This window comes from Myotis myotis, unplaced genomic scaffold (genome assembly GCF_014108235.1).
Source record: "Myotis myotis isolate mMyoMyo1 unplaced genomic scaffold, mMyoMyo1.p scaffold_m19_p_3, whole genome shotgun sequence".
Lineage (NCBI taxonomy): Eukaryota > Metazoa > Chordata > Mammalia > Chiroptera > Vespertilionidae > Myotis > Myotis myotis.
In genome coordinates, this window is record NW_023416335.1 from 94,631,628 (window position 1) to 94,775,806 (window position 144,179).

Sequence of the window (144,179 nt, forward strand, 5' to 3'; positions counted from 1 at the left end):
ACAGAAACACATCAGGCCAGAAAAGAATGGATGGAAATTTACAAAGTGATGGAAAGCAAAGGACTGAATCCAAGAATACTCTATCCAGCAAGGCTATCATTCAAAATTGAAGGGGAAATAAGAATCCTCACAGACAAAAAAAGGCAAAGGGAGTTTATCACCACCAAGCCAGCAATGCAAGAAATGCTAAAGGGAATGGTGTAAAAAGAAGAAATAAAAACCTCAGAAAGAAAACAGCCACACAAAAAAAGAAAAGGCGACAAACAAGTACCTTTCAATAATATATTTTTTTTTTACTTTCTATTGAATTATTTATTTATTTATTTATTTTTATTGTTTAAAGTATTACATATGTCTCCTTTTCCCCCCATTGCCTTTCACAGTTCTTTTTTTTTTTTTAAAATTATTGCTTAAAACCTAAACGGACTAAATGCTCCAACAAAAAGAAATCGAATGGCTGAATGGATAAAAAAACATGACCCATCCATTTGCTGTCTACAAGAGACCCACCTCAGAAGAAGGGACTCACACAGACTGAAAGTGAAGGGATGGAAAAATATCTTTCAGGCAAATGGAAATGAAAAGAAAGCTGGGGTAGCAATACTTATATTGGACAAAGTAGACCTCAAAGTGAAGGCCATAATAAGAGATAAGGAAGGCCACTTCATAATACTAAAGGGATTAATACAACAAGAAGATATAACCCTGATAAACATATATGCACCCAATGCAGGAGCACCCAAATACATAAAAAAAAAACTCCTGGAAGATATCAAAGGAGAGATTGACAACAATACAATCATAGTAGGGGACTTTAATACACCACTGACATCACTGGATAAATCCTCTAGACAAACAATCAGCAAAGAAACAGCAATCCTAAATGACTCACTAGATCAGATGGACTTAATTGACATCTTCAGAACACTTCACCCCAAAGCCACGGAATATACATTCTTCTCAAGTGCTCATGGGACAGATTCAAAAATAGACCACATATTGGGTCACAAACAAAGTCTCCCCAAATTCAAGAAGATTGAAATCATACCAAGCATCTTCTCAGGCCACGAAGGCATAATATTAGAAATAAACTACAATAAAAACAACCCAAAATACTCAAACACTTGGAGCTGAATAGCACGTTATTAAATATTGATTGGGTTACCAATGAGATCAAAGAAGACATTAAACACATCCTGGAAACTAATGACAATGAAAACACAACAATCCAAAACATATGGGATGCAATGAAAGCACTCCTGAGCGGGAACTTTATAGCTCTAAAAGCCTATCTCAAAAAACAAGAAAAAATGGTAGTAAATCATCTAACTTTACATCTCAAAGAATTAGAAAGAGAGGAACAAGAAAAGCCCAGAGTGAGCAGAATGAAGGAGATAATAAAGATCAGAGCAGAAATAAATGACATAGAGACCGAAAAAACAATACAGAAAATCAATGAAATCAAGAGCTGGTTCTTTGAAAGGATAAACAAGATTGATGTACCTCTAGCCAGGCTCACCAAGAAGCAAAGAGAGAGGCCGCAAATAAACAAAATCAGAAATGAAAGAGGTGAAATAACAACAGACCCCTCAGAAATTCAAAGAATTGTTAAAAAATACTATGAACAACTCTATTCTAAAAAACTAGACAACCTGGAGGAAATGGACATATTCCTAGAAAAATACAACATTCCAAAACTCAATCCAGAGGATTCTAAAAATCTCAACAGGCCAATAAAGATGGAAGAAATTGAAACGGTCATCAAAAAGCTCCCAGCAAACAAAAGCCCGGGGCCAGACGGCTTCACAGGGGAGTTTTACCAAACATTCAATGAAAAACTAAAACCTATCCTCCTCAGACTACTACAAAAAATCTAAGAGGAAGGAACACTTCCAAGCTTATTCTATGAAGCCAGCATCACCCTAATACCAAAACCAGATAAAGACAACACAATGAAAGAGAATTACAAGCCATATCCCTCATGAACACAGATACCAAAATCCTCAACAAAATCTTAGCAAATCGGATCCAGCAGTACCTCAGAAAGATCATACACCACGACCAGGTAGGATTTATCCCAGGGATGCAAGGCTGGTACAATATCCGAAAATCAATAAATGTGATACATCACATAAACAAATTGAAAGGAAAAAACCACAAAGTCATATCAATTGATGCAGAAAAAGCATTTGACAAAATCCAACACCCACTTTTGATAAAAACTCTCAGCAAGGTGGGAATAGAAGAATCATACCTCAACATAATAAAAGCCATATATGACAAGCCCACAAACAAGATCATACTCAATGGACAAAAACTAACACCATTTCCCCTAAGAACAGGAACAAGACAGGGATGCCCACTCTCATCACTTCTGTTCAACATAGTACTGGAAGTATTAGCCATTGCAATTAGACAAGAAGAAGAAATAAAAGGCATCCAAATTGGAAAAGAAGAAGTAAAATTGTCCTTATTTGCAGATGACATGATATTATACATAAAAAACCCTAAAGACTCCATAAAAAACTATTAGACTTAATAAATGAATTTGCCAACGTAGCAGAATACAAAATTAAGGCCAAGAAATCTATGGCATTTCTATACACCAATAGTGAACTTATAGAAAGAGAGACTAAAAAAACAATCCCATTTACTATTGCACCAAAAAAATTAAGCTACCTAGGAATAAACTTAACTAAAGAGGCAAAATACCTCTACTCAGAAAACTATAGGACGGTGAAAAAAAGAGATAGAGGAAGACATAAAGAGATGGAAGAATATACCGTGTTCATGGATTGGTAGAATCAACATCATCAAAATATCCATACTACCCAAAGCAATCTATAGATTCAATGCAATCCCCATTAAATTACCAATGCCATATTTCATAGATCTAGAACGAACGTTCCAAAAATTCATCTGGAATAAAAAAAGACCTCGAATAGCTGCAGCAATCCTGAGAAAGAAGAACAAAGTAGGTGGGATCTCAATACCTGGTATCAAACTGTGTTACAATGCCACTGTTCTTAAAACAGCTTGGTACTGACACAAGAACAGACATATATCAATGGAATAGAATAGAGAACCCAGAAATTGACCCAAAGCACTATGCCCAATTAATATTCGACAAAGGAGGCAAGAACATACAATGGAGTCAAGACAGTATCTTCAATAAATGGTGTTGGAAAAATTGGACAGATACATGCAAAAAGATGAAACTAGACCACCAACTCACACCATACACAAACATAAACTCAAAATGGATAAAAGACTTAAACGTAAGACGGGAAACCATAAAAATACTAGAGGAATCCATAGGCAGTGAAATCGCAAACATATGTCAAAGGAATTTCTTCTCTGATGATGCTCCTAGGGCAATGGAAACTAAAGATAAAATAAACAAATGGAACTACATTAAAATAAAAAGCTTTTGCACAGCAAAGGAAACCATCAACAAAACAACAAGAAGACCCACTGCATGCGAGAACATATTTGCCAATGATATCACCGATAAGGGTTTAATCTCCAACATTTACAAAGAACTCATGAAACTTAAAAATAGGAAGATAAACAATCCAATCAAAAAATAGGCAATGGACCTAGATAGACACTTTTTGAAGGAGGACATACAGAGGGCCGAAAGATATATGAAAACATGCTCAAAGTCACTAATTATACGAGAGATGCAAATCAAAACAACAATGCGGTATCACCTCACACCTGTCAGAATGGCTATAATCAACAAATCCACAAACAACAAGTGTTCGAGAGGATGTGGAGAAAAAGGAACACTTCTGCACTGCTGGTGGGAATGCAGACTGGTGCAGCCACTGTGGAGAACAGTATGGAGCTTTCTCAAAAAACTAAAAATGGAACTCCCATTTGACCCAGTGATCCCACTTCTGGGAATATATCTCAAGAAGCCAGAAACACCAATCAGAAAGAATATAGGCACCCCTATGTTCATAGCAGCACAATTCACCATAGCTAAGATTTGGAAACAGCCTAAGTGCCCATCAGCAGATGAATGGATTAGAAAACTGTGGTACATATACACAAAGGAATACTACACTGAGGTAAAAAAGAAGGAACTCTTGCCTTTTGCAACAGCTTGGATGGAACTGGAGAGCATTATGCTAAGTGAAATTAGCCAGTCAGAGAAAGATAAATACCACATGATCTCACTCATTTGTGGAATATAGAGAACAACATAGACTGATGAACAGGGACAGATCCAAAGACAGAGAACCAGAAATCAGACCATTAATCCCCAGAGGGAAAGTAGGGGAGGGTGGGGGTAAGGGGAAGAGATCAACCAAAGGACTTGTATGCATGCATATAAACCAAACCAATGGACATGGACAACAGGGGGATGAGAGCATGAGTTGGGAGTGGGGGGGAAGAGGATGGGGGTTAATGGGGGGAATTAGGAGACATTTGTAATTCCTTAACTAATAAAGAATTTAAAGATAAAAAAAAAAGAAAAGAAATCATCACACACAAAAAAAGTCCCTATTTAGGTCCTTTCCCCATTTTTTTATTGGATTGTTTATTTTCCTTTTGTTAAGGTGTATGAGTTTCCTATAAGTTTTGGAGATTAGACCCTTATCAGATATAACATTGGCAAATATGTTCTCCTATGCAGTGGGCTTTCTTGTTGTTTTGTTGATGGGTTCTTTTGCTGTGCAGAAGCTTTGTATTCTGATGTAGTCCCATTTGTTTATTTTTTTCTTAGTTTCCATTGCCCGAGGAGCTATATCAGTAAAGATATTGTATGACATATGCCTGATATTTTGCTGCCTATAGATTCTTCTATGGACTTTTATGGTTTCCCTTCTTACGTTTAAGTCCTTTATCCATTTTGAGTTTATTTTTGTGTATGGTGTAAGTTGGTGGTCTAGTTTCATTTTTTTGCATGTATCTGTCCAATTTTCCCAAACCCATTTATTAAAGAGGCTGTCTTGACTCCAGTGTATGGGAGCATATATATTTTAAATAAGGGTGGTCAGGGAAAGGTTCTTGGAGGGATGGTCCTGAGCTGAAGTCTGCAGATGAGACTGAATCTGCCATTATAGTCCAAGGGACGGACAAGTGCAAATGCCCAGGCATCAAAAAGAAGAGGGCCAGCAGGAGAGCAGTATGAAATGACTGAGAAGTGGGCAGGGATGGAGTCAGGAGGGGCCTTGGAGGCCAAAAAAGGTTTATTTTTTATTCTAGGAATCATGGGCTCCAAGGCAATTGAGATTCTCTCATTCATTTAGTAAATGGTAACAGAGACATTTACTTACATTATATACAATAAATGCGTATTTATATGAATAAATATTTTATTCATTTATTTAATATTTGTAATTAATAAATACAATTAAACATAAATATTTACATACTATAATGAATGCTGGGTAAAAAATATACCCATTATCTATCAAGCACTGTTCTAGACTAAAAATATAAAAATGGAGAGATAAAATTTCACTTCCTTTCTTTTTTATTTTATTTTTATTGCTGACACTATTACAGATGTCCCCATTTCTCCCCACCCCCTGCTCTTTGCCCACCAGCCCCCACCTTTGCCTCCCCTCCCCTCTGGCCATCACCCCACTGTTCTCTGTGTCTATGGGTTATGCATATATGTTCTTTGGTTAATCCCTTCACCTTCTTTCATCTAGTCCTTTTACCCCACTCCCCTCTGACAGCTATCAGTCTTCCCCATGTATCTATGCCCCTGTTTCTATTTTGTTCATTAGATTACACATACAAATGAGAACACATGGTATTTCTCTTTCTCTGACTAGTTTATTTAATTTAGCATAATAGTCTCCAGGTCCATCCAGGCTGTTGCAAAAGGTAAGAGTTCCTTCTTTTCTATGGCTGCATAGTATTCCACATATGAGTGAAATCATATGGTACTTGTCTTTCTCTGACTGGATTATTTTATTTAGCATAATGCTATCCTGGTCCATCCATGCTGTTGCAAAGGGTGAGATTTCCTTTCTTTTTACAGCGGTGTAGTATTCCATTGTGCAAATGTGTCATAGCTGTTTTATCCACTCATCTACTGATGAACACTTGGGCTGCTTCCAGGTTTTGGCTATCTACACTAATAAAAGAGAAACATGGTAACTGGCGTACGACTGCTACCCTTTTCATTGGCTAATCAGCGAGATATGCAAATTAACTGTCAGACAAGATGGCGGCTGGCAGCCAGGCAGCTTGAAACTAACATGAGGCTTGCTTGCCTCAGTGATGGAGGAAACCAACGTTCCCCGCCTGCGGCTGCAGGCCTCTGAGTGGGCAGTTTAAGAAACATTGAAACAAATACCGCCAGACTTCAGCCAGCAGATTCACAACATTGTAAGCAAAGGCCAGAAACCTACTTTCAGCCGCGGAGGCCTAAGAGCTGGAGCCAAGCCTCAAGGTAAAGCTGGCCCAGAATATAAAAAAAAAATAAAGAAAAAAAGGAGCAGTTGGGAACTTCAGTCACTCCCAGCCTGAAAACAGCCCTCAGCCCCTCACCCAGACTGGCCAGGCACCCCAGTGGGGACCCCCACCCTGATCCAGGACACCCTTCAGGGCAAACCAGATGGCCCCACCCATGCACCAGGCCTCTACCCTATACAGTAAAAGGGCAATATGCCTCCCAGCACCGGGATCAGCATGACAGGGGGCAGCGCCCAAACCCCCTGATCGCCCTGTGACTCTGTGTGTGACAGGGGGCGGGGCCCCAACCCCCTGAGCAGCCCTGCCCTGTGCCTGATAGGGGGGAGCTCCCCAACTCCCCCCGCCCCCCACAGGCCCTGCTCTGTGTGTGATGGGGTAGAGCCATAACCTCCCCATCGGCCCTGCCCTGAGTGTGAGAGTGGTGGCGCCCCAACCCCCTGATCGACCCTGCTCTGTGGGTGATAGAGGGCGGTGCCCCAACCCCCTGATTGGCCCTGCTCTGTGTGTGACCGGGGGCAGCGCCCCAAACCCCTGATTGGCCCTGCTCTGTGCGTGACAGGGGGTGGCGCCGCAACCTCCCCATCGACCCTGCCTTGAGTGTGACAGGGGATGGTGCCCCAACCCCCCAATCGGCCCTACCCTGAGCGTGACTGAGGGTGGCATCACAATCTCCCAATCTGCCCTGCTCTGTGCATGACGGGGCGGTGCCCCAACTCCCCAATCAGCCCTGCTCTGAGCCCAACCAAGGGCTGCACTTAGGGATTGGGCCTGCCCTCTGCCACCCGGGAGCAGGCCTAAGCCAGCAGGGCGTTATCTCCCAAGGGGTCCCAGACTGCGAGAGGGCACAGGCCGGGCTGAGCCCCCCCCCCCCCCTGAGTGCACAAATTTTTGTGCACCGGGCCTCTAGTCCTATATAATAAAAGGGTAATATGCAAATTGACTGAATGGTGGAACGACTGGTTGCTATGACGCTCAATGACCACTAGGGGGCAGATGTTCAATGCAGGTCCTGCCCCCTTGTGGTCAGTGAGCTCCCACAGGGGGAGTGCAACTCAGCCAGAAGCCCTGAGCAGCAGCGCTAACTATGTCTGACTGACGGCTTAGGCCCGCTCCCCCCAAGTCATCAGTCGGACATCTCCTGAGGCTCCTGGGTTGCGAGAGGGCGCAGGCCAGGCTGAGGGACCCTCCCCCCCTGAGTGCATGAATTTTGTGCACCCAACCTCTAGTTGTAAATAATGCTGCAATGAACATAAGGACATATATTCTTTTAAATTAGTGTTTTGGTTTCTTTGGATAAATTATCAGAAGTAGAATCACTGGGTTATATGGCAGTTCCATTTTTAATGTTCTCATGTAATTCTATACTGCTTCCACAGTGACTGCATAAATCTGAATTTCCACCAACAGTGTACAGGGTTCCCCTCTCCACATCCTCATCAGTACTTCTTGTTTGTTGATTTATTGATGATAGCCATTCTGATAGGTGTGAGGTGAAATCTCATTGTGTTTTAATTTGCATTTCTCTGATGATTAGTTATATTGAGTATCTTTTCATATGTCTATTGGCCATCTGTATATTCTCTTTGGAGAAATGTCTATTCATATCCTTTGCCCACTTTAAAAAATGGATTGTTTTTTCTTTCCTTGATATTGAGTTTTACAAGTTCTTTATAAATTTTAGATATTAAGCCCTTATCAGATATATCAACAAATACGTTCTCCCATTCTGTGGGCTGTTTCTTCATTTTGTTGATGGTTTCCTTTGCTGGGAAAAACCTTTTAGTTTGATATAGTCCCATTTGTTCATTTTCCTTTTGTTTCCCTTGTCCAAGGAGGCATATTAAAAAAGATTGCTACAAGAAATGTTCAAGATTTTACTGCCTATATTTTCTTCTAGGATTTTTATGGTTTCAAGTCTAACATTTAAATCATTAACCCATTTTGAATTTATTCTTGTGTGTGGTGTGAGGAGGTGGTTAGATTCATTTTGCACGTATCTGTCAAATTTTCCCAACACCATTTATTGAATATACTATCTTTATCCCACTATAATGTTTTTGACTCCTTTGTCAAATATCACTTGATTATAAAGGCATAGATTTATTTCTGGGCTCTCTATTTGGTTCCATTGATCTATATGTCTGTTTGTATGCCAGTACTGTGTTGTTTTGATAACTATGGATTTGTAGTAGAGTGTGATATTGGGTAGGGTGATTCCTCTAACTTTGTTTTTCTTTCTCAAGATTGCGGTTGCTATTCGGGGTCTTTTGTGGTTCCATATAAATTTTTGGTTTATTTGTTCTAGTTCTGTGAAGTATGCCATTGGTATCTTGCTAGGAGTTGAATTTATAGATTGCTTTGGGTAGTATGGACATTTTAATGACGAAAATTCTTCCTACCTGTGAGCATTGTATATGCTTCCACTTATTTGTATCTTCTTCTTTTTTCAGTGTCTTATAAGTACAGCTCTTTTACATCCTTGGTTAAACTTATTTCTAAGTATTTTATTATTTTTGAAGCAATTGTGAATGGGATAGTTTTCCTTTCTGATGGTTCATTATTGATGTATAAAATGCAACTGAGTTCTGGATACTTATTTTGTATCTTGCTATTTTACTAAATTCATTGACCAATTCTAGCATTTTTTTTTTTGGTGGAATATTTATGGTGCTTTATATATAGCATCATGTCATCTGAAAATAATGACAGTTTTATTTCTTCATTTCCAATTTAGATACTTTTATTCCTTTTTCTTTTTTGATTGCTGTGTCTAGGACTTCCAGTACTATGTTGAATAAGAGTGATTGAAAGCAGACATCCCTGTCTTGTTCCTGATTGTAAGTGGGACACTTGTATTTTTTACCCATTGAGTATGATGTTGACTGTGGGTTTGTCATATATGGCCTTTATTATGTTGAGGTAAGTTCCTTTTATTCTCACTTTGCTGAGAATTTTTATCATAAATAGGTGCTGGATTTTATCAAATGCTTTTTCTGCATCTTATTATATGATCACGTGGTTCATATCCTTCATTGTGTATGTGGTGTATCACGTTTATTGATTTGTGGATATTGTACCAACCTTAGATCCTGGAATAAATCCCAGTTAACCATGGTGTATGATTTTTTAAAATGTATTGCTGGATTCAGTCTACTAATATTTTGTTAAGGATTTTAGCATTTGTATTCATCAGGGATATTGGCTTATAATTTTTTTCTTTGTAGTGTCTTTATCTGATTTTGGAATGAACATAATGTAAAATGAGACTGGGAGTATTGTCTTCTCTTGAATTTTTTGGGATAGTCGCCAAAGGATAAGTGTTAGTTCTTCTATGAATGTGTGGTAAAATTCACCTGTGAAGCCATCCAGTCCAGGGATTCTGTATGTTTAGAGTTTTTTTTCATTACTGCTTCAATTTCACTAGTTGTAATCTGTCTATTCAGATTCTCTGATTCTTCCTGATTTTGATTTGGGAGATTGTATATTTCTAGGAATTTATCTACTTGATCCAAATTGTCCAAATTGTTGGAATATAGTTCTTCTTTTTCAAGTTCTTTTAAGTGTAAGGTTAGATTGTTTACTTGAGCTTTTTCTTGTTTCTTGGGGTAGGCCTGGATGCTATGAATTTCCCTCTTAGGATTGCTTTGCCTGTGTCACAAAGATTTTTGGGTTGTTGTGTTCTCATTAGAATTTGTTTCAAGTTATCTTTTGATTTCTTCCTTGATCTCATTGTTAAGATATTATTTAGTAACATGTTTTTAGTCTGTGTTTTTCAGTTTTCTTCTTGTGATTGATTTCTAGTTTTATAGCATTATGGTCAGAGAATATGCTTGATATAGTTTCAATCTTCTTGAATTTATTGAGACTTATTTTGTGTTTTAACATATGGTCTATCCTAGGAAATGTTCCATATGAACTTGAATAGAATGTATATTCTGCTACTTTGGGGTAAACAGCTCTGTCAATTAAATCCACCCAGATGTCAATTAAATCCACCCAGTCTAGTGTGTCATTTAAGGCTGCCATCTCCTTGTTGATTTTTCTGTCTGGAAGATCTATCCATTGATGTCAATGGAGTGTTAAAATCCCCTACTGTATTACTGTCCATCTCTCCCTTTATGTCCATCAAGATTTATTTTATATATTTAGGTGCTCCTATGTTGGGTGCATAATGTTTACAAGTGTTATATCCTCTTATTCCCTTTATCATTATGTAGTGTCCTTCTTTCTCTCTTACTACAGACTTGGTTTTAAAGTCTATTTTGTCAGATATAAATATTGCTACCCCAGCTTTTTTTCCTTTCCATTTGTGTGAAATATCTTTTCCAACCCTTTACTTTTAGTCTGCATGTATCTTTCATTCTTGAAGACAGCATATATATTGGCCTTGTTTTCTTTTTTTTAAAATCCTCACCAGAGGGTATTTTTTTCCCATTGATTTATTTAGAGAGAGTAGAGGGGATAGAGGAGTGGGGGAAGAGAGAAACATTGAAGTGAGACATATCAACTGGTTGCCTCTTGTTCGCACCCTAACCGGGGCTGGGGATTGAGCCTGAAACTGAGGTATGTGCCCTTGACTGAGAATTGAACCTGCAACCCTTCAGTCTATAGGCTGATACTCTAACCACTCAGCAAAACCACCAGGGCTAGGTCTTACTTTCTTATCCATTCAGTTACTCTATGTCTTTTGATTGGAGCATTTAATCCATTTACATTTAAAGCAATTATTGATATGTACATATTTATTGCTATTTTATTTTTAAAACCATATCCCTGTTTTTTCTTCTTCTTCCTTCTCTTATTCCTCTCCTCTTCCTCCTTCTGTTTTTTTTCTCCTCCTCCTCCTCCTCCTTCTACTTCTTCCTCTTCAAGGAAGCCCTTTATCATTTCTTATAATACTGGTTTGGTGGAAACAACCCCTTTAGGCTTTTCTTGTCTGGGAAGCTCTTTATTTCTCCTTCAATTTTAAATAATAGACTTACTGAGTAATTCAGCCTTGGATGTAGGTCCTTGCTTTTCAGCACTTTGAATATTTCATGCCAATCCCTTCTGACCTGAAATGTTTCTGTTGAGAAATCAGCTGACAGTCTATGGGAGCTCTCTTGTAGGTAACTAACTGCCTTTCTCTTAATACTTTTAAGATTCTCTCTTTGTCTAACCATTGGCATTTTAATTATGATGTGTCTTGGTGTGAACCTCTTTGCATCTATATTGTTTGGACTCTCTGTGCTGTCTGGACTTGTGTGTCTTTTTCATTCACCAGGTTATGGAAGTTTTCTGTCATTATTTCTCAAATAGGTTCTTGATTACTCACTCTCTCTCCTCTCCTTCTGTCATCCCTATGACGTGGATGTAGTTATGCTTCATGTTGTCCAAAGGTCCCTTAAACTATTCTCACTTTTTAAAAATTCTGTTTCTTTTTGATGCTCCGATTGGGTGTGTTTTTTCTACTTGGTCTTCCAAATTGCATATTCAATCCTCCATTTCATCCAACCTACTGTTTATTCCTTCTAGTGTATTCTTTATTCCAGATATCGTATTCTTCATTTATGACTCACCCTTTGTTATGGTTTCTATGTATTTTTTTTATGCTTTTGGGCATCCTCATAATCATTACTTTGAACTCTGTATCTGACACATTGCTTGCCTCCATCACAGTTAGCTCTTATTTTGGAGAATTCTCTTGTTCTTTCAGTTGGGATCTATTTTTTTAATTTCCCCATTTTGGCTGCCTCTTTGTGTTTGTTTCTGTGTATTAGGTAGATTTTCTATGCCTCCCAGTGTTAGTAGGTGGCCTTTGGTAGTAGGGGTCCCATGGACCCAGTGACACAGTCTCTCTGATCACCTAAGTTGGGTGCTCTAGGAATGTCCTTTGTGCACATTATGTGTGCCCTCCTGTTGTAAATGAATACTGATTGCTGTTAGCCTATTTGTGTGTGAGATCAACCCTAAGACTGGCTGAATGTGAAGCTCAACCACCAACAGAGCGTGCAAGCTGCTGTGCAGGCACTGATGGCATGAAGCAGAATTCACCTCTGCAGGGATTGGTGCCTGCCAATATCTCCCTGTGGATATGCTGTTTGTAAAGCTTATTGGATCCTTCTCTGTTGTTGTCTGAAGCTGGTCAATGGGTATTATGATTATGGGCCTCTTCAGAGGGACTCTGGTGTAGGCCTATGTCAGAAGCTGCCTGTGACTGATCCTGGGCAACTTGTTTGGAACTACTGGTGATCTACAGCCTGTGGCTCCCTCTTCTAGGCTTGGGTGCATACAGAAAGCAAAAAGCTGCACACCAAGGCCAGATTTTACCAGTACCGGGGCCAGGGGTAGGTAAGCAAAAGTCTCAAAGCACAGAGAGATTCGCCTCTACCTGCAGATTTTCTGTTAGACTTAGTCATTGAAAGAGTCTCTGGCTGTGGCCCTCAACAGGGCATAAGCTCCATAAGGTAGGCAGGAGGCATTTCAGTGGGCCTATTGCTTCCCCTCAAGCTAATACAGCATGGAGAGAAGTGCTCTGCCAGAGAAAGACGGCTTCTAAAGTATGGGGGAATGACTCAGCACAGAGATTCTGGCAGTTGATCCTTCAGCTCTCTCCTCAGAACCACCCACCCCAGACTCTTCATTTGGCTCGTCCTTGCTCTGCTGGAGCCCAGGATGAATGGCTGTGAACAAAATTTTGGGTTTGCCTTTTAAGGAGTTGCCTGCATCTCTAGCCATCTCTTCCTGATGCACAGAAACCCCACTGCTTTTCAAAGCTGGATGTCATGTGGGTGCCTTTCTAGGTTCTGATGCTCTAGGCTTGGGAGCCCAGCTTGAGGTTTAGACCCCACACTTCTCAGGGGTAACCCCACTCCCAAAGCTGAGATATCTCTCCAGAACTTCAGCTGCTGGAGAGCCCAGTCATCCCTCTCACACCTCCACACTTACTACCAGTCTCTATGTGGCTTCTTCTGTAAGTCCTTGGTTATAAGGCTTCTCTCTAGCTAGTTTTCAGTTGGTTATTCAGAATGATTTTTTTATAATTTAGTTGTAATTCCAGTTTGGTCCTGGGAAGAAGCTAGTGTAGCTTCCACTTAATACATTGCCATCTTGATTTTACCACAGCTTTTTTATCCATTCCTCTACTGATGGGCACTTGGGCTGTTTCTAGGGCTTAGCTATTATAAATAATGCTGCTATGAACACAGGGGTGCATATATTCTCTTGATTTGGTGTTTCTGGATTCTTAGGATATATTCCCAGAAGTGGGATCACTGGGTCAAAAGGAACTTCCATTTTTAATTTTTTGAGGAAACTCCATGATGTTTTCCACAGTGGCTGTACCAGTCTGCATTCCCAACAACAGTGTACCAGGGTTCCCTTTTGTCCACATCCTCACCAGCACTTGTTTGTTGATTTATTTATAGAAAACTTCACTTTCTATGCATTTTCTGTTGTTTGTAGCCTAGTGATAAGAAAAACGTTCTCATAATCAAGAACTAATATGATTATTGCTAAAAAAAAAAAAAAAGTATAGCAGTGGAAACCTTAGAAGAAAGAACATTTTAAACTGTGCAATGAGTTTAGGGAAGACTTCATCTAGGGATTACATATATGCAATGATTTATTATGAATATTAATGATTTGAAGTTTGAATTCCCTACGGAGACCAGAAGGTAAGACCAGGAAGTGGGCAGAGCAACCATTGTGTAGGAAGATGTGAGAGAGTAGAGTATGTTGGGAAGCTCAGCCATTTCAATAAGCCTAGAGCAGTGGTCGGCAAACTCATTAGTCAACAGAGCCAAATATCAACAGTACAATGATTGAAATTTCTTTTGAGAGCCAAATTTTTTAAACTTAAACTATATAGGTAGGTACATTGTTATTAACTTAATTAGGATACTCCTAAGGCTTAGGAAGAGCCACACTCAAGGGGCCAAAGAGCCGCATGTGGCTCGCGAGCCGCAGTTTGCCGACCATGGGCCTAGAGCAGGGGTGGGCAAACTTTTTGACTCGAGGGCCACAATGGGTTCTTAAACTGGACTGGAGGGCCGGAACAAAAGCATGGATGGAGTGTTTGTGTGAACTAATATAAATTCAAAGTAAACATGATTACATAAAAGGCTATGGTCTTTTTTTTTCAATAGTTTTATTCATTTCAAAATTTGCACCTGTGTTACAATCAAGATGTATTTTATAAATACTTCAAAGTTTGTTTCTCTCTTACTTCTTAGTGTCTGCTTCACACTGGTATTGCATTCATAAATAACCAAGTACATATCCTGTATAAATGTATAGTAGTATATGGATGAATGAAGGAATGGCCTCTACTTAGAGGCCTCTGAAGGGAATTAGACTTGTATTGATAACATCAAAGGAAACAATTAAAATCTGATACATCGAGGTGTGTGATGTGTGTCTCTCTGTGGGGCAGCCTGCCTCCCTAATCAGCTATTAAAGGATTGCCAACAGTGTTCTGTAAATCTTCTATTTACTGTAAATAGTCAGACAAGTTAAGGAAAATCCCTCTTCAGTGTTCTGCTTGGTAAATTCAACCCCACAACAAAATTGATAGAGCAGAGCTATTTCTGTCTTAAATACAAATCCTTAATTCCATTAGAAATTAAGATAAAAAGAAAGAATCCTCTGTTGTTATACACTAATTGAAACCTGCTTCAGAAGACCACCCATGGTTCCAGAAAAGGTGGTTTGCTGGTTAAGTTTTTAAAATTCAAGTCTTTTGGAGAGGCTGATTTGAAAGCAACCATAAATCACACTAATTCAAATGCCATTGGTGGTTCATGAAAGGACCTGACCCTGGCCTGCTTAATCTCCATAGCAGATACCGTGTGATCTTCCTCTGGCTGAGATGTGACATAAGCAATGTTACTGTGAACTGCTGACTTGATTCAGTGTAATTATTTCTCTAGAATCACATACCAGGTCCTATTGAAAATTCTTAGATATTAAAGATGAGCAAATGATAAATTTAAGCTGTATGTATATACCTTATTGGATGCCAAATAGGTTTTTAAAAATCAGAAAATACCTTATTGAGTTAAAATGGGACAAACAGACAAATTCAGGATGACAAGTAGCTAATAGCAAAGAGATCTTAATAATAGTGGTAATAATGAAAACCTCATTTATGTGACTACAGAATACTTCAGACCTGCTGTTAGAATCTCATAAGCTTGAGTTACTTTTCCCAGCCAGTCTACATGGACACCAGTCTACATAAGCCAAGGGGCTCATGGGTCATTGTGTGGAAAAGGGAAAGAAGCTAAAGAAGCTCATGAAAGCCATGGTGTCTTTAACACCACAGACTAACCAGCTGAGAGAATATGATGTTGCTTTAAAATAACCCATTTTTTTCAGGAAGTTTAAAGCCCCCTCTTAAAATCTAATAATACTAGAGGCCCAGTGCACAAATTTGTGCATGGGTGGGTTCCTCTGGGTGACCTGCGGGAATTGGGTGGAAACCCGTAGTCCAACGCTGCCTGCAGCTCCTACCTGCCACTCATCCAGGCCCCACTGCGCCTACCACAGGCTTGCACCCAATCAGTCCCAATTGGGAGAAGTTCACACCACCATAGCAGCAGTTCTCGCCAGCTGTGAGCCCTGCATCTGGTACCCTCAAGAGTGGAGTGGCCTGCAGGATTGGGCCGAAACTGGCTCTCCGACATCCCCTGAGGGGTCCCAGATTGAAAGAGGGTGCAGGCCAGGCCAAACGAAGTACCCCACTAGTGCACGATTGGGGCCGGGGAGAGACTGTGGGAGGGCTCTAGGGCGTGTCAGGCCCATCTTGTTCAGTCCTGATTAGCCAGACCCCAGAAGCAAGCTAACCTACTGGTCGGAGCGTCTGCCTTCTGGTGGTCAGTTTATGTCATAGCGACTGGCTGACAGGTTGACTGTCTGGCCCCTGGTGGTCAGTGCACGTCATAGCAAGTGGTTGAGTGGCCTTAGCATACCATTAGCAAATTACACTTTGATTGGTTGAACAGTCTACTGGTCACTGGACAACCAGACACTTAGCATATTAGGCTTTTATTATATAGGACTAGAGGCCCAGTGCACAAAAATTTGTGCACTCGAGGGACAGGGGGGGTCCCTCAGCCCGGCCTGTGCCCTCTTGCAGTCTGGGACCCCTCAGGGGATGACCACCTGCTGGCTTAGGCCCGCTCCCCCGGGGATTGGGCCTAAGATGGCAATCAGACATCCCTCTGGCAGCCCGGCAGCCCTCGGGGGATGTCCACTTGCCAGCAGGGAGCAGGCCTAAACTGCAGTCGGACATCCTTAGCGCTGCTGAGGAGGAAGGAGAGGCTCCCACCACCACCGCTGTACTGGCAGCCATCAGCCTGGCTTGTGGCTAAACAGAGCTCCGCCCATGTGAGAGCGCCCTGACCACCAGAGGGCAGCACCTGCATTGAGCGTCTGCCCACTGGTGGTCAGTGTGTGTCATAGTGACCAGTCATTCCCAGTCCTTCTGCTGTTAGGGTTAGTTTGCATATTACCCTTTTACTATATAGGATAGAGGCCTGGTGCACTGGTGGGGGCTGGCTGGTTTGACCTGAAGGGTGTCCCAGATCAGGGTGGGGGTCCCACTTGGGTGCCTGGCCAGCCTGGATGAGGGGATGATGGCTGTTTGCAGCTGGTCACACCCCCTTCAGGGTGGGGGTCCCCACTGGGGTGCCTGGCCAGTCTGGGTGAGGGGCTGAGGGCTGTTTTCAGGCTGGTGGGTGACTGAAGCTCCCAACCTCTTCTTTTTTTCTTTTTTCTTTTTATTCTGGGATTTATTTACCTTCTATGGCTGTCACTGGAGCTGAGAGCCGGCTTTAGCTCTGAGGCTCGGCTCCAGCTCTGAGACCTCGGCTGCTGAAAGCAGGTACCTGAGTTTGTTTGGGTTCTATAATTGAAACTCTGTTGCAACTCCAGCTCTGACAGCTGAAAGCAGGCTTCTTGGGTTTGTTTAGCTTCTATAATTGCAACATTGTTTCTTAGACTGCAGCTCAGAGGCCGGCAGCAGCAGGCAGGGAACCTTGGCTTCCTCCTCACTGGAGCAAGCAAGCCTCCTGTTCGCTTCAGCTGCCTGGCTGCCGGCCGCCATCTTGGTTGGTAGTTAATTTGCATATCTCGCTTATTAGCCAATGGGAAGGGTAGCGAAGTTATGGTTAATTACCATGTTTCTCTATTATTAGATAGGATAGGTTACTGAGGGGAAGGAAGGGAAGAATGAATAAAGGGATTGAGGAAGGAAGGTAAGAAGCTAGGAAGAAAAAGGAAACTCTTACAGTGACCAGTGTTCTTATCTTTTGTTAGTCCACACCTCTGCAGGAGAACAGCCTATTGACCTCCATAAAAAATTAATACATAAAACTTCTTCCATAAGTCCTTCCTTCTTTGTGTCATAAAATGAAGGGAAAGAAAGAGATCATAATAAAACTTTGATAACAAAGATTCTCGAATAACCTAAAGCATTTTCAGTAGCTTGAGATGCCTGAGAAATATAGGCAGTCACTAGTAAGGATTTCAAATATCCCTCATAAAGTTTGAGAGGCCGAAAGGGTTATATTGGAATGATCAGAACTTAATGAGACTCTCACATGGGACAGCAAGATGGCGTGCATTCACACCATCAATCACTTTCTTCTAAACATGCAAATAAGAATACCAGATAACAATTTTATTCACAAATAAAAAAGGTATTACAAAACTATTCATATAAGAAAATTCCAGTACGCAAAACAATAATAATGAAATCTAAATTGAGTCAAGCTGACTACCTTAAGGCAATGATATATTTTTTCCTTTTTATGGTTTATATTTTTACTAGCATAGACAGTAAGTACTGCTTAACCTAGGTAACAGCAACATTAACTTTATTTAAAGTAGAAATTTTATATTTGAAATATATATTCCATATACATAAAATTAGAAAACCCATGCCTTTATATGGTTGTCTTTCAAATCCTTGTCTCATTCTTGTCAATGACTACTTGCAGCATTAAAAGTCACAATTATGCACTCCCAGCCATGTTATTACTTAATGAGTTTCCAGCTTCAGCACTCTAGCAGCTGAGTTTATTTGAGTGCTATAGGGTATTCCAACAATGTGAAATGCAAAATGGATTTTCCTCAAATGTATACAAAGAATGTAGAATATAACACTGTATGTGTCTATAGTAGTGGGGTAAAATGTCTTCATCTTAATAAAAATAATCCAGGATTTTTCAAATGCAGTATCAAGTCAAATTGACTTTCAACTCTAAGTATTTATCTACTGATCAAAAGTGATGTTTCAGGATTTTTGGCCAATCTCATTCTCATCAATCTAGCTCTCATTCTCCAGCAAGTGTTTGTCTTTAAAGTTAATGAGGGCTCATATGAAAAATATATTCAGGTTACAAAAATGAGTACAACCTTGGCTTACTTTGATCATCCCTCTTTCATAACAAAAATGATCAGATTGCAAACAATGGAACACATATATGAATTTAAAAAGCATTTTCATAGACATCTTGTGGTCAAGTCCTAAATATTTCACCTGAGTTTCCTAAAGACAATTCTCATAAGAGTTGGTGAGTACCAAAGTTTAAGAACTATTGGTTTATGGTTAAAAAAAAAACACAAAAAACACAACGCACAAACAAGAAGAAAGTAGAAATCAATCGATTATGACTGGGTGCTCACACAAAATTGTGAGTTGCCATGAGACACTCTAATTTCGTATTTCAGTTAAATGAACTGAGGTCATGAGAAGGACAAACCCAGGCAAGTTAACATGCACATATCAGAGCCTGAAACTATGGATAGAGAAACTGTTCCAGCCACAGAAAAGGGATCATTAGGTTTTACTAATGCCTTACAAAGAGAGAAACGTATGGGGTGATGTGAGAAGATAATAATGTCCAGATTTTTAATGTTCAGTTTAAATGTTCAGTTTAAGTAAAAGACACTGATTTGGATGGGGTAATTCTGAAACAAAATATTTTAGTACATTCTAACACACTGATGTTGAAAGGTCTTTCTTTTTTAAAAAGTGCAAATGGGACAAAGCTAATGGAATCAGTTAAAAGGCCAGATCTGATCATATAGGTTTAAGAAAGAAACAATAAATCCTGTTCAATTAACTCCTTTCTGGGCCATAAAAGATGAAGAGAAATGAGCCATCCCCAGTTCATGCCTGATCTGCATTTATTTCTGTCTTGGCTATAGAGATACTTCTAGTGTGTAAATACCAATGTGAGACGGGATGGGGTAAGCATCTGAAGAGAAGCTCCACACTTAAATCAGCATCATCTGGCTAAGATGGGACATTATTGTCCTAACTAAGCTGATGAGATCAGAGGGAACACTCTAATGTCTTGGTCAAACTACATTGCAGCAGTGGCAGGCTGTTCACTCAAAGGCTACTGACAAACTGCTTTTTCTCCTGGTTATAATATGTAGTGTATCTCATAAGATTGTTCACTTGGTGACATGTTTCAGTAGTAAAGGGACCAGATATATTGTCATTTCTAAATTCCTTAGTATGATAGGCAAAACAAAACAAAAAAAACCAAACAAACCAAGTTCATGGATACAGAGAACAGGTTGGTGGGTGAGGGGTGAGAGAAAGAAAAAAAAAGATTATCTTAATAAATACTTTTCAATAAAAGAGAAATTCTGCATCTTCTGTCACAGGGACAGAGTAACAGATGCTGCCATACCAACTGATTTCCACAGAAATATGCAAGTCTCTAGAATGTGTGTGTTCAGTGGTTTTGGACTCAGGGTGATGGCGGCCTTTCCCCACCTTGTTCCCTGACGCAGTCCTCTCATGAGTAGCTCCAGCAGGTAGGTGTTTGTGAGCTGCTGGCTGAGGTTAGAAGTGTTGATTCTTAAAAAGACTTGTTTTCCTCTAATTTCTAGTTAGGTCAATTGACTTCAACTAATAAACCCAAGATTTAGGCAGGCAGAATGAAGTCAATTCTAGTCTTCCCAGGTCAATTAGTTTAGATGGCAAAAAAGTGACCTTCCTCAAATAGAAACACTCATTTTTGAACCCATTCTACATAAAAACTAAGGTAACTAATATAACATTGACTTTTAGTAGGATAATTGACTATGTGAAATTATTTTAAAAGAAAATATAGATGAAAACTTATACTTTGGGTCTTTAGTCTTGTGAAACCACATTCACCTTGAAAATACACACGACTGCATTTCTGGTTCTTGTTATTGGTCTGTAACCTCCCTGGCTGCCAACTCAGTGCATCAGTCTTTGAAGTCACACTTGTAGCACAGAAACTTCTTATTTAGGAAAGATGCAAAGCATCATGAATGCCTGCAGTCTTGTCCTGTTCTTCCTTGAGGTTTCAGCTTACAGCTGGTCTGGCTCAGAAGCAACTGGTTGAAAGGCTTAAAAAGCCATCAGTTTGATTCAGATTTATATTTCCCCCCAGAAGCCATGCAAGGTCCAGACTGCTCAGTTCATAAGTGTAAGTGGAGGAGTGCGTGCCCCTTGGGCTCCATACGTGCACTTCTAATCCAGAAAGAATGGAGTCCTAAAAAGCTTCCTAAAACAGCAACAGAAGGAGAGTTTTAAAAACCATACCTTACAAATTAAAGCTGGGAAACTGTAATTGTAAAAAAATCTATATATAAAACTTTTACTAGTAATACACATGAATTTAATCACATACAGACAAGAAGCTCATGTAATGGTGTTCATATATCCAAGTACCCATTACTTTGAGAATAAAATAAAGATTCTATAACAACTCACAGTCACTCAATATTTGCAAACAGTACTTAAAAAAATGATAATGTAACCCAAGCATGTCAAACTCGCTGCCCACGAGCTGCATGCAGCCCACAACGAATATTTTTGCAGCCCAGTCAATATAACGGTATGTAAGAAACGTTTTAATAAAAAAATTTTGTAACTTAATTTTTATAATATCCTGTTACACATAACTATTAATAACAAACTACAATGTTCACTAATGACTGATTACTATAATCATGTTGCATTCATTTTCCTTATGCACCTTATGTGCAGGCACACCATCTCTCTCCACTAATACTAGCAGCAAATATTTTAGCAGCTGGTTGCCATGTCATTAGTCTTATACTAACTTGTTTGGTGTGCACAATAAGAAATATTTCGCTTTCAGAGAACAAGAAAAATAGGTTTATTTGCATTATGCTTATTAATTTGTACAGTTATTCAGTGTCTGGTAAGTTAATGTTCAAGAAAAAATACTAATTTTTATTAAAATGTTTTATTATTTTATGTTAACGATTACTCATTTATTTTAGTCCTTTGTATTCAGCATGTCTCTATCGAAATAAACCTACGTTTCTATGAAAATTGAAACTTGTTTTTTTGCGGCCCACATAAACATAAACCTTGTTTATTTGGCCCATGTTAGTTTTTGAGTTTGACATGCTTGATGTAACCCATAGCAAACAAAGTGTATTAAATAATTTTCAACCCCATTTAAACATAGAAAACCCGTTTCTGTGTTGTACTCCTTTAAAGCAGGTAAAGATCTTAGGAGCCTTTTGACCCTTATTTAAAAGAACAAAGATGATTAATGAACAGTGCCATTCTTCATCTTTGAATTTAAAACTTACACTAAACTAATGGAGAAAATTTAGAAATAGTTTGGGAATGAGATTCCTCTTATAATGCTCTCCTTGGAATATTCACACTCTTCGTAGGGCTGATGTCCTCTGGAAAGTGGAGCCCTTAGATTTGTCCTTATCACAAGAGGGCAGTGACCTCATCTCATGAGGGGACTAGGCACTGGCCACCTGTAAGTATTGTAAGTATATAAAATCTTCATTTTATGCACTGACTCTTCATTAACTTGTATACCACTAATTTGGCATTAGTGACATATTGGATACATTTTTGAAAAAAAATCCCCCCCTAGGCCTAAGGAGATTATCTGAAAATAGGAACTTCTTAAATACTCTCGATCATCAGAGATAGTTTAGTTAAATATGTCAATCAATAGACATAATAATAAGCACATTAACATTATTGTGGGAGGCACATTATACTCATTTCGTCAATAAGGATATAGAGATTTTAAAAAACTAGAATCCAAGTCATTTCATATCTTTCTTACCATTCCTCCCATTGTTTTATGCTGACACTTAAAATGTTGGTTAAAAAAACATCACCATAAAAAGCTTTTCCTGTAAGTAAAGAGGCTGGCCTCCTTCTCCCAAACATCATAGCAAATGATGTCCCAAATATCTTAGGTCTGTTCCCTTCTGGGGAGGGAGAAAAATTATTAAATCATACAGACCTAAGAAGGCTCAAACACCTATTGGCTTTATTCTGAACCATAACTCTCATCATCAGATTCTGGGTGGTCTTAAACCACCCACAAGAAAGCATTTGTGTTTGGAAACAAATGCTGCATGCATTAGAAATTTGAACTTAACACCACAGAAAGACAAACATGCTGTTATGCATTTCACAATATACATGTGTAGCAAATCATATTGTACATCTTTAACTTATACAATGTTATATGTCAACTGTATTTCAATAAATCTTGGAAAAAGAGTGAATAGATGTTAACAAACTGAAAATAAAGTGAATGCCTAGGGAGGAATTTAAAGTTTTATTTAAAATAAAATAAATTAATCCCTTTTAAAAAAAAGGTCTGTTATGGCTAACACTGTTCTTACACATCACCTAAATGGAAATCCAGTGCTTTCCTGAATTATGAATGAGCCCATGCCAAGGAGCCAAGCTGACTAAACATGACCTTGAGGAACTAGAAGTCCTATACTTGCTGCACAATAGTAAGCTGCTGAAATCAAATTTTTAAATAAGTATATTCTCTACCTTGGAGAATTAACCTATTGAGGGAAGTCTGAATTGCTTTTTGGAATCTAATGGATTGGATTCCAGTTAAATATGTGGCTGACCCTTGAAATAAAGGGGATCAATTTCCCAAAGAGATACAGTTACCCCTATCTCCTATTTTCTTTTGAAGATTAAGCTTCATTCACCAAGTTTCCCACATTAAGTTAATGCATCCCATGAAGAAGTACTTTTCAGAATCTGGAAAATGTTATCTTTTAGAATGGGCTCAAAAGATTTTTTGCTGTTCTTTGCCCTAGCTGGTTTGACTCAGTGGATAGAGCACTGGCCTGCAGACTGAAGAGTCCCAGGTTTGATTCTGGTCAAGGGCACAGGCCCTGGTTGTGAACTCGATCCCCAGTAAGGGGGGTGCAAGAGGCAGCCAATCAATGATTCCCATCAGTGATGTTTCTATCTCTCTCTCCCTTTCTCTCTAAAATCAATAAAAATATATTTTAAAAAAGACATTATTTGCTGTTTTTAATTTTAGGGTAAAAATGGAAATGATTCATTTTTTGAATTCAGAATGTCTTATTTAGATTTACCAAAATTATGTAATAATTATAACACATCTTATAAAGCTAATAAGAACCTTTAATTAATAAATTACATTGTGTAACTTGAATGTAATGCTTCCTCATTATTTCATGTATAATTATAACTTTCCATAATAATTTGTGTTGAAAATAACTTTATGCAGATCATAATCACCTTGAGAACACTCTTTGAAAAGGAATTAATGTCATTTTATACCCACTTATATACTAAACTACATTTCTAAAATTTTACATTAATGTAACTGATAATAGTGCCTATCAACCCTATGTCCACCTCACCAACAACATAAACAGAAAAAGGTAGAGAATGAGTTGGTTTTTATATAACTTGGTATAAAAATCTTTCATTCCTTAGTATTTACATCACAAAATTGGGGACAAGCTACAAAATTAAGATGAGTGGTAATTCTATTTACTGACAATACTCTGAAATACCAGTAGTGAGCTGGTAGCACAGTCATTTTAGTTACTCAGACTTTTCCCTAATGGTGTATGGGAAGATGTAATAGATATTTGTGATGGTAACACAAACAAGTTTGATATCAATGCCAACTGAATTGATATAAAAGAAACTTCAACATCTTGTACTGAAAATGGAATGCATTAAACTCTAAGAGTTCTATGACTTTTATTTTGGAGTACCTGGCAAGGCATCCATTGGGATACTGAGATTAGTTATGAAGGGGGTGGAGGCCTCTCCATGCATCTCTAACCTATTGGAAGGCCAGTTACCTGCTCTGGACTGCTGGGAGTCCTCAACCCCAAAGGTTTGTGGGCCACAGCCACATCCTTGAGACCTACCCTCAGCTAAGCGAACTCTTTTTTCGTTGTTGTTATTGTTAATCCTCACCCAAGGATATTTTTCCATTGATTTTTAGGGAGAGAAGAAAAGAGAGGAAAAGACAGAGAGAAACATCAATGTGAGAGAAACACATTGATTGGTTGCTCCTGCATGAGCCCGGAACAGGGCCCAGGCCGGGGAGGAGCCTGTAACCGAGGTACATGCTTTTGACCAGAATCAAACCTAGGACCCTTTCGTCCACAGGCCAATGCTCTATCCACTGAGCCAAATTGGCTAGGGCTAAGCTAACTCTTAAGTCTTTTCTTATTATCATGAAAGTTATAAAAATTAGGGATAGCTCAAGAGAACAAGGTCAGTAAGAGTCTTTCCCAACTACAGAGGTATGCATTTTTTAAAAATTTATTTTATTCCATCATCATTTTTAAACTGTCTAATTTGTTTGTTTTTTTCTTTCTCTTACTTATCTTTTCTTCATTTTCTTTTTTTGAGGAACAATTTATTTTTGCTCCAGAGCCAACAAATGTTTTTGTATAAAATTCCCTATAAATGCCTATAGAATGTGCTTGAAGTTAAAAAAAAAAAATAGTACTGCAGATTTAGATTAATATACAACCTAAAAGGAATACATCTCCATCTACACTTTGACATTAGCATGTTCCTGATCTGCGTAGACAAGGGTTCACTCAGGAGCACATGCAGCATGTCCCAGAGTGCTGCCTCAGTACCCAGGCCCCTCACTGGGCCAGGAGTGAGAGCAACGCTGGTCTTGTGGGGCCTGGGAGCCTCACTGTTCTGCGACTCTGCCCTTTCATACTCAAGGCTGGCATCATTCTTCCGGAAGAATGTATACCAACAATATATGTGCTTACATTAAGGAAATATTAAACATTAAGTCAAACTCAGTAATGGCCACATCCTTGCCTGGAGGAAAAAGCAGGGTCAGTGCCCAGGTGTCCCTGAGTGCTTCTCTGCCTCTGGTCTTGCAGCATGCCAGAGAGACCCGTATGCCCGCAGTCGCCACCTTCCCAAACCTTACTTTAAACCCTTTTACCTAGGGTTTATGCAGCATTTAGTCTCAGATCACAACCAACAATTTCCAACCAAACTGGTCAGGCAGTCAGAGCAGAGAGGAAGGAAAAGCATAGCTTTAGGAGACCTAAATTCTCATGGACTTCACATTGAATGAAGTGCCTTTAAGTATTGGGCATAAGAATATTACAGGGAAGAACAAAGGTGAGAAACTGTTTGCAAGATTCTCCTATAACTAACTCTTCTCTCTCAAGCAGGAATGGAGCCAGGAGGCACTGTGCTAAGTAGCATTGACTCTTAAACAACACGGGTTTGAATTGTGCAGGCTCACGTATATGTAAATTTTTTTCAATACGTATGTATAGTACTGTAAGTATATTTTCTCTTCCTTGGGATTTTCTTAATAACATTTTATTTTCTCTCACCTTGTTGTACATAATCCCTATTATACAAAATATATATTAACCTATTTTTTATATTATCGATAAGACTTCCAGTCAATACAGGGGTAGGCAAAAGTAGGTTTACAGTTGTTAGTATGGGAAACAGGTTATTCTTGTATTATTATTTATTAATTATTGTGTTATTTTCTATGCAAACAACTGTAAACCTATTGTTACCCATCCCTGTGATAAGCTATAGTAGTAGTTAATATTTTGGAGAGTATGAGGTTACACTTGGATTTTCTACTGTGCAGGGGGGAGTTGTAGCCCTAACTTCCACATTGTTCAAGAGTCAACTGTAGCCCTAACTGGTTTGGCTCAGTGGATAGAGCATTGGTCTGCAGACTGAGGGGCCCGGGGTTTGATTCCGGTCAAGGGCATGTACCTTGGTTGCGGGCACATCCCCAGTGGGGGGTGTGCAGGAGGCACCTGACCGATGTTTTTCTCTCACCGATGTTTCTGACACTCTATCCCTCTCCCTTCCTCTCTGTGAAAAATCAATAATATATATATATATTTTTAAAAAGAGTCAACTGTAGTTGGATTTAAAAAGAAGAATAAAAAAATGTAGCTGCCCTTTATGGCCTTAACATTAGCTGTGAGTTTAAAAGAAAACTCTTAGAATTTAATTTCAAATACAGTATATTCTTCTATACACCAATAATGATCTATCCAAAAGAGAAACTAAAAAAAACCCACAATCTCATTTACCATTGCAACAAAAAATTAAGATACTTAGGAATAAATTTAACCAAGGAGGTAAAAGACCTGTACTTAGAAAACTATAGGATGTTGAAAAAAGAGATAGTAGAAGACATAAACAAGTGGAAGAATATACTGTGTTCATGGATTGGTAGAATTAAAATCATTAAAATGGCCATACTAACCAAAGCAATCTACAGATTCAATGAAATCCTTATTAAAATACCAATGGCATATTTCACAGATCTAGAACAAATATTCCAAAATTCATATGAAACCAAAAAAGACCCCAAATAGCTTCAGCAATCTTAAAAAAAAGAACAAAGTTGGAGGGATCACAATACCAGTTATCAAGCTATACTACAAAGCCACTATAATCAAAACAGCGTGGTACCGCACAAGAACAGACATATAGATCAATGAAACAGAATAGAGAACCTGGAAACCAACCCAAGCCATTATACTCAATAACATTTGGCAGTGAAGGCAAGAGCATACAATGGAGTAAAGACAGTCTCTTCAATAAATGGTGTTGGGAAAATTGGACAGATACTTGCAAAAAAATGAAATTAGACCACCAACTTACACCAAACACAAAAATAAACTCAAAATGGATAAAAGACTTAAATGTAAGTCTTGAAACCATAAAAATCCTACAAGAAAATAGAGGCAGCAAAATATCAGACATCTTATGTAGCAGAATTTTCACAGATACAATGCCTAGGGCAAGAGAAACAAACAAACAAAATAAACAAATGGGACTACATCAAACTAAAGAGCTTCTGCACAGCAAAAGAAATCAGTATCAAAATGAAAAGGAAACCCACTGTACGGGAGAACATATTTGCTAATGATACATCTGATAAAGGGTTAATTTCCAAAATATATAAAGTACTCATACAACTCACCAAAAGGAAGACAAACCAATTAAAAAATGGGAAGAGGACCTAAACAGACACTTCTCCAAAGTGAACATACAGATGGCCAAGAGACATATGAAAAAATGCTCAACATCACTAATTATTAGAGAGATGCAAATTAAAACCACAGTGAGGTACCACCTCACAGCTGCCAGAATGGCTACAATCAATAAATTAACAAACAAGAAGTGTTGGCAATGATGTAGAAAAAAAGGAACCTTAGTACACCACTGGTGGGAATGCAGACTGGTACAGCCACTATGGAAAACAGTGTGGAGTTTCCTTAAAAAATTAAAAGAATGGAACTGCCATTTGACCCAGTGGTCCCACTTCTAGGAATATATCCTAAGAAGCCAGAAGCACCAATCAGAAAGAATATATGCACCCCTATGTTCATAGCAGTGCTAAAAAACTGTCATACATTTACACAAATGGAATACTATACAGCTGTAAAAAAGGAGGATCTCTTACCATTTGAGATAGCATGGAGGGACCTGAAGAGTATTATGCTAAATGAAATAAGCCAGTCAGAAAAAGACAAGTATCACATGATCTCACTCATATGTGGAATCGAATGAACACAATAAACTGATTAATGAAAAACATCCAGAGACATTAAAGCATGCCACAGAATGAAGTATTTGAGAGGGAAGGGGGAAGGGCTGGAAGAGATTAACCAAAGAATTGTTATGCATATATGCATAGCCCATGGACAAACAATAGTGTGGGGAAGATCTGGGGAGAGGCTGGAACAAGGTAAAGGGGGTCAATGGGGGGTGGAGAAAGGGAACATCTGTAATACTTTCAACAATAAAGATATATTTGAAAAAAAATTAAAAAGTATATATTCTTCTTTAACACACAAGAAGTTATGAAAGATGGCAAATCTTCTCATCAGGTTCCCCCACATACTGTGGTAGGAACAGAATTCATTCCCTATGGTCTTCCAAAAGTCAATGCTTTGTCCACAGTAAAATCAGTCATTGCCTTACCTGGAGGGACGTCTGAGTTTGAGTGGTTCGGTTACTGATATCCCCACTCGTTTGACCTAGCTGGCTTCTAGTAATTAGTGCATCCTGAGTTCGCACTGGTTCTATCAGTGAATTGTATCTAAACAAATCAGTAGTTTCTGTAACGTTTTCAGAAGGAGCTTGAATTGGAACAGTGCCACCAACCAAATCCTGACTACTGTTTGAATCCAAGGATTCATTTTCTGGATTGAGAGAATAAATATCTTCTCCAGTGAGTTCAGGATAAGAGTCACAAAAGGAGATATCACCATAAATGGGATTTTTCACCAGAGGCCAGGCATCCGAAAACTCGCCACAGATGAACTGAGAAAGGGACCCGAAGAAAGACGGCATGGTCTCTCCCACCGGACCTGCATTTCTGAACACATGTTCAAAAGACTTTTAAGTGTTCTATAGGGAGAAAAACCACGACTACAAAGCAACATTCCAACAATACTTTCAAGCTTTCTAGATGAAATAGCAACTTATTGTCAGAATTCCAGTTGTTATAAACTTGCTTTAATACAATAAGCTTAATTCCTCCAATTACTTTAAAATTGAATATACTTCGTTTTAATCAATGTAGTTATACTTAATACAATGTCTAAAACATGCAGTTTCCTGGGTCTTAACTGAGTTTGAAGGCTGTTCTAAAATTGTATGAGTACATGACATGTTAAAAATTACTTGCAGATGGCAGAAGTGTCACAAATAATGAGTAAAAGACAAAAATAAAATTGAGGGGCCCTAGCTGGTTTGGCTCAGTGGATAGAGCGTCAGCCTGTGGACTGAACGGTCCCAGGTTCGATTGCAGTCAAAAGCACATGCCAGGAGTTGCGGGCTCAATCCCCAGTAGGGGGCGTGCAGGAGGCAGCTGATCAATGATTCTCTCTTATCATTGATGTTTCTATCTCTCCCTCTCCCCTCCTCTCTGAAATCAATAAAAATATATTTAAAAAAATAAAATAAAATTGAGGGTAAAGTATAAAAAATGTTGTATTGGATATTAGTAACCCTGAGAGACTTACCTAATTCGTGCCAAACACATGCCCCCTCCAATGACCAGAATGGCATTAATGATATTAAAAAGTGATGCCCTCATGAAACATTTTTAAATGTTTCACATGAAAATTGGTAAATGAATGTAATGCATATTTTCACAAGGATTATGAAATTATATTGCTTAAAAAATACCCAGTTACCTCTCCTGAATTGTGGCCTGGGAATGCACCCTGCAACCAAGAGTCACCTGGTCGATGCTGCAGGAGTCATCACAGCACAAGGATGGGATCAAGTGAACAGGCCCTAGGAAAGACAGCAGAGGTATGAAGCATAATGCTTTTCCTGGGAATGTTCTCTTTAATACTAGTACAACATCGTTCTTGAAACTTGAACTATTCCCCTTTGGGTAACTTTTTGGGGAACGGGAATATGAGTCTTAATTTTTTTCTCTGTTTTTATCTTTTTAAAAAAATGATGAACCATTTATATTATATACCTAGAGTAGTCAAATTCATAGAGACAAAGTAGAATGGTGGTTGCTAGGGGCTGGGGGAGGGGGAATGGGAAGTTAGTGTATGATGGATACAGTTTCAGTTTGGAAAAATGGGAAAGTTCTGGAAATGGATAGGTGGTGATGGTTGCACAATAATGTGAATGTACTTAATCCACTGAACTGTACACTTAAATTTATTGAAGAAAAGGCAGAGGCACCAAGTACAGAGCTCAACCCAGCAGGCTGCAGATTTCGGCTCCTCGCATCCGGGAGGGACGCACTGGGGGGGGGGGGGGGGCGCGGAGTCGGGTTCGGGGCAGGCCAGGCCGGCCGGTTGGGCTGGCAATGTGAAACCACTGTACCAGCAGGCGCACAAGCACGCCCACCGGTTCCAGTCTCGCGTGGGACGCTGGGGGACAGCAGACGGGCAGTCTGTGCACTTGGTGGAGGGCGAAGTCCGAGCAGGCGTACTGGATGTTCAGCCACCAGGAAAGCCTGGAGATTTTGTCTGGTGGGGAGCCGCCCTGCTGTGGACAGAGTGCCAAACTTCGTGTTTCCCCGGTGAGGCTGGGACGGCCCCAATAAGGTCGGGGTGGCCCCGGTGAGGCCGATACAGCCCTGGTGAGGTCAGGACGGCCATAGTGAGGTCGGGACGGCCCCGGTGAGGCCGAAATGGCCCTGGTGAGGTAGGGATAGCCCCGGTGATGTCGGGACAGTCCCAGTGAGGTGGAAGCGGCCCTGGTGAGGTAGGGATAGCCCCGGTGAGGTAGGGACGGCCCTGGTGAGGTCAAGACGGCCCTGGTGAGGACGAAACGGCCCCGTGAGGTTGGGAGGGCTCCAGTGAGGTTAGGACAGATAATGGGGACCAGTATAGACTGATGAACAGGGGTAGATGCAGAGGCAGAGCAGCATTGAACAGACTGTCAAACTACAGTGGGAAGCCTGGGGAGGGTTTGGGGGGGGTGGTTAAGAGATCAACTGAAGGACTTATATGCATGCATATAAGAATAACCAATGGACACAAGACACTAGAGGGTAGGGACCGGGGGAATGTCAAGGGGGGGGGGGGGGGCGGGGGTGGAAAGGAGACATATGTAATACTCTTTGTAATACTTCAAGAAATGAAAATTATTAAAAAAAAAAAGAGAGATTAGTTAAATTTTAAAAAAATCTTCCTTAGCCCTATAAACTAGAAATAAACACTGTCAATATCTGGTGAACAGCTAGACTTTTCTCTCTATATATACACATATAATTCTAATTTTATAAAACCATAAACATACTAAAGCATGCAGGCAAATACAAAGACACACATATATATAGAGAAAAAGACTTGAAGTAATTATATATTTACATGTACATATATGTTTATGTATATTCAAACTTAACATGAGGATTATCTCTTTACTTTTATAAACAGGAGAATAATATGAAACTAATATTTCCCTTTTGAAAATATATTGAGATACAATTGCAAACCAGTGTTAAGCAGGACAGACACCCAACATACTTTCACCTGAATCTCTCTCAAACAGGCCACACCTTGTGCTGTCTGAATACGTGTTATTATGACCATGAAGAACTCACTTGGATTCACTACCAATTAACTCAACAAACATGTGTCATGCTCACTGTGGAATTTCTCAAAATTATTTAAAAGCAAAAGGCACTCCCATTCCTTATAGAAATGGCTGGTTCTAGGACGCAATCAGGGAAAGTATAAGATGAGCATGAAACAGCCTGAAGGGATTTCCACTTGTCAAATCTAGGAAAATTTGAGCATCAAAATAAATGATTACAAAGGACTGTAACCCACTGAATGGGGTCCATTAGTCCACACTAATTAAAGTAAATAAATGGGAAGAAGGGAAGTTCTTTCTGACCATAGGATGCCAACTAATAAATGTAGAAAGAATGATGCAATTAGAAAACCAGCAATTGTTAACCATTATACTAATGACTGACTCAGGTAAGAATCATCAGAGAATGCTAAACTACTGGGCCAAAGTTTGAAATCAATAGGATATTTGCATAATCTCAAATAATCTCCTACGAAGTTTCATTAATTACCAAAAACAATGATCATTTTGTAGCAGAGAAAGCTTGCAGACACCACCTTAACAAAGTGACCCTAGTTAATCTGACTGAAATGAGACAGATGTACCTCCTGATATGGGGCACTGAGAAATACACAACATCACCTCTGTGGTATTTCTGAATCTGATCATAAAAAAAAAAAAAAATGAGAAAACCCAAACTGAGGGTCATTCTACAAAATTATTGGCCTGCTTTTGTCAAAAATATTGTCATAAAATGCAAAGGAAGATTAAAGAAATATTCCAGATTAAATGAGAGTAAAGAGACAGGACAAGTAAATAAGTGTTATCTGGGATTTTCTTTTGCTACATAGGACATTATTGGGACAATTAGAAAAATCTGAATATATTCTGTAGATTATTTAATAGCAATAGATTTAATGTTACTTTCCTGATTTAATAAGCATGCTTTATGTAAGAGAATGTTCTTGTTCTTAGAAAACAATCACCAAAGTAATAAAGGGTAAAGGGACATTATATCTGCAAATGATTTTTAAATGGCAAGTGAAAAAAAATGTGTATATATATGTGTATATATACATATGCAAAAATGTGTGTGTATATGCAAAATATACAAAACAGCCCTGACCGGTTTGGCTCAGTGGATAGAGCATCGGCCTTCGGACTGGAAGGTCCCAGGTTCGATTCCGGTCAAGGGCATGTACCTTGGTTGTGGGCACATCCCCAGTAGGGGGTGTGCAGGAGGCAGCTGATTGATGTTTCTGACTCTCTATCCCTCTCCCTTCCTCTCTGTTAAAAAAAAAAATCAATAAAATATATTTTTAAAAAATATACAAAACATGTATGAATATATATATATATATATATATATATATATATATATACACACACACACACACATACACACACCACTTAAGAGAGAGAGAGAGAGAGATAAAAATCATAAAGTAAATGTCAGATGAGATAAATGTTAATATTTAGGGAATCTGAGTGAAAGGTATGGGGGAGTTTTTTGTCCTAGCCTTTCAACATTTTTGTAAGTCTAAAAACATGTTAAAATAAAAAGTTAAAAGAAAAAAGGCACATTATTAAGGAGGAAGTGATTTAAATGGAAAACTGTACTGAACCTAGGCATTAGCATGGGGGGATTAAGCTCAGCATTCTAAGAGGACATGAAACAAGGCTATCTATATATTTAATCTTTCTTTTCAGACAGAAGTTCAGGTGAGGCAGAGTTTGTACAATGCTGTATTTTATTATATTTAAAATTTGAATTTCTATCTTAAGAAATTATCCCTCACTCTGATTCTGTGTCAATGTCATGGTACAATATCTAGGAAACAATGCTTGGGGCATTTTGAGGATCCAGTAGCTATTGGTAGCTAAGAGTCTATTATCAGTGTAGGCAGAGGCAAAAATAGATTCCCACACACCACAAAGTCTTACATTTCATTCTTAAATATATTCCTAAAATAGAATATAGTTATGATCAGTAGAAAAATAATTATGTTGAAAACTCCTTATGCCACATATGAGATATTAGATCGAAAAGCTCAATCCTGCAATTTCTTGAAAAGAAAAATTAAACAGTGCCAAGAGAATAAGTCAATCTCATCAGGATACATTTCACTTAAAGAATGTGACAAAAGTTGATGTTAGTATTGCTTCAAAGGTGCTAAGAGAATTGGGAAGTGAGGAGAGAGGAAGGAGGCCAGGGCAGGTTTCTAGAAAGGGTTGCTGGCCACATCAAATTTTACTTTGCAGAGGAGATAAGGTCATTATAGTGGGGATAGGAGTGGGGAGTGTAAGTGTAGAAACCTTGTGTTAATGAATATAAATAAGTGGCAAAGAAAGTTGGTACTACCTTTGCCCATTTTGCCCACATCAGAAACCAATTCCCATTTGAATTATTTCCCTGAACTTTCATTTCTGTCAATAAACTAACAGGCAATTATGGTTTGTGGAAAACCCTGTCATAGAGCTTTCTCCTCCTTCTTCCTTAAGAAATCCAAGGCATTAAGGTGGATACATGAACTTTAGGTGTGAACCCACTAGAAAGGAAGGGATACAAAGTCCTCCTCTACAAAAAGTTGATAGTGTTTTAGATTAACTGACTCAAAACAACAAAGACAAATTTGCTGAAAACTTTTAGGATTTTGATCATTATTTTCTTCTTAATATTTAAGTGGCACAACACACACCAAACATTTGAGTACGGTGGAGAATAACTATTTTTTTAAAAATATATTTTATTGATTTTTTACAGAGAGGAAAGGAGAAGGATCGAGAGTTAGAAACATCAATGAGAGAGAAACATCGATCAGCTGCCTCCTGCACACCCCCCACTGGGGATATGCCCTCAACCAAGGTACATGCCCTTGACCGAAATCGAACCTGGAACCCTTGAGTCCGCAGGGTGACGCTCTATCCACTGAGCCAAACAGGTCAGGGTGAGAATAACTATTTAACAAGATTAGCTTTAAGTAGAAACCAAGCGGAGCAACCCAGCTGTGGGACAAACAGGAACAGAACAGTCCTTTGCAGCTTCAATGCCATTCCTCTGGTTTCCCTAATGGATTCATAGCTGTCTGAACTTACCGCAGGTCTGGGCTAAGTCCCGGTGGCACTGACAGCAGGCTCTGGGAGCAGAGTTATTGAGCTGAGGTCTGTCAAAACAGGCCAGTTCAGAACCATTGTACTGAATATCCTGTGCTCTCAGAGACCCTAAAGGAGGGGGTGAGAATTCTGTCAGTAAAGACAATTTCCTCTTTAAAGGACGTCCTTCACATCATAATACAGACAAGTACCATCCTAGCATTTGTATTTTTTTTAAAGAAGGCTATCATTCACATTTTAAAATATTTCTTCTTACACGAAGGCACAAATCCTATATAATAAAAGTGTAGTATGCAAATTGTCCCCTCGACCGGGAGGTCATCTGGGAGTTTGACCAGGGGGGTGGGGCCAGCCAGGGGAAGGGAAGGAGGCCCCAGCCAGCAGTGGCAGTGACAGGAAGCCCTGGCCGGCAGCGGCGGTGGCAGTGGCAGGCGACCAGGGGAAGGGAGGGAGTACCTGGCCAGCAGCTGGCAGCTAGTAGGGACCCTACCAGTGCACAAACTTTGTGCACTGGGCATCTAGTATGAAATAATTTGTTAAGAAAGCTTGAAATGGAAAGTACTTATGTTGCCAGCACTTAGAGTAATTTTTATTTTTGCCTAGTGGCACAGGGACATCTCTGCTACCCATCAGTCTGCTCCCTCAGGGCTAAAAAGACTGTGACAAAAGACTGTGAGATCTCTTTTCATGTGCTCTCTGTGCCTTAAACAGCTCCTTGATTCTCGTCTTATTCAAGTCTCTTGTGGAACACGAAAACGACAATGATGATAATTGCACTTCACCAATGCTGAGAAATAGAAAGAGCTCAAAACTTACAGTTGGGTTTCTTCTCCATAAATTGTCTCTTACAATAGATGATACAGAGAATGAGCAGAGCAAGCAGGACAGTAGCCAAGGCACTGCAGATAACAGCAGCCAGGGCTGTGTCTCTCGGGCTGGAGGCTGTGGATGGGATCTTCACGAGGTTGACCTTACTGGTACCTGAAAACCAAACAAATGGAATCAGTGCTCTCAACCACCCAAGAGACTCAGACACTTACTAGTACACTGACCTCAGCTGTCATTATTAACAATGGTCTTCATGCAATATAAATCAAACCCCAGGAACTAGTGGGAGGTATGTTAAGATGGCTTAAGCACTCCCTCCTCCTAGAAGATTTCTTGACTACCACAGCTCTACCCTGAACCCCAAATTGTGTAATGTGCTGCTCCTTCATTCCCACAACACACAAGCCTCAACACTGTATTGCAGGAAGGTGCTTTTAGGTTCCCTAGACCAGAACCATTTGTGAATTTATCATCTTTATCTCTGTGTCCCCAGTACTTGGCAATGTGTTTGGCACATAGTAGGTACTTCATATTTATTTCATTTGAATCAAGCTACCTACATTTTAAAATAGACTGAACTATGGTATGCTTTTGGGGGCAACTTTAGGGAAAAACAAGAAGTTGGACCATTCATGACCTTACACTAGGTCCCCAATTTCTGACACAGTAAATATTTTTAAATCTTAGCTGTTACATTACTGAACAACATCTAAGTTGTGGAGAAAACACTGACAGCATTGTTATATGATGGAGAGGCATGCATACTAATGTGTTAAAGCATCAAGAAGAGATTTTGTCTTCGAGGATAGTACTGCATCATGGCTAAGGGCCGAAATCCGGGGAATCCTACTGTACAGGTCAACTTCTAGATGTGTGACCTTGAGCAAATTACTTAATGTCTCAGAGTCTCAAGTCCACATCTGTTCAAACAGAGGTAGAAATAGTACCTGCCTCACCTTGCTGGTGAGAGGATGAAATGGGTGATCATAAAAGCATTTAGAACAAGCACTGTACCCAGTGCTATATAGAACATTAGCCATTGTATCAATGAAGATCGCAGTTGACACTTTATCTTTGGGTACTGGGATGGACAAACTCAGTTTAGAAATCTGTATTCAGTGAGGTCCCATTTAACTAGCCTCAAAAGAATTTGAGAGATGGAAACCTAAACAGAGGTGCCGGAAGCCGGTCCATCCTTGCTGCTTGACACAGTCGCTGCAGGAAAGAAACATCTGCACAGCATATGTTTCAAGGAACCTGGCATATATAGCATACTGTTCTTAATATGTTTGCTCCCCTTAGCGCTGTGTGTTTTAACCAAGGTCACCTCTCCAAGAAAGGTTGTTTCCCCAGGTAGGAATTTTTCCCTGAAGTCAGGGAGGGGATGCCTCTCCTAGAAAGGTTGTTTCCCCAGGTAGGAATTTTTCCCTGAAGTCAGGGAGGGGATGAAACTCCTTAACTAAGTGCCAGGCGGGTAGTTAATCACTATAAACAATCATGCTTAAGCTACATAATCTTTACTCCCTGGAATGGAGATAAGAAACGCCCTAACCTTTGTAATAGAAATTGACAGGATTAAAATCAACTGGTATAAATACGGATGTAACAAGACAATAAACAGCAGAACTTCGCTGGAGATTCAGACCAGAACTTGGCTGGAGATCCTGGCTAGAGATCCTGGCTAGGCTGCTGATCAACTGAACGCTGTCTCTGTGTCTTTCCTTCTTCGCCGACTCCATCCACACCTTTGGGGACCCCTGGACCTGCTGGGGTTGGACCCCGGCACAGAGGAACAGCTATGCTTTCTTTGTCTCCAAGTAACTGCCCTTAAGCTGAGGTAGGACTCCATTTTGCTCCCTTCAGTTGCTCCCAGCTCCTTAGCAACAACCGGCAGAAGCTCCCTGCTGCCTCACAGAAGCATGCGCCACTCATGTAATTTTAAGTTGTCTAGAATCCACATTAAAAAGGGAAAAATAAACAGGTGAAATTAACCTTTTTCTTAAGCCAATTATCTTCAAATATTATCATTTCAATGTGCACTCAATGTAAAACTTACTGACATCTTTTGCATTCTCTATTTTTATATAAAAATGTCAAAGCTGGGTGTGATTTCACATTGACAGCACATCTCCATTTGACCAACCATATTTCAAGTGCTCACATGTCACATATGCCTAAGGCAATCATAATGGACATTGAAACTCTAAAGATTCAAGGCTGGCATGCGTATTTATGCAACATGGCACCTACAGGCAAGCCAACTCAGTAGCTGATACCTTTCTCCCCATTCCTTGCTGCAGACTAGAATCAGAGAAAATGTCTTGGGTTAATATTATTGAATCATAAATATAACAGGAATGACTATCTTGTAACATTGAATCTTGGTATTTCTAGGCTCAATAAATCTGAATCACACTAATAAAAGTTTCTTATTGCCACCTGGAAAGGCAATTATTTGTTCAGGATTTATATATAAGCTATATTCCTTGGATAAACAGGAATCATAAACTAATCACACATTTTGAAGAATGTTTGTGAACATGGTTAATATCTTTAATCTCAAACACTAACAAATAGATAACTGACAAAGAATTTATATCCTATGCAAGTAAAGTAGTAGGCTTCATTGAAGGGGAAGTTATTTGGGAAATAGAAGAATTATGTGGGCCAAATGGGAAAGTTGTGGCAAACTGCCATCTCATTTATGTTTGTGAGCAAGGCAGTTTATAGGAATGAGATCAGGTCCCTTAGCTTATACTTTCCTTTAAACAACCTGGCTCTAGTTGTCATAAAAATGAAGTATAATACATGATGTGAGTTGAAGATATCAAAGCTTCTAACCAATGTTGTAACTATTAAGGTCATCAATTAACATAGTATTGGATATTCAAAAAACCTTACCGAAATAGGGATTTTAATTTAATGATTAGAGTTCTGTAAGTTCTTCTTGTTTAAAATCTTTCTAAAATGTATTAGTCAACTTATTTACCTTCAGATAAAAGGAACTCTTTCTGACTTATAAACAAACTAAAATGCCCCCAAATGGAAAACAAATTATTTTTATTTTTTTAATATGTTTCTATTGATTTCTTAGAAAGAGAGGAAGGGGAAGTGATAGAAAGATAGAAACATCAATGAGAGCGAGACATTGATCAACTGCCTCCTGCATGCCCCTTACTGGGGATTGAGCCCACAACCCTGGCACATGCCTCAACCAGGAATCGCAACATAACCTCCTGGTCCATAGTTCAACGCTCAACCATTGATCCACACCTGGGCAAGAAGTTTTATTTTTAACTTGATGGTTGTGATTCAGGATTTATTTCCCCATGCCAATCATGAAAGTCTTGCTAATATATATTTTCCCATGATTGAAAACTACAACTGTAATTGCAATATTATAGAGTTTCCATAATAACATCAATTTTAAAGGAAATAAGTCCCTTTTCTCTATGCCTTTCCAGGGCAGTACATCTGAAAATGAAAAGAAAAATGCAGCTAGAGGAGAACCAAGATGGCGGCATAGGTTAACGCTGGAGTTTGCTGCTTTGAACAACTACTTCAAAAGTGAAACCAAAAAACGGAACGGACATCACCCCAAACCACAGGAACGCTGGCTGAGTGGAAGTCCTACAACTAGGAGGAAAGAGAAACGCATACGGACACTCAGAGGAGGCGCAGTGCTGAAGTCAAATTCTGAGGTGCGGAGTGCGAGGAGCGGGCTGGCGGCGGAGGCCGCGGTTGGCGTTTTCAATCGGGAGGGAGTTGCAGAATCTGAGCTCCAGATCCGGGCGAGTCTTTAGGGACCCAGGCTCAAACGGGAGAAGCGGGACTGTCTGGCTTCGGTCAGAGCGAGTGCAGCTTTCTCTCTGAGCTTTGCAGCGGGTGCTGGGACTCAGAGAGGCAGAGCCCCTGGGGACAGGACTGAGAGCCGCCATAACTGCTCTCTCCGGCCCACCCTGTTGATCCTGTGCGACCCGCCCCGCCCAAGCCCTGCACACAGGCATTTGCCGGATAGCCTCAGGCAAAGGCTAGATTAGCACCTCCCTAGAGGACAGAAGTTCTCTCACTGCTGACACAGCTGATTCTCATAGCCACTTGGCCTGGAGGTCAAACCCTCCCTGGTATTAGCTCCAACAATCAAGATTTAACTATAAGACTTCGAACAAAGACCACTAGGGGGTGCACCAAGGAAGCATAACAAAATGCGGAGACAAAGAAACAGGACAAAATTGTCAATGGAAGATATAGAGTTCAGAACCACACTTTTAAGGTCTCTCAAGAACTGTTTAGAAGCCGCCGATAAACTTAATGAGATCTACAAGAAAACTAATGAGACCCTCAATCTTATATTGGGGAACCAACTAGAAATTAAGCATACACGGACTGAAATAACGAATATTATACAGACTCCCGACAGCAGACCAGAGGAGCGCAAGAATCAAGTCAATGATTTGAAATGCGAGGAAGCAAAAAACACCCAACCGGAAAAGCAAAATGAAAAAAGAATCCAAAAATGCGAGGATAGTGTAAGGAGCCTCTGGGACAGCTTCAAGCGTACCAACATCAGAATTATAGGGGTGCCAGAAGATGAGAGAGAGCAAGATATTGAAAACCTATTTGAAGAAATAATGACAGAAAACTTCCCCCACCTGGTGCAAGAAATGGACTTACGGGTCCAAGAAGCGCGGAGAACCCCAAACAAAAGGAATCCAAAGAGGACCACACCAAGACACATCATAATTAAAATGCCAAGAGCAAAAGATAAAGAGAGAATCTTAAAAACAGCAAGAGAAAGAAACTCAGTTACCTACAAGGGAATACCCATACGACTGTCAGCTGATTTCTCAACAGAAACTTTGCAGGCCAGAAGGGAGTGGCAAGAAATATTCAGTGATGAATACCAAGAACCTACAACCAAGATTACTTTATCCAGCAAAGCTATCATTCAGAATTGAAGGTCAGATAAAGAGCTTCACAGATATGAAAAAGCTAAAGGAGTTCATCACCACCAAACCAGGATTATATGAAATGCTGAAAGGTATCCTTTAAGAAGAGGAAGAGGAAGAGGAAGAAAAAGGTAAAGATACAAATTATGAACAACAAATATGCATCTATCAACAAGTGAATCTAAGAATCAAGTGAATAAATAATCTGATGAGCAGAATGAACTGTTGATTATAATAGAATCAGGGACATAGAAATGGAATGGACTTACTATTCCTGGGGGGGAAAGGGGTGTGGGAGATGCGGGAAGAGAATGGACAAAAATCGTTCACCTATGGATGTGGACTGTGGGTGGGGAGTGAGGGCGGAGAGTGGGGCGGGAACTGGGATGAGGGGAGTTATGGGGGGAAAAAAAAGAGGAACAAATGTAATAATCTGAACAATAAAGATTTAATTAAAAAAAAAAAGAAAAAAAAAGAAAAATGCAGTCGTTTTACCACTCAATTTTTGACACCTATATAAGAAAAGGCACTTTGTTAACTCAGACACACCCTCAGAAAGTCCCCATGGGAAGTCAAGTTCTGGAATGTATGCTCTTGTTTATATGTATACGTTTATGACACTTATAGCAAACATAATCTTTTTATTGGAAATGGGTTCATTATTCTTAGGTTCAATTGTCACACAGCAATAGATACATAAAATTGAAGCTATAGCAAAACAACCTATCATTTGATTTTGGAACAACCCCAGAAATTCATTCACATAAATTCCTGTTAAAAGCCTATTTTCTCTTTGACTTAAGCAGAGAGAAAAAGGCGGGGAGGAGGTTGGTACTAATTACATGAAGTGGTGTCTACACTCTATTAAGTTCTGGTTAATTTAGATGTTGCTGAGAATTCCTCAGAAAAAGGTTTATCTGCTACAAACTAAGAAATATTGCTTTGCTGACTTGTGGCTGTTGTAATTATATTGAGATTAAATATTCTTCCCACCCACATGCTTTGACTAAATTCTATGCCCATAGTTCACCAAGCATACTGAATGTTAGTGAGGAATTTTCCCCAAACCTTATTAGGATGTGGACCGTACTTCTGAAGAACTGGGAATAGGAATACTCATATTCTTGGAAAGTTTTAACTTTTCTGGAATACAAAGGCATCTCTTACCCTAACCAATTAAGTTTTTAAATTCCACTGTAATCTTAGCATTACCTTTTGGCAATTTATTTCAGTAAGAACTGTTTTCTTAGCTTACATTTTACATCACATTACATACATGACATAGGTTCATTTTTATATTATACATTTCCTTAGCTCAACTGAGGTACTGAGTATCTATTATACATAAGACATCCTACAAGTCATTCAGTACGTTGAATGAGAATCTGAATAGAAGAAAACAGAGGTCACCAGAAAAGTTTAGCAAATGTTGTTATAAAGTCCACTGTTACCCTTTGAAGTAACGAGGTACACAAATCCAAATAGCAGAGATGCTCTCCTCACATTTCACCTTCTGAAAGGTAGCTGGAGAGATTCATATGTTGAAGAGATCTGTGTTATTGGACTCTGACTAGTCATGGAAAAGTCTTGGAAGAGGAACTTGTTTTCAGACCACATGGTTGACTGGACATCTGTGTGCTTTCATACATCTGTACATTGCTCACACACTTTCAGTGATTTAACCTTCCTACCAGTGAGGCAAAGTGCTGACAGTTATTGCTGATTCTCATTTTGTAGATGAGAAAACCAAGACTTTTAGTGCTTGCTCAAGGTTTCACAGCAAAGTGGAGACTGCTTGAGAACTGGAATAAGGCCTTTTGATCTTTTCCAGTGGATCAGTGTTCCATGGATGCATGTAGCTTCCAACAGAGTAAAACATTCTGGGAGATAACAATAAGCAAAATGTGGCTCAAGTCTGTTTCTGTGAAGAACATGCTCAAATCTGTGGCTCTGTGGGGAGAAACCAGCCAGGCCACAGGAAGATCATGGGACAGAAGACCTGTTCACTTGTGCATGACAGCTGGTTTCCCCAGTGCTTCTGCCCTGAAAGTTTCAGCAACCCTCTGCCTCCGTGTGGGTCTCAGTGTCACATAATGAGCTGCCATGAGGAGGTGTGCCAGGAATGGGCACACTGAGCAATGTTGGAGTAATACTGAAGTGGGAGGAGAGAAAATTTTATGGAGGTAACTGAATCTGGAAAGGGCTGGTTAGAGAGAAAGAGATGGGAAAGGCTTGCAAAGATGGCTGCTGAAGTGTCAGGCTGGGCAGTGCACTCTGCCTGGGTTTTCAGGGCCATCCCCTTTGTGTAACCATAGCTCTGCTTTCTATGAATCTCCCTACATGTTTAACCATTCCAACTTCCTAACAGACTATGTTTAAGAGTCTCCTGCTCTACCGATTGAGCTGTCTGGGCAACCTAGCAGACTATGTTTAAAAACCTGCTAAACAAAAGGTCCTTCTTCCCAGACTATACTTCTAACAAAGGTAGGTCTCTGTTCAGGTTTGGAAGGAAGGAAATGGGTCTCCAAAATGAGGCTCTCACCCCTTTCTACGCTGGCCATGAACAAGACTTTGTACCTCTGAACCTCAATTTCCTCACGGGGACGATTAAACAGTGGCTCATTATGCAGACACCAAGATCCACCATGGGAATCACTGAAAATTTATCTTAGGGCTGATGAACTCAGTGTGAAACTAGTTTCCATATACACTTGGACAGGACAGCTACTGAGAAGTCCCATGATCTCTCTCATGGTCTGGCTGATTTCTTCCCACAGAAATAATCATGACCTTTATATTAAAGAATAAGATGAAGTAGGATGTGTGTTTCACTACTTAGCAATTTATATTTCCAGTTTGAGCTGCTTTCCTGAACAGTAGATCCTTATATCCAACAGTCTATTGAACATTTCACTTGGACGGAGATGTGTCTTAAACACAACATATCCAAAAATGAGCTCTCCATTACAATCATGACCCACTCTCTTCCTATCCCTCCAATACCCCGTGGCTCTCCCACAAATTTTTGCCACCTGTCATTACCTCTTTGTGCAATTTGCTGCTGCTGCTTCAACTGTTGTAGGTCCTGCTTCAAATGTCACCTATTTAGTGAGGCTTCCCCACCAAACTCTAAAATCACCATCTCTCTCCAGTGCTTTCTATTCACTTCCCTGCACTTATCCCCATATGAGACTTACATATTTAACTTGTTTGCTTCTTGTCATTCTCCCATATGGTGGGAATAATAGAATTCATCTTGCTTCCCCAACACATCCACCTGGTTTGTGTTTAAGCTGGGTCCAGCAAGAGCTCTCATTTTCCAGCCCCCTTTGCAGCTAGGTGTGGTCATATGTCTAAATTAGAGTCAATAGAGAATGATGGGGGAGGGATGGTAAGCAGAAGTGATGAGTATAGCATCTGTGTCATCTCCAATTTAGGTACAAATTTCTTGCCCAAGAATTCCCCTTCACTGTGGGATGGAAGCTGGAAGCTGCAGCAGCCTAATCTTGATTCTACAGATGAGAAAGATATCAAAAGGCTGGCAAAGCAATAGGGAGCAAGAAACTTGGCCTCTCAATGATGTGCTGCAGCAGAGCTGCACCACCAGGCTGATGGGCTGGACTGTCTGAATGGAAAGAGGAACTTCTATATTACTGAGGCTATAATATTTTGGGGTTTCCTTATTACAACAGCCCAGTCTTTGCCCTAACCAATTGAATCCCTCCCTAAAATATAAGTTCCACAAGGGCAAGGATTTGGGCCAGTTCACCACTGTACTTCTAATAAGTACAAGATTTCCTGGCACACCGTTTGTGCCTGATAAATATTTGATAAATGATTAAATAAATTAATGTTTTTGAAAGCAACTGAAAAACCCCAAATATTCCAACAAATTTATTAAATGGGGAATTGTTCAAACAATCATATGCAATTATGTAATTTGACTTTGGGTCGTAAACACACAATGCAATATACAGATGGTGTATTATCTCCAATAAATTTAATTTAAAATATTTAAAAGATAAAATTATGCTCAAAGCATGCTTGTCTTCTATTCTTCCATCTTTGGCTTTGTAGGACAGTACAGATGGAAATAACATGAGGCAAATAACAGGTTCATTTGCATGCACTTATTTTATACAGTGTTAATTTGACTATGGATGAAAAAGCAGTGTTTGCTCAGATCTAGCAATACATAGACTTTGCCTGGAATGAATACTAAAAAAAATTTAGCCTTCTCCAATCAATTCTAATTAGCATTTTATGGATTCATCACAAAGGGATCTTATTTTAGTTATTATATACCAAATGTAATCTTATTTAACAATGCATACATAGTGATGGCAGATTTATAATGAATTACCAAAGAACCTAGAAAAGGGGAGGACCTTCTGGAGATCAATCTCATCTTCCACAGAATGCTGCTTTGCTATAAATTTCAAAAATGGATTATTAGGCAAGTTGGATAAGGGAACAACTAAGCATTCCTATCATTTTATCAAATTAGGCATATTAACTCTACCTTTAAACATACCCTCTTCCCCTATTCAGAAGTATGAATAAAATACCATGAGCCTCTAGGAACTGTTAGTACAGTAGCCTATAATTATGTTTTGTGGAAAGTTATACAAATGATCATCAATACCATAACAACTACCATATACCAAACACCTACAGGGGATAGCCTTTCCATACTGACTTTGAAAATGTCACAATAATCCCATGGCAAAGGTTCCATAGATGAAGAAGTCTGTACATATCTATAAATACTTTTTTCATTTCAAAATGACATCAGGTGGTTGGGTCTAGATTCGATCTTGGGTTGTTTGACTCTAAAACTTATGCTCTCCCCCCCCGCCCCCATAAATTATGCCATACTCTTTCCAACCATTTAGAGCAAAAATTATACTAAAATGTGAATGATTAGTGGTTCTTATTTTGTACAGGCCAATAAACTCTAGTTAATTAGTTAACATATACAATATAACGACCTAATTTAAAACACAAATAGAGCTTTACAAATTCAGTCTGTCTTACCCCCACGATTAAAGAGGCTGTTGCAAAGAAAAATAACATATGATTTTTAAAATTTCTTTTTTAAATGTTATTTTTATGGTCAATGTAGTATAATTAGATTAGTATCAAAACATAGTAGAGAAGCACAAGTTGTAAATGAACTAATTATGCTTTCTGTCTGAACTTCCATTTTTGAGCTTTCACCAATGCCTTGTGTTTTCATCAGTGTTTAACACATGAAGACATCACATCAGGTTTCTTGCTGTATCACATATCCCTCTGGAAACACCAACAAAATTGGAAATATGAGCATTTTGACTCATTGATGAGTTAAAATTCCATATTTTGGCACATGGAATTCCATTAACAATTAGTTCTGGACTAAAAGCATATGATTGAGACATTTTCTAATAATTTTCAGTAAAATATTTTATCTTGGACTTTTATATTTGTTTCAAGAAAACTACAATTCAACCCATTGCTTTTTGTGCTTTTCCATCACCATCATCACCAACAAAAAAGGCCATGTCGAATAAAGGTTTAACAAAATTAAAACCTGAAAATCTACCTCTAGCCATGTTCTTTAATTAAAGACAATTATTAACAAAGAACTCCTTGCAGTCTTACTGAGGAAAGCATATAGTTCTATCGTGCAAGCTTTATCTTGTTAATCTAAACTGGTTAAATAAAAATACCTATGGTAACACTCAACATATGAATTCCAGATGTATCACAAAAGAGTCTGCCAATAAACAAAATAGTTTAATTTTTTTAATCCACTTTATACCAAGCACTGGATGAGCATACAAAATTAAGTGTGTATCATTTAATTCTTTTCATTCTAAACACTTTGGTCTTAAAACTATGTGGTCTGTTTTTCAATAACGGATAGAAATATTATTCCTAAATGAGCCTTTTTTTTGTTTACACAACTAATAAGTAAATAAATAATAATAATAAATTGGACAGATTTGCCAAATTGCAGTTAAAATATGTAACATAAAATTTACCATTAGTGACATTGAGTACAGTCACAATATTGTGAACCATCACCACTAAATTCCAGAACAGTTTCATCACCCCCCAAAGAAACCCCATATCCATTAAGCAGTCACTACCCATCCCTCCTTCTCCCACTTTTGGCAACCACTAATCTGCTTTCTGTCTCTATGGATTTTGCTTATTCTGGATATCTCATATAAATAAAATCATGCAATATTATGTGGCCTCTTGTGTCCATCTTTTTTCATTTAGCATCATGTTTTCAAGGTTCATCCATGCTGTAGCACATATCAGAACTTCTTTCCTTTTTATGGCTGATATACATGTATCCCTTACTTTTGGAAAATTTTTCTTATGCTATATTGATTTTACTAAAGTCCTGCATTAGTATCTGTTTTTGGAAACCAAAAGAAATCCAAAGAGCATTTTTGCTTTTATGAAAAAAGGTGAAAGGGGAAAATAGCATTCAGCATTTGTTATGCAGTGCCTCATAGATGCAGCAGCACCCAGATCATTAAGAGTGGCACCTGCCCTGGCCAGTATGGCTCAGTTGGTTGAGCATCGCCCCATGTACCAAGAGGTCACAGGTTCAATTCCCAGTCAGGGCACATGCCCGGGTTATGGGTTTGATTCCCACTACGGGGCATGTAGAAGGGAGCCAATTGATGGTTCTCTCTCATCGATATTTTTTTCTCTTCCTCTCTCTCTAAAATCAATAAAAACATATTTTAAAAAATAAAAATCTTTTTAAAAAGAGTGGTGCTTCTAAGCTCTTTCCTGGGAATCACACTTAACATCTCAGCATTGAGCCGTCAGGACTTTGAACTGTGTGAGCATCTGTGCTTTATCTCAGTTTATTTTGTGCATCTGTTAGCAAGATGTGTCCCTAAAGTAATTGCTTCTTAGTTTTATGCCATTTTGGCTTACAAAGGGTTTCATAGGAAAGCTCTCCTTTTGGGTATTGGGGGAAACCTGTACCTCATTTTGTTTATCCATTCATCAGATGATGGATATTTGGGTTGTCTCCAACTTTTGGATATTGTGAGTAGTGCTTCTATGAACATTCATGTACAAGCTGTTTCCATATATTTTTAAACTTTTCACAGAGATACATAGGAATTGTTCCACATGCTATCAAAAGATACATTACTGTTATTACACTACAGCCATGGTCGGCAAACTGCAGCTCACGAGCCACATGTGGCTCTTTGGCCCCTTGAGTGTGGCTCTTCCTAAGCCTTAGGAGTATCTTAATTAAGTTAATAACAATGTACCTACCTATATAGTTTAAGTTTAAAAAATTTGGCTCTCAAAAGAAATTTCAATCATTGTACTGTTGATATTTGGCTCTGTTGACTAATGAGTTTGCTGACCACTGCCTACAGCATTAAGTTCATTAATAAGTCAGTCATATATTCAGTGTTATTACACTAAAACATTAATTAATGTCAGGAAATATACTTATGATGGTTCAAAGAACTAAGAGAAGAGTGAAGGGGGATGATGCCAGAGAAGCTGGTCAGGGTAAGTTCACGTAGGGATTTATAAATGGTAGTGAGGAGTTTGGTTTCTATTCAGTGAATAATAAATGATAACACAGTACACATTCTTCTCAAGTGCATGGGGAATATTCTCCAGGAGAAACCATATTTTAGGTCACAAAATAAGTTTCAATAAATTTAAGAAGACTGAAATCAGACAGATTATCTTTTCTAATCACAATAGAATTAAGCCAGAAATCATTAACAGAAAGAAAACTGGAAAATTCACAAATATGCAGATATTAGATAATACACTTTTAAATAACCAAATGGGTCTAAGAAGAAATCACAAAAAAAATCATAAAGTACTTTGAGATGAATGAAAACAAAAATATAAACCAAAACTCATGGGAAACAGAAAAAGTAGTGTTTAGAAGGAAATTTATAGCAGTAGATGTCTACATTAAAAAAGATCTAAAATCAATAACCTAACCCTTCAACTTCAAGACATTAGAAAAAGAGCAAACTAAACCCAAAGCTAACAGATGAAAAGAAATAATAAGGATTGAAGCAAAAATAAATAAAACAGAGAATAGAAACACTATAGAACTAATAAAGCCAAAAGTTGGTTTTTTGAAAAAATAAAAATGGACACAACTTCAGATTGACTAAGAAAAAAAAAAGATTCCAATTTCTAAAAATCAGAAATAAAAGAGAGGACACTGCTACTGACTGTAAAGAAATAAAAAGGATATAAAAATATTATTCAAACTGTGCACCAACAAATTGGGTAAACTACAAGAGATGGACAAATTCTTAGAAATACATGAACCAACAAAACTGACACAAGAAGAAAATAAAATAAAAATAGACATAACAAAGAGATAGAATCAGTAAGTAAAAAACTCCTGACAAAGAAAAGCCCAGGATTAGACGGCTTCACAGTGAAATCCACCAAATATATTTTTTAAAATTAACACCAATCCTTTTCAAACTCTTCCAAAAATGAAGAAACAACACTTTTTAACTCATTGTATGAGGCCAACATTATTCTGACACCAAAGTCAGATAAAGGCATGACATGAGAAGAAAACTACAAATCAAGATTCCTTATAAGTATAGATGCAAAAATTATCCTCAACAAAGTAGTACTAAATTCAATTCATAGCATATTATATGATTACTAGAGGCCCAGTGCATGAAATTCGTGCACAGCGGGGGGGGGGGGGTGGGGGGATGTCCCTCAGTCCAGCCTGCTGCACTCTCTCCAATCTGGGACCCCTCAGGTGATGTCTGACTGCTGGTTTAGGCCCGATCCCAGCAGTCGGACATCCCTCTCACAATCCGGGACTGCTGGCTCCCAACTGCTCTCCTGCCTGCATCATTGCCCCTAACTGCTTCTGCCTGCCAGCCTGATCACCCCCTAACTACTCTCCTGCCAGCCTAATCGATGCCTAACTGCTCCCCTGCTGGCCCGATCACCCACAACTGCCCTTCCCTGCTGGCCTGGTCACCCCTAATTGCCCTCCCTTGTGGCCTATCACCCCCAACTGCCCTCTCCTGGTCACCCCTAACTCCCCTCCACTGCCGGCCATCTTGTGGCGGCCATCTTTTGACCACATAGGGGTGGCCATCTTGTGCAAGGGCATGACAGTCAATTTGCATATTACCTCTTTATTATATAGGATACCCCACGATCAAGTGGGATCTATCCTAGGAAGGCAATGATACTTGATCATACAAAAATCAATCACTATAGTATCTATAATAGTATAAGCATAATATACTAATTAGACCGGATGTCCTTCCGGACAACCTTCCAGATGAATCCGGGTTGTGAGGGAAGTTGGCAGCCAGAGGGTAGCCCAGGTCCCGGGTGCCAGAGGGAAGCCAGTGCCAGCAGCCGGGGGAAGGAAGACTTACTCTTGCATGAATTTCGTGCATTGGCCCTCTAGTACAATAAAATGAGAGGGGGGAAAAAACACATGATCATCTCAACTATGCTGAAAAGCACTTGACAAAATTCAATATCTTTTCATGATAAAAACACTCAATAAATTTAAGACAGTCCCTGCCTGCACCCACCCTGAGCCAGTGGTTCTCCACATACCTAACACCCAGGGAGGCTTGCTGGGCACTAACAAAGAAGACAATGGCACAGCAATGGTGGCCAGGTTTGTACTGGGCTGCTGCTTCTGGCAGTGCTCTTACCCATATAGATTTATTCAAACTAAACAACTGTGCAACACTTTAAGTAATTCCACATAGAATACCTCAGCTGTCCCAAATTCATGAAATACCACCATCATGGAAAGTGGCAGTGCTCTGCGGTCAATGCCAGTCTCTTCATGATCCTGCTCTCCCCTCTACATCTCTACTGTTAAGAGACTCAGGCCAAGAAACATCTATACCTCTCCATCTTCTAAACCCAATCCAAATGGAATCTAGATTCCAGTGTGGCAAGGATAGAACAGGTTTTAATCAAATTACACCTTATTTGATTGACTGAGAAAAATTTGAGGGTCCTAAATTTGATTGCTTTGAAGATCATGTGAAGGGGTTGACTAGATAATAAGTGCCATCTAAATTTGCTGGAGTTTCAGGTACAAGATGAAGAGAGACAATATCCAAAATTAGTTAAAATATAATTTTCTTAAATGTGAAGGTTTGAGAAGGATGGACACAAACTCTACCTTGAAAATAAGAAAAGATACTATCATATCTAAAGATAAAGGTTGGAAAGTGGAAAAGAGACTCTTCATTTGGTTAATTAAATCCATAAGGCCATAAAACAAGTAATATAATAAGCTTACATAACTTTATTTACATGTATATTAGAAGGAACTTTCAGGTGTTACTGTAAATCCTCAATGTACTGAATCACAGTACTAATTTAATGCTGATAGTTTTAAAGTTAAGCTATCACTGTTCTCATGTGAACCAAACTCTTTCCCTGAGACTTTGGATTTGACATTGCATTTGATATCTTCTGTGTTAATTGACATGTGCCAGGGCAAAGATGGATTGGAATCTGTCCTAAATCCAATGAGTAAATTTTGCTTACATACTTATCACCTATTCCTATTCAACAAGGACACCAAATTCATGTAAACTGATTCCATTGGGTAGAAGTGCATGACCTCAACAGATTTAAAACACTTTTTTATTTCTGCATATGTTGATTAATTTTTTAAATTCCAAACAATGATCAGTTTTGAAGGTAAAATGAACAAATCTTGAAATTAAAATGGTAAATATGTGAAGGAGCCAAAACTGTAAATCAAGTATTTGGGAAGTGAAGACTGGACACTAGTGGGCATTAAATTCAGGAAAACTTTTACTGTCTTTCTGTAAATATTTAAAAAAAAAAAAACCTCTATGAATCAGAATAGCTGCACTTGAAACACTTTCTATTATCAGTTAATATTTTTGGTTATTTAGAATCTGGTCCTAAGCCTAAAATGGGCTTGATTCTAGAAAGTAAAGCTTTTCACAAACATCTCAATGCACAGAAAACTTTTAAAAAACAAACACTGACTAAAGTCTTATTTGCATGATCAAACACTGATACTTAGATGTTCCAGTGTCTAATATGGCCATAGTAATCTTGAAAACCAAAGACTTTTTTAAATCTTTAGATACCTACATGGGAACAACCATAATCCAATGAACCCAAGCTACAGTGTGTGTGAATAAACATTTATTTTTTCATACCTGCTTGCTATATATATATTTTAGATTATATACTGTGTTCGTATATCTATATTTTGATTCATAGTACCTTCTCATATTATAAAACTGATTGGCATTGAACACAAATTATACATAAAAAGAAGTGGTATAAGAGAAAAAAGATTAAGGATAAAAGAGAATTTCATCATGATAAAGGCCATATATTAAAAACTCACAGCTAAAATCATATTCAATGGTAAAAGACTCAACATTCTCCCCCTGAGATCAAGAAGATGACAAGGATACTCACTTCACCACTTCTATTCAACATAGTACTACAAGTCCTTGCCAGAGCAGTTAGGCAAGAAAAGGCATCCAAATTGGAAAGGAAGAAGCAAACTTATCTCTGTTGGCAAAGATAGCACATGATATTATGTGTAGAAAACCATACAGATTCCACAAAAAAACCTGTTAGAACTAATAAACAAATTCAGTAAAATTTTAGAATACAAAATCAACATACCTACAAAAATCAGTTGTGTTCTATACATGAGCAATGAACAACCCAAAAAGGAAATTAAGAAAACAATTCCATTAGCAATAACATCAAAAAGACTGTAATAATTAGGAATAAATTTAATTAAGGAGGTGCTAAACTTATACACTGAAAACCACAAACATTGTCGAAAGAAATTAAAGAACAACAAAATAAATGGAAACATATCCCATGTTAATAGACTGGAAGACTTAATATTGTTAAGATAACAACACTGCCCAAAAAGGTTTGATGTCCTCTCTATTAAGATCATAATGACTTTTTTCTTTCTTTGCAGAAATTTAAAAAATACCATCCTAAAATTTATATAGAATTTTAAGAATCCCTAATAGCCAAAACACTCTTGAAAAAGAATGAAGTTGGAGGATTAACACATCCTGATATCAAAACTTGCTATAGTAATCAGAAAGGTGTGGTACTAGAATAAAGACAGACACATATAACAATGGAACAGAATTGAAAGTCCAGAAATAAAACCATACATCTATGGTCAGCTGATTTTTGACAAGGGTTCCAAGACCATTCAGTGGGGAAAAACAGGTTTTTCAACAAATGATGCTGGGAAAATTGGATATCCACCTGTAAAAGAGAATGAAGTTGGATACTATCTCATTCCATATTTTAAAAATTAATTTAAAAATGGATTGAAGACTTAAATTTAAAAGCTAAAGCTACAAAATTCTTAGGAGACATATGGGAAAATGTTCATGACCTTGGACTTGGCAATGGTTCCTTAAACATATAGCAAAAGCACAGACAACACAAGAAAAAATAGATAAATTGGGTTTTACCAAATTAAACTTTTATGCTTCAAAGAATACCATCAAGTACATGAAATAACAACCCACAGAATGGGAGAAAATATTTGCAAATCATATATCTAGTAAGTGTTTAATCTAGAACATATAAAAAACCCTAACTTAACAACAAAAAGACAAATAATCCAATTAAAAAATAGATATAGCACTTAAATAGACATTTCTCCAAAGAAGGTATACAGTGCCAACAAACACAAGAAAAGATACTCAACATCATTAGTCATTAGGGTAATTCAAATCAATAGTACAATTATATACCACTTCATACCTATTAGGGTGGCAATAATAATAATAATAATAAACCAGAAAATAATAAGTGTTGGTAAAGATGTGGGGAAGTTGTAACTTATACTAGCAGATTGCTGGAGGGTTAGAGTTTGGCAGTTCCTCCAAAATTTAAACATAGAATTATTGTATAATTCAGCAATTTCACTCTTGGTATATACCCCAAAGCGTAGGAAACAGAAACTCAAATAGATACTTGTACACCAATCTTCATAGCAACATTATTTGCAATAGCCATAAGGTGGAAATGACCTAATCATCTATAAAGATGACTGGATTAAAATGGTATATGCAGGGTGTGGCAAAAGTAGAATTACAGTTGTTCATATGGAAAATACAATAAATAATAATACAAGAATAAACTGTTTCACATACTCACAACTATAAACCTACCTTTGTCCTACCCTGTATACACAATAGAATATTATTTAGCCTTAAAGAGGAATAAAAATTTAATACAAGCCACAACATGGATGAATGTTGAAAACATTATGCTAAGTAAAATAAGCCAAATACAAAAGAACAAATATTTATATAATTCCAAATATTTTAAAAATCTAGAATAGGCAAGTTCGTAGAGACATAAAGTAGATTAGAATTTACTAAGGGTGGGTGTGGGAGGGGAACAGGGAGTGATGAAAGGGTAATGGAAGTACATAGTGATGTTGCACAACATTGTGTGTGTATTTATATACCAGTGAACTGCACAGTTAAAAATGGCAAATTTTACCAATAAAAAAAGAATACTAGGAAGTGATTGGAAGGGTTCATGTGTGGAGGGTAACACTTTAGAAAGATCACCATCTGCAAGGTACTGAAGGACAGGTATGAGGTGGAAGGGTGTTGTAGTGATCTAGATGACAATGACGATGGCTTGGGTAAAGATTGGAGATGTTGCCATGGTTATATTTGAGAAACATTTGTTGTCAGAGCAATTGTATATACTGATTATGAGTCAGGTGAAAGTAAACATGGAATCAATGCTGGTGCCTAGTTTTTGGGGTAAACCACCAAGTAAATTACGGTTCCATTTACTGATTGGGATGGCCAAAACTTGAGGGACAGTGAATTTAACAATGGGCGGGGCGGGGGATAAAAATTTCTGGTTTGAAATCCTATTATCTATGCATGAGGAGCTATTGAGCTGGCATTTGGATATCCAAATGAGGCAAAAGAGAGATTGAAATTAGAGGTAAAAATTTTAAAAGCATGCGTGCATAATCTCCAAAGCTCGTGGACTGTTAAAATCACCTACAGGTACAGTGTAGATAAAGAAGCGGACCTGGCACAGAACACAGGAACACTCTGAAATTAGGAAATCAGAAGAGAGGAGCAAGCCTCTGAGATAAGAAGAAAGCAAGTACACATTTCAAGAAGCTTAAGGGGATGAGTTCTTCTGTTGCTTAAATAACTAGGCTACCTCAGAATATCTTATTTTGGGGATTATTTACAGAAAGCAAATGTTAACATTCTGGAGGAAAGTTAAACATATATGTGTTTTTTAAAAATGAGTGACCTTGTCCCTTGTAGCTGCCTGAAAATTTATTATTGAATGAATCTTTGAAAATTACACCAAGATGTAATTTTGAAATGTGATATCACACAAATAGGAGGAGCAAAGCTCAGTAGGAATTTATAACAAATAGTAAACATGAGTTAATCAAGGTCCCATTACTTAATAAGCAAGATTATATAAATTAAGAAAGTATCATTTTTCAAATGAATGATAGAAGGATTATACTAGGACTTGCATCTTTTTCTTAAGGAATCATTCTGAGCTTACTTTTGAAGTTTCAACCAAACAAGTATATATTTCTTTGGCTTGGCATCTCTGTTTACCAGCATCTAAGATTAATAAACATTGACCAATCTCTTCTAACATCTATGTCTAGAAACAAAAGTTCATCTTGCCAGACAGTTTTCAAACATTGAGGGTTGGGTTTCCAAGTTAGTGCTCTAAACTATTTTCACTGACTTTCCTTTTTGAACACATCAGAAAACAGTTCAGCTATGCAAGCATTTTTTCCTTTGTTGAGCAATAATGTAACATTTGTTTATAAATACAGAATTTCTAGCTTGATTTCCTCTTTTAAGTTCCCTCTGGCACTGCCGTAATTACCAGTTCTTTCATGATTTAATGCCAGTGAACCAAAGCAGAACTCCAAGGTAGCCCCAAGCTGCTTTCTTTTAATACTAATACAGATGAGTCACAAAGATGACTTATTATAAACAGAGCCCACCCTTAAGAAGTAAACTTTTATATCTTTATTTACCACTTGGTCAAGTTGTATCTAAGGGCAAGGCAGTGAGTTGTACATACAGTGAAATATAAAAGGTAAAAGGATACCCCCGGAACCAAAGAAACCCATGGTGTTCTACAATGGCACTGACAGCCTCTTCCACTGTGCAATTATGCAATGATTACTACTCAGGTTATTTAGAGCAATACAGATCAGGAGATCCTCAGATTTCCTCAGAGAGGACCTTTGAGCCCTATCTCCATACAGCAATTCTGATTTGATCAATTTGTTTTCCTCTGGGCTGCCTGCCCATTCCTGTTTTATTGCCATTCTCAGCCTGTTACCATGTTTGTTGAGAGCATATCATGAAGAATTGCTAATAGAGTCTATTTATATTCCTATTTTTCTCAATACCTATACTATACTATGTTCGATCCATGATTGGGAGTCTACAGATGTGGAGGGCTATCTGTATGTATTGATCTATGGCTATTTTATAGATAGGGGATCTGAGCATCTGCAGATTTTGGTATCCTCAGGGGGGATCCTAGAACCAAAAACTAAGTTTTGGGGGAGTCAAAAGTTACATGTGCCTTCCTTGGAAAAGTGTCTATTCAGGTTCTCTGCCCATTTATTTATTTTTTTATTAGATTGCTTGTTGGACTTATTAACTACATAGCAACAGATAAACAGAAATATAAACAAACACTAAGCAAATATAATTATTTTGCATTAAATGAATGCAAAAAAAGGGGCATTGAAGGAAAAAAATAGGAATGATATTCTGAAAGGAAGACAGAGAAGAATCCTATATCTTCTAAAAAATATATAAACATATAGATATATTTGTATATATAAATATGTAAATACTAGAGGCCTGGTGCACAAAAATTTGTGCACTCGGGGGGGAGGGAGGGGTCCCTCAGCCCGGCCTGTGCCTTCTCGCAGTCTGGGACCCCTTGGGAGATAACGACCTGCTGGCTTAGGCCTGCTCCCGGGTGGCAGAGGGCAGGCCCAATCCCTAGGTGCAGCCCCTGGTTGGGCTCAGAGCAGGGCCAATTGGGGAGTTGGGGCACCGCCCCCTGTCATGCACAGAGCAGGGCGGATTGGGAGGTTGCGATGCCACCCTCAGTCATGCTCAGGGTAGGGCCGATTGGGGGGTTGGGGCACCGCCCCCTGTCACACTAAAGGCAGAGTCGATGGGGAGGTTGTGGCGCCACCCCCTGTCACGCACAGAGCAGGGCCCATCAGGGGGTTGAGGAGCTCCCCCCATCACTCACAGAGTAGGGCCAATAGGGGAGTTGGCACACCGCCCCCTGTCACACACAGAGCAGGGCGGATCAGGGGATTGGGGCGCTGCCCTCTATCACCCACAGAGCAGGGCCGATCAGGGGGTTGGGGCGCCGCCACTGTCACACTCAGGGCAGGGCCGATGGGGAGGTTATGGATCTACCCCATCACACACAGAGCAGGGCCCGTGGGGGGGGGGGGGGTTGGGGCGCTGCCCTCTATCACCCACAGAGCAGGGCCGATCAGGGGGTTGGGGCTCCTTCCCCTGTCACGAACAGAGCAGGGCGGATAGGGAGGTTGTGGCCCCACCCCCTGTCACACACAGAGCCGCAGGGCAATCAGGGGGTTTGGGCGCTGCCCCCTGTCACGCTGATCCTGGTGCCAGGAGGCCTCGTGGCTCCACTGATCCCAGTGCTGGGAGGCATATTACCCTTTTACTATATAGAATAGAGGTCTGGTGCATGGGTGGGGGCCGGCTGGTTTGCCCTGAAGGGTGTCCTGGATCAGGGTGGGGGTCCCCACTGGGGTGCCTGGCCAGTCTGGGTGAGGGGCTGAGGGCTGTTTTCAGGCTGGTACTGAAGCTCCCAACTGCTCCTTTCTTTCTTTCTTTTTTTTTTTTTATTCTGGGCCAGCTTTAGCTCTAAGGCTCCAGCTCTTAGGCCTCCGCTCCTGAAAGCAGGTATCTGGTTTGTTTCGGTTCTCGAAACTCTGTATCAACTCCAGCTCTGAGATCCCAGCCGGCTGAAAGCTGGTTTCTGGAGTTTTGTTTAGCATCTGTATTTGTTACAATGTTTGAAATTGCAGGCTCAGAGGCCTGCAGCGGCAGGCGGGGGACGTTGGAGTCCTCCGTCACTGAAGCAAGCAAGCCTCATGTTAGTTTCAAGCTGCCTGGCTGCCGGCTGCCATCTTGGCTGACAGTTAATTTGCATATCGCCCTGATTAGCCAATGGGAAGGGTAGCGGTCGTACGCCAATTACCATGTTTCTCTTTTATTAGTGTAGATATACACTAGAGGCCCGGTGCATGAAATTAGTGTGTGTGTGTGGGGGTGTCCCTCAGCCTGGCCTGCACCCTCTCCAATCTGGGACCCCTTGGGGGATGTTCAACTGCCGATTTAGGCTTGATCTCACAGGATCGGGCCTAAACTGGCAGTCGGACGTCCCTCTCACAATCCGGGACTGCTGGCTCCTAACCGCTTGCCTGCCTGCCTGCCTGATCCCTCACTAACCCCCCTGCAAGCCTGGTTGCCCCATGCAGCCTGCTGTTCAGTTGTTTGGTCTTCCCTCACTAACCCCCCTGCTGGTTTTGTCACCCCAAGCAATCTGCTGTTTGTTCGTTACTGTTACTGTGATGGCGTCCCAGACAATTTTCATATTCCTCTATTATTAGATAGATTTATCAGGTTCTACTGCCAATATTTAAATGGTCTTGCCTTATTGTAAATTATGGCACACACACAAAAAGATCAATTACATGGACATTGACAACTGCCTTCATGAACAAGTTAATTTGACTTAATTCATTCATGAAGGTGGATCAGTGACACTCAAATGAAATCTTCAACATTCTGGATTGCCAACATGGGAAGAGAAATATTCCTATTTGAAGAGAGTATAGAAGACTATCTGACCCAGCATAGCATTTATAACCAAAAAGATATACTGACCAATGGGAAATTAGATTTACTGTTGGTAATATTTATCCCATGTCTATTTTCTTTCCTTGACTTTCCCTTTTTGTTTTTACTTAGAGAATCAAACTCTCACTCAAAGTTAGGTACATTTTAGCAGTCAAATAATTCTGTAATAGTCTTTATTTGTCAATAAGCTGACAGTGTGAAGTTAAGGAGAAATTTGGCAGTTTCTAATTCTCATCAACACAGGTAGCAAAATTTCCTGACTTAAATTACTAACCTGTGTGATTACAAAAACTGATTTTTAAAAAATAAGGCAGAAGTCACCATGTCTCTATTGGTGTGTATAGACATGGGCTTGGTTCCCTGTACAACTGAGACCATTATCTTCCATTGAAAGCCTCCTCCTAAACATCCTCCCATGGCATGATTTAAAAGTCCTTGGGCAGCCAAGCTCCCTTCTCCTTGGAGAGAGTACTCTCTCTGCTTCCCCATTCCTCGATGGACTGGTGTATTAGACTACTGTAAACATTGACTATAAAGTACATTGATGGTACATAACAACTTAAGTACAAAGCATTGTTTTCCTGCCAATAAAGTTTTGTTGGGGGAAAAAACCACAGGATCATTATTCATTCTGCCTGCAATAGTATTTTGTATTTCAATTGCCAGAACCATGCTGTTTTTAGAATATCCTTTCATATCCAGCAGTGTATACTGCTTTGAAAACCATCTTCCCTAATACTTGCGTCTCTCTCTTTTCCTTCCCTTCAGCAATGACCTTGGTTCTGGCTCATCACCTCCTCCTCAACTGCAAGGCCTCCTAACAGGCCTGGGTCCTGCCAGGTCAGGCCATGCCGACTGCTACTCTGCTGCCCAAATTGGCCACAGGAGCGAGTTTTGTATTTGTTTAGGAGCTACCTATGAAATAAAGATGAAGTGTGGACTCTGAGCGCCTCATTCTTTCATGGTTTGCTCCCCAAAACTGAAAAAGAGACACCAGGGACAAGGGAAGGACAAATGTACCCAGGGTGTGTATATGGTTGAGCATAGCATGGCTCCAGTACTATGTTGAATAAGAGTGGTGAAAGCAGACAACTTTGTTTTGTTCCTGTTCTTAATGGAATGGTTTGAGTTTTTGCCCATTGAGTATGATTTTGGCTGTAGGTTTGTCATAGATGGCCTTTATTATGTTGAGGTATGAGTCCTCTATTTCTGCTTTGCTGAGAGTTTTTATCAAAAATGGGTGCTGGATTTTGTTGAATGCTTTTTCTGCATCTATTAATATGATCATGTGATTTTTTTGTCTTTCATTTTTGTTTATGTGATGTATCACATTTATTAATTTGTAAATATTGTACCAGCCTTGCATCCCCAGAATAAATCCCACTTGGTTATGGTGTATGATCTTTTTAATATATTGCTGGATCCAATTTGCTAATATTTTGTTGAGGATTTTAGCATCTATGTTCATCAGGGATATTGTAAAAAGGTATTAGAAGTGTTTCTCTTGAAATTTTTGGAATAGTTTGCAGAAGATAGGTGTTAGTTTTTCTTTGAATGTTTGGTAAAACTCCCATGTGAAGCTGAGTAGGCCAACCCTTTTGTTTGCTGCGAGTTTTTTTTTATTCCTGCTTCAATTTCATCAGTTGTACTTTTTGTATTAACTTTTTAGTCTCTATCATTTATTTCCACTCTGATCTCTATTATTTCCTTCCTTCTACTTACTCTGGGCTTTTCTTGTTATTCTCTTTCTAATTCTCTAAAATGTAGGATTTAATAGTTTATTAGAAATTTTTCTTGTTGCTTGATGTAGGCCTGTAGTGCTATGAACTTCTTTCTCAGGACTGCTTTCACTGTGTCCCATGATTTTGGGTTGTGGTGTTCATATTCATTTGTTTCCAGGAAGTTTTAGATTTCTTCCTTGACCTCATTGGTAATCCATTCATTGTTTCATATCATGCTATTTAGCCTCCATGTATTTGAATGTTTTTATTGTAGTTGATTTGTAGTTTCATGCCATTGAGATCTGATAAGATGCTTGATATGGTTTCAATCTTCTTGAATTTGTAGAGGCTTAGTTTGTGTCCTAACATGTGGTCTGTCTTTGAGAGTGTACCATGTACACATAAGAAGAATGTATATTCTGCAACTTTGGAGTAAAATGTTCTGTAAATGTCTATTAAATTCATTTGATCTAGTGTGTTATTGAGGGTTGCTGTTTCCTTGTTCATTTTTTGTCTAAAAGATCAATTCAGTGATGTCAGTTGGGTGTTAAAGTCCTCTACTATGATTGTATTGCTGTCAATCTCTCCCTAAAAAATCCTCCAGGAGTTTTTTTATATATTTGGTTCCTCCTGTATTGGATGCATATATGTTTACCAAGGTTATATCCTCTTGTTGTATCGATTCCTTTAGTATTATGACATGACCTTCATGGTCTCTTTTTATGGCCTTCATTTCTTGAAGTATATTTTTCAGATATTAGTATTGAAAGGAGTTCAAGAAGAATTAGGTAGACAGGGAAAGAGGTGGAAGAAGGAGGAATCAGAAAGGGGAGGATTTGAAGGTGAAGAGGGCTGGGGACGGACTCGAGATCTATTTTCAGTTGGTAGACACTTACGGGAAAGGTCCCCGGGTAGGGTCTCCACGTAGAGGACTGTAGGAACCAGGTGATGGGGTCCAGCCCTGTTGGGGAGGCGCCAGTTACCATACAGGTGGCAGAAAAGGAGATGGCCTTTCAAACCCTGATTTAATCCATCAATCAGGGGTACACTGCTGCCCAGTGTTCTGGGCCAGAGATCTAATGTGTTCTCTCCTCTTCATCACTTTCCCAAAGAGAACGGTTTATTCCCAAAAATCACACTGATTGCAAGTTGTTTACTTTTTCTCTGAATTTTACATTTTTTTGACAATGAGCATATATTATTTTGAGAATCATAAAACAAAAATCACAGCAGTGGAAGACGTTGTAGGACCAGACCTAAATTTGTTTCTTGCCGACCACGTGCCCACATGCCCTTATCCGATATCCCTGCCACCAAAGGGGCCTTGAATTATTTTTCTGAACTCATCTGGGACCTGAGAACATTTGAAGACATTTCTTTTCTCCCACCCATCAATAGACCAGCTTAATAAAATACCACATTTATGCAGTGCCTTCAAGATAATGTAATTACGGAAAAAAGCAATGATGTAATGTGCTAAAGGTAATGTAAGGATGGAGGAAATGCTTAAATAAAGTGTGCTGTGCAAGACAAGAAAAAAAAGAAGAAGGAATCATGGAGCTAGCTGAAACCACAAAATGTTTTGCAGAAAAACAGGATGGAGAGCAGAAAAGTAAGGTGTTTTAAAGCAAGGATTTTTTATTGCAAGTGCAAGATAAAATGTTGCAAAAAGGCCAGGAACCAATCAGAGAGTGGCACAGATAGACAAAGAGTGGGCCTTTAGTAGATAGAAGGGGAAGAGCAGAATGCTTCGAGGACAACCCATTTGGGTCCCATCCCGAGTGGGGAGCCCGTGTTTGCTTGCAATAAACTCCTGCTTTATTTGAACTCCTCTGGTCCACGGCTTCATTCTTCTATTCTGTGAGACATGTTCCTGTGAAGAATTCCTGCTCACTGGTTCAAGTATCAATATTACTACCCCAGGGTTGTTGTTTTTTTAACTTTTCATTTGCATGGAAAATTTTTTCCATTCTTTCACCTTTATCCTGTGTGAGTCTTTTGTTCTGAAGTGCATCTCTTATAGACAGCATATATATAGGTCATGTTTTCTTATCCATTCAGCTAACCTATGTCTTTTGGTTGGAGCATTTAAGCCCTTTACATTTAAGGGTATCATTGGTAGGTACTTATTTCTTGCCATTTTAAACCTTTATGCCTGTGTCCTCCCCCCCCCCCCCTTTCTTCTTCTTAAAATAGTCCCTTTGTAATTTCTTGCATTGCTGGTTTGGTGGTAATAAACACTTTTAGTATTTTTTTTTTTTTGTCTGCAAAGCTCTTTATTTCACCTTCAATTCTGAATGACAGCCTTGCTGCATAGTCTTGGATTCAGTCCCTTGGTTTTCATTATTTTGTATACTTCATGTCTCTCCCTTCTGACCTGAAGTGTTTCTACTAAGAACTCAGCTCAGAGTCTAATGGCAGCTCCCTTGTAGGTAACTTTGTCTCTCTCTTGTAGTTTTAAGATTCTTTCTTTGTCTTTAATGTTTGCCATTTTAAGTATAATGTGTGTTGGTGTGTGCCTTTTGGGGTTCAGCTTGATTGGTACTCCTGAACTTGAGTGACTTTTTCCTTAACCAGGTTAGGGAAATTTTGTGTCATTATTTCTTCAAATAGGTTCTCTATTGCTTTCTCAGATTCTTCTCCTTCTGGGATCCCTACAATGTGGATGTTGTTATGTTCCATGTTGTCCCAAAGCTCCCTTAAACTCTCCTCCTGCTTTTTAATTTTTTTCCCAATAGCTGCCCTGATTGGGTATTTTCTTCTACCTTGTCTTCTAACTCACTGATTGGGTCCTTTGCTTCTTCTAATGTACTGTTGATTCCTTCCATGGTATTTTTATTTCAGCTATGTCATTCTTCATTTCCTCCTGATTCTTATTCATGGTTTCCACTTTTTTTTTTTTTTTTTTTTTTTTTTTTTTTTAATGCTGGTGTAGTTCTTATTAAGTTCCATAAAGTTCTCATTAAGTTATTTGCAGTTCTCACTGTTGTTTGAGCACCCTTATAACCATTACTTTGAATTCTTTATCTGGCAAATTGCTTGCCTCCATTTCATTTAGTTCCTTTTCTGGTGATTCCTCCTTTTCTTTCATTTTGGTATTGTTTCTTTGTCTTCCCATTTTTGCTTTCCCTTTGTATTGTTTCTATGTCTTAGATCAAACTGCTATGCCTCCTAGTCTTTATGGTGTGGTCTTATGTAGTAGGTGTTTTGTGGCGTGGTCTTATGTAGTACGTGCTGTCTCTTAGATCTCCTGAACTGGGTGCTCTAGGAATGCCCCTTGTTTGGGTTATTTTGGTTCTCTTGTTTTATTTGGGTCTTGAATGTTGTCCCATTTGTGGATGGAATATCCTCTCATGAGGCTCACCCATGATCACATCAGAACAGAAGAAGATAAAACAAAACAAGAAAGAAAAGAAACATACACAAGACCCCCTACAACAACAACAAAAGCAACCTCAAAAGAAGATAGAATTAGGAAAGAGAAAAGAGAGCAAGAAAGAGAAGAAAGAAAAAAAGTATGAGGAGGAAAAAGGGAGAGAAGAAAAAGGAATATGAAATGGAAGAGAATGAATAAAGAAAATAAAAATAAAGAATAAGGGGAGGAAAATGGTATAATAGAAAAGAGGAAAAATTGAAAAGGAAAATAGAGGAGAAAGAAGGAGAAAAGGGAAAAATAGAGTAGGAAAAGAGAAGAGAAAAATTAGATATATAAAAGAAACAATAGATACTAAAATAATAGCAAATCAATAAAACAGATAAAGAAGATATATTTATAAAAAGAATAAAAAAGGGAAGAAAAAAGGAAAAAAAAAAGTGAAGTGGCGTTTGTCTCAGCAGTTTAGTGCCTCCTGGGAACTCCCTTTGGATCCTGCTCTGCTGATGATTATGGCTAACAGTTCTGTCTGCTAATTCTGGGTCCTTGGGGGTGTACTTATTGTCAGAAACTGTCCTCCTTTGGCTTTCAACAAACTGTTTGAAGCTCCAAGCAATCTACAGTTTCTGAGTGTCTCCACAGGATTTGGCTGCTGAGTGGGACGGGCCAAGGTGCACTCCAAGGCCAGTTTGTGAGAAACACAAGGCCCAGGGCTGGGTCACCAAACTTCCTCAGGTTCCCGGGCTCTGCCTCTGTCTACCTTCACCTGCCAGCCAACTATCAATCTTAATTACTCAAAAGTCTGTTTTGAAAGGGCTTCAGGTAGAATTGGGAGTATAGACCTCTGGGTCTCCTGTAAGGGGGAGGTGCTGTTCAGATTTCAGGGAAAGTGGTGTATGTGTTTCCCTGTCCCAGAGCTACTCCTCTGTGAGTGGCCCAGAATATTATTCTGCCCTCAGCTGGGTGGAGATCCTTGTATGCAGTTCAGTGAGATCAGCTGGGTACTGGGAGTTTCTATTAGCTCTCCTGTGTGAGGAAGCACCAGTGAGGTTCCCGGGACAGCCACACCCCTAAGTCAGTCACTCAGACTGCTTGGCCTCTGTTGCTGTCTCCTCTGCAAAGGTCAAGATGCAGAGTGTGGCAGGCAGGGCTCCTGAGGGTGTGGCGGGCTGTATCACTTAGGGCAAGTTTTTTTCCTTTTCCTGAGCTGTGGCTTCTGAGAGGGGCTGGTGCCTCTAAGGAAAATGGCCATTTTAGTTAGGGGAGGGTATAATGACCAAATGCAGGATTCTCGGCTGTTGCTTTTGCACAGCTCTCCCCAATGCTTCCCATCCCAGCTTCTCCTTAGGTACCTAGAGTCCACACCACCCTCCTTCCACTAAAGCCTTGGGTGAGTAGCTGCAAACAAACATCTGTGCTCTGGGTTTAAAAAATAAACAATAAAAAACAAAACTGAGGTTTTCTCTGCAACCAGCTCTGGTCTACCAGCTCTGGTCTCCTGGGCAGCCAGCAGCCCTGCAGCCTTTCACAGTTGGATATTACGTGAGCCACACTGGTTTCAGCTCTGGTGCTCTGGACTGTGGAGCCCAGCTTGGGTTCTGGGCCTTGATCCTCTTAGGGAAATAACCCTCCCATAGCTGAGAGATTCCTTTTCACTCTCAGTCTGCCACCCGTGGAAGCTGGGTCAGCCCCTCCAACAACTTCACTCTTCCTACCAGTTTCCACGTGCCTCCTGTCTTTCCTTTACATAAGTCCCCTCCTCAGCTGGACCTCACTTGGTATTTCCGGGTGAATGTTCCCCAATTTAGTTTTATTTCCAGTCTGGCACTGGGAGAAGGTTCAAGAAATGTCTGCCTATTTGGCCACTATTTTTTCCCCTCCAGTTTCTGCTGTTCTTAATATTGCTTCCAGGTCACTTGGCCTACTGATTTGTTTGCCACCAGAACCGTGTAGTTCAAATATTATTTATCATGCATGTTGTTAAGGGGGAAAGAAAGAAAGCAAGAAAGAGAAAGAAGAGAAAGCTGCTATCACAGACAGTGGCTAGTAAAGCAGGAGGTGAACAACAGGCCACCACTGCCCACAGTTGGGACCATGGGATTGACTAAAGACTTTTATTGCCATGTGCTTTTCAGAGAAAGTCTGGTATGCCAGAGCAAGCGCATTACTTTAAGATTTCTCTTTGGCACTTGGTGGATCCTAAGTATAACTGTTTGGTTTGTTAATCAAGATAAACACCGTAATTAACACTAAAATAAGCCACAAAATGGTAGCAGATTGTCCACAGAATTTCTCTGCAAACATGAGCAAGTGAAATACTGTATTCCTGCTTTCAAGGGTGTTTTTCTTCTTTTTATTATCCCACATTCCTATAAGGTTTCGCTGTGTTTATTTGACTGATGAAACAATGAAGCTTTTAAACTTCTACACCAAGAAATAGAAAAGATACCATAAAAGAAACACATTATTATGGCCTTGAACATCTGTGCTGAAGGATACACAAGCTCAAAAATAGTTTTGCTTCAGTTGGGACTAACAGACAAGGCTGCCATCTGGGAATTGAAACAAAGATATGAAACTTGGGCTACTGCCCTCCCTGTTTCTGCACAGACTTTGCTTAACCCTTTGTGTGCCAGGCTCTATTTAAAGCCCTGAACTCTGCCCCCATGAAAGCATGGCTTTGTTCACTTTATCTCATCTTTGGAGAAGGCACAGTCAAGACAGGCACACTTTCACCTAAGGACTCTACATCCTGTAATTCTCAAGTTTCCTGTTATTAGTAAAGTGGGTAACTCTTATTTATCTCATTTCAGTATTAAAAGAAGTAATCTTCTGTGAAATTATTCTAAGATGATGAAACTCAAATGATTTCTACTTGTTAGCTTCCTCCTAAGCAGGGGGGGAGAGGGGGGGGGAGGGGGCGGGGGGGGGGAGCGTGTGTGTGTATTCATGATTTAATATGACTGAGTCTAAATTGAAAAGAAAGTCTTTATTTAGACTGTGGTTCTTGCTATTTCCTATTCCAGAAGAAGTTTAATACTGCTTAATTTACTTATAATTTTACAGTTGGCAGAACTTACGATAAAAAACAAAACTCTGGGTTAGGTTGGAAAGAACACACTTTTCTGGAGTTTGGAACATGAAGAAGATTCAGGAATTCAACCAAAGCTTCATTCCTCTTTTAATATTATTAGAATTCTTATTTGTACATGAAAAAACTAGGGCACAGGAAAGTTAAGTAACTTGTCTGAAAGTTAGGTGTTAGGACCAGGGCTCAAAATCAAGCCCTCTTTACAGTGAAAATTAAGTTAGCTAATCCCAGAAAAAACATCAAGTTGATATTGGTTTGCATTAGTCTTGGGAAGATAAAATGAGGTAGTTATGAGAAAGTGTCCATCAGTGATAATTTGTATTAGAAGTTAGAAGCTCCCCCATCTTATTTTTCATATCTTTATCTGTGTCTCCATGGACTAAAAAGAATAGAAATCATTTATGATGAAGTAGAATTTATGGTACAATGTAAAATCTTAAGTTAACTTCTTCCAAATTTGTGTTTTGCCTGAGTTTAGCAAAAAAAAAAAATCAACCAGATGCTATTCTTCTGCAGTCTTCTTTGACATCACACAGAGCAAGCAAACGTAAAGATTATACTATTAATATAACAAATAATTAAATGTATTTCAATTAAATTAAATTAAACTAATAATTAATTCTTGAGAAAAGGGTGGAAAGCCTGTTCTTTAAAGTGTGTACATTTATTGTATCAGCAAAACATAACTGTGTTTAAGTAATCACTTTGCTTCGTCCCTTGCTTCCCTGAAATTTATGCTCAACAGTAGCCAGAAGATTTTTTAAAACTTCAGTCAGATCATGTCATTCCTGTAGTTTACATTTTCCATCTCCCTAAGAGTAAAGATCAGGTCTTTACAGTGGCCTACAAACCCTACTCAGTCTACACCCTCCCCACAAGTTCATCTTCTGCATTCACTGGGCTCCAGGCTCTGCTATGTGTGTTGCTCCCTATAGCCACAGCTTTCTCCCTCCTCCCTTCCTTTAGGATCCTGTCTTAGGCTCATCTTATTTAGGCCTTCTCTAACCACCTTATCCTATATAATAAAGAGCTAATATGCAAATTGACCCTCATACCCTCAAAAGATGGCTGCTGCGACCAGGTCGGCAGGAGGGTTAGTGAGGGACGACCAAATGACTGAATAAGCAGGCTGCGTGGGGTGACTAGGCTGGTAGGAGGGGGCAGTTAGGGGCGACCAGGTTGGCAGGGTGGGGGGGGCAGTAAGAGGCGACCAGGCTTGTGGGGGGGGCAGTTAGGAGTGACTAGGCTAGCAGGGGGTGCAGTTAGGGGTGATTAGGCTGTCGGGGGGGGCAGTGAGGGGCGACTAGGCTAGTGGGGGAGGGGCAGTTGGGAGTGACCAAGCCAGTGGGGGTGGGGGGGCAGTTAGAGGCGACCAGGCTGGTAGAGGGGGGCAGTGGGGGTGACCAGGCTGGCACGGGGGGCAGTAAGGGGTGACCAGGCTGGTGGGGGGGGGGCAGTTAGGAGCGACCAGGCTGGCAGAGAGGGGGCAGTTGGGGGCGACCAGGTTGGCAGGGGGGGCAGTTAGGGTCGATCAGGCAGGCAGGCAGGTGAGCGATTAGGAGCCAGCAGTCCAGAATTGTGAGAGGGATGTCAACTGCAGGATTAGGCCCAATCCCTGGCAGTCGGACATACCCCAAGGAGTCCCAGACTGGAGAGGGTACAAGCTGGGCTAAGGGGACACCCCATGCACAAATTTTGTGCACCAGGCCTCTAGTTTTAAATAAACCCCTACTCTGGAGCATTAGAATGTGAGCTCATTGAGGACTGAGAATTTAGTCTGTGTTTGTCACTTGTGGGTTCCTCAGTGCTCACATCAGTGCTCACAGTAGGCATCTATATATATAAAAGCCTAAGCAACCATTCAACCATTCAACTGGTAGCTATGATGCGCACTGATCACCAGGGGGCAGACGCTCAATGCACAGACATGGAAACCTGGAACAGACTGATGAATCTCAGAAGGAAGGGGGGAGAAGGGAGAGCAGGAAGAGATTAACCAAAGATCTTATATGCATACTAGAGGCCTGATGCATGAATTTATGCACTAGTGGGGTCCCTCGGCCTGGCCTGCGGGGATTGGGCTGAAACTGGCAGTCCAACACCCCCTAAGGGGTCCTGGATTGCAAGAGGGCACAGGCCAGGCCAAGGGACCCCACTGGTGCCTGGCCTCTAGTTCAATATATTGGTCAATGAGTGAGAGGACAAACTCATCTGCAGGTAATTTACAACATGGGAGAAGTATCATAGAGACATAACATTAGACACTCAGAATATATTTCTTGACATGTCTCCTGAGTTAAACAGTCCAATAAAAACTTTTAAAAAGTAATTTTCCTCATTTTGAAGAAAAGCATGCTTCTTATGAACACTAAAAACCTTCCCAGAAATGACTGCTTTTCAATTACATTTTCTTAAGTTTGACACTGAAGATCTTGCAGAAAATAATTTAAAGACAAAATTCACCTGCCATCCTTCTCTCCGATCTGCACTAATTTTGTTTCTTGTAATTTCTGCCTTCTCTATGCATAGCTTCACCCATGTATAAAATACATCTACTTCAGTCTTCAAACACTATTGATGAGGTTTTGGGGAATAAAAGAATTTTTTCTGAGGGCCTGAAAGTTAGCTGAAAGATTGTGGCATCTCACAATGTAGAAAACATTACTTAAAAATTAGGCATGGCCAGTAAAGCATAGGAAAAATAGTCAATAATAATTGTGGTAACTATGTATGGTGCCAGTTGGGGTGCTGGAAATATCGAGGGGAACACTACGTAAAGTATATGATTGTCTAACCACTAAGCTGTACACCTGAAACCAATACATAATAATAAAATTTTAAGTTAAAAAAAGACAAAATTCAGCATTTAATGGGTACACACACAAATCACTGTTCATTTGTAAAAGTCCACAACTTAATGATACATTAAGTTGCTGGATTACATATTTTTAAATAAACTGTATTTTTAAATAAACTGTATTTAATCTAACATTCATTTAATTTAGTGATGGCCTGTAACAAACCACAACCTGTTTCTTCATGAGTAAATATTTAAACCAGCTCATTGACTTTAAATGTCTAAAAGAGACTGAAGATAAAGGCAGAGAAGTTAGATTTATAGCTGACTAGGTAATAATCAACTGCTGCTATTCTCAAAGCCTCTGGCCTGCTCATTAGCAACTCAGGAGCGTCACAGACCATCACAGACCAACAAGAACTCTCCAAAGCATCCCAGATTCAAGGCACAGGGCCACCTGATTGAGTCAGGTACTTACACTTTTCTTCGCTTAGAAGAAAGTTAATGGCTTACCAATATTTAACAGTTTTATATTGGGCCAAAAGGATGAATGTAGAGAACAAGAGTTTAAGAAACTTCTAAGAATTTTTTATTTCTATAACTTTAATGAAACTAGTGCTAAGTAAAGATAAATATATGAAATCAGTAATCATCCAAAGCACTTGCATTTATAGCACTTTTTTTTTTTTCTAAAGGGGCTATGGTATTTAAACTGCACAGCTATTTTTTTCAACATCCTTGGAAAATGAGGACCTTACTATAATAAATTTTCAATATATTTTCAGAACAGTTATTTACCTTAATAAGCAAATACACTTTTAAAAGGATTATGCTTGATGGAAATCATTCTAAAATAAATAGTTTTCTTAACAAATTTGTATTCTGATTATCCCCCAACCCTTTTTCATGTCCAGAATAATAATGAGAACTATAATTATTCTACTGAGTGGTATTAGAGAGAAAACTTTAAGGGTCAGTCATTAATTAGGCTGTATGGGACTGTTTGCTATACAGTCAATGGCACAAAATTATAGTGTACATAAAGTATTTGAAGTTCTTATGGCTTGATTTTTGTTGTGTTCTGACTCCTCCCTGCTGTACTGCAGTCTGGCTTTTCATTTCTTGCTGCATCCTTTTCTCTGCTTTTATTAGCTTCTTACCACTCTTCTCCTTTCCTTCACCAGGGTTGTTTGGTTTGGCAGAACAAGGCTTACAATAAAAGTAAAAGGATTCCATGGGAGGGCTCAATGGCATTCCTCTCAGTGAAGTGCTCCAATGCCTGGATTCTGCAAGAAGATCTGTTCCTTTGGTTTCCCCAGAAGTTGCCTCTGACTACCATTACTTTAAATTTGTTTTTCAATAAAATAATGAAATTACATATTATTGACAAAAAGAAAGGATGATATAAAAGACATGCAGGGAGCAATAGGCAGTGGAAAAAGAGAAGAGCAATAGTACCCTAAACCAACAAATAAATCATTGAAAACAACGGCATCTTTGCTTCAAATGTTCGCTGGGAGGGCTGGCTTTTAAATTTGTCTGCCATAAGCCTTGGGCTGTTTTAGTTGTTTTACCAAGTTCTCTTTGATCTCATTGTCCTTCTGTTCCCCACCCTGAAAGTCTAACAGGAAAGAACTCCATTGTTAAGACTTCTCTTTAGTAAGCTCCCTATCTCTACTGCCTTAACCATTTGCTCAGGACACACAGCAGCACTCATCTTTTCCCCCAAACCATCCCCAAAGCAGGCTCTATCAGCACAAGACATGGCAGCAATGCCCTAGCTGGACACTGAGGAGTCTTGGCCTGAGGACCACAGACTACTGAAAATCTTCAGTAAACTAAACCCTCAATTAGTACATACTGGCTTTGTGGCCCTATCTTTATCCTGTAGAGGATCTAGTAAGTCCTCTGGAAAGCCAGGCCACTAAATATCAGCAAACTCATCAGAAGAACTATGCTGCAGAAGCAAAAGAACATACACAGATACAATAAAAATCACACAATTTTTCCAAAACAAATGTAAAATACTTTTGAATTTCCTGCATCTCTTCTGCATGCCATTATATAGGCATTCACTGTGGTTAGATTCATTAAGTGTTTAAGTACCCCAGGATGCAGAGTACTACCTGCTGGGAGAATACTAGGAACTGGTTTCTGCACTTCAGGAGTCTAGTTGGTTAAATCATTCAGGTAAAGCTTAAGTCAACTTGTAATTCACCTCCCTCTTCTCTTCCTCCTTCTGCTCATCTCCCCTTCCCTTCCTTTAAAACTGGAAAACTCATCAAACACTCCCAATTTATTTCCTTTTAGATTTGTTTTTTTATTTATTTTATTTTATTTTATTTTTTTAAAATATATTTTTATTGATTAAGATATTACATATGTGGAGAGAACCAAGATGGCGGCATAGGTTAACACCGGAGTTTGCTGGTTTGAACAACTACTTCAAAAGTGAAACTAAAAGACGGAAGGGACATCACCCAGAACCACAGGAACGCTGGCTGAGTGGAAGTCCTACAACTAGGAGGAAAGAGAAACGCATACGGACACTCAGAGGAGGCGCAGTGCTGAAGTCAAATTCTGAGGTGCGGAGTGCATGGAGCAGGCTGGCGGCGGAGGCCGCGGTTGGTGTTTTCAATCGGGAAGGAGTCGCAGACTCTGAGCTCCAGATCCGGGCAAGTCTTTAGCAACCCAGACTCAAACGGGAGAAGCGGGACTGTCTGGCTTCGGTCAGAGCGAGTGCAGCTTTCTCTCTGAGCTTTGCAGCGGGTGCTGGGACTCAGAGAGGCAGAGCCCCTGGGGACAGGACTGAGAGCTGCCATAACTGCTCTCTCCAGCCCACCTTGTTGATCCTGTGCAACCAGCCCCGCCCAAGCCCTGCACAGAGGCATTTGCCGGAGAGCCTCAGGCAAAGGCTAGATTAGCACCTCCCTAGAGGACAGAGTTCTCTCACTGCTGACACAGCTGATTCTCATAGCCACTTGGCCTGGAGGTCAAACCCTCCCTGGTATTAGCTCCAACAATCAAGGTTTAACTATAAGACTGCGAACAAAGACCACTAGGGGGTGCACCAAGGAAGCATAACAAAATGCGGAGACAAAGAAACAGGACAAAATTGTCAATGGAAGATATAGAGTTCAGAACCACACTTTTAAGGTCTCTCAAGAACTGTTTAGAAGCCGCCGATAAACTTAATGAGATCTACAAGAAAACTAATGAGACCCTCGATGTTATATTGGGGAACCAACTAGAAATTAAGCATACACGGACCGAAATAACGAATATTATACAGACTCCCGACAGCAGACCAGAGGAGCGCAAGAATCAAGTCAATGATTTGAAATGCGAGGAAGCAAAAAACACCCAACCGGAAAAGCAAAATGAAAAAAGAATCCAAAAATGCGAGGATAGTGTAAGGAGCCTCTGGGACAGCTTCAAGCGTACCAACATCAGAATTATAGGGGTGCCAGAAGATGAGAGAGAGCAAGATATTGAAAACCTATTTGAAGAAATAATGACAGAAAACTTCCCCCACCTGGTGAAAGAAATGGACTTACAGGTCCAAGAAGCACGGAGAACCCCAAACAAAAGGAATCCAAAGAGGACCACACCAAGACACATCATAATTAAAATGCCAAGAGCAAAAGACAAAGAGAGACTCTTAAAAGCAGCAAGAGAAAGAAACTCAGTTACCTACAAGGGAATACCCATACGACTGTCAGCTGATTTCTCAACAGAAACTTTGCAGGCCAGAAGGAAGTGGCAAGAAATATTCAAAGTGATGAATACCAAGAACCTACAACCAAGATTACTTTATCCAGCAAAGCTATCATTCAGAATTGAAGGTCAGATAAAGAGCTTCACAGATAAGGAAAAGCTAAAGGAGTTCATCACCACCAAACCAGGATTATATGAAATGCTGAAAGGTATCCTTTAAGAAGAGGAAGAGGAAGAGGAAGAAAAAGGTAAAGATACAAATTATGAACAACAAATATGCATCTATCAACAAGTGAATATAAGAATCAAGTGAATAAATAATCTGATGAACAGAATGAACTGGTGATTATAATAGAATCAGGGACATAGAAAGGGAATGGACTGACCATTCTTGGGAGGGAAAGGGGTGTGGGAGATGCAGGAAGAGACTGGACAAAAATCGTGCACCTATGGATGAGGACAGTGGGTGGGGAGTGAGTGCGGAGGGTGGGGCGGGAACTGGGAGGAGGGGAGTTATGGGGGGGAAAAAGAGGAACAAATGTAATAATCTGAACAATAAAGATTTAATTAAAAAAAAAAGATATTACATATGTGTCCTTGTCCCCACGTTACCCTCTCCCCCCACCCCCGCTCATGCCCTCCCCCTCCCCCCCCCCCGTTGTCCGTGTCCATTGGTTAGGCCTATATGCCTGCATGTAAGTCCTTTGGTTGATCTTTCCCCCTTACCCCCACCCTCCCCTACCCTCCCTCCAAAACCCGACAGCCCAATCAATGCCTCTCCGTCTCTGGATCAGTCCTTGTTCATCAGTTTATGTTGTTCATTATATTCCACAAATGAGTGAGATCATGTGGTATTTATCCGCTCTCCAGTTCCATCCATGCTGTGGCAAATGGTAAGAGTTCCTTTTTCTTCTTCCTCTTCTTAAAGAATACCTTTCAGCATTTCATATAATGCTGGTTTGGTGGTGATGAACTCCTTTAGCTTTTTCTTATCCATGAAGCTCTTTATCTGACCTTCTATTCTGAATGATAGCTTTGCTGGATAAAGTAATCTTGGTTGCAGGTTCTTGCTATTCATCACTTTGAATATTTCTTGCCACTCCCTTCTGGCCTGCATGGTTTCTGTTGAGAAATCAGCTGACAGTCGTATGGGTACTCCCTTGTAGGTAACAAACTTTCTTTCTCTTGCTGCTTTTAAGATTCTCTCTTTGTCTTTTGCTCTTGGCATTTTAATTATGATGTGTCTTGGTGTGGTCCTCTTTGGATTCCTTTTGTTTGGGGTTCTCTGCGCTTCCTGGACTTGGAAGTCTATTTCTTTCACCAGGTGGGGGAAGTTTTCTGTCATTATTTCTTCAAATAGGTTTTCAATATCTTGCCCTCTCTCTTCTTCTGGTACCCCTATAATTCTGATGTTGGTACGCTTGAAGTTGTCCCAGAGGCTCCTTACACTATCTTCATATTTTTGGAATCTCTTTTCTTTTTTATTTTTCAGTTGGGTATTTTTTGTTTCTTTGTATTTCAAATCTTTGACTTGATTTTTGGGATCCTCTTGTCTGCTGTTGGATCTCCGTAGATTATTCTTTATTTCAGTCAGTGTATGCTTAATTTCTAGTTGGTCCTTTTTCATGTCCTCCATGGTCTCACTATACTTATTGAGGGACTCATTAAATTTATCGGCGGTTTCCATAAAATTCTTGAAAAACCTTATAAACGTGGCCTTGAACTCTATATCCAGTCATTTGCTTTCCTCCATTTCTGCCATTTGTGACCTGTTTCTTTGTCTCCGCATTTTGGCTGCTTCCCTGTGTTGATAGAGTGGCTTTGTGTGCTAGGTGTCCTGTAGGGCCCAGTGGCTCAGCCTCCCCAGTTACCTGAGGTGGACACTCTTGGTGCACCCCCTCGTGGGCTTTGTGCACAGTCTTGTTGTAGCTATGCCTTGGTTGTTGTAGGATCACTGGGAGGAATTGACCTCCAGGCAATTGGCAGCGAGAATCAGCTGTGTCTGCAGTGGGAGAACTTCTGTGCTGGAGACACCCTTCTGGGGCAAGACTTGCTTCAGTGGGGCTTTGGGGCTCACTGAGACTGCACCCTGAGTGTGTCCCTTATGGATCTGAGGAGTTGTGATCTGGATGGTCCCCCTCTGACCACTGGGTACAGTGGCTCTTGGATCTAAGGAGGTGCTAATTTAGCCTCTGCCCCTGAGGTTACACAGCAGGAACTATGAAGAGAACTGCAGATTCCCCTTCCTTTTTTTGGAGTTTGGAAGTGCCCTGATGATGCTCAGCTGTGTAGCAATGCAATCCGCGGTGGGGCCTTGGGCCTTCTCTTGGAAGCTCTGGGTCTATCTGGCCCGGCTGCGGTTAGGTAATTACAGGTTGCAAATGGCCGGGGCATTCATATGCTAAAGCCTCTGCCGCAGCCTGGGCGGGGCGGGGTCTCAAGGAATCAAAGGGCGGAGAAAGCAGCTATGGCGGAGCCTCAGCCCCGCCCTAAGGAGTCGCGGGTCCCAGTGTCCCGGCAATGGCTGCAAGCACCTCTGAGGGAAAGCCGCTCTCAAGCTCGCCCGCTGCCAGACAGTCCCGTTTCTCCCCGTATGAGTCCTGGGTCCCCAGAGACTTCCCGGAACCAGATTTCAGAGCCGTCAGGAGCTTGTGTCTCCCTCCGGATTCAAAAAGACAGCCGCGTCCTCAGGTGCCAGACCCTTTCCACGTGCGAGCCCCCGTACCTCTGCACTCCACCTCCGCAGCTCCTCCCGCTCGCAGTGTGCTTTTCTTTCCTTCTAGTTGTAGAATTTACACTCAGTCAGCCCTCCTGTAGTTCTGGATGATGTCCACCTTGTGTTTTTGATGCATTTATCGATTGTTGTGGGAAGCAGCAATTTCCCGATGTTTATCTATGCTGCCATCTTAGTTTCTCCTGTTTTTTTATTTTTTTAAAGAGGCATTTACAAGGTACCTTTACTTTAAAATAATTTAACATTGCCTGTCAAGACACAAAAATAGTAATACCTCTATACACGTAAACACACTATCAATTCATTAGTGAGTAAAAACACCTACACAGAGATGTGAAGAGCAGCAATGTGGGTAACAGGAGCCTTAAAACCCCTGTTGTCCAAATACCTACATGGTACTTTACTCAAGAAATAATTATTAAATATTTTAATACTTTAAATAATATGATTTATTACTTGTTGATACAGAGACCTGCTGTTTCCTGAGTTTTAAACCATGTAAAGTTTCTAAATAGTGTCAGGTCAACAGAGCTGCTTCCTCCGCCCCGCCCTCCCGCTCCCCCCCCCCCCCCCCCACACACACACAGCCACTTAGCTGATCGCTTATCTCTTTGTAATCACATGGCTTGTTTTACAAAGCCCCCAAGAACAAAGCAAACATTTAGGTTAAACACACTTAAATAAAGCTGGACTTCGGTGAAAATAGCTTTGAATTTTTTCAAAACCATTTGTTCCAACCAGTGTTTGTTCCACATTAAGTAAACACTGCTAAAAGAAATCAGACAAAATCTGCATTTCTTATCAGACACAGGGCAGAATGTAGTTCTCAAATTTCTTGTGTGTTTTTCTCCATCTCTTCTTAAATGGGCACGTATTACTAGGAAGTGAAGGCTCAAAGAGGAGTAAAGCCTGAAGCAGGGGTTTCTATGGAAAGGGTCCCTTTTATTCACCTACAAATTACAGTGATGTCACTAATCGACCCTGGGCTCCATGACCAACCAGTCGTTCTTATAAATTAATGCTATTAGTGACTGGCAAAGAGGTTATGGGTGGCCTAATCAATTATATGCATGCATCCATCATTATCTGGAAGGTTGGGAAGCTTAAAGCCCATGCTGTTTGGGCATGGGGCATGAGGGGTTGAGCAATGGGGCAAAGAGAAAAGGGATCAGCCTAAGTAGTCTACCATTCAAGTGACAAACACAAAAATCCACTGCAGCCGCTTTCTAGGTATTTTCCATTGCTCACCCACCTCTGGAGGTGAAAGACCAGCAAAACAAACATCAAACCAACTGCATCATGAGATCCTCCCCAAATGGGACCACTCCCAACTGCCATACCTTCCACAGAGCATACCTGGTCAGGGCTAGCTAAGGGACACAGGACAGATGCAGCCATTATTTGTAAGAGAGCAGGCCAGCGGGCAGATAGTTGTTACTGAGTTCACTTTGTGGCAGGTACGCTTCTGGACACTATCTCATATAGTTCAGTCTAAAATCTGCTAACATGGTATGATTGTCCCCATTTTCCAAAGAGTAAATGGAAGTTCAAAGTGGTGAGATGATTTGCAAAAGGTTACACCGTCATAGAAGGCTGAGCCTAAATGTGATTCCGAAACCTCCAGCAATAGGTCTCATACTGTCCTGCTCTACTCTATTGACTCTGATAGACGCCTTTTTGAGGCCTTCTTAAGACTGGGGCAATATAAATCATGAGGGACAAAAACTTCTGTCTTGTTTTCAAAATCACTTTACAAGGAATACAGGTATGCCCTACAAAGAAACTTACATTTAGACACTTTATGACAAATTTAAGCTGTAGAGAACCTATTTGTTATCTGATGGCTAAAATTCTGGCAATCTCCTATTATGCCATTTCCTGTTGAGTGGGGCAGTTATACACACAGTGCTAGCTCACTGAGCTTCTTTGAACCACTGCCTTTCCTGAATACTAAATCTCTGGGCAAATACTAGGAGTTAAGATCTCACAACCCAAGAAGCATTGCAGGGTGGAGGGAGCAAGGAAGGGAGCCAACAGATTGGAGACCCTGCTCATTGCCAGACACTATGTCAGGCGACTTACATATATTGACTATTCAGTACTTACAACAACCTTCATAGGTAGGTAACCCCATTTTACAGGGAAAACACCTAGCCCTAGGAGAATTAAGTAAGTCTCTTGGCCAAAGGTACACCAGTCGTAGACAAGTATGGACTTGGGGTGGCCCCTTGGAAAGTTGACAGATACATGAGAAGTTTTCAATCCAGTGTTATTTTGGTTTGCTTCAGGTATTATAGCAATACCAAAAAAATATTACCTTAATTTAAAATTATCCTTGTGTTAACACAGTCATCCCTTTTAAAAACTTGTTTGTAGCTTGCTATATATTTAGGATGCAACTTATGCATATCTTGGGGCTGTTTCAGAGGTGGCCTGAGTCATCCCCACAGTAGAAGCCCCTTCAGATATCATATGAGGATCAAACAATGTACCACTATGACCACAGACTTCAGCTGGACCCTTGTTACCAGGAAACTCGCTATTTTCTCTAATCAACCTGCATCTCACTATCTGTAATGAGAACCTCAAACACTTGTGCTCTTCCAGCCTCTGAATTCCTTGGCTCCTGTCTTACTTGGTGGAACAGAGTGTCTTCTCTGTCGCACACACAGAAGCAGGGTATGTGAACTTCTCAACCTCATCTCTGAATGACAAGCTCATGCTCATCTTCCCCCACCCCACCCCCTTACCAGGTTATGGCAGAGGTCTCTTCCTCCTCCCAGATAAAGCCAACGGAACATTTGAGCTTCAGGATCCTTCTCCAACAAACCTTATGTGACTGGTTATTCTTTTGTTCTCTCAATATGAAAACATGCAGATATGTCTACACCTAAAAAACTAAATAAAACAAAATCCCTCCCTTGTCTGCACATTCCATTGTCACCTTCACAGGCAAACATCTCAGAGTTGTCTATAATGGTCTCCATTCTCCGCTTACATTAATTTCTTGTTTAATTTTAATGTGACTCCATTTTCATTACTCATTAAAATGGTTCTTGTCAATGTCATCAAAGACCTCCAAGGTGAAAAGGGCATTTCCAGTATCAACAGACTCAACTTGCATACAGCATCCACCAGTATGCTTCACACCACCATACTCCCCTGGTTTCCCCAGACTTCTCTGGACCCTCTTTAGTCACCTTTTCAGGCTCATCCTCCTCTAACTGATCTTTTAAATCACAGCTCGAAGCCTTCCCTAATGCTCCTACGTCATTACCCATTATTCACCCTCAGAGCACCCTGGATCCCTCCAAAAAAGGGACTAAGCAGTTACAATTTTGCCTCTACATGTGTTATATCTTAATACTGCTTAACTCTAGTCATTTCACAACTCCTCCACTACGCTGTACCCTCCCTAAAGAAAAGAACTGGGGTCTATCTGTCCTTCACTGTGTGTCTGGCACTTAAATGTTTGTTCAACAGGTAAACGGAAAAGACGATGCCTCACAGGACAATGGTATCTAATTAGACCAATCAGATTTTGTCCTTCAGGAGTGGAAAGAGGAAAGTCCAGACCAATGCAGTCTGGTGAAAGTATGAAGGAAAACCGGGAGGTATAAAGAGAGGCCTGCAGACTGAGCAAGTAGTTGTGTGGCACAAATGCAGGGCTCAGAGATTCAGGCTGTAGGGGACCATGGTCTCCAGACTCCATGGCTGCCTGAGGTTTCAAGCAAGGGCTACCCTTGGGTTCTAGGAAGTTCCTGCCTCTCTCAGTACTGCCTGTGTCCTTTACTTGAGGTAGCTTGAGTGCCATAACTTTCTTATAGCTAACTAGGAGTCTAAAAAATATAGGAGCTCCTCATGGGTGGGGGGATGTGGGGACACACACACACACACAAAAAAAAAACACTGAAGAAGCAGTTTTTTTTGTGAATAAGTTGAAAAGCCCAAAGTAGGAGAAATAAAAACATAAGGCACCTTACATAATTTCCCCCCAAAACGTGAAGATCTCTTTTGAGGAGATTAGTTGTGTTCTGGAATGATTCCCAAGAACTGTGCCAAAAGCAGCAAACTTTCCTTTGCAGAGCTTAATAAGGATTAACACTCACTAAAGACCACCAGACTCTTGTTTCATGATTCAAAAAAGTATTAGCTGTGCACACTGCATCTCTGACTTTGAAAAATAATTTGTTTCTTTGCTTTCTAAAAAGTTTTATATATGGAAAAATTGTCTATACATATAATTTAAACTAGTTAATTTTCTTTTCAAGTTATAACTTAAGTATGGATTTACAAGACATTAAAAGTTAAATGTGAAATCTACATTTGAAGGCTAATTTATGATGTCCAAACATAGTCAGATCCCCGAAGGCAAAAAATTCCAGTGCCTCAGACTTATGAGTAGATTATTAAACAGAAAAAATTAACCCAGAACTTTCCAACTTTAAATTGATCAATACCAATTTCTTTACTAAATCTTTTCATGGTAGTTTGGGATGAAGATCATAATCTTTGCCTTCTGGACAAAATGATGGCTGAGCTGACCCACCGGCAAGATCAAGTTGCTACCCCATTTTAAAGGGCAAGAGAACACGTCATTTTATAGATTGTGTAGCATAAAGAGGCTCTTTCAGGATCTTCTCTATGTTATATTTTTAGAGTTTTCATTAATTATGAAGCAAACAATATAAGAAGAAGTCAACATGAAGCAATTACATCAGCCAACAGAGGACAGATTAGATAGTTTGATTTTTCTTAGGGAGACAGTAGAGTGTGGTGGAAAGAACATACCACTTTGAATTAGACAGACTTAGGTTTGAATACTGTTTCTGCCAATTACCAGGCAGCAATGAAAAGTTATTAACATCTCTGGACCTGGTGTCCTCCAAATGTGTGCTGATGGTGTGGTATTGAGTAAAACAAATTGTTTCCCAATGACAACTAATACATAACAGACATTCATGATTACATTCATTAATTGCAATGAATCATTTGGTGAATATTTAGATGTTATAAAAATGAGGGTCAAAATACATTTCTTTAAAAGTTAGAGTCTGCATTTTTTTTTTTTTTGCTTTTCTATCACTTCAAAGGAAGAATAAAAAGTAATGTATTTTGATAAAGGACATAATAATATGTACTACAAAAGTCCATGAATTGATGGGAAACAGATGTGACCTTACCAAATAATGCAATAACTTCAATTAGTTCAGAGGAGACTTGTGTCACAGAAAGAAGAGGACAAATCCCGTGCATTGAAAATTATATCAAAACAACTCCTAAATATAAACATTGATATTACCAGTGCTCCCCAGAAAGGCATGAGGAACCTACACTTGGGATAAAAACCCTCCTGCCTCCTCTCCCTAAACCTGCTATTTCTTGTGTACAGTAAAACACAATTCACTAAAGCCCTGCTTAGCAAAGACAAGCATGAGCTGAGCATATGAGGGGGGCCACCTGCTGATTTCTTTCCTGGTCCAACACCTGTTGGTTTTCATTGGCCAGATTTGTACTTAGGATTCCCATTCAAAATCAATGCAAGTTCATACAACTTGTAACAAATATCTTTCATATCTAAAGGAAAATTATGGTCAAAAAGATTAATTAATATTAATATAAATAGAAAAAGGCACAATTTGCAGTTATATTCCCAGTACACAGTGAGTTTCTCTTCTTATTTATTAAACAAGAAAAGTAAAGAAATGAATGAAGTGAACTAAGATTCCATTTAACAATACATTAATTAGGGCAGGCAATTCATGGAGAGGAATGTGTTTGGAATGGAAGACACCACATGACAGTGCTTGGGGAGTAAGATGGGAAAACACAGGAATTAATGGGGCCATGGCACAAAGACATTATGCATTAAGATTTAGACCACCTAGTTCATCGGAGTTGCATGATATATATATATATATATATATATATATATATATATATATATATACACACACACACACACACACACACACACACACACACACACATATGAAAAGATAAGAGTTCGAATGGAGTACAGCAGCCACAAAATATCACTTTGAGATTCAAATCAATGGACATAGTTTGCTGACTGAGGCACACAACAAAAGAGCTTTATGTCCTGCTGAAAGCTGATAAAAGAGTGCACACTATAAGACCCACGGTAGAGAGAGATTTTGCTCTATTTGCCAATGGAACAAAGGCGTTTTTTTTTTTAAGGCCAAGAGCCCTTCTGCTGTGTTTGTATGGAGTTCACTCACAGTGTGGTTCATAAGGAGGAGGAGGGTCTCCACAAGGTACACACTCCATGTCTTGAAAACCAACAAGTTTTGTCTTCCTATAAAATCTAGAAGAAAAAGGAAAATAATCCTTGTTAGCTCTTTTATCTGAACTCACAGTTGCAGTGAACAGATTACATAAATTACTGGCAGTCTCCATTACTAATTCTACTGTTTTTTAAAAAAGTTCTCAAAGTCTTTTTTTAAAAACATATTTTTATTGATTTCAGAGAGGAAGGAAGAGGGAGAGAGTAATAGAAACATCAAAGATGAGAGAGAATCATTAATTGGCTGCCTCCTGCATGCCCCCACACTGGGGACTGAGCCCGCAACCCGGGGATGTGCCTTTGACCAGAATCGAACCTGGGACCCTTCAATCCGCAGGCCGATGCCCTATTCACGGAGCCAAACTGGCTAGGGCTCAAAGTCTTAAATATAGTAGTATCTTAGACAGACATCCTTAGAAAGACCTCTGAGCGTGCAGCGAATACTTATGAAAGGCCAACTCCACTAAACATAACTGTAGATTTTACTTAGCCTCACATTTTCTATATTAGGGGAGTGGGTGCTGGTGAGGGAATATGAAATCAATTTAAATGATAAAATGTCTTATAAATAAAGTGCTAGTTTTTAACATTTGAAATTCAAAGACCAAAAGAGCCCAGCAAACCATAAAAGCAATAGAAAAATGTAGTGAGGATCTTATATAATTTTGATATGGGGACATCTTACTAGGCATGACAAGACTAATTAATATTAATATAAATGGAAAATGACCCAGGAGCCAGAAAGAGATTTACAGCTTTGAAAACACACACACACACACACACACACACACACACACACACACACACACGATATTAAAGACAACTGAAGAGCAAAAACAAAGTATCATTAACCTAGTTAATGGGCAAAAGAAAATTGAAAAATAGTTCTGATCACAGCATTTTCTATAACTTAAGTCTGTAACATTAAACTTAAAAATCATTAAGGTGAAAGGAAAAAACAGGCAAAGAACATTAACTCCCAAAAGAATAACATTTCATAATTTTTAATTTTCATAATTAAAATTAAAAAGAATGCCATTAATTTTAATTTAACATTAAAATGTTTAACCTCATTATTATTCAAGTAACTATAAATTGCAATGAAAATACACCATTTTTACTTAGAAAATTGAGAAAGTGGTGGTGTAAGGCTAGGTAAATAAGCACATGTATATACTTCCAGTGGGAATAGAAATTGCCACTTGCAGGAGGGCAATTTAGCAATACAGCATCAGAATTCATATAGTTTATTTACATCCTTTACCCAATAATTTCATTTTGTGAAATGTATCCAAAAGAAATAATTAGGTGGGTAAAACTATATATATAAGAATGTAATCACAGTATCTATCTATCTATCTAGCTATCATCTGTCTGTCTATCTATCTATCTATCTATCTATCTATCTATCTATCTATCTATCCATCCATCCATCTATCTATATAAAAGCCTAAGCGACTGTCCAACCGTTCGACTGTCCAACTGGTAGCTATGACACATAATGGCCACCAGGGGGCAGACGCTCTGACAGGTAGCTATGATGTGCACTGACCACCAGGGGGCAGATGCTCAACGCAGGAGCTGCTGAGCTGCAGTGACTTGGCAGCTGTGGTTCTTGGGTGATGCACCCGGAACCAGAGAGGAAGGAGCCCAATTCCTGGCTGCATCACCCGAGAACCACCCTCTAACAATCTGGGACCCTCGGGGGATGTTGGAGAGCCGGTTGTGGCCCGATCTCCACAGGCCAAGCCAAGAGACCCCACGGGTGCACGAATCCGTGCACCAGGTCTCTAGTTGTTTATAAAAGAAAAGAAGCCAACTAGGCACAATCCCAATATCTAACATTAGATATGACCAACTATGATGGAACCAGGGAAAAAGAATAAAAGGTGAGCTTCAGAAACAATGATGCAGATCTACCATACATAATTTTTTAACTCATAAAGTATCATTAAGTGAAAAAAGAAGTGTGAATAATATAATTTCATTTTATACAAACACACCTTGATATATATTTTTTCAGACTATTTACCAATGCAGCTAAAGACATTTATATGTATATATTAGTAGTGAAAAAACTTATATATTTAATATTAACAGTGATCCTTTCTTGATGGTGAGAATTCAAGCAATTTTCTTTTCTACAGAAAACTTTCAACTTTTCTGACAAAAATAGAGATTTGGAGAATAAATTTACAAATCAAGTATATAGAGGACAGGTAGATGCAATTATTTTGTAAAATTGGATACTGTAGTAACAAATCTGTATAATTTATGATTGAAATGAAATTTGCATTTTGAAACTAAGTAAGTTACCTCAAATGCCCAATAACTTCCTTATTTGCTCATCAATCCATTTTCATTTGACTATGAACATCTGTCCAAATGATTGTAATATAGTGAATTCTCACCAAATTTTAATTAAAGATACTTATTTTGGAATTTATAAAGTCAAAATCAAAGAACAAAGTTGGAAGATTCATACTTCCCGATATGAAAATATTACAAAGTATATTAATCAATGCAGTGTGGTACTGGCATAAAGAGAGATATGTAGACCAATGAACAGAAAAAAGAGCCTAAAAATAAATCCCCATGTATATGGTCAAATTATCTTTGGCCAGGGAACAAAGACCACTTAATGGGGATAGGATAGTCCCTTCAACAAATAGTGCTGGGAAACTGGATACCCACATGCAAAATAATAAAGCTGTCTCCTTATCTTAGCTCATATACAAAAATTAATTCAAAATAAATTAAATGAAACAGCCCCAAGTATAAAACTCCCGGAAGAAAATATAGGAGAAAAGCTTAATGACATTGAATTTGGCAATAATTTCTTGGATATGACACCAAAAGGCAATCAAAAGGCATATATGAAATAGGCAGCAAAAATAAAAATGCAAGTGGACTACATCAAACTTAAAACTTGTGAATAAAATGATACAATCAATGTATACTTACACCCAAACTCATTGAGTTGTATACATTAAATACCTTAATAAAATGGTTAAAAAGTAAGTCACACTAAAATTAGTTTTAAATTATAATAAAATAATAATGATTCCTTCTAAGATTAAAAGTAAAAGATACAATCAACAGTGAAGGGCAACCTACAAAATGGGAGAAAATATTTGCAAAATCATATTCTAAGCTAGATAAGCACTTTTATTTTTTAATATATTTTTATTGATTTCAGAGAGGAAGAGAGAAGGGGAGAGAAATAGAAACATCAATGATGAGAGAGAATCATTCATAGGCTGCCTCCTGCACACCCTACACTGGGGATTGAGTCCACCATGGGCATGTTCCCTGACTGGGAATTGAACCGTGACCTCTTGGTTCATAGGTCAACATGCAACCACTGAGCATGCCAGCAGACTAGATGAGCACTTTTAAAACACTCTGGAAAACTTGAGTAAAAGTTGCTATGTGATTATTGCCTGCCTCATACATTCATGCTAACTTAGAAAAGGATGTAATTTTGAACTAATCATATAAGTAAACTGTGAAAAATCAAATGTCTACTCGTTTCTAACCTTCCTGCATTTAAGCACTTATTTAAAGAATGAACAAACACTGTAGAAACTAAAAGCCATGGGTTCAGAAGACAACAGAGGTTAAGCATGGGAAGCACATTTGGGAGCTCCTGGAGAGACCATATCCTCTCCCACACTCCAGCAGCATACCTCCTTCTTAGTGAAAACCTAGTCCTTGTACCCTGTGCTTCCCCCCACATTCTCTGGGCACTGCCTACCTCAGCCCTCATCCCTTATGTCAGGCATACAATGGGCATTATCTCCTGTGGACCTTTTCTTCTTCCTACCCTCCAGATGAAGAGAGCAAACACACACAGGCATGTTTTTATCAAAATTGTAGAAAGGAATAATAAAAATGTGTAAGATATTCAGTGTGTGCTCCTCAAATAGATTTTCACAAGGTCAAAATTCTGGGTAATGATATTAATGGGTATCAATGTTTCTGAGATTTTAGACCATTACTTTTTTATTAAATCACAGATTTATTGAAATATTTTACAAACTATAGAATCCATCAAGTTAAAGCACACAATTATATGGTCTTAATATATTCATGGATTTGTGTAAACATCAAGTACAATCCATTTAAAAACATTTTCATCATGCCAAAAAAACCCCTCTGTACCCCAACCCTCCCCGCAACCTCACCACAATCACCACCATCACCACCAATCCTAGACAACTACTAGCTTACTTTTTGTCTTTATAAATTTGCCTGTTCTGGATATTTCATGCGATGAGATCATACAATAGGTGGTCTTTTGTAAGTGGCTTCTTTCATTTAACATTGTTTTCTAGGTTCATCCATTTTGTGGCATGTATCGATATTCATTCCTTTTTATTGCTGAGTAAAATTCAAATGTTAGAATACAATCCATTTTGCTTATCCATTCATCAGTTGAGGGACATTTGGGTTGTTTTGACTTTTGACTATTATGCATAATGCCGTTATGAACATTTGTGTGCATGTTATTTCATGGATGTATTTTCAATTGTCTTGGTTACATATCTAAGAGCAGAATTGCTGGGTCACATGGTAACTATGTTTAACTTGTTGAGGAACTGCCAGATTTTTTGCAAAGTGGCTGGACCATTTTACATTCCCTCCAACAGTGTATGAAGGTTCCACTTTCTCTGATTCCTCACCAACACTTGTTATAGTCTATATTTTTGGTAACAGCCATCCTAGTGGCTGTGAAGTATGCATTTTTAATTTGCATGTCCCTGATTGCTAATAATGTTGAGCATTTTTTCATGTGTTATTGATCATTTGCATATCTTCTTTGAAGAAAAGTATAACCAAATCCTTTGCTCATATTTTAATTTGCTTATTTGCCTTTTTATTAGGGTTGTAAAAGTTCTTTATATATTCTAGATTAAAAAATCCCTTATCACATATATAATTTACAAATAGTTTCACTAATTCTGTGGGTTGTCTTTTCATTTTCTTGATGGTATCTATTGAAGCACAAAAGATTTTAAATTTAATTAAGTCCAATATAGCTATTTTTTATTTGGTTGCTTATGCTTTTGGTGTTAGGCCACTACTTTTTACACCGGTTTCGGTGTTGAGTCATTGCAAAAGGCCATGCTTGAGCCACAGGCTATCTCCTGCCTCTGCCTTTCAGGTCCAGAGCATTTTTTCCTCCTCTGGCTTCAACAAGGGCCCCAGAGCTATCACCATGCCATTTGGTCAAAAGCATCCCAATTTTGTGGGCATGTATGGCCAAGTCCAGCTAAAGTCCTTCCTCTGCAGTGACTTAGCGCATGGCTTGTTGCAGTAGATTCCTGAATGTTGCTCCAAGCTCCACTATATACTGGCTAAGTGATCTTGCCTGAATAAACTTCATCCTTGATAAGGCTCACTTTCTTCATGTTTAAGACACTGTGAACATTATAGTACATCACTCATGTAAAGTACTTAGCCAAGTGCCTGGCACATTATAAATAATTAATGTTTGCTTCTCCTGTAATGCTGCTGTTACTGATTGTTTTATCCCTGCAACAGAGCTTGTTTTCCACAGCTCCAGAAATTCTGGGTTCTCTCTCTTCCATCTTTGGTTGGTAACACAGGCTGCACTCTACTCCCATGAAAGTATTCTGATAGTATGCTTTGTCTCTCTTCCTTTTTACATTGGGGGGTAATGCCTATCATTCCCTAACAGATCATCACCCATGCCTTCCTAAGTCCCACTCTTCATATGGAGTTTATCCTCCAACTGCCTATTTTATCTGGCATATCTACCCAATGCTTACCCAGGAACACTTAAAACTTTAAAATGCCTCGTCCTAGGCTTTGCCTCTCCTCCTGGCCCAGGTCTAGTTCTCCTTTCCTTCCATGGCCTGGGTTCATTTTCAACATTTAAGGTTTTCACAATTTACATGTGTCCACTTCCTTCCACCCTCTCTTTTTCTACTCAACTCTTTCTTCCTCCTGAAGATACCCTGGTCTCTTTGCAGCTTCTTAAAAATAAAAAATACCAGGTTTATGTCCATCTTGGGGGCCTGTCTCTAGTGGTTCCCTGTATCTACAGTGCTCTTCCCCACATATCTGCTCTGCTAATTGCTTCAAGTCTTTGGACAGATCTCCCCTTTTCAGTAATGCCTACAACTTTAATACTGCAACTTATCTATCCATTCCACGAGGCATGCCTAATCCCCTTAGCTGCTCTAGGTTTTCTTTTTTCCCCCACAGAAATCACCATCTTCTGCCTTTTGCATAATTTACTTCTTTAATATTTACTGTTTAGATATTTTTTTAAACCTTATTAGGATATAATTAGCTAGTTTATTAATATTAATAATAGGAAGAGAGCAAAGGGGAGCCCAGATTTTATAAGCATAGTCATCTAGGCAGCTTCACCAGGAACCTGGGGAGCTTCACACTCCCCAAGGAACTACTGGTGGAAGGGATGGACGAAAGAAGGGGGGGGAATACTTGCCTGTCAGTCTAACCTGGAGAACAGTCAATTGGCTAGGGGGGTGGACCCCAAAGCAAGCCCATGAAATTTTGGGAATACATAATCCTCAGAGTTCCCTCTCTCTTGTTCTTTTTCTCTCTTGCGCTCTCTAGCTCCGTGGCCCATACTCATTAGTGTGCTTTCCTATTCTCTCTCATAACCATGTGACCTTAAGCAGCCGCATGGCCCATGGCCATGCAGACCCCACACACAATGGACTGCAGCTGGGAACACAGGCTAAGGTAGCCAGATGCTGGACTGGACTGGACTTTAATATCAAACAGAAATTCTGAGCAGTTGCCTTAATTCTGGCCCCGTTAAATACAAAATTGGACTTCTTCCATGGCGAGAGGTACAGAGATGGGACCTTGGATGGGAACCCCCTTAATTTTACATCATCAATAAAGCTTTCCACAAAACCCCATCCTCCTATGGGGGCCTCAGAAAATTCTTTTCCCTGAGGCACCCCAAGAACGCTACTTTCACTGAGAACAGCTTTATCTAAAGCAATGCCTCGTGGCTGTTGGACAAATACAGTCAAACCTTGGTTCTCCAATGTCTCCCATCTTAAACAATTTGGTTCTCAACTAAGTTGCTCACAGAAAAAATGTCTTGGTTGTAGACCAAAACTTCAGTTTTGGAATTGAAAACCCTTTTATGCTGATAGCTCAGAATGACAAAAGCATCTCTCAGGTAACAAACAAAGGAGAGAATGCTTTTGTTGCTGAAAATTTTAAAACTTAAAGAGGCCATCAAGAGTGCTAATCTTGCTAAGTGTGTGAAAATGCTCATAAAACAGCAATCACAGGCAATTGAATAGGTGTAAAAACTGTTGTTGATCTGGATAAAGAAAAAGTGGTGAGCTAGTGATAGAATTTCAGAGTCACTGATAGATGAAAAATTCCTAGTTGGGGGCGGGGGGAGATGGGGAGGATGCGGTTCAAGAAATTTAAGAGTATTTATTTATAAATTAAACAGCACATTAGACATGTACTGTATATATATAAAGGTTAAAACAGGGAATCATTTGGGGGTCTGGAATGGATTAATTCAATTTACATTATTTCTAATACAAAAGAACGAGTTGGTTTTTGAACAAATTGCTTCTCTAACAGCCTTCCAGGAAGAATTAAGTGGGAGAAACCAAGTTCCCCTGTATCTGTTAAAATGAGTGAATGGTCACGATTTGCATTTCTCGGATCCCCAATGAGGATGAACATATGTGTTTCCTCTTTTGTGAATTGCCTGTTCATTCTCTGGTCCATTTGTTCATGTTTTCTTAATTATAGATATACTAGAGGCCCGGTGCATGGATTTGTGCACCAGTGGGGTACCTTGGCCTGGCCTGCAGGGATCGGGCCGAAACAGACTCTCTTAAATTCCCCCGAGGGGTCCCAGATTCTGAGAGGGCGCAGGCCAGGTCGAGGGACCCCACCAGTGCAAGATCAGGGCCGGGGAGGGACCATAGGAGGGCTCCAGGGTGTGTCTGGAGCATCTCACCCAGTTCTCATTGGCTGGACCCCAGCAGAAAGCTAACCTACCGGTCAGAGCATCTGTCCCTTGGTGGTCACTACGTGTCATAGCGTCATAGTGACTGATCGAACAGTCAAACGGTCAGACACTTAGCATATTAGGCTTTTATTACAGGAACTTTTTAGAATTCTGTGGCATTATTCATTTGTTAGTATGCTTACTCATTTTATTTATAACAAGCACCTGTCACAGTCCATGGCACCGGCACCAAGAATCTAGTGGTGACTGTTGAGATGCAAACTCATGAATACTCAACAAATGTGTTCAGGTTAATATCACTGTGCATTCACATTTGGAAAAGGAAATGAAAAATGCCTGTTTAAAAAAAAAAACAGAATAATTACAAGGGGGAAAAAAATCATCCAACCTACCCTGGCAAGCAGTCCCCGCAGACAGCATCACTGGTGACAGAACAGTTTGCTTTCTGGAAGCGGTTCACCACCGCACAGTCCAGGCATGGCTTGCATTTCTGAAAGCCCCAGTCCTCTTTGAACCTGTGCAGCCGGCAAGTCACACACTGAGCATCCTCCCCGTAGCCAAAGCCACATTCCTGTGGGGATTAACAGGCAATAGAAAGCTATTCAAACACTGCAAGCATGAAAAAGGAAAGAGGCTGGGATGAAAGGAAGACCTGTTCTAGTGATTACTGAGTGCCAGCCCTCCTAGAGACAAAGGCAGCTCTCTAAGCAAGTTCAAATGTGTCTCCCACTGCTAATCATCTCTCTTACTATGAGAGGTATACTTAGTCGTCCACTTTATTCAAGTAACCACGATCATTTGAATAATAATGGTTCTCCAGGGCCCCCACTGCTGCATTATTGCAGGTTATGGCAGAATTATGGCACTTACCCCTTTTCTAATTAAGCCAGTCTTGTGAATGTTCAGAAACTAAAGTCAGGGAAATATTCAGATAAAAGTCAGTGAATATTCAGTATTCACTTATCAAGGCAGAAAACAAGTACTTTGATATCAACAATGGTATTTTAGAAAATAAGGATAACTCATAATACAAAATTTCATAAGTTTACAAGTCTAGAAGTCTGTCCAGTAGAGAGGACCCTAAAATGTTCAGCAGCTTAACATTGTCTGATAGTAGGAAGATTCTTACATATTTCTCTAAAAAACACTACATTCTTGTTTGGATAAAACTGTGTGGTACTAAAGGTCATAAGTGTCTCTGGACTTGGATATCAGAACACCATACTCTTTTCCAAGATTGGGCAAAACAAATGGCTCTTTGACCCACATTATGATCCTTTCCACATGTTTGGGAACTAAACAAATTACAGCAGATCACCTAATGTAATTACCAGTATAATGCAACCATAAAAAGAATGAGGCAGATGTGTGCTTGTGATTGTTCAAAAAATAAGCTATCATACAGAATTAGAAGTATGATCCCATTTCTTGAGTACTAACATTTGAGTACTAACATTTATTGGGTGCTTATTCTATTCCAGGAACTTTATACATATTTTCTCATTAATTCATACTCCTCCCCAATGAGATAAGCACTATCATTATCCCATTTCATGGATCTAATTATGGAGCTTCCCAGAAGGTATGTACCTTAACCAAGGTGACATAGCTAATGTTAGAACCAGGATTTGAATCTACACAGTTTAATTCCAGAGTTAGACTTCATAACACTAGGGTCGGCCAGGTACTTTATCTGAGATATACATAGGAAGGTGTCTGAAAGATTACATACGAATGTTAACACTGGTTATCTATACTTTATGATGGTTGCTATAGAACATTGGTCATTTAAAAAAAAGAAGTCAGCAGCTGAGAACTACAAAAAGAACGTGTATGCAAGAGCATGCCGATCAAATCCACACACAGAGACTGTATGCACAGAGGGAGGAAGGGCTCTGACAAAATCCCTCAGACTCAGCCTCCTCAGATGTAAACTACAGATGCCAGAATGCAAATCCTAGCTAGTTCAAAATTCTCACTTTTAATAGAATTTATATATTTTAATTCCTTCATCCATATTTATATACACAGTTATCTAGGCAATATTTACTAGCCAAAAATTAAATCAAAACCAACACGAAGGACAGTATAACCTGTAGTCAATAAACTACTCAATAAAAAATATTAGTAATAACAGTCCAATGTAGATTTTTTTTACTAATGAACTCATTTACATTTTGGAGGAGTGACACCTTCCTTCCTTTTGTTTACTCTGCCTGTCTTTCAAATATATACCTTGAACATGCGAAACAAAGATAGAGGTGATAAAAAAGCAAAAGGCTAACCACCGTCTTAATTCTGAGTGCTCTAGCTACACAATTGTTCTAAACCAAAGCACAGACAGGAGGAGGAAAAAACCCAACCACTTGATTTGAAGAACTAATTTACAAATTAGAATTTCTTTAAAACCATTAACAGGAATTAGAGGAATTGAGTTACTCTCAATTTTTATAATTCTGTAATAATTTAGGTATTTTTTTGCAAAAAGCATCCATTACTCTAGTAATTTTAAAAAATGAAGATATATGAAGAAATTCACAAAGAATTTCTTAGGTCATGTACTAGGTCTTTGTGGAGAGGCCAATACTTTTTTTGTGTGTGTGTGTGCTCTGTCTCTGGGCAGTATGGATCTGCCTGGGGAGAGAAGTGTGTTTGTGCTGAGAACTTTAGTTGTTGAGAAAGCTCAGCTAACCCAAAGGCTTTCTTTAAGTATAGAAGGGAGGCTCCACCCCATCTCCTAGGATCAAGGCAAGCACGTAACCCCTGGACAACCCCTGGACAGTGGGGACCTCCCCATTCACAGGCTCAGCATCTCCACTTCAAAGGTTCACACAAAGACAATGTTTCAAAATCATGATTTGATCCAGGCAGCTTGGATGGTAAGGGTCCCATATACAAGTTAAAACACAACAAAGACGAGAAAAGGGAAAAGGGAGAGTAAAAGGGAAAACAAAGGGAGAGAAAGTAAAAAGAGACAGAAGAGGTATATTAACTGGGAGTAAAGTCTGACATTTTCTTTTTCAAGCCAGGTTGATAGAGGAGGGAAAGTGTGTATTTGCCTTCATTGAAGCTAAAGTCACATGAGTTTAAATGCCAACTCTGCCACTTGTCAGCTAAGTTATTTTGGAAACTCTCTGATCCTCAGAGACATGGAGATAATAATACCTGCCCTACAAAGTTGTTCTGAGGAATAAGCAAGAAAACCTATTAAGCCTCTAAACTGTAAATGAAGCACAGAGTAGGCATTCGTCAAATACATGATACCTATGGCAATTATTATTTTGGGTTTTCTACATCCCAATAAACCAACTTTCCTGGTTAACGTATAATCACTGGGAACAGGGAATCTTCAGACCCCAATATTTTCAAGGTTACTTAAAACATTGCTTTCCATTTAAAACATTTTTACTAAATAAATTTTTTTTCTAAAATGAATTGCAATTGCCTGCCTTTTAAAGAATAGTAATCTGTATATATATAAAAGCTTAAGTGAGCCTTATGACTGGTCAACCAAATGACTGGTCACTATGACACACTGACCACCAGGGAGCAGACACTCAACACAGGAACTGCCCCCTGGTGGTCAGTGCGCTCCCACAGCCAACGTCCTGAGGTCCCTCCCACCCCCTCCCCTGTTGGCTGGCCCTAATCACCTTGATCGCTGGCCAGGCTAAGGGACCCCACCCGTGCACGAATTTGTGCACTGGGCTTTTAGTTAAAATATAATTTAACTTTATCTGGCTGAGCCAACTGCTGCAATGTGCTGTAATACAAAAAACTAGGGATCCCTGTGTGTATGTGAACAGTTCTGCTGTTTTCACACCCCTGGCAGGAAGTCAACTGTCATTTCCTGTTCTTGCTGAGTGTCATTGTCTCCAAGGATTCACTTTATTTCTCCAGTCCTAAGAAACTAGATTAAATGATCCAAATAGAAATGAACTTGAACAAATATAAATGGGTGTTTTGATTTCTCATCTCTTTTGAAAAAGATCAGAGATTTTAGTGTTGGGGAGAACTTTGTTCTTATTTTTTGAATCCTGACTGTATCCTAGAGTTTACATTGTACACAAGAACTACTTTAACCGGTGCATTTTTGCCATAGATCACTTTGTGTCATTTACATGTCATTGTATTTTGTAGAATAAGGATGTCATGAAAAAAAATTGGGGTCTATTCTACACTGGCCCAAAATCATGTACAGAAAGAAATGCTTCCCATGCATCATAGTTTGCCTTCATTATCTGGGTATTAACTTACTATTTCTGCTTAGAGTTTATGTTTTGATGACAATAATAATAATCTTTATGGTTAGGTGAGGGGTTGAATAAGGCTTTGTATCAATTACTACCACAAACAATGCCACAATGTACTCAGCATGTACTATAAATCATATAGTCTCCTGGGAACTTGCATAGAGATTATTTGGGGAAATGTTATTTAAATATATTTTCTCTAAATTATTTGCCAATTTAAAAAAGATTAGAAAACCAGCCTATTATTTTAAAACTTTTAAAAATTAAATAGCTTGCAGTTATGAAGTGGCAAGCTACATGTTAAATTAACCAAAACATTAAATTAATTGAAAATTTAGAGAAGTTATTTCCAAGAAATGTAATTACAGTATAGTGTACAGGGCAGTAATCACTTTTAGAATGAACTGTGCTATTTATAGAGCACTAGGAACACAGAGATGCTGTAATTATTTGAAATCCAGGCTATACATTATACAGCATAATATGTATTTTCTATCTGAGATTAGGAATCTGTGAATTTGGAGGTCTGCTCAGGGGGATCAGTGCCCCTAATCCCTGTGTTCAAGAGTCAACTATAAATTTTAAATTACCCATAATATAAATGTCTACTTTGATGTTTTTATTTCATTCAGTAAAACTAGGTGATTAAAGTACCTTGAAATCTTCCCATTAAGTTCAATAAATAAGTACAAAGGAAAATAATAAAGGAGGCTAGAGACCATTTCTTTTTCCTTCTCTTTTTTTTTTTTAAATATATTTTATTGATTTTTTACAGAGAGGAAGGGAGAGGGAGAGAGAGTTAGAAACATCGATGAGAGAGAAACATCGATCAGCTGCCTCTTGCACACCCCCTACTGGGGATGTGCCCGCAACCAAGGTACATGCCCTTGGCCAGAATCGAACCTGGGACCCTTGAGTCCACAGGCTGACGCTCTATCCACTGAGCCAAACCGGTTAGGGCTCCTTCTCTTTTTATAACCTCTTATATTGTAAAATTACTATAACATACAAGATTTTTCTCAAAAAACAAAAACACATTCCTTCCCATCTCTAGTCCCTGAGTTCCTACTCCCTCCATATAGGCAAACACTGTTATCAGGTTTTGGGATAACCTGCCAGAAATATTCTCCATATGCACCACTGTTCTGCAACTAATTTTAATATTGCCCCCACTCAAAGCATCTTGGAGAGTCCCTCAGACCAGCATATGGAGATGTCCCATCGTATGGCGGCAGCTTCTTCAACTCTGCAGATGTCCTTAACCATCACTGTGTCTCAAGGGTTGGAACATAGAGGGCAACACGTTTGGTGAATTTCACCAGTGCACATCACTGGTCTAACTGTGCATTTAATAAAAACAGTATCAAATCTTTGGCGTATTTTCTCTCATTACTTTTGAATAGAAAGGGGCAATTTCCTTAGGCATATTATTTTCTGTGGCCAGCTACTATATTACACTTGGGAATAGAAGAAAAGGTATGAGGGAGTTTTTGGTAAAATAAAACAGATTACTGAAAGGAGAGAGTAGGCTAGTCATGCTGTGTTCAGGCTTAGCCTTTTGACAGACTATCTCCTTGACTAAACTCTACAAGCTCCTCTGAGCCATTTTCAACAAGGCCTTGTTCTTAGGCCTTGTCCTTAAGAGCCAAGTTGCCCAAAAATCCTGTCAAGTAAGTTTAGCTTCAATCTATACCACCACCCTGCCCGCCTCATGCTGCTTATCCTCAATATCTGATCAAATTTCCTCAACCACCATCCCTCAGATGATATCTGATCACTCTGGCCTGCCTTCAGTAACAATCCTGTTAAGTCTGTTTAGCCAGAATCCCCCCTACTCTGATGTTTCCTCTAAGTAATGTCCCATACTGACTCTGCTCCTTGGTTATAAACCCCCACTTGTCTATGTTGTATTGGTATTGAGCCTAGTTCTATCTGAGGTCTCTTTTACCCTATGGCAATAGTTCCTGAATAAAATTTGCTTTTATTGCTTTAACCTCTGTTCTTCTCTTTGAGACTTTCCCAGTTGCACTAGGGTTCTCCTCATTATTTCATAAGAAGGACTCTGTGGTGTGTGTGTGTGTGTGTGTGTGTGTGTGTGTGTGTGTGTGTTTGGTGAGGAAGGATAAAGAAGGTAGGGAAGAGTAAGTCAGTCAATGGCCTGGGCTTCAGAATAAGATATGTGTGTTTTATTTTTTTAGAACATGGTCTTCCATTAATATCAATTGTAGGTATGTACTTGGGCTTTAAAATAATCCTATAGTCTTTATTTCTAAATAAATAAAGACTATATTCAGGCACCTGGCACCTTAGAAACCTGAAGGAAATACCTTCCCTGAATCCCTGAGAAAATCTTTTACTAATAAACTTTGAGGTGGGAAAATAGATACACAAATTTTTAAAAATACAATTAAAAAAACAACAAGATTGCTGTAGGGTTCCTAGTTCTGAAAATCATGCAATAAGTTAACAATTCTTTGTACTTGACATCTCCTTTACCATTCTTTCCCAAGAGCTTATCATAGCACCTGGTACTGACAAGGATTCTTTGCTTGATCAAACTTTAGTAGGTTCCTAAAGCTTCTCCTAGGCCCATCTGTGCACGCCCTTGCAAAATCCAGTTTTGGCAAGACCTTCACTAAGTCAGTTTAATCAGGAGCCCCACCTCAATATCTGATAGAGTTCCTTATCCTCCATCATCCCCAAGGTGATGCCTGAACACCATGTTAGGTCGGCTTTAGCCAGAACCCCCTTACTCCTTATGTTTCCTCTTAGTAATTTTCTGTCCACTGACCCTCACCCTGTTCCTTGGTTATAATTCCCCCTTGCCCATGCTGTATTTGGAGTCAAGCCCAATCTCTCTCCCTACTGTAAAATCCCATTGCACTGGTCCCTATATCTACTGTGAAGGTCCTGAATAAAGTTGGCCTTACCATTTTCATCACTGATTTTTTTTTTAACAGTACACAACAGGATGGTAAGTAATAAGTACTTGTTGAATAGACAAATGGATGAATTTTGTCTAAGGGAGTATTTCTTAAAGTTATTTTTATTTTATTCCAGAGTGCAAAACTGTGTAAAGTTTATGGCAATGGCTCCACTTAAGATCCTCCTAGTCTGGTGGAGTGGAGTTGGGGGTGGGTGCAAATAAGGGTGAGAGTCTGTCTAGGGTGAGGGTGGAGGTGTGAGCAGACTTTTTTGCAGTGGTTCCAAGACAAGAGAGGGCTGGATTCATCTGGGCTGCTTACACCCAAGCTGGCGACAGGAGTAGCTCTATCACTCTGCCCAATACTTTTAAGCCACATTCAGTGGCTTTGCAGTAGCAAAATGACTCAAAGTAAACAGTCCTCAAATCCTCTTCTCCCTTTTCTCCCTCTGCAAATCTAGCACTGAACAAAAACTCAAGTGGAGCCCACCTACACCTACATTTTCGAGGAGTAGTTCCTCAGGCCACAGGATTTTCACAGACCATCAATTGTCCAGGAAACACATTCTGGGGCCTTGGGTCTAAAGCTCTATTTATTTGTACAGCCAATAAGTTATTAAATTTGGTTCTTTGAACTTTATAAGTTCATGTCTGGACAAAGAAGAAGCTACTTGTGGAGAAAATCTAGGGCATACAAATGGAAACGACAAATTAGATTTACATGGCTGGTGTTTAGAAATCAGCTTTTTAAATTTCCTTTCATAAAACAAAACCAAAAACATACCCTCCTGACAACTTTCAGTTTATGAAAATCCATAGTTGAACTTTTATAAGGAAAAGTACAAGCTAGAGCTTGTTAATATTTGCCAAACACCACAGGGCTCGATTAGGACAATTAAACATTAATAAAGTGAGCAACACAGCAATTAAGTGGCAAAAATGAATCTTTTTTATGCTTGCAAATTGCATTAATTTTTGTGTGTGTGACTTTCTTCATATGGATGAAAATAGTTTTCCCAAAAGTAGATGTCTTTAAAAATATGAAGCCAGACATGCACCCGTGTGGAGAGAAGTATGCTGCTGTTTACAAAAATTCATTTTCTCATATTAACTACAGTCACCCAATAATTGGTTAGAAAAGCTTACTTTGAAAATCATGCCAGAGACTTGAAGTCTGTTTCAAGTAGTTTATCCAAAAATGAGTTTCCTGATTTACTGCTTGGAGGCAATCATGTTAAAAGCACATTGTTGGCATTAATGCTCAGTAAGGAGGAGGGGCCATGGCTAAGCAAATTTTAGAGTAAGAAGTAAAAATCTATGTGATCACTCAGGAACACAAAACTCATCCTCTCTCACATATACCAATGGTGTTTATTCTCATGAGCTGAAAGAATGTCTGTGTAGTACTCCTACCCATATTCACTACTCGAGGCACCCAGCATGTACTTCTTATGGAGCAATGTAAACAACATTTTGTATTTTTTTGCCTCAGAAATAGGAAAAAGACACTATCAATTATCCCCATAAACTTTCAAAAACTAAACCCTGTAGAGGAAGAGAGAACAACTAAATATGGCTCAATGGATAAAATCCTCAAAACAGACTCCAAATGGCTCAGTGATGGGTCACAGGTTTTCCCAGAGATATAAAAAAAACTACTTATTAAGCTGAATTACTAAAAAGAACCTAAATAAGAAGAAGTGATGATTGGGCTTTCAGGGAGGGAACTGGAAACCAAAAGAGCTAATGGGATGAGACTGCTCAGAATGGCACAAGAGGGCACACAAAGGTCTGAGGAGCCACAGGGATGGCGCCCACTTGGCAAGACCAAACAGGAGCTGTGGAGGAACAGAAACAAGTGGATGCTTTGAAACCAGTGGCCAGCACGGAGGCTCAAAGGAGGAAGAAGAGGATGGAGGCTGACCAGGGAGCAGCTCCTGCACCGCACATGTGCAGCAGGTGAACATGATTTGGATAGCTATCTGTTTCAGAAGTGGGTCCTCAGTCAGAACATCTGGAGGAAAGTTTACGATTCTAGAGCAGCACTGTCCAATACAACAGCTATGACTTCATGTGGTGAAACATAAATTTAATTAATTAAAATAAAATGAAATAAACAATCCAGTCCTTGGTGACTCAAGCCACATTTCAATGTCTTAAATAGGAAGTAGAATAATAATATATATTATCCTATATAATAAAGAGCTAATATGAAAATGGTCATCACACCCTCACACCATCATGCTGTCATGGCTCAGACACTCAACACTGGGGAGAGAGAAATGGGGAACAGGCAGGCACAAATGAGCTCCCAAGAGAGGAATGAGGACCAGCCAGGCACAAATGAGCTCACAAGAGAGGAATGGAGACCAGCCAGGCACAAATGAGCTCACAAGAGAGGAAGGGAGACAGCCAGGCACAAATGAGCTTGTGAGAGAGGAATTGGAGCATCCAGACTGCTGCCCAGGAGAGGGACAAGCCACACACCCCATGGTCCCGGGTGCCAGTGGCTGCGCCTGCAGCCCAGGAGAGGGACAAGCTGTCCACCCCGCAGTCCCGGGCGCCAGCAGCTGGGGATGCAGCCTGGGAGAGGGAAAAGCTGCCCAAGTCTCAGGCACCAGTGGCTGCACCTGTGCAAAGGGCCCAAGAGAGGGACAGGCCGCCTGCCCCATGGTTCCCTGTGGCTGCGGCTGGCCTAGGCAAAGCCAGCCGGATCCTGGATGTCTGCGGCAGGCCAGAGGGAGTGAAGCCCGAGTCCCGGGTGTGGGGTGAGGCAGAGGTGGTTAAGGGTGATCAGGCAGGCAGGCAGAGGGGTTAAGGGCGATCAGGCAGGCAGGCAGGTGAGCGGTTAGGAGCCAGCAGTCCTGGATTGCGAAAGGCAGTCAGACATCCTCTGAAGGGTCCTGGATTATAGAGGATGCAGGCCGGGCTGAGGGACCCCCCCCCCACCTGTGCACAAATTTAATGCACCACGCCTATAGTTATAATATATTTAGCATTCCAGGTAAAAAGCAATTCATTATTTATAAATGTAGTTATCTGACAATTAATAAAAAGTTTAGTCTTAATCAAAAGACTAAATTTTCCCCTTGACTTTGTTTTGTATATATTTTTTTTATTGATTTCAGAGAGGAAGGGAGAGGGAGAGAGAGATAGAAACATCAATGATTGAGAGAATCATCCATTGGCTGCCTGCTGCATGCCCCCTACTGGGGATTGAGCCTGCAACTCAGGCATGTGCCCTTGACCAGAACTGAACCCAGGACCCTTCAGTCTGCAAGTGGATGCTCTATCTACTGAGTCAAACCAGGTAGGGCAGAAGATAGATTTTTTAAAAAATCCTATATAATAAAGAGTTAATATGCTGATTAGACCAAACAGTAGAACAACCGTCCAGATGACCTTCCGGAAAAAGCCAGGGCTGCAAGGGCTGGCTGAGGCAGCTGGGGCTGTGAGGGCCAAGCTCCTTGCACGAATTTCGTGCATCAAGCCTCTAGTAAAAATATTAGAGCTGATAATACCTTCATCCTCTGGTTTGATTCTCCAGAAATAATTTTGAGGTTATAGTCTCTGGGTTCAAAGGATGAAGGTTAAGGAGCAATTTCTTAGAAATCATTTACTCAACTTGGCATCTGTAAAGTTTCATTTAGATTTTCATAGAGATTTGGGAAATGAAGAACTTTTGAGGGGTGGAAATATCATAATCTATTTTCCTCATGGGCACTGTTGATTTTTAACTACTTTGTTTACTGATCCTAGATATTCAGATCTTCTATAAAGAATCCTATATAATAAAAGCCTAGGTGGCATCACGTGTGATGTCATCACAAGATGGCTGCCACAAGATGGCCTGCACGAGAGGGCAGGTGGGGGCAACCAGGCCTGCAGGGGAGGGCAGGTGGGGGCGACCAGGCTGACAGGGGAGGGCAGTTGGGGATGAACAGGCTGGCAGGGGAGGGCAGTTGGGAGCAATCGGGCAGGCAGGGGAGCAGTTAGGCATCAATCAAGACAGCAGGGGAGTGGTTAGGGCGTAATCAGGCAGGCAGGCAGGCAGGCAAGCAGTTAGGAGCCAGCAGTCCCAGATTGTGAGAGGGATGTCTGACTGCCGGCGGACATCCCCCGAGGGGTCGCAGATTGGAGAGGGTGCAGGCCAGGCTGAGGGACACACACCCCCATGCATGAATTTTGTGCACTGGGCCTTTAGTATTTATATAAACAGAACAAAATCTTTTTGAAAATGCATGTTACTAATATCCACAGATTAAAATATATCAGCTGAGATGCTGTAGTTAAGTAGATGTCACACAGAGTTTGAAGATCAGTTTTTTTCTTTTTAAAAAAATATATTTTTATTGATTTTAGGGAGGAAGGGGGAAAGAGAGAGAGAGATAGAAACATCAATGACGAGAATCATTGATCAGCTGCCTCCTGCATGTCCCCTACTGGGGATTGAGCCCACAAACTCGTGCATGCGCCCTGACCGGTGACCAACTGGTTCATAGGTCAATGCTCAATCACTGAGCCACAGCGGCAGAGTGAAGGTCAGCCAGTTTCAATCCAAAGGGAAAGCTCAGGATATGGAAAGCCACCACTTATCTAACACAATAACCAGAGAGAGGCCCTGCACCAGGAATTACTGTGGAATGCATAAATCTTAGTGTTCTGCTGTTTGTAGATCATTGATCAAAAAATCTATGAATGACAACACTCAACCTTAAATAATTGCAGTCTGTAGGGGCAAAGGTCTTCTCTTTTAAAAGTAACTTTAAATAAAAAGAAAAATCTTTTGTTCCTTTCTAACAGGAAGACTTTGATGCTTTATTTAGAACAACAAAAAAATGATACATCAATTCTCTACAACTAGTAACATCTTCAAAAGGTCAGAAAATAAAGCAAATAGATATATAGCTCTGAACCTGTTCTCAAAAAAGAAGAGCCCCAAGAATATCCATGACTTAGAAATATGCTAGAACACACACAGAGTGTTTCTTAACAAATGATGGTTAAAATGAATATATTTTAAAATGACCCTGGGAGTAACATACACTCAACTTGGGAAGACTGATAATACTTGCATTGTCAAAAATGTTCAAAACCCTGATTTGGAAAAGAACTGCTCTCTTGGAGCATCATTACTTAAGAGACCATTGAGCTCTACTTCTTGACTAGCAATGGTAACATTCATTTCTTTTTCCATAATTGCAATTTATTTATTTTTCTTGTTTTGTTTTAAATCTTCATTGTTGAAAGTATTACATATGCTCCTTTTTCCTCCTCCCCCCAATGACCTCTTCTAGCCCACCCTTCATCCCAGGCCTTCATCACCCTATTATCTGTGTCCAATAACTTGTATACATGCATACAAGTTCTTTGGTTGATCTCTTCCCACCCAGTCACCCCTGCCTTTCCTCTGAGATTCTCAGAGGGTAACATTCATTTTAAGAAAGAAAAGTCTCAGTATGTGAGCATTACCACTTTCTGTTATCAATGCTTTATTTTTAAATGTTTAGTAGACTATCAATTCTTTTTAATTAATACAAATAAATCTTAATAATTCTAGTCTTTCAATAAAATACAATAAACACTAAGTTATATAAAACAATGGCATTTATTGAATTCTGGTTATTAGAACCTACTTCTTTTATCTCAGTAAAACACACAGTCAAATATATTGAAGAGGAAATTGTGTTCCATTTGGCTAAAGTGACACAATGAACCAAGAATTCTGCCATGGTGTCCACATCTTCACTAGTAATTAATGAAAAGAATTTAGCTAAAAATACTACATTTAAAAACACAGATCTACAACTATACCACGCATACCATACCTTAGACAACTCCATGCCTGGTCCACACTGCTTGCAGAGAACACAATTTCCAAACCGATCCTTGAATTCTTGTTGTCTACAATCCCCTGTTTCACAAATCACTTTACATACCTGAAAAAAAAATGTTTCACAAAGCACTATTTTAAAGTAAGTTAATTGCATTTTTTGCAAGGAAGAAATAATATCATCAGGATAATTCCCATAATCACCAAATGTAAACATTAAGTCAGAGTGAGGCCAATTTAATTTTCACTTTAGGAATAAAAACCTTTTTGAATATGTAAGTGGAACAAATAAATCAATATGTCTGATTCTTTTCTGTATTCTCTGAACGAGGTTCCCTTTTTCTTGGAATTTGATACATTTCTGAGGACCCAAGGTAGAAAATGCCTTAAGAGCTGCTCTCTTTTTTAGGAGGATTATAAAAGAATAGTCATGAAAAAGCCTATCACACACAGGTGCACACTGAATTGTTTTTGATGGCTATAATAATGAGCAATTATTCAGTACAAATTACCTCCACCTTGTAGCAGAAATATCTGTAAGGATATCAGCAAGCCTCCTTATATAAAAACAAAGACAGAACCTCCTGAGCAGGCAGAAGGGAGAGTTCATGGTGGAATTTAGGCCTACAGCATGATTTGGGGCTAAAGATCTAATAATCTCCTCCTGCCTCTCTTCACTGTTCTTGACTACCAATCTTAGAGGAGTTTGGTTTTATTTGGAGAGGTAAGAGATTCCCTCCCACTGCAAAGCAACTGCAATGGTTTTGAGAAAGACATTACCCAACCTCCTCCTTCATTCCAATGTTTCACTACCTCAACTGAAAGAAAGGAAGCTTTCCTTATATCTGCCTGAATCTCAGACTCTAAATGGACCCCATTTCCTCTTATTTTGTCTTCCAAGAAGACTTTGAGTACTGCCTTCAGTATAAATAATTCTTTTCATAGTTGTAGATCATAATTATATCTTCAAACTAAATAAGTTTCAATTCTTTTGAACACCTTCATAGATCTTTTGTGTCAAGCTTTCAATCATGAAAATCCTCCATCTGTCCTTAATGCTTTTCGGAACCTAGAATATAAATAACTATATTAAAATAACAGAACTTTCAAAAATCAATTCTAAATACTTCACAAACTGTGTGAGTCATGGGCTCCAAGTCAGACTCTATGGCAGCCGTAGGCAAACTACGGCCCGCAGGCCGAATCCGGCCTGTTTGAAATGAATAAAACTATTGAAAAAAAAGACCGTACCCTTTTATGTAATGATGTTTACTTTGAATTTATATTAGTTCACACAAACACTCCATCCATGCTTTTGTTCCAGCCCTCCGGTCCAGTTTAAGAACCCATTGTGGCCCTCGAGTCAAAAAGTTTGCCCACCCCTGCTCTATGGTCTTGTTAGGTGTTGTGGGAATGCCTGTAAACCCAAAGTAATAACTGTCATGGGGCTGCAAGTAAAAATAAAATATAATTTTGACAATTGTTACAAAAGTCCAAACTCAGGAGCAATCTGTGATTTATTAATTAAATGTAACAATTATAAAATGCAATTTGAAAGCAAATTTTAAAATATGGGATCAGACATAGAAAACAGTTTGGGTACTATGTATATGAATTCTTCCACCACTCTCTTTTTTTATTTTTGATTGATATATATTTTTATAGAGAGAGGGAGAGGAAGAGAGAGAGAGAGCAAAACATCAATCAGCTCCTACACGTGCCCCAATCAGAGATCAAACCTGCAACGTGGGCATGTGCCCTGACCTGTAATCAAACCAGCGACCTTTGGGTACATGGGACGACACTCAACCAACTGAGCCACACCAACCAGGGCTCACCACATTCTTATGAAAGTAGAGTTGACTTACCAAATAGGCTAGTAAAGCTACAATGGTGAAAAATGTTTTCTCTTGTTCTAGTAGCACTTTTAAAGCCATGGTTCTTAATAAATGTACTTATTGTTGAAGAGTTCTAAAAGATAAGAAGATAACAGATAACATTCATAACAATTAGTGACTATGCTCTATATTTACTGTATAATGTTTATTATTTGCTTATATATATACTAGTAATAGTATTTATGTTTTAAAAAGAATCATCTTTAAGAAGGTACAATAGGTATATAATATGTAATATTTAAAAATGTAACTTATTAGAGTTAACACTTTGTCTACATACACACCATATGCAAAATTCCTACTGGTTTTGAATTCTCAGGTCTTTATTTTCTACCCAAGCCTCCATAGTGTCCAATCTACTTCACCCAGTAGAGAATTACATTTAAATAGTGAGTATGTAAACCTTCCATTCCATGGATTCAATCAGCACCAACAGGATAATAATAGTGATTAAAAAAACAATTAACACCTGCTAAGCACTATGTGCCAGGTACTATTTTCAGCATGTTAACTCATTTAATCTTTCAACTACTCTAGAAGATAGTTACTATTGTTATCCCCATTTTAGAGAGGGGAAACCGAGGCTCGGAGAGAGCTGAGTCACTTGCCCATGTTCACACTGCTAGTAAGAGGCAGAGCTGGATACAAATCCAGGTACCCCTGTGTCACTATACCTTGCAAAACAATCTGTTTGGATCTTTGACCTTACTAGTTAACTCCACTAAGAAGCAGACACAGATAACATTTGGCATTGTTTCCCAAACCAGTTCAGTGCAAATTATATACTAGCAGAAAAAATATGCATTCATTTAAAAACATCTAACATAATTTACAAGTGATGAAATTGGAGGCACTAATCTGACATTTCAATAAAAGATAATCCAAACCTCTTTATCTTCACCAGAAATAATCTAAAATGTAGAAACAAATGTAGAGCCAGAGCATAGCATGGGAGTAGACTTTTTTTAAATGAAAACTTATCTGGAGGCTCCACCTCTCAGGTAGAGAAACAAGGGTTCAGTTCCCCTTTAGGGTTGAATCTTACAAAAATAACAGAGACCCAGAGCAAATAACCTGACTACTTAAAAAGAAACCATAGCAGAGATCCAGAACTGTGGGCCAAATAGCTCAAGAAAAACAATAACAATAACAAAACAAACAATAACAAAAGGAAGCAGAGTTGGGCAGGCTGATGTGTCAACTGCTATCCAAGCGGTGCACCTGGAGTGCGCCTGAACACAGCCTGGACACATACAACCCAGATGCTCATTTCAGCTGCCTGAGCAGATCCAATTATCAGGGCAATAAAAATATCATTTTTAAGTTTGTCAAATGAATGACTCATTTTTAGTGAACTCAAGCAGCTTTTATTGCTTTTCCAGCTTCTTGGCCATAGCCCTCCTTTCCCCTTTTGCATATCTCAAAATCATCCAGTAATTACCCAACCATGCAACTTGCTCCTTGTGTAGACACAGGATTGGGGTCAGAAGATAAAATCACATTCCATGAAAGGTATGCTGCAAGTTATCTTTCTCGACATGAGCTCAAAATTTTTTTAATGTGCTAATTTTTAAAAGTAAAAAACAAACATAAAAATTATATGGAATTAAACTAATATGGAAAAGAGGATATATATATATATATATATATATATATATATATATATATATTATATGAGCATTTACACAAAATATGAGAAAAAATAAACTGACAGAGTCATTGCATACCATAATTGAGCAACTAGGTTGGACTGAATACTCTCCTGGTATCCTGTACTAATGACTGAGGAAAGCAGATAAATACAGTGGCATATTCTTGAAAAGGCAATTGACAACAAGCTAGAAAGCATGATTTTGACTTCATAAAATACACCTATTTTATATTAAAAATATTATCAATGGCTAGGTTCATATTGTGGCATTCTGGGTAAATTTTTCCCCTTTTTCCTACATTTCTTTATATTGTACTAGTATTTCATTAATAATAAAGGAAAAGCTAAGTGACATGGTCCTCCTTGAAAAGTTTATAAAAGAGGTAACAAGATAAAAACCATATAAACACTACCAAAGAAAGAAGAAAATTAAATAAAGTACTATGATTTTTGAATCACAAAGAGGTTTTTTTAGATTATAGGGTAGAAAAAATTAATAAAACTATACCTTATGTGCTGACTTCTATTGTTCTCCCAATACATGTGCTAAATTGGATAGTTTGATGGAAAATATAAAAGTAGCATTGCCTTGCCTAAATTTCCTGTATAGGTAGATTTGTCTGCACAAATTATCTTCTAAACTCCTTAGTTTTGCCCCTATGCCTTTAATAATCTCACTGGATGGCCTGCCAGTCTCACCACTGGTCACTCCTCTAATTGCCCATCCAGTTCAGCCCTCCCACCATACTCTTGCTTCTCCTGAATACCTGTGATCTTGCCCTCATGAACAGGCCCTCCTCGATCTGGAGAGCCTATCTCCTACTGAATCCCTACCAGAACCAGCCAACTGGAACCCTGCTGTCCATAACCAAGCACAGAGAATAGAGTTTCTCCCTATGGCTCTATAGCTCTTCTACATTCACATACAGTATTTATCATGTTGCACAGCAATTATGCTTATTTGTGTCTCAATTTACTCACCAGATTATATGCTCTTTAAAATAGGGACTACACCTTATTACTCATTGTATTTTCAGTGTCTAGTATATAAGTGCTAGACATAAAAGTGCTCAATGAACATTTGGGAATTAAGTGAATGAAGAAGCACAAAACAAGGTAGACTATATTGTGGAAAACAAATGAGATTTGGTTGCATATAGCAGACTTAATTCATCTGTAGTGAATAGAATAAACATTCTAATATATATTTTTTATATAATCTTATTACCTCTTCAAGGCATTAAATAATACAGTAATCCTATATAATAAAGAGGTAATATGCAAATTGACCATCATGTCCTCACACAAGATGGCCACCCCCATGTGGTCACAAGATGACCACCCCCATGTTGACACAAGATGGTCACCACAAGATGGCCAGCAGTGGAGGGCAGCTGTGGGCAATCAGGCCAGCAGGGGAGGACAGTTAGGGGTGACCAGGCCTGCAGGGGCAGGCAGTTGGGGGCAATCGGGCCGGCAGGGGAGCAGTTAGGCATCAATCAGGCTGGCAGGGGAGTGGATAGGGAGTAATCAGGCTGGCAAGCAGAAGTGGTTAGGGGCAATCAGGCAGGCAGGCAGGCAAGTGGTTGGGAGCCAGCAGTCCTGGATTGTGAGAAGGATGTCCGACTGCTGGTTTAGGCCCAATACCTGTGAGATCAGGCCTAAACCAGCAGTCGGACATCCCCTGAGGGGTCCCAGATTGGAGATGGTGCAGGCTGGGCTGAGGGCCTCTAGTTTATTTGTGCACTGGGCCTCTAGTTTATTTGTAAAAATCCAAATTCACTTTTAAAAATGCAAGATTTCTTACATTGGGGGCTGGAGACTGAAATGTGCCACTGAAATATGTCACTTCTCTTTTCTATAACTTTCCTTTAATCCTGGGTTTTTATATCAATAGGGTGGGACACTCTTAAGTCCTGGTTTATCCAGCATGGGTAAAAATAGCCTGAGTTTTATTGGGAACTGTCAGGGAAAAATGGCAACTAGAACATCTGGATTTTAAGTAGCATTTCTTAGCAATGTCACTTTGACACTACCCAGCTACACAGAGAAAAATTTAGAACCTATTTCCTTGGGGGCCTGGTGAGGATTAACTGAGATAATACATACAAAGTACCTAGAACAGAATGAAAGCATAATCAATGGTGGCTATTGATGTTGTTATTGTGGCTGTTGTTCTTAAGAACACCATTTATTAGCTGTGTGACCTGGACAAGTTACGGAGAGTTCATTGATAGAAACTATTTCTTGCATGCCAGAAGTGCTAAGTAAGTGTTAGCAATGATGACTGTCGTTATTAATGATACTAGAGGCCCAATGCAAAAATTTGTGCATGGGTGAGGTCCCTAGGCCTGGCTGGCGATCAGGGCCAATCAGGTCCGGACCAATCAGGGCCAGGCCAATCAGGGCCTGCTGGCCAGGGGGAGGGACCAGCCGGGGGGATGGACCATGGGAGGTTGGCTGTGGGAGCACACTGAACACCAGGGGGAAGCTCCTGCATTGAGCATCTGCCCCTTGGTGGTCAGTGCACGTCATAGCAACAGGTCAACCAGTTGTTCCGGTTGTTCGGTCATAACAGTCTCTTAGGCTTTTATATATATACTAGAGGCCCGGTGCACAAAAATTTGTGCACTTGGTAGGGAGGGGGCGTCCCTCAGCCAGGCCTGTGCCCTCTCGCAGTCTAGGACCCCTCGGGAGATAACGACCTGCTCGCTTAGGCCTGCTCCCGGGTGGCAGAGGGCAGGCCCAATCCCTAGGTGCAGCCCCTGGTCAGGCTCAGAGCAGGGCTGATTGGGGAGTTGGGGCACTGCCCCCTGTCATGCACAGAGCAGGGCGGATCGGGAGGTTGCAATGCCACTCTCAGTCACGCTCAGGGTAGGGCCGATTGGGGGCTTGTGGCACCGCACTCTGTCACACTCAAGGCAGGGTTGATGGGGAGGTTGGGGCACCACCCCCTGTCACGCACAGAGCAGGGCCAATCAGGGGGTTGGGGCGCTGCCCCCTGTCACTCACAGAGCAGGGTCGATCAGGGGGGTGGGGAGCTCCCCCTGTCACGCACAGAGCAGGGCCCATCAGGAGGTTGAGGAGCTCCCTCCTGTCACTCACAGAGTAGGGCCGATAGGGGAGTTGGGGCACTGCCCCCTGTCACACACAGAGCAGGGCGGATCAGGGGTTTGGGGTGCTGCCACTGTCACACTCAGGGCAGGGCCGATGGGGAGGTTATGGCTCTACCCCGTCACACACAGAGCAGGGCCCGTGGAGGGGGGGCGGTTAGGGCGCCGCCCTCTATCACCCACAGAGCAGGGCCGATCAGGGGGTTGGGGCACCACCACTGTCACACTCAGGGCAGGGCCAATGGGGAGGTTATGGCTCTACCCCGTCACACACAGAGCAGGACCCATGGGGGGGGGGGGCGCCGCACCCTGTCACACACAGAGCAGGGCCGATCAGGGGGTTGGGGCGCCACAGCCTGTCACACACAGAGCCGCAGGGCGATCAGGGCGTTGGGGAGTTCCCGCCTATCAGGCACAGAGCAGGGCTGATCAGGGGGTTGGGGCGCCTTCCCCTGTCTCGAACAGAGCAGGGTGGATAGGGAGGTTTTGGCCCCGCCCCCTGTCACAAACAGAGCCGCAGGGCGATCAGGGGGTTTGGGCGCTGCCCCCTGTCACGCTGATTCCGGTGCCTGGAGGCCTTGCTGCTCCGCTGATCCCGGTGCTGGGAAGCCTCGCGGCTCCGCTGATCCCAGTGCAGGGAGGCCTCGCGGCTCCACTGATCCCGGTGCCGGGAGGCCTCGCAGCTCTGCTGATCCCGGTGCTGGGAGGCATATTACCCTTTTACTATATAGGATAGAGGCCTGGTGCACGGGTGGGCACCGGCTGGTTTGCCCTGAAGGGTGTCCTGGATCAGGGTGGGGGTCCCGCTTTGGTGCCTGACCAGCCTGGGTGAGGGGATGATGGCTGTTTGCAGCTGGTCACACACCCTTCAGGGTAGGGGATCTCCACTGGGGTGCCTGGCCAGTCTGGGTGAGGGGCTGAGGGCTGTTTTCAGGCTGGCGGGTGACTGAAGCTCCCAACCGCTCCTTTTTTTCTTTTTTTTTTTTTTAATCCTGGCCAGCTTTAGCTCTGAGGCTTGGCTCCAGCTCTGAGGCCTTGGCTGCTGAAAGCAGGCATCTGGTTTGTTTGGGTTCTATAATTGTAACACTGTTTCAACTCCAGCTCTGAGATCCCGGCTGGCTGAAAGCAGTTTTCTGGGGTTTTGTTTAGCTTCTATATTTGTAAAAATGTTTCAAACTGCAAGCTCAGAGGCCAGCAGCAGCAGGTGGGGAATGTTGGCTTCCTCCGTCACTGAAGCAAGCAAGCCTCATGTTCGCTTCAAGCTGCCTGGCCGCCGGCCACCATCTTGGCTGGCAGTTAATTTGCATATCACCCTGATTAGCCAATGGGAAGGGTAGCGGAGGTATGGCTAATTACCATGTTTCTCTTTTATTAGATAGGACTAAAGGCCTGATGGACAAAATTCATGCATGGGGGAGGGGTGTCTCCTCAGCCCAGCCTACACCATCTCCTATCCGGGACCCCTTGGGGGATGTTCGACTGACGGTTTAGGTCCGATCCCAGGGATGGGACCTAAACTGGCAGTCGGACATCACTCTCACAATCCGGGACCACTGGCTCCTAACTGCTCACCTGCCTGCCTGCCTGCCTGATCACCCCTAACTTCCCCCCTCTGCCAGCCTGGTTGCCCCACGCAGACTGCTGTTCAGTCATTTGGTCATCCCTCACTAACCCCCCTGCCAGCCTGGTCGCCCCATGCAGCCTGCTGTTCAGTCGTTTGGTAGTCCTTCACTAATGCCCCTGCTGACCTTGTTGCCCCGTGCAACCTGCTGTTTGGTCATCCATTCGGTTGTTTCAGTCGTGATGGCCCCTGGCTTTTTATATATTATGATAGATTACCATGAGGATCAAAGGATCCAATATATGTGACAGTCTTTTGAGGTTGTAACCTGTTAGACAAATATAAGACATTTTTCAGAGGATTTTAGACTTTTAGACATACAAGCCTGCAGAAAGCATCTGACGACCAAGAAACAATCCAAAGTTTGAACTAAGCATTTCTAAAGTCAAGTACTATGTTAAGGCTTCACAAAAATATGTTTTCCCCTTACTACCATACTCTAAAGTAGACATTTATCCCCATACAGGTACAATGGGAGAGAAACCTGCATCAAAGGACACGTGTCCTAGTAAGGATGGAAATGAATCTAATTCATGTCTGCTGACTCGAAACAAAACAGGGCTCTTGCCCATTCTTCCAGGTTGACTTCCAGTTGTATCCTGTGTCACAGCATTCAATCGCCCCTTCCATTTGGCATAGTAGAACTATATCAACAAAACTAATCAACAAAAACAAAACAATTTAACAAAATAATACACTTCATGATTTATCCATTTATTCAATACACCCTGATTAAAGAGCTATGAAGTGCCTGAAAGGAGGCAGTTTCCTAGGCCAGCCTCTAAAGAAGATAAATTGAACTGATGCTGAAATGCACAGCTTTTCTACTTCCTTGTCCAAATCATGAAAACCTGTGCTGGTGTGTCACCAGGCAAAGAGGCAGGGCCTCAGAGATGGCAGTTCATAGGAACCCCATTGAAGAGGAGCAGTTCTAGGCCACATCTCCTATTGGCTGGGCAGACTACTGGATCCCAAACCACTGTGGTTATTTCAGCCTGCACTTCCCTCAACTGTTGCTCCCTCTTTTGCCCTGTGCCTTTATATATACCTACCTTCATCCACCAGGCCTGCCCCCAAATTTATCAAAGTTCTCCTGGAACCTCCCCGAATGAGCACTTCTCCTTTGTTCTTCCATAGCACCCTGGACTTACGTATCTCACAGCATAATTATCTGGTTACTTCTTTCTCTTTGCAGCCCTTGTGTTGCCAGCAGCAGCATTATTTTCTGCAGTCACCACAACTTTTATTATTATTGTTGTTTGTTAATCCTCACCCAAGGATATCTTTTCCCCATTGATGTTTTTAGAGACAGTGGAAGGGAAGGGTAGATACAGACAGAGAGAAACATTGCTATGAGAGAGACACATCGATTGGTTGCCTCCCGCACCTACCCCAACATGGGCGGGAGATCTAGCCTGCAACGGAGGTACATGCCCTTGACTGGAATCAAACCCAATGACCCTTCAGTACGCGGGCTGATCCTCTAACCAAATACAGCTAGAGCAACACTTAATTTTTAAAATACGTTTTCAATACTAAAATGAATAATGTTTTTTAAAAATTAGAAAATTTGGACACCATGAGCCCCACAACAAAGCAACATGAGCTAGAGGTGAGCATCAGGTATTCCTTACAAAGAGAAACATTTACTTTGTAGGCTCAGTTTCCACCATTTCCTATTGTCACACTGGGCTCCCTTCATTTTATCACCAACCAAGACATTGGAGTTTGCCACCAACTATTAGGGTTTGAGGATTTAATGACAAGAAATGTGATCTTGCTCTAGAACTGTAATTCACCCAAAAAATGTGCCCTATACCTGTTGAATGAATGAAAAAAAATCATTAATTAGGGCTAATATTTTACTTCAGGGTCATTGTAATGACTAAAACAATATATGTGAAAATTATGTGCACCTATAACTTGAGATTGAAATATAAGTTACTGTGATAGAATACAATTTTGGTCAGGATCCCATTTCTTGTAAATAGTGCAATAATAATCACAATGATCACTAAGGAGGGAGATCTGGTATTTATCTTTCTAATTTTAACAAATCAGTAACCTTTCTGAGAAGGATTTTTATTTTTGATCTTATAATTGACCCAAATATAGGACTCAGAATAATTCCAATAACCTGGATAATTTTTCAGAATAAATTAATTTTATTTTTCCATTCTTTGAAAGCCATTGGATTTATTATCGAACATGTAGTGCATGCTAACAGGTAATAGTTTTTTCTAGTAAAACTATATTAACATTATATAATGCAATATATCCAACTCAGACATTTTTCCAATATGCAATAAGCTAAAATATTTTTTAAATCAACATTAAAGTAAACCAGCAGGCTTACAAATTATAAAATCAGCATTAAAATAAAGCCTGTGCTATACATACATAATTTTACATTTTAATGGTGGAGTATAATAATAAATGGCTAAGAAATAATGTTAGTCCCATATACTAAGAGAATTAAAAAAGAATTAGAACAATAACTCCTATAGCCTCTAGTTATTCTGTACCTTAGCCTACAATTTCACTGTATTCTGAAAATTGTTCTTCCTACATCATGGAGTTGGCAGCCCTTTTTGTAGCCTAGGAAGCTTGCAAAGGTGTGCTGTAATAAAAATAGACATATCATTGTTTGCTGGGAAATGAGAATGATTTTCCTTTTTTTTAAATCATGAAATATTTTTTTACTAAATCTCTACATGCTCTAAAATGTTCTTTTGCCAAATACAATATCTTCAATTCCCCCAAAGTTCAACTGCTGGGACTGCTCAGTGTCAGGCTCCAATAATTTTTTCTTAACAGAACTTAAACTACGATAGAGTTTTGAAACTAATTCCTTTTATTTCTCTGAGTTGCAGACTCTATCATCTTTCCTTAGTAAAATAACTATAATACAGTGTTCTTGAAATGTTCAATAAACAAGCATGCTGTAACTAAGGTACTTTTCCCCAAATTCATAAATGTTTATCCTAAAATATAAATAAAACAATTGCAGCATTAAGGACTAAAGGCACCTCAAGCATCAGCCCAATCTATTCTAAGAGAATTGTGCACAAGCATTTCTAAAACACAGCTGTTTAAATTTTTATTTTAGAAGTGAGTCTGGATAGATTCCAAAATCACTCTCTGCAACATGTATAGTGTTCTTCTCCAGTAAAAGTAGCCCCCATTCTTTTAGAATTTCCTCATATTAGACCCAGCTAAGGCAACTCAAGAGTGGCCAAATAACATTTCATTTTCGGATATACAAGTTCCTTTGTCTTCTATAATTGCTGATAGGTAGTTGTTCTCTTTTTAAAATCTAGGTTTTAAAACTTTAGTTTAAAAGGTACATATTCTGTGATGTGTGGACAAGAAGATAACCCAATACTGTTTAAACATCTTACTTTTAAATGTAAACATTTTAGACAGATAAAATACGAAAATACAATGAGTGGACTCACTGCCCAACCAGTAAATCATGAAAAGAAGTTGTGTTCATATTGCTTTATTGTTCTTTTTCTTCAGCTAGAAAGTTGCTTTAAAAAGGCTATGATCTTTACTAATTAGCTGCTATGTGATAAACGTATTTAACTGCTCCTGGTGTACATATACTCAAGGTAGGTATTCTTACTCAACCTGAAGTCAACACAGAGATTGTTGGCCTTCTCCAGAATTTTAAATGCTTGATTTTATATATTGATTCATCAAACTGAAAAGGATTTGCCTTTTTCCTGTATTAAAATGCCTGCAGTTTTTCCATGTTGTGTTAATTTTTGAATGGTAGTACTGATTAGTCACAGGGCATTAGGTTATGGGTAAGTTCAGAGATTGAAATAGGTTAAAAAGGAGAATCAGCCCAGCCAGCATGGCTCAGTGGTTGAGCACTGACTTATGAATCAGGAGGTCACTGATTCCCAGTTGGTAGAGGTCCAGGCTTGATCATCCCCAGTGGGGGCGTGCAAGAGCCAATCAATTGGTGATTCTCATCATTGATGTTTCTATTTCTCTCTCTCTCCCCCTCTCCCTTCCTCTCTGAAATCAATAAAACAACAACAACAACAACAAAGGAAAATCAAATGAATGTTAATAGAATTCCTCACTTATGTTTCAGAATACCTCACTAGATTCATATATTAGAGCTAGTAAATTAAAGTAATTCATTAAACACAATATGTGACTACTACATCTCTCAATTCTTTTCCCACCCAGTCTTCTGGGTAGGAAAGGCACATTACATTGCTTTTCAAGTGCATAAAAAGCCTTCATATGTCCTTAACTTCACATTCAAGATCTTGCCTGAACTCAAGAGTCAAAAGACACTCCCATCAGGCCCCGGCCCGGTAGCTCAGTTAAAGTGTCCTCCCAATATGCCAAAGTTGCAGGTTTGATACCAGTCAGGGCAAATACAAGAATCAACCAACGAATGCATAAATGAGTGGAACAACAAATCAATGTTTGTTTGTTCTCTCTCTCTCTCCCCCTTCCTCTCTCTAAAATCAATATTTTTTTAAAATATTTAAAAATTGAGAACTTCAAAGAACTTAAAAAAATGACACTCCATCAAAGAAACAAACAACTGCATGAATGCCCCAGAAAATATTAACACAACATCCCAAAGTTAGCACTAACTATGGGGAAGAAAATCTAACATGGCCTCAGTAATAAAGTAAATGTCAATAGGACATTTTCATGGGCTAAAAAGTAAAAAATTTACAGAGCTCATGAAAACACACCATGCATTAATGTTAAGGCAATATTTAAAAAATGAAATGGCATCTCTGTTTTGTATTATTTCAGAACAACTTGATAAATATTATGCAAAGAAAAATTCTTAAGTACCCACATTTCTGTGAATAATAATGTTAAAAACTGTTTTCTACAGTAGGACTCAATTCTCACCTCCTCTAGTTACATATCGTTAAATCAGATAATAAACAGTGCTTGAAATAAAATAATTTTTAAGTTACATTGAAAGTAGCATTGGCAAAAATGCCTAAGGTGAGCCTGCACAACAGAAAACATATTGAGTAAATCCCAAACTAATGCGATATAATCCTCCCTTTTGCATAAAGTATCTGATCATGACAAAAAAACCAACATATTAAAGTAAATTTGTGTGTTTGCGTAAGAAAACTGTTTCCTGTTTACATAAAGAAAACATCTTCTAGTAAAGAAAAATTGTCACTGGAGTCAAAACCACAACTTCATAAATATTTTGAGTTAAATTGTTTCAATTAAAGAAATACCGAAGAGTGCTTATGGTTTTGTTTGAAAATTGAGTCCTTTTACTAAATGCAAAGAAAGGTGACATGGATATCTTACAATGGTAAATGTAGGTTTGATGCATAGTTCTCTACCATCAAAACAGACCACTGAAGAGTAGTAGCTAAATTTCTATTCAATGAAATGGCATCAGAAGGCTGTGAAAGCTGACTCTCTTATCTACCAGTATTCTATGCTCTACCCATCATCACAGTACTAAGAAATAGGCTTACATTTGCGAAACTTTCTTTTTCCGCACAATGAACATGTTTATGGACAACTTACAAATCGTGTAAATGTTCTCTTTCTACCTCCTCAGCTATAACTGGGTAGTCTGGGCCTGCACACAGCTTCCTCCTGAAAGTGCGCTCTGGCGCGGGTTGGAGGTGTCTCCGGCAGGGGCCCAGCGCAGTCGGTTAAAGGCCAGAGTGAAGCCGCACGCAGATTGATTTATGTACTTACACACGCCTGCCTTAGAAGCAGATTTATATTTACAAGATCCCTGGAGAGAAAGACTAAGTCCCGTCATTCCGGACGCCAAAGAGACCGGGATATGTTCACACCCTCTAGTCCCTCCAGCAGCTGCGACCGAAGCTCCCGCGTCTGGGGAGCCTCCTTCCTCCGCAGTCCCAGGTTGTCACTCCTTCCTGGGGTCGCCCTCGCCCAGCTCAGTCCTCCTGCCCCCCTACTCTGCACCAGAGCAACCCTAGCTTGCCCCTTTCCTCCGTCGGGCTGCTGCCCCCCCTTAGGGCCGCCATCTCGCAAGGGTCCGGCGGGGCAAGGGCTATGTACTGCTGCGCAGCGCGGCACAGCCCCCGGTAAGCCGGCACCTACCTTCCCAGGCACCTGAGAGGCTCCGCCCGCCGCGCTCCGCAGCGCGCCCTGCAGGCCCCGGCTGGAGTGGAGGCACCAGAGCGCGCTGGACCGGCCTGTACAGGGTTCGAGGTTCGGAGCTGGACTGGGGTCCACTCCCCGCACGCACGCGGATCGCGTCCAGGGACCGCCCGTTCGGCTCGGCTCGGCGGTCTCGTAGCCCGGCAACGGCCGCCGCCTCCTGGGGCCCCGCCCACCTCCGGGCCCCGCCCACCGCGCCTCCAGCACCCTTCACGTCGCACGGCCCCTAGGCTCTCCTAGGCGACCCCTCGCAGCCTCCCTGCAGTCCGTGGCTGGAGGAGCAGGCGAATGCGACCTGGGGCGGGGATGGAGCGGGGTAGGGGCTGGAAGGGACACAAAAACCACCGACAGCTTGACTGTGTTAGGCGAACTGCTTTGGCGAAGGGAAGGAACCTTCCTTCCTACCCTGCATGTGTGTTCCCAGGACGTTTGTGCTTTCCCTTGCGGGTCACATTCTACCCAAGCCCGCTTCAGCATAGGAGCAAAGGCCCCCGGAAAACGTTGTGGCACGTTTGCGCTGGTCTATCAAGATCATGATGGCCTAGCTCACCAACAGCCGCCTCATTCATTCATGGATGGATTTTCCCAGCAGATGTTCACCCAACACCCTTTCAGGGTTTGTGTTCTAGTTAACTGTGTCCACGCCAAGACCAGCTCAGTCCAAATCTAAGGATCACTAAATAAACTCAGAGCCACTGGTGATGTAGGGAAGCACAGAGCCTGGCCTCCGTGCCTTCATTAGTACTTTGTATAAGGTGTTGACACTTCTGAACTTTAATTTGATAATATATGAAGCAGAGAGGATACCCACTTTGCAAATTTGTTGGAAGGAGTGAAAGAATTATGTATGTAACAAAAGTACTTTTGCAGCAGTAGAAAGCTATAGTAATTATAAGTAATTATTGTTTTACCTGTCCACTGAGTGAATAAATAGACCAATACTTTCAAACCCAAGATATTGGGCATGACTTATGTGTTGGTTTTGTTTTTCCCACACGACAGCAAGTCTTTTTGGATGGAACCAAATTCTGTGTTTTATATACCCCAAGGCCCATACAGGCCTCTCAATAAATATTTGTTGAATGAATGAATGTTATTAGACTTAATTACTGATAACCACATCTCCTGATCCATACTGAGGACACTGTAGTGTTGTACCAGTTACTTGTGAAAAATACATTAAAATATTATCATCACAAGTGTCACACATCAAGATTGTCTACTTCAAATCTAACATGGTCAGAGTAGAAATCAAATAATGACTTATTTGTAAATGATTTACAAATGACATACACTATCTTATTTGAACCTCAAAGCAAGTATACATTTCCCTGCCCTAGTAGCTGTTACCTAGTACTACTAAAGATTCGGTATCCTGCACTAACATGCTGCTTATTATATTGAAGTTACCTGTTTGTCTGGGTTCCTCTCTCCAACTAGACTTCAATCTCCTGAGGACAAATCTTTTCTTAATATCTCAGAGCCTAGCTAGCACGTAGGATACTCAGTAATTTGTTAGGCTGAATTACCGCATCTTCCTTCATAAGGACTCCAGCATTCACCCCTTCTTCCTCTTTTTCTCTTGGTCTCACCATGTCCACCAAAGTTCAGGCCCTCTCCACCTTTCACTTGAATGTTGCTCCTATAGGGTTTGAATATTGTCAGACCTTCTCCTTGCTGTTTTGTCCAGTGGACCTATTTCAACCTCCCTGCCATTACTGTCACTATCCAGTAAAATGATCAACATTCCTCATTGTAAAGAACGGCTTCTATATTCCTTGAATTAGGATTCAGAGATTTCCAGGTTTGGATTCGACCCATATTTTCAGTCTTACCTTTCTTCTCTTCTCTAGACTTTATATTCTTTACTAGAAGCCCGATGCATGAAATTTGTGCAAGGGGCTCAGCCCTCGCAGCCCCGGCTTCGTCTGGAAGGTCGTTTGGTTGTCTGGTCTAATTAGCATATTACGCTTTTATTATTATAGACTAGTGGCCCAGTGCAAGAAATTCATGCACTGGAGTGGGGTCCCCCAGCCTGGCCTGTGCCTTGTCACAGTGTAGGAGCCTTGTGATGATCGCCCTAAAGAGGTAGGCCCCGCCCAGCCATCTGGAGCTCCTTCATGGATTGCCCCAAAGAGGTAGGCCAGAGCCGTGGACCCCCAGGCCTCCAAGCCACATCGGGATCTGCCAGCCTCGCCTCCCGCACGTGGTGCTGAGGAGGCTGGACCCCCCCAGGCCTCCGCACCAAGCAGGAGCCTCCTCGGCGCCGTGTGGAGCCACGGGACCCCCAGGCCCGGCCGCATGTGGAGCTGGGTGGAGGCAGGACTCCCAGGCAGTCTCCGTGCTGTGCACACAGCGTCAAGCCCAGCCCCGCCCACCTGCTATGTGCACAGCCATCTTGTGACGATCTGAAGGCATCACGGTGTGACAGTATGAGGACCACCTAGGCTTTTATTAGTAAGATATTCTGGCCAAACTGCTCTGCGTGCCTTGACTCAAAGTGCCCTGAACTTGCCCTTCTCTTGGATCTCTAAGTTTCCTCTTCATATACACCTATTTCCCTCACCTCTCTGATGCCTTACTTATCTGACTTTCACGACCAACTTATAAGTCACAACTCTCACCAGTCCCCAAGGTTTGTGGCCTTCTTATTAGAATGATAGCACTTGTCACATTCTCTCATATGTCATAACTATCTGTGACTGAGATTTCTTCCTCAGGAATTAAAAGGAGTTCTACTTTCAGAGAAGGGCTACATTTTGTTCAAACTTGTATCTCTGATAGTATCAAACATTCCCATAAATATTCAACAAATGTTTTCTGAGTGGATTTATTCTGCCAGCTCAGAAAGTTTAGCCAACTGTCCTTTCTTCTATGGCCACCATTTGTCCTTAGAGCCAGTGACACATGATGTAGTTCTTGCATCGTTTCCTGTGTATGTTATTGATCTTCCCAGTAAGCTTGTTAGCTCACTGAGGGGAGAGACCCTAATGCGAACACACACAGGCTTTGGCATCAGATAATCTAGTCTTAGATCCTAATTTGCCATTCACTAGTTGCATGCCCTTGGAAAAGTTACTTAACCTCCCTAAATTTCCATTTCTTCAACTGTAAAATGAATTGTTTCATTGGGGGTTATTAAATAAGATAAGGTATTGAGATCACTTAACCTAATGCCTGTCACATAGTAAGTGCTCACTCAATGCCAATCAATATTAGCAGCAGCATACCTTCTGTAAGGCAGACAATGCCTAACATCAGTATATAAATGATAATAAAAATGATATTTGACAGTGGTGACAAAGATCATTGAACCTCTGTGCTCTAGCTATTAAATAAATCTTATTCTCTAAAGAAAAGCATGTTAAGTTAATACATACTCCTCACTTTACCTCACTTTGAAGGTATATATGATCTGGAGACAGTATCTGAAGGAGAATCCAGGTCCACAATTAAGCACCAGAAGTGGTACAAAAAGAACGGTATGATCCCTGGGCTCATTCAGAATGAAACCGATGCTTAGAATTGGGGCTGCAAGCATTTTTCTCCCTTTAAAACACTGACTATTATGAATGGGTTGAAATTTTTATTGTAAAAGCCAAATTGTTACATGGATCTTGGTAGACGTGCTGTTGCTTTAGGGTTTGTATTTCTGAAGTTAGTTTTAGCAATATCTAAGCTAACGCATTATGTTTATCCGATATAATAAAAGCCTAATATGTTAAGTGTCCGTTTGTCTGGTCGTCCGTTCAGCCAATCAAAGCATAATATGCTGATATGCTAAGTTCACTCAACTGCTCACAATGACGTGCACTGACCACCAGGGGGCAGACAGTCGACCGGTCGACCAGTCACTATGATTGATGTGCTCTGACCACCAAGGGGCAGACGTTCTGACTGGTAGGTTAGCTTGCTGCTGGGGTCCGGCCGATCGGGACTAGTGAGATGGGCTGGACATGCCCTGGAGCCCTCCTGTGGTCCCTTCCTGGCTGGCCAACCTCCCGTGTCCCTCCCTGGCCCGATCGTGCACTGGTGGGGTTCCTCAGCCTGGCCTGCACCCTCTCGAAATCCGGGACCCCTCAGGGGATGTCGGAGAGCCGGTTTCACCTGATCCTGCAGGCCAGGCTGAGGGACCCCACTGGTGCACAAATTCGTGCACCAGGCCTCTAGTTTAGAATATTTTCCCCCCAAAAGTTGAACTAATGAAGTAGCAAACTTCTTGAAAAATAGTTTCAGTGATAAGCTAGCTCACTGGAAGAAAAGTTAATTGAAAACCATTTGACTTCCTAGTAATTCCTAGTGTAAATCATTATTCCTTGGGAAAATGGAGTGGAATGAAAGCTACATGAAAATTCTGAATCTTGTCTCTTAGGTCACAGTGGCTGTATCTAGTAGGTACTTGACAATTTGTTGAATGAATTAATGAAAGGGGTAGGAATCTCAAAGAATAATAAAATTTTCCAAATATAGTTAAAGGCTCTGGTAAGCAGGACACCTACCTTCCCTGTCACCTGAGAGGCTCCACCTGCCACGCTCCACAGTGTGCCCTGCAGGCCCCGGCTGGAGTGGAGGCACAGTGGTGCACTGGCTCAGTTAGTTAGAACTTTGTCCCAATATGCCAAAATTTCGGTTTGATCACTGGTCAGGGCACATATAAGAATCATCCAATGAATGCATAAATAAGTGGAACAACAAATTGATATTTCTCTCTCTTGCCCCACTCTCTTTCTCTAAACTCAATCAATAAATTTTTAAAAATCAAAGATAGTTAAGAAAATAAGGAAAAAAATTAACTAGGACCCAAGATTTAAATAATTCCCAATACCCCTTGCTGCCAATTATAGGCTATCAGTGCAGGGTTGAGGCCAGATGTCGAGAGACTTGCTCAAGATCAGACACCAAGTTAATAATAAAGCTAGAATAAAAATCTAGGCTCTCTGAATCCTAATATAATCTTCACCATACTGCTAGTGTATAAAACAATATACATGAAAAGGCCAGGGAGGTTATTTATTTAGTTTATCTAATGTTAAACTCATGACATTTATAAAGCAAAGTTGTTGTAAATTGTAGCAACTGCACTGATCTTTGTGAGTTTATGGCACCTCTGTTGGCCAGACTCTTTTCATGTGTTTAATGAAAGAAAAAACGGGCCACCGACTGTCCTCCTCGCCTTTGATAAATATGGAGAACTCCTCTGCATATGGCTGAATTAAAGACCAGGCTCAATGGGCAGCAGCTTGTGATGCTAGGTCATAGGGCTACCAAAGTATTAAAGACATTTAACAAGATGGAGAAAGCTGTACTTATCATAACTCATTTCAGAGAGAGGGTAGTTTATGTTGGAAATGATGTTTGATAATTTGCTCAACACTCCCACCTCACCCTCCTCACCAAAGAGCAAAGTTAAATCACAGTGAATTGGGTTAAAGTACATCTCTATCCAAGGATGTGAAACTTGGTAACTTCTGAGTGGTGATTTCAGCAAGTGGGTGGATTTGGAGCCAAAGCTGAATGACTTTTGACAGTAGAGGATAAATTAAACATAGCCACAGGGAGTCTCCTTCTCTCTCCTTTCATTGCCCATTCTTCTGAATTGGGCTAACAAATTTTTAAAGAATTACTCTTTAAAGGGGCATCAATTACTAATTTTTCCAGGGTGCCTTGGACTGGCCTGGCCATCAAAGGGGCGACTGACCAAACCAAATGTGGATGCTTGAGTTTGGTCCAGTTCTGAAGCAGAGAAGGAATGGGTTATATCTTGAGGTTATTTATAGCTGAAAATGCTAGGCCAGCTGATGGAAAAATCTATCAAAAGCTTCTAATAGCTCTCATAAAATATATCAAAAGAAAGAAAAAAAAACCAGAACCCATTTTTAGCCAAAATTTTGGCTACAATGTTTGCTAACAGTTAAATTCAGCTCAATTTAATTCTTATAACAGAAAGAATTAACTGCTTAGCCCTAGAACAAAAGAACACAGATATACTCTAGTGCAGTGGTTCTCAAACTTCCTAATGCCGCGACCTTTTAATACAGTTCCTCATGTTGTGGTGACCCCCAACCATAAAATTATTTTAGTTGCTACTTCATAACTGTAATGCTTCTACTGTTATGAATCGTAATGTAAATATCTGATATGCAGGATGTATTTTCATTGTTCGCGACCCACAGGTTGAGAACCGCTGCTCTAGTGCTACCATTTAATTAGCCCTGTGGTCTTGCACATGTTATTTGACCTTTCTGAGATTCACTTTCCTTATTTGTCTAATAGGCCTGACAAACCTAATTGTACATTTAAATGAGATATTGTTTTAAAAAATACTGTTAGAGCTCCTGGCACACAAGTAATCAATAAATATTACTGAATTAATTAATAACTGGTGAATTAATTAATATTAATGAACATTACTAAGTAATCATCTACAAAGCTTTATATAAAACCTTTATGACAGTGATAAAACATGACTGACAGACACCGATTTGGCCTCAAGAGCAGTGTATATGTGTACAGTTTACAATCAATACATAAATTTATTCACAAGAAATATATTAATTTTTTCCAAGAAAAAAACACAGAAAGTTAATGAAAACATATTCAAGGATTCTGAATGTAATCACAAATCCATATTTAACTTCATGTCTGGACCACAAATGTAATATGGAACACATATCATGTACAAACCCATGTTGAATTTGCAAACTGAAATCTCACAAAATCCCACTGGAAATATCTCTTGAGGAGTAACAACCTTTAATTCACATTTTAACTTTTCATGGACCCTACTGACATCTTTAATTCCTTGGAAACATGAAAAGATATGCTTATATAATGCCAAACTTGTATACACATATACACACAAATATATATAATTCCACATTGTATTAATATATTAAATTTTGGGGGAATTATTTTAAATGTTACAGTAAATTATATGTAACAATAATTGTGTTTAGACTGCTTAGGAAGATAGAAGCGAAAGAAGCAGTTGGGAAATAACCAGACTAACCCAGTTGATTGGCATATCTATTATGGAAAAAAAAACAGACAAAAAAGAGTATTGTAATAGGAAGTGGCTATCTCTATGATTCAAACTAACACTGTTCTCTGATCAGCTACCCAGTGAATTTGTTTTAGCAGTTTTTGGAAAATGGACTATGAATGGTGAACAAGAAAGAACACTGGACTTGCAAAACTAGCCATATGATGTTAGTTAAGATAGCCAAGTTACTTTTCTCTAGTTTCAGTTTCCTCATCTGTAAAATAGCTATAAATATTCCACCCTGGCCCTAGCCAGTTTGGCTCAGTGGATAGAGCATCGACCTGCAGACTGAAGGTTCCGGGGTTTGATTCCAGTCAAGGGCACTAGTCTGGGTTTCTGGCTTGATCCCCAGTAAGGGGCCTGTAGGAGGCAGCTGATCAAGGATTCTCTCTCATCATTGATGTTTCTCTCTCACTTTCCCTTCCTCTCTGAAATCAATAAAAGTATATTTGTAAAAAAATGCACCCTGCTCATTTTATGAGGATGATCTGATCAATGCCCTAATTTCGCCCATGAGAAAACTGCGTAGTAAAGTGATTCTCTTAAGGTTACATAGCTAATCAGTGACACAATCATGACTAGAAATAAAAGTCTTTTGAAGAGTTGGACTTTCTGCAGTAACAAAGCTGTCATTGAAGCAGTAGATAGGAAAGTGCTTTAAAAAATGTAACATAAGGGTTTCGTTCAGTAGAAGTACTATGGAGTGTATCTACTTAAACTACAATCAAGAGCGTCATGTGGCAATTAAGAAATGCCTTTGAGATTGTACCTTACATTCAGCAATAGCCACCTTTCCTTTAAAATCAAATAGAATCTGTTTCATTTCTCAATGAAGATATAAGAAATAAACAATTAACTGAATTAATTCAGACACTGAAGTGGATTTTCAGGGACTTGACTGACCCAAGTTAGTTTTCTACAAAGTCTAAATTAATCAGATAATTGCTAAATCTGCCTTTTGTTTTGTGCTGTGTACAGTCTGCATTTGTTGACATATACCTAGTAACAAGAATAAATAGTCATTTAAAAGTTTTTAAAATCCCAAATCTGAACTAAATGATCAAGTTCCTAAGCACACTACTTCTTTAGGCATCTTCTCCAGTCATTACTTAAAACATTTAATTTTTTTAATCTGAATGTGAGCATTAATTCTGTTTTTGTGATATAAAGAGAATTTTTAAGCAAACAAATGAAAAAAAATATCAACCTAAACTGATAATCCAGGATATTGTGAACATGTTTTGTTATACTGTCAGTAAAACAAAAACTTAAATGCCTCTCTTGGCATGACTATAAACAGCAGTTTAGTCTTTTAGATTCAAATGTTACTGACACATTGAAAAAATATAGTCAGCTTATTATGGTTTAAAATAATTTCCACTTAACAGCTATCAATGTTTTAAAATTAGGCAAACAGCACTAATCAACCTCCTAATATCAAAAGGAAAGTTTAGAAAGTAATTTAATTAACTGGTTCTGAAAAACTAATTACATATGTAATGAGCCTCATTAGACCTTTCCTGCCCTGTCCGGGTAGCTAAACTGATTAGAGCATCCCAATATGCCAAGGTTGCAGGTTCGATCCCTGGCCAGGGCACATATAAGAATCAACCAATGAATGAATAAATAAGTGGAACAACAAAAATCGATGTCTCTTTCTCTCCATCTTCTTTTCTCCCTCCCTCCCTTCTTCTCTCTCTCTAAAATCCATAAATATATAAAAAAGAAAGAATAGACTTCCTGTTTCATCAGAATTTCAGATTAAAGTATGACTGGTCTTTCCACTTATAATTTCTTTGTGGTTCACAGAGCATAAAATAGACTGTTGGTTATGATGATCATTAAATATTTTACCCTAATAAATTTAGGACTAGAACATTAAAATTAACTGACCTGAACATGGAACTATTATGTTTTTACTATATTAATTCTTGCATCCCAACGTAAAGATTTTACTTGGTGTGTATGTGCAAGAGTGTGTGTGTGTGTGGGGGGGGGGGTACGGGGAGATGGGGTAGGGGGCGGATGGGGTTACTGAATTGACAAAAAACCAAACCCACAACATTAACTTTCAAATTTAGCACACCAATATATTTTGGTTTTGCCATGTTGAGTATAAACTAAGTAAAAACTTAATATAACATAATAACTGTGGGTTACTCAGATAGTTTTCATAAACAGTTGGCCAATTGTAACTTACAATAGCTATCACTATACACTTAACATAAATGTTAATTTAAGAATATTAAACTTGTAAATGTTCTGGTAAATAAGGCTTGTGCTGTTTTCAAATGTTATAGAATAGCACTAGAGGATTTTTAAACCAAACTTAGCCCCAATTTACCTTCACTGTTTTAAAATTCCTTAGTTTTACACATAAAAAGCTGTAATCATGTTTGAATGCCTTTTCAATGAGTCCCTAGAGGATTCAAACTGCATAGAGAAATGTATTAGATAGGCTTACATCTTGGAGGTGAGAGAATAAATAAACTACAAAAACAATATTGCCAGAGATGTGCTGTACTTTTTAATATAAGAAAACATTGGCATCAAGTAAAGTCCCACTGCCTGTTCACTAAGAAAAGTAAGCTGTAAATACCTAGAGCAAGTATAGTTCACAGACCTCAGGCTCTGGAGCATGGGCTGTGTGCTAAAGTTAGCACTCTTCTTTTTTTGTCTGGTTTGAACAACTCATTCCCAAGTAAAATTTGCATGGCAGATTGCAAACCCTTTTGTACAAACTACTAACATGGCATCCAGTATCATATTTACTCTGACACAGATATAGAGCATAATGTAGTAGTCAAACATAGAAATGCTTGTTTTTAATTGAGTAAAACCATCTTTTTCTTAGAACACATAGGAAAGGTGAAGTGAAAACTACAACAAAATATAAAATGCTGTACCTGCAACGTGCTGAACTCTTTCCAGTACTCACCCTTCCGGCAACTTAACTTCTCCTTGGCAGCACTGCTGTGCCAAATGCTTCTACCTTCCCAAAACTGTGTGTCAGCACAAGCCCAGACGAAACTTCAAATCCAGGAAAATAAAATTAACCATGCAGATCAAAGGCAGGGAGCAGGGAGATGAAATGCCCGTAATCTGATCTGTGATCAGTTGCAGAACATCAAAGGCAGAGCTAAATTTATATATAAGCAGGGGATATCAAGAAAGTTCACTTTCAGCAGGTAGTCACCCTCCTGCCTCTTAGTCCACAAACTCTTTTGTTTAACATGGATCACGTCGTTTTCCTCCCCCCACTCGCCCCCCCCCCCTTTTTTTTTCAAGAAGGCAATACCGCGGTTCTCCCAAGCTTAGGCTGAGTGGCTGGATCCTTACCATAGCCTTTTCGGTTCCCAAGCTGTGTTGTGGATTTGTGTGCTGGAAGCTGCCTAGTGCCAGCGGGTTCTGCTTTATCCCTTTCATCTCGCTGAACTGCAGATCCCATGACATCATTCAGCGCCGTGGGACTGGTAGGAGAGTTATAATTCAGCCTGTGGGGGAGTACAGCTCAAGAGAAGCCAGAGTTTGCCTGATTTTAGATTATTGTGCCTCTGGCAGGACAATTTCTGTTATCTGCTTCCCAGTTGGAAAAGTCGTCAATTGCCGCTGGATGATTACAGCAAGATAAGATCCCTGATCCATCCAGGTTCCAAATGGCAGCATTCAGTTGATATAAAAATAACATTTTTTTTTACAAAGACTGTCAAATATTCAGAATAATTAAATATCACTCTAAGACCATTCCAGAAACACCCAGGGCACTGTCAGTTGGAAAAGATGACATTTTAAAAAATGTGTTTTTGTTTTCAATGTGACAAGTTTTTAAGGATTTTAAGTAAACTGTCTTTTCCTTGAAACTTAAATTATTAGAACTGACTGCCAATTAAACAGTGATGTTTTAATTAAAGTAACTAATGGGCAGATAACAAACAATCAGTGACTGATATCTGCCACTTTCTCACATAAGCCCTTGGGCAGAGACTTAATCTTAGTCTAGGTCTTAGTTTGGGATTCTGAAAATTAGATTTTAAAACATGTAGTTCTTAGATAGGTATACTTCATTAACACCTGTGAGCATTTTAAAGTTTACAAAAGAAAAGAATTATGTACAGGAAAGTACTACCCCTGTGCTTACCCCAAAGCTGTGTCCCTTACCTTTTAGAGTTAATTCTTCTAACTCCATAGTTTGAACTCTTAACTCGCTAAAAATCATCAAGTAGGCTAATTCTCCATAATTTAAAATTAAAGTTATTACATATTATTTAGCATTTTTACTACTGTCTCTTAACAATGGCATATTCAGTAAAATAAGATTATTTTTAGTATTTACCAAAATAGAAGATAATAAGAAATTTCATCTTCATTACAATACAGGATACAGTGCATTTCTGAATTCCAGACCAGTCTTTGATGGAATGAAGGAAAACTTTCTGTTTTATAATGGACACTTGCCAACGTTTAGAAAGTCAGTTAAACAATTTTTTTTCCCCAAAACAGAAGACAGTAGAATTTCATCTTTTTTATATAAAAAGAAATCTGTACTCCCCTCCTAATTGGCCTAGTCCAATTTTTTCTGATATGATATTTGAAAATATAGTTCATGATGTGTTTATTTCCAGACTTCTATGATTCCTGAACAAATTTTAATAGCAAAGTATTTGCTTTGAAGTTATTGAGTTCAGTATAACACTTTAATAGTCATGTTTATTTTTCAAGATTTCTTTTATAATTTTTCTACCTCATATGTCATTTCTCAAATATGCCCAGAGCCTAGGTAGTACTTGAAGTGCAGGTGTGGTTCTCCATGACTTCCCAAGAGTAGGGTAGGAAAGTTCCTGTGATACCCGGCCTACACATAATGTTTCCTTTGAATACAAAGAAAATATTTAAAAGGACAAAATATTTCCAAGTGGGCATTTGTCTATTTCTTCTCTGAGTTAGCCCAGCATGAAATCCATACTCCACCAAACTGCACCCAGGAATAAAGTTTTCTGATACACGGACAGATTAAGTCATAGATGTTCAACAACTGGATGCTCTGTAAGATTATTTGCATAAGGAAGTAAATCCTAATGTCTTGATAGAGTTCAATATCAATAGAAATAGGTGAGGGACTGATTTAGAATTCTTAAAGTTCCCCTGGAAGCTTATATGAGGCATTTGGAAGCAGGACTTAAATGAGAATCAGCCAAATGATCCTCAATTTATACAAACCTCACCAAGGAAGATTTGCAGATCAAAATATGTCTAGCAATGCAATATTATCTCCAATGGAAGAGTATATTCACCAAGTCACTGAAAATTATTTTGAATTGATCCTTCTGTGGCCAAGTACCCCCCATATGTGAGATGAAAAGTGACTGAGGTGAGGGCCCCCTCTGTCGCCAAAAGCAGAGTGTGGCTAAAGGCCCCTTAGAGTGAGCAATGACCTTCTGACCCCAGATCATTAGTGCTGTGGCCCATCCCACTGAACTCCCTTCATTATGGACATGTGGCTTGGACCATTGTTATTGCTAAACAGCTTCATGAAGGGGAGCTGATTCAAAACTTTCCTCTTTGCCTTCCAGGAAGCTTAGATTAGTGAAATTTAATCTGAAGCTATGGTGATAAGAAATATGCTACTATGAAGTTAAATATTCCTATATGAAGTTATAGTACTTTATTGATAATTTCTAGGGCCATGGCATAGTATAATATACGTGACTTTTTAAACTCCTCCTTGCATTTCAGCCACCTGGTGTGTAATAGGGCCAGGCAGCAATCTGATCTGAGGAGCTCAAGGTTGCATTTCATTGCCCTTAAGACTAAGGAAAAATCAATTGTTCATATCCAAGAACACTGGGGGGTAACTGAGATTCTTGAGGGGTGTCTCATGTACCCCCACTGAGTAATATTTTCTTTAAGCACCTGAAACATGTTACCTTGACAGGCAAATCACATAAACTCCTATGATTGTGAGATATAGGTTCAGTTAATTCATAATATTTTTTCCATTAAGTTTCAAAGTTCTTGGAGTCACCTAGCACCCTTTTGTAGTATCATCTTTTCTAAAGTTTCTGTTCATAGAATATCATAGAATACATCCCTGATTATATCAGAATAAGCACAACCTTATACATAAGTTGGGAGGAATAATTTTTGAATTTCTTTCATTTACACACTTTTGTGTGTGTGAAGTAGTTCGCTGTTAAGGAAGGAGCAGGGACACTAGAGTCAGAAAGGCCTGGGTTTAAATATATCTCATTATTTGCAACATAATAACAGCTTGGACAATTGGGGCAAACTGCTTAATCTCATTTAGCTTCATTTTCCTAAACTATAAGCAGGAAACAACATCTACCTTGTTAATGTTGAGAAAATAAATGCACATAGAGAGCTTCAAGCAATCCCACTCCTGGGTATGTATTCAAAGCAAATGCACCTCCATGTTCACTGCGGCATTATTTACAACTAGAGGTCTGGTGCATAGGATTCGTGCATTCAGGCGGGGGAGGAGGGTCCCTCAGCCTGATCTGCACCCTCTCCGCAGTCTGTATTCTGGGAGCCCTCAGGAAATGTCCAACTGATGGCTTAGGCCTGCTCCCCACGGGGGAGCCAGCAATCAGACATCCTTAGTGCTGTTACAGAGGCAGGAGAGGCTCCCGCCACCACCACCGCTGCGCTCGCCAGCAATGAGCCCGGCTTCTGGGCTTCTGGCTGAGCAGCACTCCCGCTGTGGGAGTGCACTGACCACCAAGGGGAAGCTCCTGTGTTGAGCGTCTGCCCCCTGGTGGTCAGTGCATATCATAGTGACCGGTCGTTCTGCAGTTTGGTCTATTTGCATATTACCCTTTTATTACATAAGATAGCCAAGATATAGAAATAACCTAAGTGTCCTTAGATGGATGAGTTGATAAAGAAAATGGATATATGTAATGGAATATTACTCAGCCTTAAAAAAGACAGAAATCCTGACATTAGCAACAACATGTATGAACCTAGTCCTAGAGGACATATGCTAAGTGAAATAAGGCAGACACAGAATGACAGGTAGTGCATGATCTCACTTATATGTGGAATCTAAAACAAACAAAACAAAGCAAAATACAGAAACCTCACTGAACTCATAGTAACAGAGAGTAGAATGGCAGTTACCAGAAGCTATGGGGGAAAAGAGGAGATGAAAAAAATTAAGAAAGAAAGAAGAATGGTGGTCACCAGGGGCTTGGGAGATGGGGTCATGGAGAGTTGTTGCTTAACGGGTACAGATTTTCAGTCTGGCAAGATAAAAAGAGATCTAGAGATGGATGGTAGTGATGGTTGTGCAATAATATGAATGTATTAATATCACTGAACTGTACACTTAAAATGGTTAAGATAGTAAATTTTGTGTTACGTGTATTTTACCACAATAAAAAATGGAAGAAGAAAAGAAAAATCAAGCAGAATAAACTCTTAGTGGAAAAGCTAAGTTCCCTCTTTTACTTCTTTGTGAGAATTAAAGAACAATAGTGATCACCAATATTAATTGGGAAATCAAACTCAAAAAATTGAGTTGAAATTAAATATAAAGGCTTTTCAGAGTCCTGGGACTATTCTTACATGATTTAGGACCACTTTATACATAAAAAGAAAATGGTTCAAATCTATTATGGGTTGAATTGTATCTGTTCAAATTCATATGTACCTCAGAATGTGACCTTATTTGGAGAAAGGGTCTTTACAGAGGTAATTGAGTTGCAATAAGTTCATTAGGGTGAGTCCTAATCCAATATGACTGGTGTCCGAATAGAATGGGAAAATTTGGAGACAGACACACGCAGAGGAAAGGTAATGTGAAGAAAAACAGGGAGAAAATGGCCATCTACATGCCAATGATAGAGGGCTGGTACAGCTGCTTCACTCAGAGCTCTCAGAAAGAGCCAACCTTGCCAACACCGTGATTTCAGACTTCTAGTCTCCAGGACTGTGAGAAAATCATGTTCTGTTTTTCAAGCCACCCAGTCTGTAGGACTTTGTTAGGGTAGCAGTAGCAAACCAATATAGAACATTTATCCAATATTTCAGAAGGCTTACATTCTCCTCCTAAGTATGCCTTACAATCTGCTTCCTGAAAAACCCTCTCAGCTGCTGTGGATACCCCCTATGCCAGGTATATCTTCTTTATGGGCAGAAGATGCTTCCTTTTCCCAAAGTGTCAGTTCAGGGGTACTGTTGAGTGAAGTAGAGTATTACTGAAAGTTATTAAAGAAAGGGATTAAAGCACAATTTTTTGCTATCTCTATATATACAAGCCTAAGTGACCGTCACAACAGAAAAAAACGAACGGACAACCGAATAGGCTGCGTGGGGTGACCAGGCTGGCAGGGGGGTTAGTGAGGACCAACCAAACGACTGAGCAGTGGGCTGCGTGGGGCGACCAGGCCGAGAGGGTGGGCAAGTGGGGGTGACCAGGCCGGCAGGGAGGGGTAGTGAGGGGCAACTAGGCCAGTATAGGGGGGGCAGTGAGGGGCAATCAGGTAGGCAGGCAGGTGAGCAGTTAGGAGCCAGTGGTCCCCAGGATTGGGCCTAAACCAGCAATCGGACATCCCCCAAGGGGTCCCGGATTGGAGAGGGTGCAGGCTGGGCTGAGGGGAATGCCCCGCCCCCCCCACCCCCCACCCCCCGGTGAACGAATTTCATGCACTGAGCCTCTAGTAATAAATAAAGCAGCTATGAATACATGTTCAAGTCTTTGAATGGGTATATATTTTCATTTCTCTTAGGTAAATACCTAGAAGTGGAATTTCTGGGTTTATGTTTAAGAAACATTCAATTTTTTTTCCAAAGTGGTTGTATCATTTTACATTCCTGTCAATAGTATATAAGATTTCCATTTGCTCTACTCCCTTGACTTGGAGTTGTCAATCATAATTTTAGCCATTCAAATAGGGTTTCATAGTATCTCATGATGATTTTAAAATTTTTTATATACATAGATTTCATTTTTAAGAATAGTTTTAGATTTACAGAAAAATTGGGCAGCTAGTAAATAATATTTTCCATATACCCCTTGTATCCCATATACAATTTACCTTATTATTGGCATCTTTCATTAGTTTGGTATATTTATAATAATTAATGAACCAATAGTAATATATTATTATTAGTTGAAGTCCTTAGTTTACACTAAAGTTCACACTTTGTGTTGTACAGTTCTGTAGATATTGACAAATGAATAATGTCATGTATCATTCACTGAATTTTGTTTGAGATTGCATTGAACCAATAGAACTCATTGGGAAAAATTAACATCTTAGCAATAGTGAATCTTCCTATCCAAGGACATGGAAACAGCTTTCCATTTATTTAGATCTTGTTTGACTTCTTTTAACAGTATTTTATAGTTTTTCTCATATAGATCTTATAGATTGAAAAAAGTTATACCTAATTATTTTAGGTTTTTTTCTGAGGGGTGTTAATATAAATGATATTGTGTTTATAATTTCAAGTTTCAATTGTACAATGTTCATATATAGGAAAACAATAGTCTTTTGTATATTAACCTTATATCCTGTAATCTTACTGTTATCACTTATTGGTTCCAGGAATGTTTTGGTCAATTCTTTGGATTAATTTAGTTCAATTTGGGGATTTGGGGGGACCCCTTGGGGGATGTCTGACTGCCGGTTTAGGCCTGATCGCTCGGTCCTAAACCGGCAGTCGAACATCCCTCTCATAATCCGGGACCGCTGGCTCCTAACTGCTCACCTGCCTGCCTGCCTAATCACCCCTAACTGCCCCCCCTGCCAGCCTGATCACCCCTAACACCTAACTGCCTATGCCTGCTGGCCTGATTGCCCCTAACTGCCCCCCCCCCCCCCACTGCCACTGGCCTGGTCGCCCCATGCAGCTTGCTGCTCAGTTGTTTGGTCATCCCTCACTAACCCCCCTGCCAGCCTGGTTGACCCACGCAGCCTCCTGTTCAGTCATTTGGTCATCCTTTGCTAATCCCCCTGCAGGCCTTGTCGCCTCAGGCAGCCTGCTGGTGGTTACTTTTACTGTGATGGCATCCCAGACAATTTGCATATTCCTCTATTATTAGTATAGATAGCCCAGTCCAGCATCCTGTGTGTGAAGTTTGCATGGCCATGGGCCATACAGCTGCTTAAGGCCACATGGCAGGTGAGAGCATGGGGCAAGTGCAGATCATGAACCAAGAGCAAGAAAGGGTGAATATAGGGCAAGAGAGGAAACTTATTCTCTGGAGATTTTACTCTTCCAAGATTTTGCACACTTGCAGTGGCTTCACCCTTCTAGCCAATAATCTTTTACCCAGGCAGGTCTGACAGACAAGTACCTTTCCTATATTAACCAGACTTCACAGCAAGTGTTCCCATCTCCCACTTTGTTTGATTCCTTCCCCCACTGATCTGCAAGGAATGGACCAGTGGTTCCTGGTGAAGCTGCCCACGTGACCATGTTTATAATGCCTGGCCTTCCCTTTGTTCTTTTCCTGTTATTAATATTAACAAACTAGCTAATTACAACGATAACAAAGTTTTACCCCCAACACTTTAAATATTTAATCTCTCTTTTTGCCTTCATAGTTTCTCTTTTTTTAAATGTGTTTTTATTGACTTTTAGAGAGAGAGAGGAGGAGATAGAGAGATAGAAACATGGGTGAGACAGAACATCAATTGGCTGCCTGCTGCGCACACCCCCACTGGGGATTGAGGCCCCAACCTGTGTATATTCCCTGACCAAGAATCAAATCAGTGACCTCCAGGTACATGGGTCAACAATCAACCACTGAGCAACACTGGCCGGGCATAGTTTCTTATGAGAAGTCTAATATTCTTATTTTTGAATAGGTAAATTTATTCTTCTTAGAGGTTCAAGATTTTATATTTGTCTTTGGTTTTAGCTTAAATATGTAGCTTAAATATCATAGGCTTAGGCATAGATGTTTTAGTATTTATTTTTGTTGGTATTCTCTGTGCTTCCTGGGTCTGTGGTTTAATGTTTGTTATTAATTTTGGAATATTCTCAGCCATTATTATTTCAGATATTTCTTCAGCTCCTGCTCCTTTCTTCTCTTGGCATTATGATTACTTGTATATCACAATTTTTGTAACTCCCCCACATTTTTTTTTCTTAATTCTTTGAATTTTAGTTTAGGAAGTTTTTATTGATATTTTTTCACTGATTCTTTATTTCACTGTTTCTAGTTTACTCATGAACCTATCGAAGGTGTTTTTCATTTCTGTTACAGTGTTTTTTATTTATAACATTCCTTTTTCATTCTTTCTTAGAATTTGCACCTCTCTGCTTATATTACTCATCTATTCTAGCATATTGTCTACTTTTCCCATCAAAGCCCTTAATACAGGGGTGGACAAAAGTAGGTATATAGTTGAGAGTACACAATACAGTTTATTCTTATATTATTATTTATTAATTACTAGAGGCCCAGTACACGAAATTCATGCACTGAGGGGGTGGGTTCCCTCAGCCCAGCCTGCACTCACTCCAATCAGGGACCCCTCAGGGGATGTCCGACCGCTGGTTTAGGCCCGATCCCACAGGTTTACATATTTTGTAAACTGGCGGTCAGACACCCCTTTCACAATCTGGGACCGCTGGCTACTAAACACTCACCTGCCTGCCTGCCTGATTGCCCCTAACCTCTCTGCCTGCATCCTGATCTCTCCCCTAACTGCTCTCCTCTGCTGGCCTGATCTCACCCCTAACTGCCATCCCCTGCAGGCCTGATCTCACGCCCAACTGCCCTCCTCTGCAGGCCAATTTGGTTCTGATTGGTCAGTTTCTATACCAGTCAGTGTCAAAAGCTCCACCTCCTAGGCAGCCATTGGCTCCTTACAGTTGACCCAGATTTGGTTCTGATTGGTCAGTTTCTATGCCAGTCAGCATCTCTGGGCCTATCAACAGGGTCTGATCAGAAAGGCAGGGCTGATCAGCAGCCCCTGTGGAGGCCTGGAGAGAAATGGAGGCGTGGCTTTTGGCCAACCTGGGAGAGAAAGAGAGGCAAGTTCTGATCAATAGCTGCCACAGAGGCTATGGATCAGACCCTCCCTCTCTCTCTGCAGGCCTCTCTCCAAGGCCTATCCACAGCCCTCTAGGCTAGCCGTGGGCAAACTACGGCCCTCGGGCCGGATCCAGCCCATTTGAAATGAATAAAACTAAAAAAAAAAAAAAAAAAGACCGTACCCTTTTATGTAATGATGTTTACTTTGAATTTATATTCGTTCACACAAACACTCCATCCATCCTTTTGTTCCAGCCCTCCGGTCCAGTTTAAGAACCCATTGTGGCCCTCGAGTCAAAAAGTTTGCCCACCCCTGCTCTAGGCAGTCAGTGCTGGGCCAGGCGCTGCAGAGGCCCCATTCAGTGCTGGGTTGAGCTTCCAGTCTGGTGGAGCTTTCGGTGATTAGGATCCTGGCTCTTTATTATATAGATAGTCTTATTTATTTGTATTATAACTTTAAGCCTACTTTTGCTCACCCCTGTATATTAATCATAGTTATTTTAAATTCCCTATGTGATCATTATAAAATCTGTATCATATATGAGTCTAATTCTGATGCCTGCTTTGTCTCTTCAGACTGTATTTTGTCCCACCTTTTGCATGCCTTGTAATTTCTTGATGAAGGTGAGGCATGATGTATGAGGTAATTAAACTTTTTATGTGAAGTAAATCTATTATGTGATGCTAAGCTAGAGTTATGCTAATCTGGCTAGGATCTAGGCTGTGTTTAATGCTGTAGTTCAGTGGTTCTCAGCCTCTGGCCCTTTAAATACAGTTCCTCATGTTGTGACCCAACCATAAAATTATTTTCATTGCTACTTTATAACTGTAATGTTGCTACTGTTATGAATCGTAATGTAAATATCTGATATGCAGAATGGTCTTAGGCGACCCCTGTGAAAGGGTCATTCGACTGCCAAAGGGGTTGTGACCCATAGGTTGAGAACCGCTGCTGTAGTTGTAGGTGCCAGAAGTTTCCATATCTTACAGTTCACATATTTTGTTTTTCTTCCCTGTTGTCACTGTGTTATTGATGGAATCCATAGGCAGCAAAATATCAGACATATGTTGTAGCAGTATCTCTACCGATACAGCTCCTAGGGCAATGGAAACTAAAGAGAAAATAAACAAATGGGACTACACCAAAATAAAAAGCTTCTGCACAGCAAAAGAAACCATCAATAAAACAATAGGAAAGCCCACTGCATTGGAGAACATATTTGTCAATATTACTGGTATCTCTGATAAGAGTTTAATCTCCAAAATTTATAGGGAACTCATACAACTTAAGAAAAGGTAGATAAATGATCCAAGCAAAAAATTGGCAAAGGACCTAAATAGACACTTTTTGAAAGAAGACATAAAGAAGGCCAAGAGATATATGAAAACATGCTCAAAGTCATTAATCAACCGAGAGATGCAAATAAAAAAAACAATGAGATACCATCTCACACCTGTCAGAATGGCTATCATCAACAAATCAACAAATGACAATTGTTGGCAAGGATGGGGAGAAAAATTCCCTTTTGCACTGCTGGTGGGAATGCAGACTGGTGCAACCACTGTGGAAAACACTATGGGGTTTCTTCAAAAAATTAAAAATGGAACTCCCACTTGACCCAATAATCCCACTTCTAGGAATATATCCAAAGAAATCAGAAACACCCATCAGGAAGGATATATGCACTCCTATGTTCATAGCAGCACAATTTACAATAGCTGAGATTTGGAAACAGCCTAAGTGCCGATCAGCAGATGCATGGATTAGAAAACTGTAGTACATCTATACAATGGAATACTATGCTGGTATAAAAAAGAAGGAACTCTTAACATTTGCAACAGCATGGATGGACCTGAAGAGCATCATTCTAAGAGAAATAAGCCAGTTGGAGAAAGATAAATATGACATGATCTCACTAATTTGTGGGTATAATGAAGAACATAAACTAATGATCAAAAATAGATCCTGATTTAAAAAAATAATATTTTAGGATATAATAGAAGTAATCCTGTTATTTGCAGATTTTTAATATTTCCTACAACTTTTGTAATATCATACTATATTACTATAGTTTTGGTAATATTATTATACTTAAAATCCTTTTTTTCTTGAAATACTAATGTTTATTGCTTGTAATATTATTATATCTAAGATCATTTTTCTTGAATAATTGTTGTTTACTGGATGTAACATTATTATATTTAAAATCATTTTTCTTGAGAAAAAAAACAAGAAAAAAAATTAGAGGACTAAAAGATTTTTTAGCAAAAGTGTGGAAATTTATTGTAAGCATATATAAATTCCCCCTGGAGAGGGGTGCCCAAAGGGGAACTCCCCTAAGGAGGGGTCCCAAAATGAGAAAAACCTACTCTTGTCTCTCTAAAATGGGAAAAACCTAGTCCTGTGAGTCTCTTTGTCTATGGGTTAATAAATGCTGGAAGCTTCATTGTCTCTTCATGACACTTTGTAATTGGACCCTTCCTTATTTTATGTCCCCTGTGCTTTCCTAATTGGCCACTTTTCCCCTTTTCCCTGCATGATATCAGTTTCAAAGTTTCAAAGCTCACCTGGTGCCCCCTCTTCTTCTTCCCCTTATCTTGTAACACTCTTGTAAACAATCTGGTGGATTGGAGTTGTCTCTGCCTGTCATGTATTCATTCCTCTCTCATGGATCACCCTTCCCCTAATCTGCCTCTCCTGTCTCTAACTCTTTTCAGTCGTCCCTCTGATTAGGAAATCCCAATTGCTGTTGGGGATAAGGGACGATGATCATTCTAGCTACTTCCTTCTGGACAGGGACATTGACTGGCGCAGCAGTCAGGTTCCCATAGGGCAATCTAGGGGTCCAAGAATGAAGGATGTGGCTTTCATTTGTGGTTCCACTGGAGAACCATTGTAGCTTTAGCATTTCTAGATAAGAAGAAAAATAGTATAAACAAGAGTCCAAGAAGAGGGGTTAGCTAACTTCTTAGAGATAGCATTATTTCCTTTATTTGTGCCAGACCTCTGGGATGAGAGATGTGAGGCCCTTCTTTTAGCCAACCTGCTTGTTGGAGGATTCAAGTAGTTCATTTCCCTACCTCTTTGGAAGTGTTTATGTAGATGCAGCAAGAATTATTAATCATTGCACAAACTCCACTGTTTGGCCAGTAAATAATTGAGGGCTTCTCTGTGAGTAAGAATTATGTGTGCTAAAGAATCTATAGACTTCTGGATATCCCTACATAAATCTGGTTTGTCCCTTAGAGTAAAGAAAACCTGGACATAGGGGATTTCTGACCCCTTCCTTTTCCTTCTATAAAAAAGATCTAATTTTTAAAGGGTGTTTTAAGACTCCCTTCCAGGGACTAGTTTTCCCCCATCTGATAGATGGTACTGGGGCTAATTCTGGGTACAAAAGAAAATTAGGCATTTTGTCTTTAATTTTTGTGGATCAAAGAAGTTCTAATGCAGCTCAACGAGCTGCTTTTCTGGGATGTCGATGATGAGTTTCCCAGCTGAAAGAAAACCCACAGAAAGATCTATGGCCCTTTCCTGGCAGGGACTCCCCATCCCAGGCAAAGAGCATCAATACTTAGTGCCTTGTTGCATGTGGCAGGCGAGTGAGCATCTGCTGGGCTAGCCACCTTACCAGTGAGACCCGGTGCTTATAACCTGGGTTCTGTGAAGAATGCCTATTAGTGTGCATCACTAACAGGATGGACCTCTGGACTGTGCACACGTACCCAGCGTGGTCCTATCAGGCACTCACTCCCTTCCAGATGTGGGGAAGCCTGAACTAATCTGTGTCCCTGATTGAAAGTGCCTGAGATGGTTTTAATGTTTCTGAAGTACCTATTGAGTTTTCCAAGGGAGTTTAAAAGGAAGTGACTCTAAGCCGAGGGCTCGGAGAGTTTGACCCATACTCAGAGCTCTAGGAGGAGTACAAATGGCTTCAGCTTTATTCCTATGTCTGCCTTCTCTATCAAAAGGTCTATTTTTTTTTATCCTGGTCTCCCAAGTCTGACAGTAAGGAGGGATTTATACAGAAAGTGTGGAACCCTATTTTAGCCAAGACTAGGACTATATATCTATTGATAAGTTAATTTCCTTGATTATATAGGTGTATATTATTTACCTGGGAAAACAGAGGGCACTGTAAATAATGCTCGAGGGCTTGTTTTAGTCACTTTTGGCCCTCCTCTGTTCTATTTATTTTTCTCACAAAAGAAAAGAGTCCTCTACTCCAGGGCCCATATGCCCTCCGATATATGGGAAATAGTATGCCGTGTTTCCCGAGCAGGGGCACTCCTTCCCAGGCTTTCCTACAATTCTCATACGGACTAAGACTTCCTCCGATCCTCACAAATCTAAGGCTAGTTTCTTAAAATTCAAACACTTTGAATGTTGTCAAACTTATTTGACCAAAAGATGTGACATTTTCCTTCAGAGCCAATAAGTTCTTGTTGAGGCCTGAGCATAGAAGGAGGTGGCAATGATGTTTAGAGGTGGTACCCCTGTATGTGAGTAGGGATTGTAACCTGGGAGACAAACTGAACAATAATTATAACAAATGGTATAGTGGAAGGAAAAGTGTTTTAGTGTTCAATGATTCCAAGGCTAAGGATGGGAGAAAAGTAAGCATTAGTCTGGAGATTCATAGCTAAATATCCAGGAAAACCAGACAAATTTAAGGTTCAGTTCAATTTACAGGTGAAAAATAAAACTTTGAAACAATAATTGGAATCTACTCATAATTGTATATTATAGAGTCTGTTGAAACATTATTTTTCTCCCTAAAATCACCCTTATTTTTATTAAGGACCATCCCTTTATTGTATTAAGTCTAATTTAAATTTGGCCTGAGTGTTTGCATGAACATAAAAAGAATAGCAATTGACTGTACAGGCTCTTTTAAAATCTGCTTGTTGGAATCTCATGATTGAGCTTTAATGAGCTCCCTCAGAGCAAAGAAGCTGAGCCATCTAGTTGCCATCTGGCTTGCCTGGAATACCTGTAGACTTGGGTGAATCACTCAAGTTGAGGTACCTAATGATGTCCTGAGGTTCCTTCCTTGCCATCTTTCAGGAAAGTAGCCTTTATTCCTTACCTGGAAAGACTGTCATGAACCACATGACCAAGCAAGGTACCAGATTTTTCTCTAAGGTGCTCACATTGGCTTCAAGTGACATCTCTTGTAATGACATCTCTTTTATACATGACACTCTGGTCAAAGTCTTGATTAACAAAACCACTATTAGAAACTTGTCTTATTGAATCCATGCAAAGAAACATATTGTCATGACTCACTTATTAAGAATTGCCAAATTCTGGAAGGATAAAGTAGGGAGAAAAATATGTTACACAATTGCTTTAAAAATACTTCATTGTATCTGAAAAACTAAGATTTAAAAAATCAGCAATTCTTTTAGTAAAAGTTACAAAGACTACATAGTTACTCTTAATTCATTTAGCCCTGTAATCTAGTATTATGTTTCTCCTGACTTTTCCTGTCAATATTTCTACCTAGGAAACACTCTTGAATGTACAATGAGCCCTTCAGTTTTCCTGTTCACTGGCTGAACTTTATACTTACTTGATTAAAAACATCAAAATATTACTTCAAAGAGTTTTTAGTTTCTTCTTTTTTAACATTATTAGCCTTGTTGAAACAAGGTTACCAAGAATCTTAGTCACTCCCCAAAAAACAATTGGGAGAGAGAAATGCTAGTTGATGTTGTAAGCACACCTCAGGTAAACATAACTCCTATTATACTTATGGTAACTAGTTAATGCAGAGATATATTGCTTGAATAAAAATTTCCAGGTTACTCTGTAAATACTAGGTTACTCTGTAAATACTAGGTTACTCTGTAAATTGCAGTGGAAGGAATTGTTAAAGTTTTCTTTTTAAACTTGAATTTACTCTTGAATATCATTCTTTTGTCTAGCACTCATTTACATATGTGCAAATTTTACTCCGGATCAGACGGGCCCCCAGCCAATCTGCTGAGCAGGCTGTGTGTGTGTGTGTGTGCATGTGTATGTGTGTGTGTGCGTGGTGTGTGGGGGGGAGGGCGAGGGGGAGGGAGGACAGTCTGAGGCATCATACATACTCCTGTCCATAGATCTTAAAATTCCTCTGCTCTGGGAATAAAATGCCTTCCCCCTTTTTTTCCTCCTTTCCCTCTCCCTTTCTGTATTAACCACTTGCTTTGTATCCTTGGCTGGGGAAGATTACAGCCTATTAGTTATAGGCTGACTATAAATTGTCTACCTGATTTGGCCTTTATTTTAACTTCCTGGTCTCGGTTCCTCTATTCCACTTATCTTGGCTTACTGGCTCTGTCATTTATATAGCTTCCTTTCAACATTCCTCTTCCCATTCTATCACTTTCATGAACCTTCTTCCCAATCTTACACCTTCAGAAACAATCAGCTTAAGAACCTAGTCTCTATTTCCTTCAAAATGCATCTCCATGCCTTATGCCTTCTGTAATCCCACTGTATCATTTCCAATTAATAATTCTTAAATGCCTCATTTCTAATAACCAAGAAAAGTAAACAACCAGCATTCCTTAGATTGACCCTTATGAGCATATTTAAATACTTAGTTTCAAAGCACACTTTTAACAAAGCAAAAGACACTATAACAGCTCTAAATTTACTTTACAGACTTTTGCAATCAAGACAAAAGCAGGCAACCTAGCAATCAATGGGTTAACAGCTAAAAAAAGTAAAGTGAAAGAGAATTACCCACTTGAGACAGCAGCTGAATTAAGTGGGTGTCTGGCAATGTCTCCAAAACTACAAAGGGGATAGTGAGGAAGTGACAGAGTGCTTACTCGGCGTGGAAAGATGACACTGCACAAGTCCCACTTTGGGTGCCAGTTCTGATACATAGAATTATCAAGCTTGGACTCTCCTCACCAGATCTTGTCCTAGGAAATTTGAAGAAAATTTGAGGACTAAAAGATTTTTTAGTAAAAGTGTGGAAATTTATTGTAAGTGTATACAAATTCCCCTAGGAAGGGGTACCCAAAGGGGAACTCCCCTGGGGAGGGGTCCCCAAATGGGAAAAACCTGCTCTGGTCTCTCTAAAATGGGAAAAACCTAGTCCTGTGAGTCTCCTTGTCTATGGGTTAATAAATGCTGGAAGCTTCTTTGTCTCTTCATGACACTTTGTAATTAGACCCTTCCTTATTTTATGTCCCCTGTGCTTTCCTAATTGGCCACATTCCCCCTTTTCCCTGC

The 144,179-nt window shown here is 39.9% G+C and overlaps 1 protein-coding gene across 3 annotated transcripts; it reads right to left on the reverse strand.

Annotated features, from left to right (window-relative positions):
• Positions 1 to 18,282: 18,282 nt before the first annotated feature.
• TNFRSF19 (TNF receptor superfamily member 19) lies at positions 18,283 to 118,036 on the reverse strand. 3 transcript variants are annotated; one of them, XM_036300092.1, is made up of 12 exons: positions 117,834 to 118,036; positions 114,266 to 114,360; positions 105,326 to 105,428; positions 103,453 to 103,563; positions 91,319 to 91,357; positions 90,841 to 91,019; positions 82,373 to 82,458; positions 35,738 to 35,902; positions 34,904 to 35,029; positions 29,956 to 30,058; positions 28,736 to 29,132; positions 18,283 to 20,978 (listed from the first exon to the last, which is right to left on the reverse strand). In XM_036300092.1, the coding sequence occupies exons 3-12, from the start codon at positions 105,392 to 105,394 to the stop codon at positions 20,967 to 20,969; spliced, it is 1,287 nt and encodes a 428-aa protein (XP_036155985.1). In that variant the 5' UTR covers positions 105,395 to 105,428; positions 114,266 to 114,360; positions 117,834 to 118,036; the 3' UTR covers positions 18,283 to 20,966. The 3 variants fall into 3 exon arrangements, with proteins under 3 accessions (XP_036155985.1, XP_036155987.1, XP_036155986.1); XM_036300093.1 differs by lacking the exons at positions 18,283 to 20,978; positions 91,319 to 91,357; positions 114,266 to 114,360 and having other exon boundaries at positions 28,547 to 29,132; XM_036300094.1 differs by lacking the exons at positions 90,841 to 91,019; positions 91,319 to 91,357; positions 105,326 to 105,428; positions 114,266 to 114,360; positions 117,834 to 118,036 and having other exon boundaries at positions 103,453 to 103,564.
• Between the last annotated feature and the right edge of the window lie 26,143 nt (positions 118,037 to 144,179).

Excerpts from the sequence above, each read along its gene's own strand:
- TNFRSF19 (XM_036300092.1), bottom strand. The coding sequence starts at position 105,394 with ATGGCTTTAAAAGTGCTACTAGAACAAGAGAAAACATTTTTCACCATT. Across the intron at positions 91,358-103,452 it reads CAGGCATGGAGTTGTCTAAG|TTTCTGAACATTCACAAGAC; the intron begins GTATGGTATGCG and ends CCCTGACTTTAG. Across the intron at positions 35,903-82,372 it reads TCCTCCTTATGAACCACACT|GTACCAGTAAGGTCAACCTC; the intron begins GTGAGTGAACTC and ends TTTGGTTTTCAG.